Here is a 144,179-nt window from a genome sequence, read left to right on the forward strand (position 1 = left end):
CTCTCTCTCTGAAAAATAAACATTTTTAAAAATTGGCTATAAAATGAAAAATATTGACAAAGACCTAAGAAAATTTTGAGATCCATTTTTATACTTGCCATAGGCTCTGTGTTATGTTCATTACACAGATAATCTTGTTTCATTTTCATACCAGAGACTGTATTCTTTGAATCGAAAGAGATCAAGTAGAATACTCAAGGGCACACAGAAAACAAGCAACACGAGAGCAGAAGCCCTAGCTTTTTTTCTATTTCTGCCAGAGCCTAGCACACTGCCTGGCACATAGAAGGTACTCCAAATATTTCAGTAAATGAAGCCAAGATCAGAACCTTAATCTGTATTTTTATCTTATTTTAAACAACTTTAAATACTTGAAAATATGCCATTGAATATAGCAGTCTTATTCCTTTAAGAATCTATAAGAAAAAGTGAAAGGAAGGAATGGGAAATTGAGTAAATAACTTCAAGCTTCTCATGAGTCAACAAATCAAACAACTTCATGTCTGTTGTATTGCTGTTAGTATTATTTAACAACATCTATCCAATGCTCTCTTACAACTTCTCTTGGGTTAGTTGTATATTTATTAAGTATATTAGAATATTTCAGATCTAAATGCTGTTTCTATATGCTGGTTACTTGTAACATTCTAACGGAAAATGTATAAGGTTTGGCTTTTGGTGAATAAATAGGGCATATATATGGTGTCCTATGTATGGTGTCTTATAGTTCACAAAGTTCTACAATTAAATCATCTAGCAGAACTTCTGAAAGACACAGCAATGTGCTATGAGCTTCCATTTTATTGAGACTCAGGAATTGAGGTTCAGGGTAGCAATTTGTCCAACACCACATGGCTCTTAGATGGTAAAGCCAACATACATCTGGATCTTTTCTAACTTGAATTGCTCCACACATCTTTTAGGTGATTTTAGGTGACTGATGATTTGAAAACTAATGTTCAATTAAAAGGTCTGTATCATCATTGTATACTCCCAACTAACACAGGGGCTGGCACATGGGAAGAATTTTTTCAATATTCTTTAAGTTTGGGTTATTGTCACCTGCTATAAGTTTTACCAAGGTATTTTACTCTCTGAATGAGAGTTTATTCATCTTAAAATGGAAAAATGCCACCTTTTCTACTTCTTAGCATAATTTAAAAAATGAGGGGGAGAAGAAGGGGAAAAATAGTGGGGGAGAAAGAGGGAGGCAAACCATGAGAGACTCTTGAATGCCGAGAACAAAACAAGGGCTGATGGGGGTGGGGGGGAAAGGGGGGAGATGGGCATGGAGGAGGGCACTTGTGGGGATGAGCACTGGGTGTTATATGAAAATCAACCTGACAATAAACTACTAAAAAAATGAATAACAAAAAATAAAATGATAATGTTTATGAAAATGATGTCACAAGTTATAAATAGTCAGATTCACTTATTTTCTCTTTTTTTAGGCTGATAAATATAAGTACATGTTTAAAAAAATATATAAGTACGTGTTTGTAAATTATGATCTATGCTTAATCCATTAGTATTTATGAAAAGCAACCATCTGGACAAGTATAATGAGAACTAAAAATGAAACTTATTATTTGGACCATTAAAATAAATTTAAAAATAAAATGAGGTTGATAGTTTAATATTTTAAATACATTTCTGTTACATAAATAATACAATAACAATGTTAAAGGAATAGCCTGTCACCTTGGCACTATATTCAAGTCTGTGTATTCCTTCTCATCTTTTGGTCATATGTTTGTTATTTCCATAGCTATAATAAATGTACATACCATTTCTAGATTTTATAAAGTTATCAAACATTTTCATGTTTAGTCTTTAAAATTAGGAAAACCTACACTGATTATAGACTAAGTCCTAAATAAATATTCATTGAATGCTTTTCCTACATTTAATGAGATGAAAATGTTGAAGTCTTTTTCCTCCTTTATTATGTTAACTTTTCTAATGATAATTTGTCATTGAATTTCTGGATACTCAACTTGGTCAAATGTATAAACTTTTTAATATTCTGTTCAATTTCATGTATATTTTGTTTAGATTTTTGATTCTCAGTTCATGAGTGAAATTGGCCTGTAATTTTTTATTCTTATTTTTGTATGAAATTAAGATTATATTGTCCATACAGTTTGAATTATGGACTATTTCTATTTTTCTTAGGGAAGAATTTTTTAAAACTGGAATGATCAATTCCTTGACAGCTCAGAGAATTATTCTTTTTTTTTTTTAATTTATTTCTAGGAGAGAGAGAGAGAGTGAGCAGGGGAGGGTCAGAGAGAGAGGGAGTCACAGACTGAAACAGACTCCAGGCTCTGAGCTGGCAGTCAGCACAGAGCCCAACGCGGGGCTCGAAGCCACAAATCGTGAGATCATGACCTAAGCGAAAGTCGGACGCTTAACCGACTAAGCCACCCAGGCGCCCCAAGAATTATTCTTTAATACAATATGAGCTTTATGGTTTTTTACTGAATTGCTTAACTAAAATTTGAATTTTGTAAGTAGTTATAAGAGCTATTCACACTTTCTATTTCTTCATAAGTCAGTTTTGGTAAGTTACACTTATCTAAAGATTTATTTCATCTAACTTTTCAAATTTATTGGAACAGAGTAGTTTCTTACTTTCTTAATCAGTAGTATCTTCTTAGCTTTTTCATCATTAGTTACCTGTAGTTCAGTTTCTTTCTTTTTCTTTTTTAGCCTGTCTTTTCTTTCTTTTCGATTAGTCTCCTCGGATGTTAAGTGATACATAATTTTTACCATCAAACTAACACTTTAACATTTTTTCCTTTTCAAAAGTTTATCTATTTTCTTTGCTTTATTTTGTTCTTTCCTTTTTAAACAAAGACATTTAGCTTATTTGTAACTTTTTATGTTTATTTTTTTAATGTTTATTTCTGAGAGACAGAGACAGAGCTCCAGCAGGGGAGGCATAGAATCCAAAGCAGGTTCCTGGCTCTGAGCTGTCAGTGCAGAGCCCAGTGCCGGGCTCGTAACTCACTGTGAGATCATGACCTGAGATGAAGTTGGAGGCCTGACCCACTGAGCCACCCAGGTGCCCTCTTTTTGTTTTACTATATAAAATTTAAATTGACTTCTGAATTCTGCTTTCACTGCAAGTCTCGTGTTTTGACATACTATATATCTTTTTTTGATATATAAAATATCCCACCCCCTACATTTCAGCTAGAAATGGCCACCCAGTTAGAGAGTAAATTTTCAATTTTCTCTTGCAGTTGGGTATGGTCCTTACACTAGGTTTGACCAGTTATATATAAGCAGAATTGATAGGTACAGCTTAGGATTCACACTCTAGGATTATGAAATTATTTGTCCTTATGCCCTTTCTCCCTTTAAATGCATCGGAACATTAGTATGGTGCTAGTGAGCTTTGAATCATATAGCTGAAGTCAACTGTAACTGCTGTAGCCCCAAAGATAAAGCCACATGTTTGCATGCTACTCACATCTCTCTGCCTTTGGAGATATATGTTTGGCAGGGGGTGGAGGGATAGGTGGTGAAGGGTGAGAAAGGCGGCTTAGAAATTTTCTTTATTTCCTAAAATTCCAATGAAGAGCTACAAGTATGTTTTATTGAGAATTGAAATGTTTGTAGCAGTTGAGCCCTATGGAACATACAGTTACAGCTTTGCCAGAGTGGAAATCCTCATTTTCCCTTTAACCCACACCAACTTAATGTCTGCCCTCAATATTTGATGCCAAATTCAAAGGACAGCTTTCCAATATCAAGTGGTTTGTCCTCTGTATAGCCATTAGACATACTGGCATAGTAAGTAAGTAGTAGATAAGTATTTATGAGTGTATGGGAATGGTGTCAACAATAAAATAGGAATAGGAATGGAGTAAACATTTCATTAGTGTGTCGCCCTTTGGGTCATATCTTTAAGATATACAGGTCATTTTCCTAGGAGGTCCAAGGAGTACAAATCCAAACAAAGAGAGTGGAGCCTTCAACGTATGGTAGCTTTTTCAAGCTGTAACCCAACAATCTGAAAAACTTCTAAAGCTTATCCGTTACATTTGATATGGATGCACCTTTATCAGTGTCAAGATTTCATTGCTGTCATTAAATTGCTCAATTTCATTTGGTTTTATATCTCTTTTGCACATTTTTGGAGCTCTGAAACAGTATACTGATGCTCTAAGGTAGGAGCCAGTTATAAATAGAATGTCCCGTCGTCCCTAGATAATTGTGGATATAGAATATTTATATTACCATAAATTAGTTAACATAAATGCTCTAGGAAGGAAGCATTGATTTCTCGCAGGAATTAATTGGAAATGATCAATCACTATCTTAGAAGTGTGGCAGTAGCATCATTTATCAGGTACTAATTGTCCTGGTGGGCTAAGAATGCCCTTTCGGCTTAGAAATCTGGTGGCCCTAAGGGAAAGCAGCTTGAATAATTACAACAATTAACGTGTATACAGCTGTCTCTTGAAGCTTCATTACTCTCAATATTGGGGTAAAGGTTTGAGTTCAAAAAAGCTTACAGTGTTTTAAAGTCTCATTGTGGTTTTATCTTTTTATCTCATGAATGATCAGGACTTAAATCTTAGAAAATTTGTTATGCAGTAATTTAGAAGTATAAATATAGGGATATAAAATATGAATAATCAGTGTATATTGTATATTTATTACAGATAGTATTATCACGTTCTGAATAAGGTCTATTATAATCTTAATGTTAGGGACATATTTGAAAGTTGTACTGAAATTTGGGTTTTACACATCAATATTTAAAATCAATTTATTCTAAAGGCAAATTTATTTGTTTATCACCACGAACAAAGCCTCCTCACTATAACCTTTCAGTTTCATATTTGTGTGGCAAATGTTTACTCACGTATTGATTCAAATAGCATTTGATTACCTACTTATACACCAGTCTGTGATTTAATGCACCAAAACTTATTACAGACCAATTTACTTAGCTTACGTATTTTTATGTTATGGACCAAAATTTTATTTCTTAAGAGAAAATACATCTGGAAAGCAATATGTAAAGCATAGATATATGTGTAAATCAATATTGGATATTTTACCTTCCATAATTGTTCAAAGCTCTATGGGAATGCTGTTGAAATATTCATTATTTTACCAACCATCTGACATATTATCAATACTTATTCTGTAATATATTCTGTATGAGGCTATGCATACATGTATGAGCATTCACAATATGCCAAAATGGAACAAGAAAATAGCACACTGTTAGCTTCCACTGAACACAGACGCAGCCATGGACAAGAATGGGTAAAAAGTTTTGGCTAATCTTAGCCACATTAGTTACTTTAAAATGGTCTCTGAATTTGAATCTACAGTGGATGTTAAGATAAAATTTCAAATAATCTATTACTAATAAATACTATCAAAATGCAGAATAAGAAAAACAATGCAGACTATAAATTATTTTCTAGTCTCTTTTAGAGATGAAGCAATCTCAGAGTTTTACAATATTCTGGCCAAAAAAAGAAGTATGTTTTCTATCTTGTATTTAAAAAATTATGCTCACAATCTTTGACGATTTTCAAAAAGATTCAGTAGTTTGCCTAAATATTGATAGCCAATAGTGGGGATGAGGTTGAAGGTGCACAGTCTCTGGTCTGTTTTTCCAATAATTGCAAAAACATGTGTTCCTGACATTGCTGGTTTAAAATTGTTGTTGGGAACATAAAATAAATTGCAAGTGACTAACAAGAGCAATTTACAAAAGATACACGATCTAGTTCACTAGTCAGCAGGCATAGGTTGCATATGGAATTACTATAGTAACCGAAACTAATGGAGAGCAGGCGCCATTTTCTAATTATAGCTGGAAGCCCCGGACCTTGTGCACTGCACCAGTAAATTGGCCCCAGTAGATTCAAAATAATTTCACTGTTTGTCGTTATAGACATTAGCTAAGGCAGGATATATGAAGAACACGGTTTCTGTAATTTGTTAAAGATATTATACCGATTTTTATAGTCTAGTTATATGAATGGAATATTACACCTTATATTACAATTAAAAGGCATTTATAATTCCATTTAAGAGTTTTAAAAGATTAAAGAAAACAATGACTTTTTATGGTGGAGGAACTTAAGTGTAACTAAGGACACAAAAAGGTGGAAATAAAAAACGTTGTTAAATGGCTTTTTCTTTATGACTGGTTTTTATCATAAAACACTATCCCTGGACAACTTTGAATAAATTTTTTCATAGCTCTAAGTTTCCAACTTTTCCTTTATACAATTTGGATAAGAATAACCCTATCTTTCTTCAGTAAAACAATCAAGTGCATGAATATTTAAAAAAAAATTTAGACATTCTTTTAGGGTAGGTTGTATTGGTGGTGCATTCTCTTCATTTTCCTGTATCTGAGAATGTCTTGATTTCTCCTTAATTTCTGAAGGATAATTGAAGCCAGATACAGAATTTGGGGCTGGCATGTCTCTTCTTTCAGCACTTGAAAATGTGCCATTTCCTTCTGGTATCTGTGGTTTCTGATGACAAATCTGTCATTTGAATAGTTTTACCTCTATTGGGAAAATGTCATTTCTCTGTTTCTGCTTTAAGATTTTTTTCATTGTTTATGGTTGATAGAAGTTTGATTATGGCATATCTTTGTGGATTTCTTTGGTTTTACCCCATTTGGAATTTTCTCAGCTTCTTCTAAAAAAATTATTCGAGCTAGTTGACACACACTATTACACCTCAGTTCTAGGTGTACAGTATAGTGATTCAACTTTCTATGTATTATGCTGTGCTCACACAAGTGCAGCTACCATCTGTCACCATGCAACACTACTATAATATCATTAACTATATTCCTTATTCTGTGACTTTTATTCTCAAGACTTGTTCATTCCATTAACTGGAAGACTATATCTCCTACTTCCTTTCACCCATTTCATCCATCCCTCAAACCCTTCCCTCTGGCAATTATCAGTTTGTTCTCTGTACTTATAGATCTGATCCTGCTTATTGTTTATTAATTCATTTGTTTTGTTTTTTAGATTCCACATATGAGTGAAATCATACGATATTGGTCTTTATCAGTCTGGCTTATTTCACTTGTCATAATTCCCTTGAGGTCCATCCATGATTGAATCTATAGGTTCATGTCTTTTGCCAAATTTGGATAAACTTCAGCCATTATTTCCTAGAATATTTTTCAGTCCCACTATTTTTCTCCTCCCTTTCCTTGAGTCCAATGATATGATGTTAACTATTTTGTTTTACTTAAACAAGTCACAGGGATCTGCTCATAATTTCTCCCCCTGCAATTTATTTTCTTTCTTTTGTTCATGTTTGGTAATATCTACAATTCTATATTTGAGTTCACTAATTCTTTCCTCTGCCCCCACCATTCTGTTGTTGAGCTCTTCCATTGAATTTCTATTTCTATTGAATTTTGTCATTCTAAGATATTCATATGGTTCTTTATACCTTTTATTTCTTTGCTGGGACCTTTCTTTTCTTTCCCCTCCACTTATTTCATGTGCTTGTAATTGTTTATTGAATATCATTTGTATGATTGTTCCTTTAAAGTCCTTGTCAGACAATTCCAACATTTGTGTCATTTTAGTGTTACTATCTACTGATGTTTTTTTCATTATTCAAGAATATGTCTTGATGAGACAAATTTATTTTTTCTACCTAAGAGAAAGAAAAATCTAGCCTGAAAGTTAAGTGTCTCATTAGAAGATATTATTTGCAATGTTAACATTAGAGACTTTAGCATAGGGTCCATCAACTTTTACTGTTAAATTCAATTTTTGTAATGTATTTTTTACAATGTTATATGGTATGTCAGTTAAAATTCAATAAAAATCACTTAGTAAAACTATTTACTTACTTACTTATACCTACATACTCCTGTAGTACATAGTAGATACTACCTATTTATCTGCTTGTGTATTACTATCTACCTCCCCGAATTCTTAGACAGATGTGGATATGGATACAGCTATCAACATGGATACAGACATAGATCTATGCACAGAAAAGTATCTGGCAATTCAGCTGAATTTAATGACTGTTATTGCTAAATAGAATAAAGAAAGATTTTCTTACATTTTTATTTGCATTTTGATTGAATTATTGTAGAAAGCATATAGAATTTTATAGACAGTAAAAGTGCCAAATACTTTTCTGAAAATAATCTTTATGAAGGCTATTAAAGAAATATGTCAATATAGCTACCATCTAATTGATTTGGTAAGCACCGCCAAGCTGACTAGGCATGTTAATTTTATACTCATCAATCAGCCATAGATTTGATAAATTTTAAGTGTCGATCTGTAGACTCTATGGAACTGATTTATGTCTTCTTTGAGAGCAGTTGTGTAGCAATCAGATACATATTCTCCCTGAACTACTAATGCGTATCATAATGACAAAGGCACAAAGATGGAAGAAGCCAAAGAGGCAATTGTCTAAATAATAAAACAAAATGTATGTGTGTTACTATAAAAAATTATATATAATTAACAACCAAACTTGTTTATTTATTTATTATTTTATTTATTTTGCTAAACATTTTCTTTTTATAAAGGAGAAATGACGCAATTTGTAATTAGATCTGTTCATTGAAAATGATTTGTCTGTAACTTTGAGATGGAGGTACAAAGCACTTCCTTTCAAAATTTGTTTTGAGTCAGAAAAGATTGGTTGAAAGAAATGATTATGACCTTTCTGTTGCAGACTATTGGCATGTCTTAAAAAATAACATATTGGTTAACAATGTTTATTAGTTATCAAGTAAATCTCTACCTTTTCTGATATCCTGATTATGAACAAATACATAAAGATACACAGGATTAAGGTTAGAAGAAAGAGAGGCACCTAGGAGGCTCAGTCAGTTGAGCATAGAGCTCTTGATTTCAGTTCAGGTCGTGATCTCAAGGTCATGATCTCACAGTTGTGAGATTGAGTCCTGCTCCACCATCAGCAAAGAGCCTGCTTAAGTTTCTCTCTTTCCCTCTGTCCCCCTCTCTGCTTGCAGTCACTCTCTCTCAAATTAGAAAAAAAATGTTTAAAATTTTTTTAAGATTAGAAGAAAAAAGAGAGATTACAATAATTACTCAAATGTCCTATTTTATTTTAATTGAATTAATAGAAAATTGTTTATTATGCTTTAAATATTCTATTCTGAAATTCTGATGTCAGTAAAAATATCTGCTTTACAATGGCTCCTTGGAGATATAATTATGCATGGTGAATCATTTAAATGATAACACAGTTATAGAATAACTTTCCAAAAAATGGGCGCTTATAACAGTTTGAAGACAGGATATTATCTGAGTGTTTGTCCCCATAATGATTTCTTCAGCTTATTCCAAAGGACAGATGTTGCTAAGCTTTCACTGAGGTCAGAAATTGCTAAGAAGGGATATATTTTTGTAAATCACTGACAGTCATGCTATTTATTCAGTTCGTAGCCAGCCATCACTCATTTGGATTCTTTTTGTTTTTAATTCACAACCCATATTATGTCATAGAGAAATTAATAACTAAAATGGGGGACTTCAAATTGACAAACACTCTCTCCTCAGGTAAACCTTAGTTAGGCTTTTCTGAAACTTCTTTTCAACCAACCATCAAACGTGGCCCCTATCCAGTTCTGTCTTCTGCCTGCTCAGTCCAGTTTTAGCAAATAATCCTGCTATGTAATCCCACCCTTGATATTTGATCACCCTTGATATCTGATAAAGTCCTTCATCTCCTACTTTAAACATCTAGGTCCTTGGTCTGTCTTTAACAAGAATCCTGTAAGGCCAGTTTAGCAAGAATCCCCCTGTGTTTGAGGTCTCCTTTTAGTAATTTTCCACCCACTGCCCCTTCAACCTGCTGGTTGGCTATAAATCACTGTCTGTCTTTGCTGTATTCAGAGTTGAGTCTTATAGCTCCCCTATTGTGATAGTATTGAGTAAACTATTTCTAACTATTTTAACAAGTATCTGAATATTTCTTTCTTTAACAAAGTCACAATAGTTGAGATAAATCAAATTAATGTAGCTTTCTAGGGTTTTCTATATAATCAGTGCATCGGTAAAAAAAAAAACATAGAAACAAGTGTTATGCTCTTTAATTTAAAATTCATAGCCAATTACTGAATAGATGATTCGGTGAGCACCAACAAAAGCAGAAAGTAACTGGAGACAGCCAGCAAGGATTCACTAAGAACAAGTCATGAAAACAAAAATCATTTAATTTATGTGAAGTTTGCTAGGCTAATATTCTTGGAAATGCCATAGACAAAAGTTATCACTATTTGGGCAAGATATGTGACAAAATATTTCATGATATCTGTGTGTGCCAGATGGAGGAATACGAGCTGGGTAGTTTTTAGTTTGGGACACTGAGTGTATGAAGTAATCTTCTCCCTCCACCCCCACCCTTTACACACTTGATTGACTCTCTTAAGTAAGTCTGCTTTATTTTTATCATAGAACTTCTCCCGTTTGGGATTACTTGTTCATTTGTTTGATTAGTTATTTATTTCTTCACATTATTTCTTCACAGTATCATGTGAGGTAGGTGACATTATCCTCTTCATTTTACAGATAAGGAAACTGAGGAATAAAAAGTTAAACAACTCAGCCAAAGGTATATATCTATTGCTGCTGCATAAGACCATCTTCCCTAGCAGCGACTGGAGATGCTAAGTTGTTGTGGGCACATGGGTGGATGTTCATGACTCAGAAAGGTATAGCAGATACCATATGTGGTTTATGACCGCTAAAATCTCATCTAAGCTCTGCTCCTTGGTGAGGATTGGCTGTGGAAGTGAGCAGAGTGGAGTATGCTATTTATATGTATTCAGTTCTGGAAGTCAGAGTGACTGGGGAAAATCTAAGACTAATATTAATTAAGCAATCATCATTCCATTATATTTAAAAGGCAATTTCAGCGATCCAGGCAAAAATCCTAAAATAATTTAAATAGTTGGCAGGATTTCGTGGCCTAATTGTGCTAATACAGAACGAGAGATGTTCCAAAGGATGGCTGATTAAGATACATTTTATAAATAAGTTGGAAAGGCTAGTGGTCTGCAGATAGCTGCAAATATGAAATGAAAACTTAAAGAGTTAGAAATTAGTATACAGCACTTGACATAAACAGCACTGAGACATGATGGCCACAAGACTTGATTGGCTCTTTAAGAATGTTGAAAACAAGTTCTGTCCTTGACCTTGGTTTTTTTGTCTTTGACATGGATGTCTTATATTCTGAGGAAGTCACCCAGGGTTCTCACACAAAAGGAGGAGAACAATCTTCGGAGCTGACACACAGGAGGATGAGAGGAGAACCAGAGGAACATGGTGTCACGAAACCTGAAGAACATCTTTTGTTTGTTTGTTTTATTTATTTTGAGAAAGAGAGAGCTGGAGCAGGGGAGGGGTGAAGAGAGCAGGAGAGAGAGAATCTCAAGCAGGCTCTGAGCTGTCAGTGCATAGCCCCACATGGGCTTGATCCCATGACCCTGGGATCATGATGTGAGCTGAAATCAAGAGCTGGACACTCAACTGACTGAACTACTCGGGTGCCGCAAAACTGAAGAACATTTTAACAAGAGGGTGGCCTATGGTGTCGTCTGGAAACAGAAGACTGAGAGGCTGCATTAAAATTGTCTTGCATTTGACTAAGAGAGGATTTTTGATAAACTGAGAATCAGTAGTGTCTTAGGGCTTGAAAGAAACAGAAGACCATTTTTAGAAGACTAAAGAAAGTTATGAATGCAATAAAAACATAGAAAACAGACCACAGGCTCCTGACTGACTTGAAAAACTCATTGCAAATAGAATATTCCAGCATATTTGCTTAGAACCCAGTATTTGGAATCAGGAAGATGCAAGTTGGACCCTATTGAGCAACAGACTTGGTTTCGTCATCTGAAAGAAATGAGGGTCATAATAGCACCTACCAATAAAGTCCTTGTAAAGATAAATAATATAGTGTATGACAATATTTAGAATAGCATTTGCATATGGTAAATGCTCAATGAACGATATATATTATTATGGAAAGATAATTGTAAGAGGCCAATGATATAATAATTTAAGGGGTGCATTTGTGCCTACATGCGTATTTAAGGTGGTTTTGTGGATGTTTGAAAGTGATATGCAGATTTGTAGTTCATGTGTTCTAGCATGCAGGGTCTCTTCAAGTAACAACACCCTGCTCTTGCTTTAGGAAAACTACCCTGTCCTTTTGTATACAGCCCAGTGGCACTCAGGTTAAGGTGCTCTTCTCTCTCTGGGGCCAAAACCTGAGAAAAATGGTTGGAGTCGATTCACCTTAATCATGGTGTCCTGCCGTACTTGAGCTCATTGTCTGGATCCTTGAGCTCCTCTGGTTCCTGACCCTTTCCTATTTTTAAAAACTATTCCTGTAAGTCTGTGAGGAATGTGTGTGCTTCCAAAAGTTTTCCTTTTTCATAGGTTGGCCAGGGATAATCTCTGTTGTTTGTGACCATGTAATCCTATCTGATCTAAAGAGGAACCAGGAAGGAGTTAGAGACTTAAGACATTATGGAAAGATAAGAGCAGGTAGAATTCAAAGACGGTGGATGAAAAAGTTAGGTAGGCTCTCTTTCCCAGAGGATTATAGCATCAGGAAAGGGAGAGAACCGAGTTGTAGACAAGAGTGTGTGGAACCTAAATGTATGAGAGGACTTACATGTAAAGGCACAAGTAGGTAGCCTTGATCTCAAGACTACACTGTATGTTAACTAACTTCAATTTAAATTTTAAAAAGATAGAAAATATTACATAGTCACTTGCTCCAAGTGAAGACAGAGGGAAGGAAGTGGGACCTTAAGAAGAAAGAAGGTATGAAACAGCCATAATGAGGGGTCTTTTGGAAAGAGAGGACTCATAAAACGAGAAGGAATTTCCAGGCCTTGATAAGAAAACTTTGTATTAAATTATAGGAGAGAGAGCACTGAGTATGCTATTTTTTCTTCTCATGATAAAGCCATCCAGTATCAGTAAGCCTCAACTAATCCAGCATCTTTGGCAGCAAATGATGGTGAAGAGTAATTATGTTATATCGGCCAAGTTGAAAAATTAGGTAATCAGTCATAGTAAAATGTTTGAGTGCAAAAGAGTAATGAAATCCTGGGAATTAGTGGCATAGTACCATGGTGAACTCCAAGCATGACGTGCCCTACAGAAACAGAAAAATAATCACATCCATGTCACGTCTGTGAGAAAGGTGCAGGAAACATTACTTACTGGCTGCCCCTGTCATTGAATTATTGAGGATATTAAAAGGGAAATCTTGAATTATTTATACGCAAGACTATGACTTCAGAAAAAATGCCTTCTAGTTTCTGACAGCTGATTTGATCTCACTTCAGCAGACCAGGGCTGAACAATAGAACGTTTGTGATCATGAAATGTTCTATAATGGCAAAGATAATTTTAACATGTATGGTCTGTAATGTCCAATATGCCAGCCACAAGTGTCTACTGAGTACTTAAAGTAGGCTAATGCAACTGAGGAACTGAATTTTTTTTTAAAGCCAATTTTAATTAAGTTAAATTTAAATAGTCGTATGTGACCAGTGGTTACTGTATTGGACAGGACCGCTCTAGATCATATTTTTTTTATTCATCTAGTGATATTCTAAAATTATATATGCAATTTCCAAGATAATCCATGGATTTGATTAAAATTCCAATTTGTTTGCAAAGGTGCACTTATTTTTGTTACATATACCAATGCTGTCATATATTTCCAGTTTAAGTTAAAACGATAAATCTCTGAGGGGTGCCTGGGTGGCTCAGTTGGTTAAACATCCCACTTCAGCTCTGTCACAATCTCGTGGTTTCTGAGTTCGAGCCCCATGTTGGGCTCTGTGCTGACAGCTCAGAGCCTGGAGCCTGCTTAAGAATCTGTGACTCTCTCTCTCTCTGCCCCTCTCCCGCACATTCTATGTCTTTCTCTGTGTCTCAAAAGATAAATAAATGTTACAAATTTTTTTAAAATTCTAAATCTCTGATGTAAATTAAAGGAAACGACCATTATTAAAACCATTATAATCATAAAACACATATATTAACACATATATAATACTTTTTTAAATTGTGTGGCATGTATTGATGTTTAAGAAACAGCTTCAGTGCAACATATGAGAGATTTGGGGAGAGTGAGGGTCAGAGAAAAAGTTATTCAGGTATTTCTATGCTGGTACATAGGCCTGTCAATGCAGCTATAATGTTTGAGATTTTCTTGATTCCAGAAAGATCAAACCAAATGAAAAAAATAGTATAAGTAATTTTAAGGAAGCATAGTAAAAGGCATATAAGTAAGTAAGGAAAAAGAGAAGATTAATTTGAGACATCCTGATAAAATTTTAAGTGGTGAACAGAAATATATATTCCTAACCCATGTAGATATTATACAAATTATCATGCTAGAATTATAGAAAGATAAGAATTCATATCTGCTGAGACTCGAAGGAATATTTAGTAGTCCATTAACTTCCATTTTCTTTGACTCATGCAAAAAGAATAAAAAATGTAGTTTCTTATATGAAATTTTATAATGCAGAAATAAGCTTTAATTTTTATTAAGGTACAAAGTATACATTTCTGCATTTCTATAATATTTTCATGCAAATAGAAAAGAATATGACATTTCTTAAAGATACAGAGAATTTTCTTATTGAATTTTACTTAACTTACACTTAAAGATTTTGGGGGAGGAGATTTTTATTTTTGGAGAATTTACTGATTTCACTGAATAGGTTTTGATGAAACATTGAAATAGTTCATGATAATAACTTTCAGAATTTTGCTCCTGGAATTTATACTTTAAACAATACAAATAAATATATTTTTTACTACTATGTTTGGCTAGAAAATAGAAAAATATGTAAAAGACACTGCAGGTATGAAAAAATTAAAATGCAAAGATTACATATATTATGTATATATTTTTTCATATATAATTACATGCATAATTTATTTAAAATGGCTTTATCTCAAAGTTCAGAATATTGAAACTATGGCTGAATCTGCATGAAAATAAATTGTTTGGGTTGCTTTGCACTGCAGATTAACTTTATTTACTTTTTTAAAAATATAATTTATTGTCAAGTTAGCTAACATACAGTATATGCACTATGCTCTTGACTTCGGGAGTAGATTCCCATGATTCATCACTTACATACAACACACAGTGCTCATCCCAACAAGTGACTTCCTCAATGTCCATCATCCATTTCCCCTTTCCCCCACACCCATCATCAACCCTCAGTTTATTCTCTGTATTTAAGAGCCTCTTATAGTTTGCTTCCCTCTCTGTTTGAAATTTTTCCCCCTCCCTTCCCCCATCATCCTCTGTTAAGTTTCTCAAATTACACATAAGAGTGAAAACATATGATATCTGTCTTACTCTGACTTATTTCACTTAGCATAATACCCTCTAGTTCCATCCACGATGTTGCAAATGGCAAGATTTCACTCTTTCTCATTGCCAAATAGTATTCCACTGTATATATAAACCACATCTTCTTTATCCATTCATCAGTTAATGGACATTTAGGCTCTTTCCATAATTTGGCTATCGTTGAAAGCACTGCTATAAACATTAGCGTACATGTGCCCCTATGAATCAGCACTCCTATATCCTTTGGATAAATTCCTAGTAGTGCTATTGCTGGGTCATAGGGTAATTCCATTTTTAACTTTTTGAGAATCCTCCACACTGCTGAAAACTGTAGCTTTCAGTCAATAATATGGATGTGTTAACTTTATTTAAAAATTTTTATGTATTTATTTGAGAGCGAGATGGAGAGAGAGTGAGGGAGGGGCAGAGAGAGGGAGAGAGAGAATCCCAAGCAGGCTCCTTTCTGTCACCACAGAGCCCAAAAGAAGGTTCAATCTCACAGACCATCAAATCATGATCTGAGTGGAAACCAAGAGCCTGATGTTCAACCAACTGAGCCATCCAAGTGCCCCAATGTATTAATAATGTATAATATAATATTATATTAATAACATATATATTATTAATATAATAGAAAGTTATTTTCATACCTACATACCAGTTACCATATTGATTCTACTAATTTTTTAAGAGAGCACAGTATTTAATATGGGTCATTTGGTAGAATTTAGATATACATTAGGTTAAGATACACATGAGAAAAATATACAAGTAAAGATGGTATTAAGGCAGTAACTTGCACACGCATACATAGCAATGTGTATGGGATTCAAATAACTAAAAACATGGATTCCAAGGTCAATCCATGGAATATGAAATATGATAATCATAGGTAGCACAACTTGCTTAATGTCCAAATGGCTTACTAAATGATTTCTGCCTTAAACATGTTTCGATCTAGATACCTATCCTCATAGCCATTTTTTTTCCTTATCCTACCTTTATATTTAGTTTGACTACATTACATACCAGAATTGGAAAGCTACAATTAGCCTAGCGTTTCAGTTTCCCAAAATGAATTTTTCTGTGCAAAACAAATTTAAAAATGAAATGGTTTCCATTACTGAAGAGTCAGCTAAAACCTCTAATATGCTAGTACACATCATTAATTTCCAACTGAGGGACACTTTAATGTTATTTTAATTTAAAAAAATTTGTTGAGGGCATACTCTTTGTTATGTTAAGGAAAACTTATTCATGGCACTTGTTAAACACAATAAGGCAGACTTTAATCAGGGCCCTCACAATAGGTGTAAAGAACCACTGTAGAGGACTTTGTAGTAGAGAAAGAGACTGGAGACAGCTCCTACTTACAACAAGGAAGAGTAAGGATCTTATAACCAAAGAGCAGAGGTGGGAGTGGAGGGTGGGGGAAGTAGGGTGTGGTCAGTGGATGGAAAATTTCTAAGAGAAGACATCTGGAATGAAGGAGACTCTAGCTTAACCAACTATTAAGCAGAGCTTCTACTGAAGGCAGGCCAGGGTGATCAGACATCTCCTGAGGGGTGGTGGGAGATGAGCAACCAGATCAGAGTTGAGTGTGATCAGATATTGATAGAGAATGGAGGACCCTGGTTACACTGACTTAGCAGGCTTCTTGCTAAAACTGGACTACGTAGAGACAAACAAGGAAACCTAAGAGTCAGGGTCTAGTTGAGATACAAGTTCGGAGGAGCCTGACTAAAGCTTGGTCAAGTAGAGAGGCTTTCAGTTAAGCTGAATATAATAACTGTGAATCACACTGTCATGGACTTTGTAGACTCATGGAGAAGACAGATTGAAAGAAGCACACCGACACACAAATGCATGTAGGCAAACACTGATAGAAGTAAAAGATTCACAGAGAAAGTGGGTTATTTCTCCCAAAGACTACATGACCCTTTTTTGCTCAGAGCATTTTTTGGCACTACTAGTATTAGGGACAGCTTGGGTGGACTTGAATTATGAATCTCCTAATGTGGTCAGTTTCCTTTATGTGATTCGGAATAGTTGTCTTTTGTAACTGATAAGTAACATCTTCTCAAATATAACTTTTCCTTGTTAGGGCAATGATTTTTTTGCTTGGATTACTCTGATATTCTTTTGGTGCTACTGTAGTAACCACTGTGGTAATGAATCCGAGAATTTTGAAATATAAGGTTTTTTCCTTTTTGACTTCCAACTATGATGCAATGTCATTTTACTGAAGTCATTAACTTCCAACAATAAAATAATGCAATATTTTGTGTAATTTGGTTAAAATATATTATCATGTATTATATATTTTATTATACAGAATATACACAATATGATCAACATATTAACTCAATAATAATTGAATCAAATTATTTTTCCATAGGTCATGTGCAAAAGAAGTAATGAGTAACTCTTCAGTGCCCCCTTGAGTATATACATTTATTAATTAAAATGAAGCTGCTATGTTTTTGTTTATTTAGTATGATAAATATCCTAGATTACATATGAAGTACATTTTTGTAGATTGATATATTATTTTTTAAACTTTACCTTCTATAACATTTTTACTTAAATTAATGGCAGTAAATTTCCACTGCAATGGTTTTACTGTGCTCCTAATGTACCCATCAGTCTGGAAAAGATTACCAAGCCATTTTAACACTGTAAATAATAACATTTAAAAAGAAGCTTGAGTGCTTATTAAAATATATCCAACATAATAGATCATTTGGATATATATCCTAATTTTTAAGGATATAATTAAGAAAACTTGTTTTTCTATTCGATACATATTTTGCTTTTGAGTTGTTTTTCTGGTTAATCTGTTTTTATAGGAAAAAACAATGATTACATGAAAGATGATATATTTCTACTGAGCACATATGAATAATACACAGTATAGAATGTGAGAAAACTTTTTGGACCCAAATTTCTAGTGATATATGCCACTTGTCAAATTTCTTCATATTTTAACTGCTGGGACAGCTCTTTGGTATAGCTATGCAGACCATTCACGACTATGATTCAGTGTTGAGTGTGAGCGTTGTTTACACAGATTTCTGGCCACACCTCTATGTTTCTAAGATAGAGAGGTGGCTAAAGAGGAGTCTGTTGAAGTATTGTAAGTTAGAGACAGGTTGTATAGCTAATCTATTTCCTGACCTACATAAGGCATTAGTTGAAAGTTTCACCAGCACATTACACATGAGAAACATGTGACTTTAAATCAATACAGTTAGCACCTCCCAGAATTTACTTATAATTAACTCTATTTGTGTATTTATTTCACTAGTAAAATAGTTAAGTTTCTCTAAACTGCTGAGTATCTGTGTTTGCAACAAAGGAGAGGTATAACTTCATTATCAACATGCATATGAAGTACACACAATACATTTTATATTATATGGATAATATACTTAATCTTCCTTTAAGTTAAGTGACTATAAATGTATACCTCAATACATAGCATCTATTTATCAAAAGAACCAGGTCTTCCTTATTTATTTCCTTATCCACACATTTAGTTCTTCATTCAGTTGGTTAACACCTTACTGTAACTCCTACAAAGTAAGGCTCTGGTCATGATAAGAAATGTGCAAACACATAAGATAAACACTTCCATTGTAGAGTTTGAGACTTGTTCACTTACAAAATCTATGTCCCTAAAGTCTAATATGGATATAAAATTATGAAAGTTAGAGTTGCTTGTGGTAAAAAGTGATAAAATGCTATTTCATCCACTTCTGAGCCTTCTTAAAACTAACCACCTGTTGACTAAGCTTAACAGAATTTCATAAATAATTAGTTTTGAAAATGGAAATGTAACTAGGACTCTAAGTTTTAAATTAGCTAAGTTTAAGTATGGCATCAAGTAAGGTTTTACTTATTTGATCTGTTCCTTTTCTTAAAATCTGACTTAACATATTTTTTTTAATGTTTATTTATTTTTGAGACAGAGAGAGACAGAGAGCGAGCAGGGTAGAGGCAGAGAGAGAGGGAGACACAGAATCTGAAGCAGGCTCTAGACTCTAAGCTATCAGCACAGAGCCTGATGCAGGGCTCAAACCCATGAACCATGAGATCATGACCTGAGCCAAAGTCAGATGCTTAACTGACTGAGCCAACCAGGCGCCCTGACTTAACGTATTTATTATTGCATATGTAGAAATAGAATGCACTGAAATCTTCGTCATTACTTTTTTCTATTCAGAAATATTGAGAATGAAGGCAAAGCAAGCTAAATACTATTATAAGAGCAAAGGAAAAACGAATACAAGTGGGGGGGGCCCTAAGGTCTAACTCTGAAATGATAAAATCCAGAAGTTGAAGCCTCATGTTAAACTTTGCCTTTTGTACTGAAGTATTTGCAAATGATGTTTCCCTGTCAAGAACCTTGGAAAGCAGATGATGTTCCATGCTATGTATTTACTAATGATTAGTTTCAGTATAGTGAGGAAAAGACAGATCTTTCTGGCTTTGAAAGCATAAATAAAAAAAATTTTTAAAGAAATTAACTTAAAAGAAATTTCTTAAAGGAAATTAGTGTAAGTTTTTTTTTCAAAGCAGAATACTAAAAACATACAGGGTGAATCATTAAATTCTTAACATTCCACTTAATATACAATAGAGTAGGAGTAATGACAAAATCCTGTGAAAATTACAATGAACATATTTCTTTATTGAATCAGATCCTCTTTTTTTTTTTTACATTTATTTATTTTTGAGTGACAGATCATGAGTGGGGGAGGAACAGAGAGAGAAGGAGACAGAGAATCTGAAGCAGGCTCCGGGCTTTGAGCTGTCAGCACAGAGCCCGACGCAGGGCTCTAACCCACAAACCATGAAATCATGACCTGAGCTGAAGTCGGACTCTTAACGACTGAGCCACCCAGGCGCCCTGAATCAGATCCTCATTTTACCCCTATAAACTATCACAATTATCAAAAGTACTAAACTATCAAAATCAATAGCAGAACCAGATATCTTGATGAACAATAAGTATTTTAATAGAGAGAGAGATTCAAATGGAAAATCAAAAATGTTCAACTTTCACCTGGATTGGTGATGATTCTGGTCGATTGATGATGACAGCATTTGCTGCTTACCTTCTCCTTACCCCATTGGGACGGGGAATAGGGATTTTACACCAGGGCTTTATCATGGGCTGTATCCAACTTTTCAGTAAGAATATTTCTACGTGTGATTTCTGGGGTGATTGAATCGAGAACAGAAAGTCTCTCTCTCTGTACTTCGTTGTTCCACTGCATCACATCCTAAGTAAAGATGACTCTATGTCATTACATAAAATGGATGGTTAGCTTCAGCTGTTCACTGTGACCAAGCAAGGACAGAGGTTCAGAAACAGCATTGGTGGATGTGATTATTTTCCTTTCTACCTGGCATATGGTTCTTTTATTGAGGGAAAGAAGTCTCTCCTGCTGATTTAGTTATTTTTTTCATGTTTATAAGGTGTAAGTATAGGCTCATGTGGTAGATTCATATAAAGCAGTCAGTTGCAAATAACTTGTAAAACATGATTTATTTATATTAGTTCCACATTTTCCTTTTTACATAAAATGCATTTTATACATATTGCCAAAGTTATCACATTTCATCATTTAAAAATTGCAAAGATTGTGGCTAGATTTTCTTCGTTTTTTAGTTTAACATGAGATTTATGACTTTGAGCTGAAAAGGCACTTTTATAATGGGAATACCATATGTGCCGGCAAAGGTAGTTTGCCTTCCTGCCTGTGCTGGTGTTGGCTGGCTGTCAACCCTGTGGACACACCTTTTTTTTTTATCTGTTGCAGTCTGTAATCTCCCCCTAGGAACTCAGAGACTGCGATGCAGAGGACTTTAGAGGCGGACTTTTCTAGAGAGTTCACCTGAGCTCCCGCCCCACACAACTCAAGTAGGTGAGCAGGGGAGGGTCAGAGAGAGAGGGAGACACAGAATCTGAAACAGGCTCCAGGCTCTGAGCTGGCAGTCAGCACAGAGCCCGACGCGGGGCTCGAACCCATGAACCATGAGATCATGACCTGAGCCGAAGTCGGACACTTACCCGACTGAGCCACCCAGGCGCCGCAGGTCGTGTTCTTAATACGTTCATTTTCTAATTTAAAAACTAATTTCATTCCAGACCTACAGCAAAAATAATGAAATTCCTCTTCACATAGGCCCATCCCCTATACTCTATCTTCATTTTTTCAGAGATAATCACTTTTACCAACTTGGTGTGTATCCTTTCAGACACAAGAGATAGTTAAAAAAACAAATCATGTGATACATATTGCTCAGTCATTTGCTTTTTTCACTTAATTAAAAACCTCTTGGAGAGATTTCCATCTTTGTTCATATGGACCTAACTCATTTTTTCTTTTCTTTTTCTTTTTCTTTTTTTTATAGTTTTTATTTACTTTTGAGTGGGGGAGGGGCAGAGAGAGAGGGAGACACAGAATCTGAAACAGGCTCCAGGCTCTGAGCTGTCGGCACACAGCCTTACGCAGGGCTCAAACCCACGAACCATGAGATCATGACATGAGCCGAAGTCGGACGCCCAACCGACTGAGCCACCCAGGTGCCCCGCTAACGCATTTTTTCTAATAGCTGCATGTTATTTGGGATGTGAAGAGATCATTATATATTTTATAAATATACAAAGCCTTTCCCATAGCAAGGACAATTAGATTTCCAGTTTATTGCCATTAAAAGACTGCAATATGCATCCTTGCAGAGAGCATTTTTTTAGGGCGAAAAGTGCTTTTACCCAGGATAAGCTCTGGGTCCCAAGGCAAACATATTTTACATTTTAAAGCTGTCTCCAAATTTCTTCCTCAAAATGTTGTTCTTATTTACAAATGCACAAATATTATTTGACCCACAATGATACTCCTAGGAATTTATCCCGCATATATATTCACATCTATGTGATACAATTTATGTGTAGTGTTTTTCACTGTAGCACTGCAATCAACCTATAGATCCATTAATTATATCACACCTATACAACGGAATACTATAAAGCCATAAAAAAGAATGATAAAGCTCTTTGCATGTTTATGTGAAAATTAAAGTGCAAGTATTATGTATTGGCTTATAAATGCGTACAATATTTTTGTAAATATACATAGATGACTGATTAGATTAATTCCCTATAAGAGATAAGCTGGGAGCAGGGAACTGGGTGGGAAGGAGATTTTATTATATAGTATTTTGTACTTATGCATTTGGGTCCACAAGAAATATTATCTTTTCAAATATTAATTAAAAATTTACAGTCACCCTATCAAATTTTGTATGAATGTATTCTTATCTTACATGCTAACTTCCCATTTTATAATGTATTTCCCTGATTATCAGTGATTGAGTATCTTTTATATGTTTACTGGCCACTGGTATTTCTTCTTTAGTGAAATATCTGTTTATCCTCTACCTCTATTTTTATTCTATAGGTTTTTCCTTTTCCTTTTATTCTATAAGGTTATTCCTTATGTGTTTGAGATGTTGGTATTTTGTGTTAAAAATATTACAAATACTGTCTCTCCGAACTGATCCTTATATTTTAACTGTTTTATAGCATCTTTAATTATTATGTTTAAAATATTTGAAAGCCCCTTCTGATTTTATTTTTTAAATTTTTAATGTTTATTTATTTTTGAAAGACAGAGAGAGAGCATGAGCGGCAGAGGGGGAGAGAGAGAGACACACAGAACTCATAGCAGGCTCCAGGCTCTGCGCTGTCGGCACAGAGCCCAATGCAGGGCTGGAACCCATAAACTGTGAGATAATGACCTGAGCCGAAATCAGACGTTTAACCAACTGAGCCACCCAGGCACCCCTCTGCTTTTTTTTTTTTTTTTTTTTTTAACANCTATCTCTTATTTTCTTTTAAAATTGTATCATTTTTGGTTTTTGTGTTTCTTTTGTGTACTTTCGTTTATATTTATTAAGTAGTGTATATTTCCCCCACTTATTTGCAATGTTAGCTTCTTAATACTCAAATCCCCATGCAAATATTTATAGATTCTCTATTCTGTTTGACTGATCTATCTTTTCACTTACAACAACCTTGTTTTAATTTCTGTAACTTTATAGATTTGAGATCTGATAAGTTTCCTTTCCTTATTTTTTACCAAGACTATCTCCCTTATTCTGTCACGTTTTCTGCTTCAGGTGAACTTTAGAATTACCATGCCAAATTCTATCTGAAAATGTAATGACTTTCTCATGAGATTATATAGAATTTACATATTATTTGAGCTGACAATCTCTATAATTTTTTGGTCTTACCATCTGGGAAAATTGTATCTCTTTCATTTGGGGTTTTTACTTGTATTTTTTTCCTTTGTATTATTTAATTTACTCTTCATAGGTCTTGGAAATTTCTTAGTAAGTTTATTCCTAGGTATTTTATAGATTTTGTTGCTCTTTTGAAATATGTTTTGTTTCTAAAGTACTTGAAAGGACCCGAAAGAAGAGGCATTTACTTTGATAGTCATTTCTTATAACCAACATTTTAATTCAATAACTATATATAAGATCATATATTTGAGAAATATGATTTTTATATATGTATATACAACAAACATATATATTATACACACACATACACATATACACACATACTTGGGTTTGTTGTTCTCTTAAACTTCAGCTCTTTGATCATTAACCTAAAGTTTGCCTCATCTAACTAAACTCTCAAATTTTAGAAGAAAATATTCTATATTTCTTGTCTTTGAAAAAAGGCAATTCCTCTTTTCCTTCCAGTTTCAGTATTTTTGATAGAAGTGCAAGAAATACATTCACGTATTTTTAGTGTTCACCTCAGATTCAGTTTGTGTGCACTGGGATATATGGGACTATCTTGGAGCTTGAATGAACAGAACATTTCAGACTATTTTTACCCGAAGACATTTCGTTCTATGTTCAACTTCTAAGTTTCTGCCAGTCAAGTTATGAAATTAAAACTACATAGCTATTTTGGACATCATTCATTATATCACTGATTCAGCCCTATAGTTTTCATGATAGTTTATTCATCTTAGAAAGGGAGACAAACAAGAGGGAAACAAATTTTAAAGTCATATAGATTAACTGGGTTTCTGGTGCCATATTGTGTTTCCTTGTACATATCATTTTTGGACATTTTCCTTTCTGGTCTACAACACTAGGTCTTAAGCAACTTGCCTATAGCTAATCTTCAATCCAGATTTTATGAGTGATATATATGTTTATCCCAATTTCCTTTTTTATAAATGTTTATTTATTTATTTATTTGGAAAGAGAGAGCGAGAGAGTGTATGCGATGGGGGAGTGACAGAGAGAGAGGGAGAGAGAGAATCCCAAGCAGGTTCCGTGCTGTCAGTGCAGGGCCCAACTGGGGCTTCATCCCAAGAACCATGAGAGATGACCTGAGCCAAAATCAAGAGTCTGACATTTAATGACCAGGACATTTCTAGGCGCCCCATCCCAATTTCTATATATGTTAGTGCTCACTGACATTTCCTTCGTCTTGCTTGTTTTTACTGGTTCTGGTGCTGAAGAGTGAATTTTTTGAAACAATGAAACAAACAATAAAACAAGACAAGACCTCAGGTTGAAAAACCAACCTGACTTGCAGGGAACATTGGCATTTCTGTTTAATGTGTCACAATCAGAAGCCGTAGGCATTGAAAGAATCATGGAGATGAATAACTACTTTCATTGTTAGCAGTTCTCCTGGGAAGGTGAAACAATAAAGTTTCCTTTTTAATTTAATTTTCAGTACTCTGCCATCTATCATTTTGTGTCATCTCCTTTTTTTCTGTAGGGATCGTCTTCTCACCTCAAGAACCTGAGGTTCTTTACTGAAAGACTCCTTCAGGCACTGGGGCCCCGCTTTGTTTTGTGGAGAATAAGAAGTGTGTGGAGACTTAACTTTAGGTCTCTCCTACTTCTCTGTGGTAGCTTGAAACCGGTGAATAAAACACCAGCTCTCTCGCCTCAAGTCAGGACATCTTCGAGACAAATTTATACTCCAGGAATTCTCGAAAGGCCTGGCTGAAGTTTCCTTCTGATGCTTTGCCTGAGTCTACCTCTGTTTGGCATTCTCTCTTTCCCTTGTCAGCTTCCCACACTCTTACTGGTTTTCCTTGAGGAAACTTCCTAACTAAACCACTTACCATGAATCCTCACCTCACCGTCTTTCTGGTGGGCAACCCGACCTAAGACATAGGAAATAGAAGCATTCTGAATGCCATTTTTATATTTTGTACACATTTTCCACTTTCCCCATGAAACAGGTTGTCTCTCTATATATTCTTCTTTAGCCCCCTTCCTTCTTTTTTTTTTTAAATTAATGTTTATTTATTTCTGAGAGAGAGAGAACACAAGTTGGGGAGGGGCAGAGAGAGAGAGAGAGAGAGAGAGGGAGACACAGAATCTGAAACAGTCTCCAGGCTCTGAGCTGTCAGAACAGAGAGAGCCCGATGCAGGGCTTGAATTCAGGAATGATGAGAGATCAAGACCTAGGAAGAAGTCAGATGCTTAACTGACTGAGCCACCCAGACGCCCCTCCTTCTTTATTTTACTATAAAAATGCTGAGGGTTTGTTTGTGTGTTTGTTTTTTCAGTAATTATCTCCACATTACTATCTGATGTCTCTAAGTCTCTGCTTTCATTAGTCTTGCCTTCTCTGTCAGACCTACCTTGCAAGCCTGGACCTCCTGCATTTCCTATCAATTTCTGCAGCAGGTCAAGGGAATCAAATTTGGCAAGACTGGCTTGAGGTTTAACCTCATGTACCCTACAAAGACATTTTTTGAATGTTTCAGTAATAGGCAGGGAGAAAAACCATGAGAATGCACAGCTACACTTACTGAGTGCTTGCCAATATGCTAGGTACTCCACTAAATATTTTCAGTCATTATTTCATTAAAATATCATGGTACCCACAATATCTGATACATTTGTCCAATTTTATATATATAAGGAAATTAAAGCATGGAGAGATTAATAATTTTCCTATTTACTGAATTAGTAAATAAAGAGTAAAATTTGAGCTCATGTCTCTCAGACTCCATTTCATGATTTTAACCACTGTGTGGTGTTGCTTTCCAGAAATACGACCCTATTAGAGGGAGTTAGATCCTTGTTTCTGAAAGTGTGGTCAGAAGAACAGCAGCATCTAAATAGCTTGGGAGCTTCTCAGAAGTGCAGAATCTCCAGCCCCACTCTAGATCTCCTCAGTCCAGAATCTAAATTGTAACAAAATTTGGATCATCGTACTCATTTGTTTTGAGAAGCACTTGGCTAGAGCTCTTGGTCCCACCAACCTAGACAGAAATCAAACGTGCAAACGGTTAATTCATTCCATCAGCTTTCATTGAAATTTTACTGTGGGTGACCAGAGCTTTGTATTCGGTAGAAATGCTAAAATTGATCCCTGTCTTTCAGGTGTTTATAACTGAGTTGAGATTCAAATGGGTTAACCGATGAAATAGATCAAGATTCTCAGCCAGATTGTCAGGGTGCAAAGCACTGTAAACTATGGAGTCAGTCACAGTGAGTGGAAAAGTCTACTATCTAGAGAAATTTAAACCTGATTTTCATTAGTCTCGTTTTCTTATTCAGATCTACCTCTCAATCCTGGACCGCCTGTATTTGCTATCAATTTCTGCAGGGGGTTGGCAAAATGTAACTTAGCAAGATTAGGCTCAAGATTTAGCCATACTTCACCTCCCTCTCTCTCTCTCTCTAAAATATTTTAAAAATAATTAATGCATTATGTATCTTACACTGGATTTTAGACCAAATCACTCATGTTTTAAAGGACTTTAGCATTTTGGCATTTGTTTACAGTTGATAAAATGTACTTGGCTGATCAGGTATGTACATAGTTAAATAGTGGGGGGTCTTGTTTTTACCTTGATGTACCCACTTAAAATGGAAATGCAGTACTTATTTTAGAGGAAGAATAGCATTAAAATAATGAGAACTCGATAAAACAGTACTTTTTCCAAGAAGAGATGTAGCCCTGGTTATTTCTGTACTTCCTTTTACTAACTCCCTCGTGGTTTAAGTAGAATACCTGACAGCTCTAAAACTATCTTTACCCAAGTAGGTCAAGGATTTATGCAAATATAATCTTGTTAGGTGTGAACATTTATTTTGGACACCACTAGGCTATTTCTTTCTATTTGATAGTTTTAAGACTTGGGTTGCCAGATATTCACAAAACTACTAGATTACCAGAAGAGCAATGAAAAATACTCTACTCCCTACTCCTAAGTCTAGGACTGGAGGTGAAGTTTTTGATATGATCACCACCAACTAGGAATAACTGAGTATTGCCTTATTCATGACACAAGAAGTCTTACAGAAACCTCCACATTCAAGTCACCGCAGAATAGGTTTTGTTTTTTGTTAACTTGTCAAGGGCCTGGTATCACTTTAATGTAGGATACTGATAAAGTTCAGCTGGAAAATCAGGTTAGATTCGAAGTTGAAATAGAGTTTCTATCTTTTGTCTTAGTTCAATTGGAAACTTACCCCAGCTGGTGACTGAAGAAATGACAGTACTGTTGAATTTAGGGGCGAAAAGGGGAGCAAAAAGTGAGAAGAATTAATCTGCTATGAAAAACTAAGATTCTGTTTACCTACCCCTCAGTGTAGCATGCATATGGGTGCACTTGACTGGGCCAGTAGCCAGGAAAGTAGTAAATGATGCCCAATTAGTATCTGTAATCCATCTATTTCTGTTTATGTTTATGTCTATGTCTGTATCTTTATCTATATCTGTATCTGTATATAAATCATTTTTTTGGAAAGAGCAGAGTTTTTGTTGGCATGGAAGACAGCTGAGAATTCCCTCCCCATTGAAGGATCACAGCAGCCTTTTTCAAGGACAGTTTTTGACATCTCTAACCGAAGTACTTTCATTTGATCAACTCCACCAAAACCAGGAGCTGAATCAAGGATATTGAGTAGGAACTTAACCATGAAGTTTATAAGTCGATCCCTCCCACAATTAAAATAATAATAATAAATAATTAAACAAAGAGAAAAATACCTTCCTCTACCCTTCAAGTTCTCAACATTTACCAATTTTAAGACAGAATCTCTGCTTTCATCCTTTAAAAGTTCAGGAATAGGGAATTCAATTTGCACTAACAGATTTAAGTGGAGCTTCCGTCTTTCATCTTAGTTTAAATGGAATATTTACCCCTATCTGATCTCTGAGCAGAAGGATATTTGAAATAGTCTCTTAGGTTCTTATAAAATCACTACAAGGGCTAGAGGAGCCAGTTCTAGGAAAGAATCCCAGAATAAACTACAAGAATTGCTTATTATGGGAATTGCTATCTCTTCCACAACAACGAAGCTGAGGAAGCAGGAAATCATGACACCAGCTACTACATTAGCTCATCCACAATCCATTCTGTAAGACGCTACACCATCATTGTCTCTAGGAAATCATTGCTTAGCAGTGATAGGGAGGTTGGAAGGGAACTACAGGAAAGGTTGCCTTCAGGTACCTGCTCTCTACCTGCTGATCTGCACCTATAAAATGGTTGCCTCAGGTCTTGATTCTCTCCTTGGAGTTCGCCTGCTTGTCAGGACCAATATCACACTGGGAACCCTAGCTTCAAGGGAATCTGGGAAATTTTATTTTCACCTTTCCAGACTCTATATACAGGAAAGTGCTGTAAAAGAAGGCTGAAAAAGATGTTGAGGAAAGCCCATCCCTTGAATGAATAAACGAATCCTTAGCCTGCTCTTGCTTTCTCTGTGAAAGCTTTATGCATACACCTTCGTACGCATGGATTCTAACAGGTCATTTCCAGGATTATCCTCAGTTAAGCCTTGATGGAAAATTCCATAAGGACGTTCCAATACCAACTTATATCCCCTGGCTATATTGAATCTTCTAAAACCAGTCTGTAAAATCTGAAAACTAATAACTTGACACTTCTGGTTAGAGTCAAAGTTGCAAATAAAATATGCCTCGTGATTAGATGCTCTGTGAGGGTTTGTGTCACAGCTGTGATTTACTGGATATTGCTAATGAATCAGGTCTTCGTATCAAGTCACTCTAGGTCCATTTTACAGAACATATATTTATATAGAAAATAATAGTAACATTATAGATCTTGGCATAAGCCTTGGAAAATCCTCTCCCAGGTTCTACTTTTCTCATAACAGTTATTATTTTTCCTGCACGATGTTTCTGGCCAAAGCAATGAACATTCCATTTTACCCCAGTTGATTCTCCATTGTTGAGTTTCAGTTCCACGTCCATGGCTTCCTCTGCCTATCCATTTCTAGAGTTTGTCTTTATTACTCATCCGTTTATTAAATTTCCAATAGAACAGTTATGCTTTCCAAGTTATGAGGTGTTTTCATTGGGTGAATTTTCTTTTCGATCAGAGGTTGTCTTAGTAAATGTGGGTATATCATTGAATCTTTGACAATGGTGATTTTATAGTGCTGAAGGTCATCACTCTGAACATTAACTCCCATTTGAGGTACCTTAGATGCTGAAGGAAATGACATGGAAACTTCCATGATAAATGATACCTCAGAAAAGGGGCAACTGACAGGTTGAATAGCTAATTTCTTAGAATAATATCAAGTAGGAGAAAAATCTGATCAATCAAAATGATATTACTTTGTAATCTAAACTACTTTTTACAAAGCCAAATAATTTTACAGATCTGGAGTCAATTTGGAAGAAAAAATTATTCTTAACATTTATTCAAAGTCATTCATATTATTAAAATATTTTATAAAATCTGTAAACATCTTTAAAATTTATTTGTAAAACAGACTATCATTCCCCTCATATTGTGAGAATTAAGAGAATCATAAAATGCCCACCCGAGAACTCAGTCTAAAAATTATATATTGTTTGTGTAGGTTCGGTGCAGGCAAGTGAGAGAGAGGTATTTACTAGGTCTTAGAAAGTTCAGATCTTATAGCAATTTTTTAAGAGCTTAGATTTTATAGTTGGATCAACTTGGCTTCAAACCCTAGACTCGATAATCAGATTTTGAACACATTGCTTAACTCTGAGTTTCCTCATTTGTAAAATGAGAAAATCTATAGTATCTACTTTATAAGGATGGTAAAGACTAAATGAGAAACTATTAACACAGTAACTGAAACAGAATAAACTATCTCTTACATTAGCTATTGTTGCTATTGGTGTTATAATTCCTTGTATCCAGAAAAAGTTGCTCCCAGACTACCCTCCCTTGTGAAAGTACAATAACAAAATCTTTATAATGAATTACAAGATCTATGGATAAGAAACTAAATGTTTGAACTTTGGGCTAATCTCAGCAGTTTGAGATTTGTTAGTGTAAACTAGTGACTCATAAATTACCTCTCCTACAAACTTATTTTGTTTATCTTCTAACTATCCTGAGTCAGTCATTTGTATTACCAAGCAGTCTTAGTCACTCAGGTATATAAAATAAAATATCTGCATTTAAGAGCATATATCTATATACATAGATGAATATAAATATATGTAATTATATAGAATCTAAGAGTATGTTTACATACCTACATATATGCATAGGAACATGTGTGTGTATGTATACACTTGTAGAAATTCTAAGCTATGTACATATGTTATTTTTTATTCCAAAAATGTCAACACAGGTTATGTGGATTTTGTGGCATTATGGTTTTTTGTTTTGTTTTGTTTACTTTCTTTAATAAAAGAAGTTTACAAATAGAAACATTTAATAATCTCTCTTCCTATCTCTTCTTATTTCCTTCTCCTGGTCCCAAATTGTGGAATGAAAAGTATGAAAACACTTGTTTCCTGTTATCTCAACTCTCTTGGTTTGATAAAGTTCTGCTTATGAAATAGAGATAAGCAGTGCTAATTATACAATCACTTGTTCACTCATGGTAACCACAGCCAATTGCTAATTTGCCATGGACTTGGGGGGACACCAGTTTAATTACAGTTTTGCACAAAAGAGAATTTGTGAATGTTAAAAACAGCATTCTTCATAGGGCACATAACTTATCCTTGGAAGCTTTGTATTGCATTGATTAGGCATGCCAGAATTTCTCTGATGGACTCCGGCCTGGTGATGTTGGCTGCTGATGAAGAAAATACCCAGGGACTCAACCCAGATCTCATTCATTTGATATAGGAGTTATGGATGGAAATGCTTTGAAATGTATTTACTGATCCATAAACTGTAATAAATCTATTCTAGAGACCATCTGGAAGAACTTCCAAAGCACAATGTCATCGAAGGTGAAGACATATATCATTTAAAGACATTTGACGAGGGGCGCCTGGGTGGCTTAGTCAGTTAAGCGTCCGACTTTCGCTTAGGTCATGATCTCGCGGTTCGTGGGTTTGAGACCCGCGTTGGGCTCTGTGCTGACTGCCAGCTCAGAGCCTGGAGCCTGTTTCAGTCTGTGACTCCCTCTCTCTCTGACCCTCCCCTGCTCACGCTGTCTCTCTCTCTCTCCTAGAAATAAATTTTAAAAAACAGTAAAAAAATAAATAAATAAATAAATAAAGACATTTGATGAGAACAGATTTCCAATGGGGAAGAAGCAATGAAAAAGCCTAAGTTGTATCTAGTTTTAACTTCTTTGAGAAATGTAGTCTGTTGGAGTGTTAGACATATTTCTTTGCTTTGAGGTACACTTTAATATGGGCTACAAATAGACCCAATATCATTTCTTAAATTACACCATAAATGTATTTCTGACCTCTTTGTGGTACAGGAAACTGTTTGGGAAGAATTCATCTAATGGGAAGGAGAAAAGGAGAACTTTGGGTTTTTTTTACTTATGCAAAAGTGAACCAGGTAAATTGTTAAGGTGATGTAGTAGCCTACTGCCCTCACAGCAATGCATGTCATGCATGTCTTGGGATTGTATTGAGTTTTTCTTTGGTCCAGGTAATATGCTACATGTTCAATATGTCTTACCATATTTAATGCCCTTAGAAACTCTGTGAAGCAGGCAGTATTAATATCTGCATTTGACACACGCACATGCATGTGTATAGTTGAGATTCAGAGAGGTGAAGCAACTTCTTATGAAGCTTGTAAGTGGCCAAACTGGAATTTGAAGCCAGGAAGTCAAATTTCCTAACACATGCTCTTAACCAAAAAACTATGCTGACTTTAACAAATGCAGCATATTTAGCTGGAGGATATGTTATATAATTTGACAGACCATTTGAAATGTCTAATAACCTGCAAATAACCTGTAGTGATTTATATAGACCTCAGATTAGGACCACTAGAGGTGGCTTACCTGGGATTCCCAAATTTTTCATTGAAACGATCTCACTCATGTTTTCCAAAAGACTGTGATCACTCTAAAAAGAATAAAAGGTAAAACACTTGCATGTGGAGGGGCGATTGAGGGGAAATATGCACTTCTTTGAATCATGGGAAGATCCCCTTTAATAATTGCTGCCACTTGGAGAGTATCCGGGATGAACTTTAGATCTTGTCCTCACTACAAATTTGAATGGTAGGTATTATTTTACGGATGAGGATTTGAAGCTGAGAGTGAGTAAACAACCTTCACAGAATCACACAAGACTCTGATCATTTGTCCCCTGTGGTTTTTTCCCCTCTGTACGATAATGACTATTTATGATCAATCAGGTAAAATTTAGTAATTAAAGAGCTCCTAAGGCATCTTAATTGGCCTTTCCAGGAACCGTCAGCCTTTGAACATCTTAAATATACAAGGAGAAGTAGAAAATTGCTGTACAATCTAAGAAGATTGTCAGTATGATCCAAAACAAACAGGAAATAATGGAGACCAATAAATAAGCACTGCTTATTTATTCCGGCTCATGCTGGAGAACTCATGACCCTAAGGAAAGGAAGAATAACCACAAATCAAACCCATGAAAGCCCTGGAGTAATATATTCCCCTCCTTAATCTTCTTTAATGGGCTCATAAAAGCCACTCTGACCAAAATGATGGCTGGGATATGCGTTCTATGAAAATATGGCCCAAGAAAGGCTGGATAGTGAAAAAGATACAGGTAGATATGGTGTTAAAAGTTTAATTCGCCTAAATCAGCATAAAAACAAAGAACAAAGGTAAAAATCACAGTGACTTAGAAGTAATAACAACAAGATCCAGCAGACAGCTGGTGATATTAATTGGAAATATCTTACTTTCAGAAAGAGATAAATCTAAGAGTTCAAAAATCCTGAAGAAACAGTTTCTTCCAGCAGAAAGTAATAAGAAACATGAAGACTGAGATAAGAGACTATGGCCGGGTTAAGTCCCCCATGTCTGTATTGGTTATCTATGCTGGAATAACACATCAATCTATTAAGTGTCTTAAAGCAGTAATAATCATTTATTATTTTCAATTTCTGTGGGTGGTATATTTGGGAGTAGCTCAACTGGTCCATTCTGGCTAAGGGTCTGTCATGAGTTTATAGACAGATGTCAGTTGGGGCTGCAGAATCTGAAGATTTGGTAGTTGAGGAACCCACTTCCAAGGTGGATTCTTCAATGTCTGGCAAATTAGCGCTTCCTGTTGGCAGGAGGTTTCCCTCTGTACTCTTTGTAGGCTTCTCCACAGGACTGCTCTATGTCATAACATGGCAACAGAGTGGAATTTCAAGAGACCAAGGCAGAAGCTCTCCTTTTTACGACCTAGCCTTGAAAGTCACTCACCATGACATTGGTCATATTCTAGTGATCACACATACCAGCCCTGATTTCTGTGGAAGAAAACCACATAAGGTTATGAACATGAGGAAGTAAAGATCACTAGAGGCATAAAAGTCTAGCTACCCTAATTTCTAACCTTTCTACAACTTTGAAAAGTGACTTGTTATCTATTGTTGACTACTAATGTAAGCTAAATTCAGAATCATAAAAATGTAGTGTAAGAGATTTGTAATTGGCTGCATGGATCTTATTTATATATTCAGCAAATCTTGTCATTATTTTATATTTTATATCCACATTGTGATAAAATGAGATAACATTATTTTCATTTAACAATTTTTCATTATTAAAAAACTTATTATTCTATTTTATTAAATATATTTGAATAATGATATTTACCAGGTGTACCATTTACTGAGCTTTTAACTATGTACCAGTTGTATGCCAAGCACATAGAAGCATTACCTAATTTAATTCTCACAATAATTATATTATCCTCATTCTGCAGGTAAAGAGCCAGAAGCAGAAGAATTTCAGGAAGATACACAAGGCACTAGAAGTGAGATTTGAATTTGTATTGATCTGAAGCCAAAAGTAGTTCTATTAACATCTGGACTATTTTTCTAGGTTCCTACAATACTCTGATCACCAAACTTTGTGTCCTATCATTAGTCATGGGAAAAGGGTTATAAAGTTAATATCAAAAGATGGATAATGGGGTACCTGGGTGGCTCAGTCAGTTGAGTGTCTGACTCTTGATTTCAGAATTTCAGATTAGGTCATGATCCCAAGGTTGTGAGATCCAGCCATGTCAGGCTCTGTGCTGACCATGAAGCCTGCTTAAGATTCTCTCTCTCCCTCTACCCCTTTCCTCTGCTCATGCACTCTCTCTCTCTCTCTCTCTCAAATAATCATAAAAAAGAGGGATGGTCACCAGTTACCAGTTTTAAGCAATAACAAGGAAGATTGAGGTGTACTAGGATTATGGGAGGAAATGTAATAGAGCTAGAGAGAGTACAAGCAGGGTTAGAGGTATTGAGGTAGACATGTAGCAACGGACAACATGGTAAGTATAATGATCAGGTCCACAGGCCCTTGAAATATTGAGACAGAAATAAAAGTGAATATCTAGGGGGGCCCGAGTGGCTCAGTCAGTTGAACATTCGACACTTGATTTTGACTTAGGTCATGATCTCCTGGTTAGTGGTTTCAAGCCCCCATCAGGCTCTATCTGCATGCTGATAGTGCAGAGCCATCTTGGAATTCTCTCTGCCTCTCTCTGCCATCCTCCTCTCAAAGGTAAATAAATAAATTTTTAAAAGTAAAAAGAAATATATTTTAAAAGTGAATATTTAGGAATATCTGGGCTGCTAAGGAGATACTGAGGGTAGCAGACTGCAGTAGAAAAAGCAGACACATACTTGATACTCTGACCAAGGTTCAGATCTTCACTGAACTACTACAAATTGTTTGGTGATCTGAGACCAGTTACTTGAACTCTGAGCCCTTGTGTTCTAATCTTTAAAATGGGAATGATAGTGATAATAGTCACCTTACTGGGTAGTTGTAAGGACTAAACAAATGGCCTTTGTTAATGAACCTAGGAGAACATGTGGCACATGGAAGGCCAGTAAGAACAACATTTACTGTGGTCCAGGCACTCTGCTAAATGCTTTATACATGTTATTTTATTTAATCATTAACACAAGCTTGGACTCTCCAGTTTGTACATTCCTAGGGGATGAAAGGGAAGGTATCTCCAATGCCAGAACAATTTAAAAATGAGCTTACTTAAACTAATTGGCAACAGAAAATAACTACAAGAATTTTTTCATTAGAAAATGAGTATAGGGGCATCTGGGTGGCTCAGTCCATTTAGCATCTGACTTCAGCTCAGATCTTGATCTCGCGGTTTTTGAGTTTGGGCCCCACATTAGGCTCTTGTGCTGGCAGTGTGGACTCTGGAGACCGTTTTGTATTCTGTGTCTCTCTTTCTCTCTGCCTCTCTCCTTCTCATGCTCTGCCTCTCTGTCTTAATAAATAAATAAATAAATAAACAAGCAAACAAACATTTAAAAAGTTTAAAAAAGGAAAAGAAAATGAATATAGTTAGATATTCTTGTTTTCTGGATTAAAGACTCTTAAATATATTCCTTTAGCGTTGTGTAATTCCAAAATTATAGCACTTCCTTTGTTATTTCATAAATATTTGTTGATTAACCCACATCCCCTTAGCTTCTCCCACTGAGTCATAAACTCTGTGAGGACAGACATTTTTATTTCCTTTAAAATAAATTTTTAATGCTTATTTACTTTTGAGAGACAGAGAGAAATAGAGCATGATTGGGGGAGGGGCAGAGAGAGAGGGAGCTAGAGAATCAGAAGTCAGCACAGAGCCCAATGCGGGGTTTGAACTCACGAACTGCAAGATCATGACCTGAGCCAAAGTCAGACGCCTAACCAACTGAGCCACACACGTGCCCCTATAGATATTTTTCTTTCCCTTTATTCTTGTATCTAAAGCACTTGGTATAATACTTGTCAGAGTGAGGCTCCAAATATTTCCTTAATTAAATAAAATAAGTTTAAAGGGCTATCCTGAAGAACAGACATGAATTAGCTTTGGAATTACAAAACAATGCACATAAATATGAAGTTTTATTACAAGTAATTTTTTGCATCATTATATTCAGATATCACTTAAGCTTTAATCCAGGCTTATAAGGCGGATTTGGGCACTTCTCCAGAGAAGCATCAGTCAGATGATAAATACTATCTTTCATGAATGAAACCATTTTTTTCTTTTTAAAACTAGCATTCTTTTATTAGAATTTCTTCCAGCTTCATTGACATATAAGTGACAAGAAAGATTGTAAGACATTTAAAGTGTACATTCTGATGATTTAATATATGTGTACAAGCCAATTGTGTATTACCAGTCATAGTGATGTTATATTCATTGGGGATATTGATCTATAAGCCTGACCTATTTTAAGCAAATGCTGGAGAAGCATGCTGTGTGCATGCTAGTCCTTGAGTCCATCCACAAACTAGGAAAAGCAATGGACTAGTTATTATTTGACTCTCAATAAACCCACCTTTATTAAACCCTCCATCTAGCCATTGTGCTAAATGAAGAGATACAAAGATGAATGCCTGCCTTCAAGAAACTTAAAATCCAGTGCAAGAGAAAGCATTGCTATAATTCAGGTTAGATCATGGTAAGCAAGTGTTATAGGGCTCATAAGGGGAAGAATACTTTTACGTAAAGGATTGAAGGTAACCAGCAGAATAACTAGGATTTCGAACATCAGTAAAAGGACCAGGAAAGAGCATTTATTTTTATGCTTATCACTTGTTAACATTATTTTAAGAAAAGTAATTCTTACTCTGCTTCGCAGTTTATGCTGAGAGTTGATATGGAGAAGACTATCTCCAGGCTTTTAGCACCAAGAGGCCACGTGTCTTCAAACCCCTTGAAGTGGGATGTGTCTTTTTATCTTCCTAGAACAACATGTTTTAAGTTAATGTTGGGATATTTACTTTTATGTACAGAAAAACAAACCAGGGGTACATAGCCCAGCTTGGTTGCAAGCTCTTTAACAATTGTTTTTTCAAGATTTACAATGTGAATGAATTAAAGAAGAATAACGTTTGTATTTCTGACTATAAAAGCAATAAACCCACTCACTCATTACAGATCTTCCTCAGTTTACGATGAGCTTATATCCAGAGAAATCCATGGTAAGGTAAAAATATTGTAAGTGGAGAATGCACTTAACACAGTTAACCTAGGAACATCAGAGTTTAGCCTCACTTACCTTAAAAGTGCTCAGAACACTGATGTTGGCCCACAGTTGGGCAAAATGGTCTAACACAGAGCCTACTTTATAATAAAGTGCTGAACAGTTCATGTAATTTACTGAACACTGTACCGAAAGTGAAAAACAGAATGGTTGTATGGGTAGAGTGTGATTCTAAATGTATCATCATTTATCTCTGTGACTGAGCGGCTGACCGGCTGCGTTGCCGCTCTGCCCAGCCTCACGGAGAGTGTCCCGCCCCATATCGCCGGCCCAAGAAAAGATCAAAACTCAAACCTCAGAGTGTGGTTTCTACTGAATGCTTTTGGCTTTTGCACCATCATAAAGTTGAACAATCATAAGTGAACCATTATAAGTGGGGGACTTGTGTCTGTACTCATTTTCTAAAGATTTACTATGTCACCTCCGCCAGAAGCAGCAATGTAAACACAACCATCAGCAGAAAGAAGTGGTTTGAGGATCTGGTTCATCAAAGTAAGAAGAGAGGACACAATGGGGTGAAGTACCAAGATAACCATGGACACCCTAGGTTATGCAGGAGTGTGGAAGAGAGACCCTAGACATCCTTTAGGGAATTATCCTGATGAAGGAATGAACTTGACTGTTTTTCCTTTCCATCATTGGGACGCAGATTTTTCAACTGCAAACGTGTTCTGGTATGGCCAGGATAAACTGCGTTCTAACTCACTTCAGTTGCTTAACTGCACTTTTATAGTCCTATCCATTTTCTGCTGCTGATTCCATTACATATGCAACAAATCGTCATTAAGCCCCTACCATGTCTGGGTGGCATGGAAATATAGTGGCAAACAAGAACAAGTGCCTCTTTCATGGAATTTACAATGTTATTGAATTTGCAAATAAGCATATATTTCTAGTTTGAAATCACGTTTTGGCATGAGCGATTTAAAAGGAGACTATAGACAATTACGGTGGGTCTACCTAGAAACAGCAATGAGTGAGTCTGTTTCCCTTGAGTTTAATCTATTAATCTATAGAACAAACAGGCATTATTATCACTGTTTCTACTAAGGTGATTTTTTTTCCCATTATAGGCCTTGTAAATAAGTTGTCACATAATATGGTTAAGTAATGATAAAGTGATATTTTTCAAACTGTTTTTTTTCTATCAGCCTTCTTCCTCCTAACAAATGTACATTTGAGGTAGACTTTAAATGTAGACCTTAGGCCCACTGCTCAGCATGGAGGTAACTCTTCTATGCTTGTATTCACATAAAACTATAGGAGAGTAAAGCATGGAAAGTTATTATAATAAAATGATTTGGTGATGAGAAGAAAATGAAACAGCTGGGGCAAGATGAAGCCACGGACTCCAGGGAAAATCAAATTCATGTCCACACTCATGCTCCTACTAGCTGACTCGTTGCAAAACAAATACAATTTATTAGATAAATTTGCCATCGTGAATGTTTTTGCAGATCACTGGTGCACCACTGGTGAATATTATAGCAATGGACAGAATAACAAAGATTTTAATCATGTTGATTACTGATTTTTTCCCATCTACTTCAGAAGCTGTTTAAAAAGAAGCAATTACTTGTTGTTTCAATTGAATTGATGAAAAAGTGAAATCCAATATATAAAGAATTATGAGTTCATTTTCTTTCTTTCTTTTTTTTTTTTGGTGTAGACTTTCAACGCATAATAATTTATAATACATTTCCTTCTAATTAGACTGAACTAAAATTTCAGCTAAAGCAGGCACAAGTCCTCTATTGTTTTATTTAATAATGACTAGATGGAAACTCAACTTTTCATCCAATGCAGAATGGGAAGCAGGTCTAGAAGGTGGCCGTTAAGGACAATGATTGTTTTTATTTAAATGGAAAGTAAGCATTTCGTGACCTTGCTGAATAATTTTTTTGGTAATGTGTGCATGGAATTTTTATTTTTTCACAGGGAGGTGAGACTGTGTGCTCTGGGGTTTTCTCTGGAGGTCTATTCTCCTGGCTGGATGTGTATGACAGGTTTAGACATTAAATGGCTTTAAGCTTGTCAAAGAAAGGTTATTAAAAATGTCCCTGCCTTTCAGGCTCCGTGCTCAGTAGGAGCCTGAATGCAGTCCTATGGGGCTGTCTTTCTATTTAGTCATGTCATTTGGATCTTTGCCTATAGCAAAAAATGAGACACCATCTGTTATTTCTCACTAATGGCTGTCGGTCCTGTGCTTGCCTGGCTCACTAGGCTTATCCGTTTCCCACCAGCGGCTGGACAGAGCTTTGCTAACAGGATTCTATTAGGAGCGTGCTTTATTATCAAATAAGCTTAGCGACGTGGAATCGCTCATATACTCTGAAACACTGTTCAAACCTAAGGGATTGTCATTATTTTGTTACCACTGTGAAATCTATCTAATTTTTTTCTGAATTAGGTTGATCCAGATTATATGTGGAAATTGCCTTTTTGCTGATAATAATAGCTCATCTTAATTGAGGATCCTGCGAGTTACTCTTTTAATTTTCACAAAACCCTAGATGGATGCATTACTACCTCCAAATTATAGTCGAGAAAACAAGAAAAACAAGTTTATGTAACTTTCTCAGTTCCATAGCAATACAGAGCAGAATCAGGACTCACCCAGTTTAAACCTTCCTCTCAATTGCTATACTATTCCATCTCCAGGTAACATACTGGGCCCTTTGGGATTATAATCGGAAATTTGAAGCTTAAAAAACACTATGCTTTGAAGCAAATTATTTTCCCTTGGGTAATATTCAGCGTCTGCATTTATTTATAGGTGCAGAAACACCTTCTGTTTAGCTTCAGGAACCATTGTGGATTTCCAGCTTTGCTATAAACTTTCCTCACTTTGGAGCGGGGATTCAGGATCGATCACCATCCTATGATGTCAGCCTGTTGTCAGTTTCTCATAAGCATCACTCACTTAAAACACATCGGCTGACACACCACTTATCATCAGGGCCATGAAGTCTTTTTCTTTTTGAAACCTCAACATGAGGCAGCACTTTGGGGGGCAAACATTTGTTATATAGCAACAAGTAACTATTGTATTGGACTAAAACCTTGGTATGTTTTTCAGCTGGGAAGCATTTTTATTCCCCGAAGTACAATTTTGTTTCTTTGTGTGGTTTTAAAAACCTTATTGGGTATTAGTTGGGATAGAGAGAACTGCGAATACTGAAATAGCTAAAAGAATAAAACTCAATTTGATTTTCTTTATAAATTAAAATTAAAAATTAGTTCCTAAAGACTGTACCATGACTAATGTGAAGCTTAAAAAATCGGTAACTACTTTGTTGCAATGTCATTTTTGGCAATTTTTGTCGGTCTTTTACTGATGAGTTGACCAAACTGTAAATTGTTATGAAGTATAAATTGTTACCCAGAATGCTAGATTTGCAGTATGTTAATAGAGGTAGAGCAAAAAGTTCCATTGTCAAATGTTTTTTGAAACATTACCTTGAATATATGGATCTCTTTATTGGAAAACAACAACAACAAAAACTTTCATCTTTAATATATCGATTGTGCATTGTAAATCTCCAGTAGCATAAGACTCACAGTATTTTTTAAACCTCCATGGAAACTTATTTTTTGAAGTTTTCACCTGCATGGTTTTTCCAGTGGCTATGCATTGGACAATACTTATCAAATATCTCAAAACTCATATTTATGCTTTATCACCTCCCCAGATAGAGCCTCTTTTGACAGTTGCCCAGAGAGAAAGTGCATAAGCTTCAGTCATGTTTTATTTTCTTTCATTTCCCACATCAATTGATTGCAAATTGCTATACATCTTACCTCCTAAACAAACCCTTGGATATGAACTCTCCATGCCATTCCCACTATTCATGGCCCAGCTCATGTCATTATTGTGTCTTGTCTCCATACCAGTGTAAGAGCTTCCCACCTGAGCTCTTTACTTTCCATCTTTAATTAATGGACAGAACAATCTTTCTAAAATATAAATTGGGTTTTGTAAATCAGGCCCTTATGTGACTTCACAGGTTCTCCACAGTGAACAATAAAAGTCATCCTCGCTGGCATGGCTTTCAAAGTCTCCTGTGACCTGACCCAGGCTTATGTCTCTCACATTTCCTATTCTTTAGGTACTTTGAGTGTCTTGTGGTTTCCCAAATGTAGGATGACTTTTGTCACATATGTGTGCTTTTCCTGTTTAATCTGCCTGGAATATCCACCTGCCTGTCTATCCCACCCACTGATGAAATTATGACTTTGCAAGGCTATGATTAAGCTCACAATGTTTGCAAAAGCTTTCTTGCTTATCCAGGCACTTCTGGCCCTCTATTAGTATAGCATTTCTTAGCCCAAGGTTTATGACATATTTTCTGGGAAGGGGTAATCAACTCTACAGATGGCCTCCAAAGTTCTCTGCCTCCTGTTATTCATGCCTTTTTGTAGTCTTCTTCCAAATTTTATCAAGATTGGACTATAGACCAATAGATGCGGGGCCTGGGTGGCTCCATTGATTGAGCATCCAACTCTTGATTTCAGCTCGGGGCATGATCTGAGGGTCCTGGGATTGAACCCTGTGTCACTCTTCACTGAGTGTGGAGACTGCTTAAGATTCTCTCTCTCTTTTTCCCTCTGACCCTCTCCCCTACTTGCATGCTCTCTCTCTCAAGAAGAAAAAGAAAAAGGAAAAGAAAAAGGAAAAGGAAAAGATTGGTCTATAGAGCAAACCAGTGCTGCATAAGTGATAGTATGTCACTTCTGATACTAGGTCATAAAAAGCATCACGGTTTTCTTTTCTGCCTCTTTCATGGGTCACTTGCTCTGAGGAAAGCCAACTTCCATGTCATGATCAATCTTGTTAAGAGGCTCATGTGGCTAGTAATGAAGTATTTCTAACACAGCCTATAGGGGACTCCTTGATGCCTCCTTCCAATGGGCATGTAGAATGAGCCATATTGAAAGCAAGTCTTCCAGCCCCAGTCAAGCTTTCAGCTGACAGCAGCCCCAACAGAAAGCTTGACTGCAATGTCATGAGAGACCCTAAACCAGAACAATCCAGCTAAGCTACTGCTGAATTCTTGAACTTTAGTAATTGTGTGAGATAACAAATGTGTTTTAAGCTGCTAAGCATCCAGACAAAAATGTATTATCTAACAACAGGTAACTAATACAGACCATTATGTTCTCAGAAGGGTCCATGACCCAAAAAGAAATAAGAATGCTGGCATGCATAATGTTCATATTCCTATTAGCATTCATCACTGTATATCATTATTTGTCAGGTTCCCCTTGATATAATTCACCTCAAAACTACAAAATTGCATTCATCGTTATATCTTTAGTACCTACCACAGAGCTGGAAATATAATAAACAGTTTTTAAAAGGGATTTTTTTTACTAAATGAAAGTTTACCTTTTATTTGGAGCTTAAAGCAAATGCGGGCTTATAGGAAAGATTCAAGTCACCGGAAGGCCCTATTAGGGGCTTTAGATGCTGTGGCACATTTTCGGAGAAGGCCTTGAGAATTCCAAGGTATCTGAGAATTTAAAGTTCTCCTAGTAAAAGAAACATAGAAAAATAATTTGTAGGTGAAAAACGCTGGCATTGAAAGGGACGATGGCACTTTCTTTCCCTCTCAACAGAATCTGGACCTATGCCTTCTATGATGTCAAAGTCAGGGGGAGAAACATTCCACAGTCATCTTAAGGTCATTGGATTATCAGTGAAAAAGGATATTGGAAACCAGGTATGTCCTCAGCCTACTCTGTGTGTGTGTGTGTGCGTGCATGTGTATTTCAGGTGTGTGTGGCTGGGAGGCAACTAGAAAGTGTTATGTTTCTGTAAAACTCAACATCTGGCTTGAAGAAATTTTATGAGAGTCTATAAAAGGCACACAGGGCTTTTGCATGGGGTTAACCAAAGCATGTATATATTTAAAAAAGGGTTCTTCATAATTGTCTATAACCACTGATTCAGATATTTTATATCAATTCTAGTTTATGATAAAAAACAGATGTGCTTTACTCTAAAGAATATTCTTTCTTTGCTTTCCTTGCTGTTTTGCGAGAGAAAGAACTCTCTCTTTTACACAAAAATGACTGAGTGGGCAATCTAGCAAGGGTGACTATGTACAGTATGCTGTGCAAAAGAAAATTCTAGAAATTCCATATCATTCCAAAATACAAAATTAAAAGGAATTAGAAGAAAAGACTAGGTTTATCAGAAGAGAGCTACCTTAAAAGCACCTTTGTCCAGCTACAGTTTTTATTCAACAGTTGAATCAAAGTTTACAGTTTTGTAGGGAACAGTCTTGTTTTCTCCTCACACTTCAGCTGCGTGCAGGTCATACACAATCAGCAATAATGAGTCAGCATTTTTGACATTTTGATATCTCTAGGGGTGGTGGGGGATTGATGAGGAAGGAGAAAGTAAGATAAAAGGCAGCTTTATTTCTGAGAGAGAGAGAGAGAGAGACAGCATGAACAGGGGAGGGTCAGAGAGAGAGGGAGATACGGAATCTGAAACAGACTCCAGGTTTTGAGCCAGCTGTCAACACAGAGCCCAATGCAGGGCTCGAGCCCAGAGACTGTGAGATCATGACCTGAGCCTAAGTCGGACACTCAACTGACTGAGCCTCCCAGGCGCCCCAAAAACAGTTTTCTTAAAAGGTAAATGTATTCCCAGGACTGTACAACTTCAGCCAGGACTGAGATTTCTGAAAATCTTGCCATAAAGGAATCTCCAGGGCTTCACTTTGTCCTTGGGAAATTTGTAATGGCAGCTTTCATCAGAAGTTTGCCCCTATGGGAGACTAGTATGCTTTGTTGTTGTTGTTTGTTTGTTTTTAATTGAAAGTATGTGATTCACAAAACCTTATTGAGATGGATTTAAATATTCACCAGGCCCAACACCCTTTTATCATCTCTATGAGATTTATCCAAGTCATAATCTAGCTTACACTTAAACAGCTCTGAAGACTGAAACTCAACTGCCTTCAAAACATTGACTCAGGAAGTTCTTTATTTTAAACTAAAATGGTTTTCTATAGCTTCCACCCAGTGGGGCTGTAGCAAGCCAACTCGCCTTCCAGAGGACAGGTTATCTGGAAGGCTCTCACCTCAGCAAGCCCACCCCACTTGCCTCCCACCACTGCAATCTGCTCTTTAGATTAAGTAGCAAACTTCCCTGGCTCCGCATTTCTTTTAGTCCATGAATGGACTCCTCCTTCCTGATTCAAGACCTTAATGCAGACCCTTTCCTAGCCCTGAATGTTCCCTCATCCTTTATCCTGATTACCGTGAATGCAACCTTCAGTGCTTAGTCCAGCTGTCACTTCCTCCAGAGGAGCAGTGTCATTCACTGCCCACAGATTCCCCAGTTGTGCTCTACTTAGAGCACAGGGAACATCTTCATTGCTTTTATTACTGTCAGTACTTTTATATCTATGTGATTATTAGATAAATGTTTGTGTTCCCCAGTGGATCCTAGGCTCTACAGGGCAGAGGTTTCCAACTCTGGCACAGTGCCAAGCACACAGTAGGTATTCAAAACATAGTTGTTGAATGAATAAAAATTCCTCTTATGTCATGGGCGGAGTCATCTTAAAGACCAAGAACCATTTTACTTTAATAGAGTTTCCCAAGTTTGTTTTGATCAGCAAACCATAGAATGGATCTGTTGTACCCTTTACTTAGATATTATAATCATTTTAATGTGGCCCAAGATCTCATTAGTGTTTTAATAACCACAACACCCTCACTGATCCAATGAATGTCTTTTTCATCAAGTGGTGCTGTTATATTTTCACCTTTACCCTTTCCCCCCATTATTTTTTAATCCAAGCATAGGAAATGATACCAACCAGATGTAACCAAAAGCTTCAAGGGTCTTATCTTGTTCATATGGGAAGTGTCTCCCAAATTGTTTCGGAACAATGAGAAGCTAATTTGGTTCCTCCTTACAGGGTTTGGTCAGAATATTAATTAGCTCAATCAGAATTCTAACTACTTAAAGACACATCCTTAACCCTATAGAAGGTTTGAATACTAGACAGGCTAACCAGTAGAGGGACAAACTAGTCAAAACTCAGGTTTCAAAATTGGCCTAATCCAGGATTAGGAAAAACCAAATTTAGCATCTAGGTCCTACACCATTTTTTAGTACTGATTTCCTGTCTCACTGGAAGTAAGACTCTGGATGGGAGGTAAAAGGGCACAGGAACTCAGGAGAATTGCTGGGGCCACAGAACTCTCTTTCAAAGAAGGTCAATCACCAAGGTGACCAGATAACTAAAATTGAGACTGGGGAGGGACGGGTATTATTAAGAATAATGTGAAGACATTGACTTCAGGGGGGACTGTGCTTGTGTAAACCAGAATGTACAATCATCCTAGTGATGGCTTAAGTCTCTGTCCCATCAGCTTCCAACACTGTTTAACTGTTTCCTGCTTTATATTTCTCATCTGCAAAAAGAGAATGAATCATATTTACCTTATGAATGGTGTTTAACACACCATTGACATGGTGTAGATGCTCAGATTTAGTTATTATTGGTCATTCTACTTTCCTCCTAATCTCCCTGGGTCTGGCTCAGAAATTGAGGGATTGCTCCTGGAAAGAGAGTCAAAGAGGCCTCAGCAGACATAGCCCTGTGCTGGTAGAGACAGAGAAAACTAGGTCTGCCAGGGCAGGGATGTTTGTTTAACCCACCTGTGAGTGGGCTGAGATATTGGCTTTCTAATTTCCACCAAATCACAGAACACAAGAAATTATCTTTTGCCAAGTACTAATGAGGGAGGGCAGTACTCCTTCCACGGAGGTACTTTTAACAACTAACACTAGAGGTCTAAAGTATTAGTGGGGCAGCTGTTTGATTTCTGAGCCAAGTGCTCAGGAAAACCTGTATACGAGGAGAAAAGAAGAAGGCATGATTGGTCTGTTGATTTAGAAGCCAGGCTCTGTCCCACTGGAATGCTCTCAGGCAATAACACTCAGTTCTCCCAAACTCACACTTCATTTTCTTGGTTCATGTATGTAGGATTTCCATTGTTCTTTATTCTCTCTGAACATTCTTTCTAAACATTAGAATCTTGAAGACAAGTTTCCAGGGAAGGGAAAGAAAACACAAAATATAGAAGAAAAGAAAATAGGCAGTGACTGATTTTTTTTAAGTTTTCAGATAGACTGCCAACTTCAAAACAGTGACATGCTCAGGATACAGAAGTTGGATGAAATAGGAGCCAACTAGCACACAAATTAGCTGTGAGAAATGGACTTGTTAGCATCTTCTTGGGAAGTCAGAGAATAAGGGAAGCTTTCAGGACTTGCTTCCAATTCTTCCTCACTCATTATTTATAAGACACAGCTGATACTAAGGCCCCATGGGACAGGAAGTGTTGCTCAAGGGAGCTAAATTCATGCTCCCTGCTCCTCTAGAAGAAAGTGGATGGGTTTCTGCCTCAGCCTTGGGGAGGTGGGAGAGGAGAGAAAACACTGGAAAACTGTCTTGTCACGTTCTCCCCTCTTTTGTGGTGAGAAAAAGGATGGCAAATCCTCTTCTCTCCCCTTATCCTCACTTCAGGTGCATCAAGAGCCCACATCCTTTCTTATAGAATCCAGTGTGTCTTACCAGGGATTCATCCATTCAATAAGCAAACTCATGCTTTCTCTCTCTGTGCCCAGAGTCTAGCATAGTGTCTAGGCTATGGCATCTCATAAGTGTTTATTGAACTAAACTATTGTACCTGAACTGTACATCTATATGTACAATATACAACAACGCACACGTGGGAACTCAGTTTGGCAGGATCTTAAGTTCGCTTAAGATATATAAATGAAATGGGGCGCCTGGGTGGCTCAGTCTGTTGAGCGTCCGACTTCGGCTCAGGTCATGATGTCACAGTTTGTGGGTTCGAGCCCCGCGTCGGGCTCTGTGCTGACAGCTAGCTCAGAGCCTGGAGCCTGTTTTGGATTCTGTACCTCCCTCCTTCTCCGACCCTCCCCTGCTCATGCGCTCTCTCTCTCTCTCTCTCAGAAATAAATAAAATATTTTTTTAAAAAAGACATATAAATGAAAAAACAAATCTCAATACAATGCCTAATCTTACTACATGAGATGCTCTGTGACATTTTTATTTTACCATATTCATTTTTGTTATGTCATGTTCTTGTCTGGTGGGGTTGATTTTATAACCACAATAGGCAGTATTTAGGCACTCTCCCGATTGCTGCTATACTTATTTGCATATGTTGAGTTTCAGGGTCATCATCTGTGGAAATGTAAAGCTTGATCAGTGTTCAAATGTTTGATTCAGACAGACATTGACTTTTTTGGTGAGCTAGAGGACAAAAAGTCCAATATTAGCCAAGTTACAAGGGAGATTTGGACCCCTATAAAACAGCCTAGGGGCGCCTGGGTGGCTCTCTCAGTTAAGTGAATGACTTCTGCTCAAGTCATGACCTCACAGTTAGTGAGTTCTAGCCCCATATAGGGCTCTGTGCTGACAGCTCAGAGCCTGGAGCCTGCTTTGGATTCTGTCTGTCTGTCTGTCTCTCTTTCTCTCTCAAAAATAGATAAACATTAAAAAAATTTTTTTAAACCCAAGAGTCTAGCATGGTAGAAGTTGTCTAGCTCATTGAGCGGCATGAAACTAGCAACTGTTATTTGAACTTTCTTTAAAAAAAGGAAAACAAAACAAAACAAAAGAGACAGGGGTAAAAATCATAGAGAACCTGAATGACCTCCATTTAAAAATTTTATTCTCGGGGAGCCTGGGTGGCTCAGTCAGTTGGGCGTCTGACTTTGGCTCAGGTAATGATCTCATCTGACTTCAGCTCAAGTAATGAGCGCACAGTTTGTGGTTCGAGCCCCACGTTGGGCTCTGTGCTGACAGCTCAGAGCTTGGAGCCTGCTTTGAATTCTGTGTCTACCTCTTCTCTCTGCCCCTCTCCTTCTCACACTCTGTTTCTGTCTCTCAAAAATAAATAAACATTAAGAAAAGGGGGGGGACTGGAACGTTGCATGGTGACATCATTGTAGAGACCTTTTCCTCAGGGTAGGGTCAGAGGGTGGGAATTGAGGCAGAGATGATGTAAAGGAGAGGGTGATCAAATGCAGCAAAAGAGGACTTTGAACTTGCTGATCTAGTCTCGGTTATATGAAGATGGGGCAACTCATTAATGGGTAGGGCACATCAAAATGAACCATTCATCCATAAAATCCAAACATATGCTAAGAGCTTGGCTTTCCATCTGTACCTCTGGATTTGGTTTTAATATGGTGCTCCATTTTGAAGGATTTGCTCAAATCAGCAGTTCAAAAATGAATCACAGGGGGAAAGCTTGGCTGAAGAGTTCCTGTTCATGTTTTATTAATGGAATTTGCCAACACTCTCATAAAAATGAAAAAAGTCCCCCACAACAAAATAGCCTCTTATTTCTCAGATTGCTTTTGTGATTGTTGTTTTGGTTTTTATTGTAGGCTGCTAGAGATTTTTTTTGTTTGTTTTAATTTTGAACACAATCGTTATAGAATTCATCATTTTTGTCTGCTGACTAAAACTCTACCAGGAGGCATCATCTGGTGATTGTCCCCTGTGCCTCTAATTGCTTAATTAACATTCAAATCCAAGGTTTAGGAAAGGGTTGGTATTATTATAAGTTATGAGGTAGTTAATTGCTGCCATGACACCTTTGAAGCTGTCATGTAGTTTCTATAAAGAGATTCGTGGGAGATGGGTCTAGCTTGAGGTAAAATGAAAAATCACAGGTTTTAAAAAACTATGTGAATAATAACTCACAGGCTAGTGTTCCTTTTCTAGAAAAAGAATACCTATTAAATTTATAATTCAGTATTGTTTATTCAATCCAATAAATGAACGGCTTTCTAAAAATATCCGTGGATTTAAAAATTATTTATGTTCTTTTGAAGCAATATTTGCACTGGATGGTTAGGTGCCAGTATATTTCATTTCATTTATGTATTTCAGAGAATTTTATAAATAACTAGTACCCTTGACCAAAATACGGCACAGAGGATTCAGTGATGCATATTTCGATGATCAGCCCTATAACCAGGTACAACTTCTTTGATCTATGTATGTAAAATATTTTGTCTAGAAAATATTATCCCCTAGAAATAATTACAGTCACCTCTATCTCCTAATGAAATAATTTAAATTGTAACCTAATCCATTAAATTTTGCAGTTGAAAAAGAGAGGCAACAACTTATGGAATTGTTTACACAAATTCAAATCAGAAAAAAAGTGTTTTATTGGAAAAACACAAAGCAATAAAGGAAAAATCAAGATTGCAAGAGATAGATGGCTAAACTGCACACAGATAATTCGAAAATGTGGAGATATTAAACAAGAATGTGTAAACACCCTAATAAACAAGTAATCAAAATATGCAAGTTGAAATATAAAGCAAGGTACTTTACATCCATTTAACTTAACAAAAAATAGTGTTATTTAATGCCACCAAAATGTGGGAAACCTGTATTTTCACCTTTGGTCATAGAATAAATTGATATAACATATTTAAAAAATTATTCATCATTATCTATCAGAACTGTAAAATATTTTATGTAACTTAGCTGACTAATTTTGTGTTAACTTTTCCGAGGAAATTTTTCAAGGTAAGTAAAATACACAGAAACATACTTATTTTGGAGTTATCTATTAGTACAAAGAAATTGGAGACAACATTGCCATGTAAAAACAGCGAGAAAGTCACCCAATGTTTTGTCAGCCAAGAAGGATAATACTTAGTAACAACTTTAATTCAGTAATATTATTAATAATATAATGTTTGGTGAAAGGTGGGATATGAAACTATATTTATGCCAATGTGAGAAAATATACATACGACAAAGGAGCACAGAAACAAAAAATGGTTGTTGTGTTGGAGTAGTGGGTGGTATCAAAGAGGAAACATACTACTAGAAAAGGAAATAGATCAAGGTGGGGCTAGTATTTGTTAGATATGTTATCTTATAAAATTAAAACTTCTCGAAGTCTCATTTTTCTTCTTTGGAAAATGAGGTTACTCTTCTTTCATAAAGTTGTCAGCGTTAAAGGACATAATGCATGTACAGTGTTTAATGAATATTCCAAAACCAAAAACTATCATCATGTTATTTCTGGCAGTCCTGGTACCCAACAATATGTAAAAGTCTCAGAAGAACACTCATGACTCATTAAAGGAGCTTCTCCTTTGGTTAAGAGCACTAGGGGCTCAGTCGGTTAAACATGTGACTTGGGTCCAGGTCATGATGTCTCAGTTCATGAGTTTGAGCCCCACATTGGGCTCTGCACTGACAGTGCAGAACTTGCTTGCGATTCTCTCTCTCCCTCTCTCTTTGCCTTCCCCCCCCAAAATAAATAAACTTAAAAAATAAATAAACACTTTGTTTAGACACTGTCATAAATGCAGTTGTGTCGAAAGCTCTGGTGGTGACCCCAAAATGGAAATACACATCCCCCCCATAAACAATCTTGTTCAATCCTGAGAGATAGTAACTAATATAGTCCTTTCTGTGTCGCCATAGATATAACCACTAGAAATAACTATGACTGGGCACCTGGGTGGCTCAGTCAGTTAAGGGTCTGACTTCGGCTCAGGTCATGATCTCACGGTTTGTGAGTTCGAGCCCTGTGTCAGGCTGTGTGCTGACAGCTCAGAGCCTGGAACCTGCTTCAGATTCTGTGTCTCCCTCTAACTCTGCCCCCTCTCCCATTCACACACTGTCTCTCTCGCTCAAAGAGAAATAAACATTAGAAAATTTTAAAAAAAGAAATAACTATGACTGAACATTTACTGAATGCTTATTACATGCTATGAACTATTGAATCACTTTATAACCATTAAGTCACATAAAACTCAGAGGAATTCCATGATGTAAATACTATTTGTATTGTAACTTCAGAAGAGGAATTGAGACAAATAGAAAGTAAGCACCTTATCTCAGGTTTTGCAACTAGTCGGTTACCAGAGCCAGAATTTAAATCAAGCCACTTATTCCACGAACACGGAGGGCTAACATTCAAAAAGGATTCTGAATCATAGCACATTTGACAGCTACAAATATAATGCCTTTCTTTGTCTAAAAGGCAATTTAAAAAGTGGGGGTTTCTTTCTGCTTGGGATGCAGAGTTTGTAGGAAGATGCTTCATTACCTTGGCAGAAAAGGAAGTTACAAGCATCTCCCAGGTAAAATGACTTCCACTGCACTGCAGGTTTATCATAAAGATTACCCAATTTTTTAGTGATTAATTATGGAACTGAACAACACAAATCTTAAACGCAAGCAGGAACAAATTGGCAAGTGCGATATCCCTGCCACCATGTCTGCAAGGAGACAGAGACTAAGCAAATCAGCATTATGTGAGAAGGTGATAGGGCTCTGACCAAAAACAAAACTCAGGAAACTCACTCTGGTCCTTAACCTGTGTGGAGGCATTGGTGCTGTTAAACATTGTTGAAAGCAATGGAATTTTTTCACCAGAAAAATGAACATCTGTACCACAGTCACCACATGTATTATATATAATGTCACAGGATTGGCCGTCACTGTTCAGAACCCCTCTGGAGGGGCCCTGTACCCCAGGATGAGAACCACAGGTGAGGGATGACAGAGGCTAAGTGGTGATAAGTCAGATAGCGCGCCCATCACAGGGAAAGCTTCTGAGAAAATAGAATACTGAAGGATGCAAGAGAGGAAGCTGTGTGGCTATTGAAGGAAAAGTTTGCCAAGGAAAGGGAGTGTCAGGTGCAAATACCTTGGGGTGGGAACTTGCATGGCTTTTGTTGACAATCACATTCATGGGAAAGCATCAGTCATTACTTAATATGTTTTTGGTAGCATTGCCTGAGTACTTGGCCCCACCTGAGTGTATGTTTAAGATAGTCTTTCCCCTTGATGGGCTCAAAATACAGAATTGAAAACACATACATTTTAATTTATGCATTGCAGACAGCCCCAGTTTCGGTGGCTAGAAATCATAATTATTTGCTGTTGAAGTTCATGAGTCAATGGTCAGTTTGCTGGAAGTTGACTGAGGGTTGGCTGATCTTGGCTAGCTGCACCCTGACTTAGCCTGAACTTGACTCGGGCAGTAGCATGAGGCACTTCTGCTCCATACATCTCCCATATTTCTCCGGCGACCAGTTGGTATATTGTTTGCATGGTCTTAGGATATAGCAAGAGAGAAGTCCAATAGCTTTTTCAAACCTCCAAGCCCAGAGAGCCCACCCTGAAAGTGATTGCTCCCTTAAATTTTACACCCCAGGTACTTCACCGGAAGCATCTTAGTCCTGCCTTGAAATCCTTCACTTGTACTCTGTCTATTAACATCCCATCAGCCAGAGTGAGGTCCAAGGCCAAGCCCCAAGCCCAAGAGAGGGGATTTGTACCTTGTCCACAGTGGAGGAACACCACAAAGATGCATAGCGAAGGGTATGGATAAAGGGAGGGTAGACAATTAAGACTTGAGAACTGGTAACCTACTAATAATTCATCCCAATAAAACAAAATCCAGTGGGTCTTGAACAGCTACCATCTGCTTCTCTTGACCCAGGAGCCTGTGTTTGAACGTATGCATTAAAAAAATTTTCCTTTATGTTCATTTTTGAAAGGGAGAAAGACAGTGTGTGAGCAGTGGAGGAAAAGAGAGAGGGAAACACAGAATCTGAAGCAGGCTCCAGGCTCTGAGCTGGCAGCACAGAGTCCAACGCTGGGCTCAAACTCACGAACCGTGAGATCATGCTCTGAGCCGAAATCAGACTTTTAACCAATTGAGCACCCAGGCGCCCTTGCATGTATACATTTTAATGGTGGTATGAGAAATGATGTTTGCTTGTGTTTGAAACAAAAAACAAGGTTTTTATGTTAATACTATATATTTATTTTCGTGTGTTGAATAATACAATAGGCACCTGGAATTTTTTATTTGATTTTATCAGTAATATTGCATAAGTCAAACTGAGTTAAGTAAGAATAATGAGTCAATATAATGCAATTTATATAGTTAATAATGGTATCAGTGGCAGAGAAGAAAGGGACGTGTCATCCAGATGGAGAAAGCAGCATGTACAATGGTCCAAGGTGGTAAAAGTACATGATACAGAGTATAATCAGCTCTCATTGATGGGAGACCGTACCCTAGTCTAGACTCCTTCTGCATAGTATCTTTAATCCCCCGGGTGATTAGGGAACTTCAGTTCCTTCCTGGTACCATCAGCAAGTGTTCTACACAGTAATCCCATAGCAGATATCTGTCGGCTGACAGAATTACCCATAAACTCTTTCAGAAAATTTATATAACATCTTAATCCAAAACCCGAGTCTCTCAAAATCAAGTCTCTTTTTCAGTATTCTCACTTCTGGGAAGGAGGAATTTTACCTTTTTGAGGGCTGCCTCAATTTGCTTTTCTTGGTGATCTCTCTGATTTCCAAATGACTAACGTCGCCCAGGGCTATGAGAGTTGAGTGTACACAGACAAAACAAGCCCAGATTCACAGTCTGAGAGAAATATTTATAAACTAAGATACTGGGAACTATATTCAGAAAAATAAATGGAAGCCCTTCCTTTAAGCCTAAGCCTGAGGAACAGCTACCATCTGCCTCTCTTGGCCCAAGAGCCTGTGTTTGAATCATGCTACTGATTTCTCTCAGAAAAACCAGTCAAAACAAGGTTTCGAAGCAACTGCTCTTTTAAGTAGAGCTTTATTTAATGTGGCTCTGGTGTATACATATATGTTGTGTGCATTATATAGATTGATAGATAGATATAAGTATATTGTATGCATTAGAGTTCCAAAATTCCTCCCTCTCCAGCATTCACTATAGGAGTAAATAGTACCACCCGTTATTTAATTGCTCAGAACAAAATCCTTGGACTTGACTATTCTTTATATCACACTCCACATTCAATCCATCAGGAAATACTATCATTCAATGTAAAATTATATCCCGAAATGTCCCTTTTCATCTTTACTATTGTACGTTTTTTCCAAGCCACCATCATCGCTCACCCACAGTAGAGTAAGAGCTAGTCTACCACCTCCTTCCTTCATTACTTGCCACCCTATAATTTATTTTGGTCACTGCAGCCATGGGAGTCCTAAATGCAAATGGCATCATGTCTCTCTCCTTCTCAAAACTCTTCAATGGCTTCCAGTATGGGTAGTTTGCCTACCAAAGTCTCTCTATAGCTCAAGTAAACAAATGACGGGCTGTTTCAAAGGGACATGGGAATCCACTGAAAGAACTTCCAATGGCTACACCTAGAACAATGTGAGCAACTGATAAATAGTTTTGTAATGTTGGATTATAACCTGAAGTATACAATCAGTATCCATGAATCCACACTGGTACAAATATATGAATGAATGAAGGAATGAATAATTGATTAATTAAAGTATGAAAGAATAGACAAATCTCCTGCGCAGAGGCTTTTCAAATAGGTTCTGTAGGTATTCTCCCCTGAAGGAGATGGAGCATAACCCCCACCGCTTAAGTGTGGGATGCTGATATTGATGCCCTTCTGAAGAAGAGTACTGCATGAAAAAAGGAGAGAAGTAACAACGAAATTTGGCAAAACCACCTCTGTCAGGTGAAAGATTAGTGACATCAATGATAAGTCATATTAGTAACATGTACCCCTGATATGATAGGATGATAGACCCCCTTTACTTCTGTGGCCTCCTATTCAAGAATCCATAGTCCCAGACAAAGCAGAGCAAACCTAGACTGAGGGACATTATATAAAACATCTCACTGGTACCTCCCCAAATTCTTAAAATCCTCGAAAACAGAGAAAGTCTAAGAAATGGTCAGAATCCAAGAGGATCTCAAAGACACACAATGCCTAAATGTAATGCAGTGTATCTTGAATATGATTTTGAGACAAAAGAAATTATTGTTATGTAAAAATTAAGGAAATATGAATGAAGTATAGATTCTAGTTAGTAATAATATGTTCTGTGTCCTTTGTCTCAGAGGCTCCTCCCCTAGATATTCCCACAGCTCATTCTCTTGCATCGCTCAGGTTTTGGCTTAAATATCATCTTTGCAGAGTATTTACCTGGTCACCTTTCATAAAATTGTATCCTCTGTCATGTTCTATCTTCAACACTGAATTTGTCATGTTCATATATTACATGTTATTTGTTAATTCATTATTGTTCTCTCTCACTAAATACAAGTTCCATAAAGACAGAGCTGTGTGCGCTTTGCTCATGTAATGTTTATTTCCTGCTCCAAGAAAAGTACTCAGTACATAATAGATGCTCCACAAAACAGTTGTTAAACAAAGGAATGGGGGCACCTGAGTGGTTCATTTGGCTGAGCCTCCAACACTGGGTTTCAGTTCAGGTCATGATCTTGCCATTTGTGAGCTCTGCACTGGGATTCTCTCTCTCTCTCTCTCTCTCTCTCTCTCTCTCTCTCTCTCTCTCTCTGCCCTTCCCCTAAGTGCACTCTATCAAACTAAATAAATAACCTTTAAAACTAAATAAACAAGTGAATGAATGAATTCAAATGTTTCCTCTAAAGCTGTATTATGCATGATGCTTCCAAAAGCCAGATGCTTAAAACAGAAAGTTAGCTCTTAGAGCACTATTATTTTTGCCAGACACTTCACATCTATTGTTTCATTAGAGTCTGTTCATTATGGTTCTATTGGATAAATAAGATGTATGGGACCTATGGATGAACTGCTTTTTTTTCAGGTCACATGGTAAGTTGATTTTAGAGCCTCCATATCAGTTCTCAAGGTTCCTAAACCCAAGGTCTTTCTACTGGACCACATAGAGTGGGGCTTTGTCCCACGCTCTCCCTTGATTACATACACACACACACACACACACACACGCGCGCGCGCACACACACGCACACACACACACACACACACTTTTTAATTTGGTGAGGTAATTTGGACACTGAGTTGTCCGAACATTTCCCCTTTCCCCTTAGGGTATCATCCCAAGTGAGAAGATCATGCTGTTTCCTTTAAAAGAAAGAAATAAGTGTGAAATCAGCTATTGTTGGTGTGGCACACAGTTTCTCAAAGGGCAGCAGCTCTGGAGAGGTCCAAGCTCCCTGCTATCTAGCTTCTGGGACTGAGCTGGGGACTTCAGAGGATGCAGACTTATGAATATAATCCATCATTATAATGAGTCTCTAAAACAGCAGGTCAGGATGTTCATAAATTTGTTCACTCATCAGAAATTTCCAAATGGCCATTATGCACCAAGCACTGTGCAGGGTGTTGGGCAAGTTGCAGGGATGATCAGGCACAGCTGAGTCTTCCAGAAATGTACAACTGTGGAGATACAAAGTAACAGAAAACGGGATTGACAACAGCCAGGAAATCAAATAAAAGGCACCCAAAAAAGGCTTTTGTGAACCAAGGAAGGAATGATCAGAGATCTGGGAGATAGAGTTGATTACAGAGAGGAGAAGTCAGAAGTGTGATGGGAAGAAAAGAAAATAACTACAGAATCATCAAAAATGAACATTTTTCAATGTCTGTACAAATACATGCAGCTACTCTAGTCCCTGATAGCTTTTTATTGAAAAATATTTTTTGCGGCACAAGGTTTTCTCAGTTGGTTTAAGGTCCAACTCTTGAATTTGGCTCAGGTCATGATCCCAGGGTCATAAGGTCGAGGCCCTGCATCTGGCTCCATGCTGAGTGTAGAGCCTACTTAAGACTCTCTCTCTCTCTCTCTCTCTCTCTCTCTCTCTCCCACTCCACCCCCTACCCTGTGCATACTCTCTCTCTCTCTTGCTCTCTCTAAAATAAAATACAAAAAAACACAAAAAAAACACTTCTTACTCTACCTATGGGAAGATAACAATCAACTTCACTCTTGTTCAAAATAAAATGATCACAAAATATAGGACACCTTCAGCAACACACATTGTATTTCTATTTCAACTGAAGTATTTTATTATTAAAGCCATGTAGTTATTCTCTTCCAGATATTTTAGGGGTGGACAAGAGCAAGGTTCATGTGCAAATTCTAGCTTTTACATGAAACACTACCTTGATCATGTTTTGAAGCCTGCAACTGGTGGCACATTTTTTCAAAGTAACAATCATGACTGCTAATCCTCATGCACCTCCAAGTCCACCAGCCTATCTCCTTCCACCACTAGAGTGCACCAGAATATTTACTACCGGCCTGGAGAGCTCAGTGACTATGGTTCAACTATAGATTCTCTTCCTTTCTTTCTATTTGACAATTCTGTCACATCAACATTTACATGTCTATGAGAAATTATACACAGACAAGGACTCCTAGCTTATAGAACAAAAAACCAATCCAGTCATTTGAATCAAACAAAGATTATGACTTCATTCAGTGGCCAAAATTGTAATGCATTACTCTTCTTGGTGTGTGTATTTTGAATTATAAGTTTGTACTGGAAGTGGAGAAGGGAGCCTGTTTGGCAAATGTAACAGAACAGCTTGAAATACATGCAATCTTGGTATGAAATTTGGCAAAGATCCTTTTGACATGTCAGTAAGCCAGGAGTGTTCTGCAAATTCCTAGAACACTCTAGGGAATACACAGTTTTAAAAATCCAGACTATTATCAATACACTTCAATGTTACTCAGCCCACAAACACCCTCGTAGCACCTACTACGTGCTAGGCACTGGATAAAAGCACATTCTAGGGTGGATTTCATACAGAAAGTGGCATAGGTTATTTACCATTCGGATTGAAGGCTACAAAATATGTTGCTTCCAAGAGTATATCTTCTATAATAATTTTCCATCACATGTTTGGCTTCATCTTAAAATTTAATATTAAAGAGTCATTATCTTTGGAATAAAGTAGTATTTCCAGGATACATTAGTTAAAAAAAAAAAGTTTACCCGAGAAAGATAACCCATAGAACTACTGATGGTGATGATGACGATGATGATAATAATGGTGAGTATAATGGTGGTAAGATGATGACAATGCTAGCAACTAACATTTATTTAGGCTTAATACAAGCAGAGATTTTTCTAGATTCTGTACATGTATTAATTTATTTACATAAGGTAGTTGCTGGCCTCATTGTCATAGTTTTATAGATGACAAATCTGAGATACAGTTAGGTTAAGCAACTTGCGCAAGGTTACACAGCTAGCAAGACCAGATCAACTCAGGCAGTCTAGACTCAAACCCATACTTTTGACCACTATCCTACATGATGGCAATTCCCAAATTTGTATCTCTAGTTTATCCATCTTCCTCTAGTTGAAGATGTGTGTATATATAACTGTTAACTTGACATTTTCACTTGCATGTCTCAAAGGCACCTCAGTGATAATATGTCCAAAATTGATCTCTTTGTTTCCACAACCATTCCCCAGAGGTGACATAGATTTACCCCAAGACAAATATTCGGTTCTCTCCATAGTCCTGTCATCTCTCTCATTTCAATTAAAGTTACCATTCGGAGACGTGACCATGAGAAGCATGCTTGACTTTCTGGTTTCTCACCCCTTAGGGCCAAAATACCTACAAGACCTATTAGCTTTATATCCAAAATGCATTCCAAATGTGTCCAATGTCCCCAACTTAATCCAAGCCACAGGCATCACTCACTGCAATAGTATCCTGCCTTGTGTCTGTGTTTTCTCTCCCTATCTCTCCATCCATTAGATCCAGTTTCTACGTAGGAAAGACTGTGAACTTTTACAAACATGAGTAAGAAACGTTGCACCCCTCTGTAAAGACTTGTTTTACCATTGTACTTAAATACAAATTCTTTATTGTAACAAATATTCTGTATCTTCTCTCCCTTTGCTCCCTTTTGAATATTCTCTTAGGAGCCCCCCAATCTCTTGCTCACACTGTTCAAGGTAGAGTGCTGTTCTACAGTGTACTAGAGAATGCTAAATTGATCCTGGCATGGGATGGATGCATTTCTCTCTCAGTTACGTTTGATTTCCTAGCTCTTCACCTGGTTGGCTTCTCCTCCTCCTTCAGGTCTCAGTTTATGCATTGCCTTCTTTTAGCTATCTTCCTGCCCATACTACCTTAAATAGTCTGTACCCACTATTCCCTATCCTACCTTAACACTCGCTTCTGTGCCTTATAATACTGATCACAATTTACAACCGTCTAGTTGTTTATTATTTGTGTACATTTTTATTTTACTTCTCCAGGTCGTGAATTTTCCATGAGGTCAGGGAACTTCTATCTCTTATCCTCCATTGTATCTCCAGTGCCTAACCATACTAGTGGCTTCCAGGGTACATTGAATAAATGACTGCTAAATATTCTATTTATAAGGAACACATCTAAAATTCAGGACACAAAAAGGCTACGTTTCCAAAGATAATAAAAGATAGACTAAGCAGAAAAAAACCAAAAGAGTTGAAGTAACTGTTAACAGAAAAAACACATTCACAGACTTTATTAATAGAAAAAATATATCACCCACAACATTGTCTGATTACAGGATAAACCATGTGATCATGCTCAACAGATGAAGAAAAATCCTTTGATAAAATTGAGTGCCCATTTATGATAAAGAGTGTTAGCAGACAAGGAATAGAAAGTAATTTCTTTAGTCTGATAAAGGGCATGTTCAATAAATTTTCAGCCAACATCAAAGCTAATAATGAAAGGTTAGAAGCTTTATTTTTAAATTTACATATAAAACAAGTTTGTCCACTATCACTGTTTTAGACAGTGTGATAATGATGGAAAAAACAATAGAAGTTTTATAAATGGAAAGAAAAATCTTGTCATTAGTCACAAATAATGAGTGTTTGCTTCATAAGTAAGTCAAAAGATCCCACATTTAACAGTTAGAATTCATAGGAGTCAAGGAAGTCATCCATTAGGTGAATATACCAAGATCCACTGCATTTCTATACAAAGAATGTGTATGGTTTCTTAGAGCTTCTTAATGTGATCTGACCTATTAAAATGCCATCTTTTTTTTCCCCTTTCTACACAACTGACTAAAAGTCAGAAGGTTATTTGAGTCTTCGTGATGTTCTCATCTAAGCCAAAGGAAAAGGTTTTGGATTATAGGGTCATTAATTTTTGTTAAGGAAAGAACTAATATAAGGAGAATAATTATACTTCCTAAAGATGGATGTGCTCTGCAGAAGGAAAATGAGAGCCTAGTGCCATTACATTTCATTTCCCTGATTCTCCTTACTACAAATAACCAAGATTTTAAATATTAACACTTTCTATGATTATAACATTTGCAGAAGAACTTATCAAGACAGGAAGACTGGGTAAAAGAAATGCACAGACTCAGTCATTGAAACTCACAGACAAAATTTTGTTTTGAAATTTCTTAGCACAAATCTTTTCCTCAACCTCTCAATTTGAAGTCATTTTTGGAACTGGTCAATTTTTGATTGACTTAAAAATATAATCATTCATGCCTCTTTAGATGCACCACCAACATAATTGATTGGAAAAAATGGAAGAAATAATTTGTAAGATGGACCTCATTAAAATTAAAAAGTTTTTCTCAACAAAAGAAGTTCAAGAGCATGAGAAGACAAGGTTTAAACCAGGAGAAAACATTTCCAAAGCCCACTTATAATAAAAAGCTGTTATCCAAAATGTACAATGAGAATAATAAGAATAAGAAATAAGAAACAATAAGAAATAATATAAGAACAATAAGAAAGCAAACAACCTGACTTTAAAATGAGCCAAAGAACTTAACAGACATTTCACCAAAGAAGATAAAAAATGGCCAACAAACGAATGAAAAGATGCCCCATATCTTATGTCATCAGACAAATACACATTAAAACAACAAATAACATACCAACACACACCTATTAAAATGGTCAAAATCTGGAACAGTGGCAACATCAAATCTTGACAAGGATGTGAAGCAACAGGAATCTCTCATACATTGCCAGTGGGAATGCAAAATGGCACAGCCACTTTGGAAGACAGTTTATCTGTTTCTTACAAAACTTAACGTACCATATGATCCAGCAATTACAGTTCTCGGTATTAACCCAGAAGAGCTGAACAATTACTTCCACAAAAAAATCTGTACACACAAAAATTTGTCTTTATTTGTAATTGCCAAAACTTGGGGGGGAAAAAACATCCTTCAGTAGGTTAATGGAAAAATAAACTGTCTATGCTACACATAGACAAAGAAATATTATTTCATGCTATTTAAAAAAATGAGCTACTAAGCCATGGAAAACCATGTAGGAAACTTAAGTGTATATTATTCAGTAAAAGAAGCCAATCTGAAAGGCTATATTACAGTACGATTCCAACTATATGACTTTCAGGAAAAGGCAGAGCTATGAAGACAATAAAAAGATCAGTAGTTGCATCAGGGCTACATGGAAGAGGAATGAATAGACAGAACACGGAGGATTTTTTAGGGCGGTGAGAATACTCTTCTTTTTAAAAAAAANGAGCCAAAGTCAGACACTCAACCGACTGAGGAGCCTGAGAATACTGTTTATGATAATGAGGAGATGAATATATGTCATTAAATATTTGTCCAAGCCCAAGGAATATACCACATCAAGTGTTGAACCCTAAGGTAAACCACATACTTCAAGGGATTGTGTCACCGTAGGTTCATCATTGGGAAACTGTACCAGTAAGAAGGGAGTGAAGCTGAGCTGAGGAGACAGGTAAGCGTGTTCAGACATTTTTGTGAGTTGAAATGTGTCCCCCACAAAGATGTGTTGAAGTCTTAACCCCTGGTACTTGTTAATGTGAACTTCTCTGATAATAAAAAGGTCTTTGAGGGGCCCCTGGGTGGCTCAGTCAGGTAAGCATCTGACTCTTGATTTTGGATCAGGTCATGATCTCACAGTTCGTGGGTTCAAGCCCCACACTGGACTCTGAGCTGACAGTGTGGAACCTGTTTGGGATTCTGTCTATCTCCCTCTCTCCTCCCCTGCTTGCTTTCTATCTCTCTCTCAAAATAAATAGAAATAAATTTAAAATATTTTTTGAGATACGAGTAAGTTAGAATGAGGTCATACTGGATTAATTTGGGCTCTAATCCCATGACTAATGTCCTTATAATATGAAAGAAATTTATACAAAGAAAGATGTCATGAAACTACATAGGCAGAGATTGCAGTGATGTGTTTACAAGCCAAGGAATGCCAAAGATTGATTGCAACCACCGGAGGCTAGAAAAGGTAAGCAAGAATCATTCTTAGAGCCTTTAGAGAGCTCATGGCCCAGCCAGCACCTGGATTTCAGATTTCTGGCTTCCAGCACTGTGAGAAAATAAATTTCTGTTATTATGAGCCAGTTTATGGTAATTTTTTAATGGCAGCCATAGGAAACTAATGCAGAAACAATTATGGTGTTAAGCATTGTAAGCCCCCCTTAATTCATAGTTGAAGCCCGCAGTACCTCAGAATGTGACTGTGTTTGGAGAAAGGACCTGTAAAGAGGTTATTAAATTAAAATGAGGTCTAGAGTGGGCCTTGCTCCAATCTTCCTGGGGCCCTTATAAGGAGGAATGTGGGCAAGAAAAGAGACATGAGAGGCATGTGTGCACATGGAGGAAAGACCCTGTAAGGACACAGTGAAAGCCAGCCGTCTGCAAGCCAAGGAAAGAAGCCTCAAGAGAAATCAACCTTGCTGACACCTTGATCTTGAACTTCTAGCCTCCAGGACAGCAAATAAATGAGAAGTTATCTGTTCTATGGTATTTTTTTTACAGCATCCCTAGCAATCTGGTGTACAAGCAATACAAATAAAAAGGCATGATAGTTTGAAACACAGTTGTGGCTTTGGGGTAGAAAGAGTGCACAGGGTTGAGATTTAGTTAACCAGACAGGGTTGACACAAAATGGCGAGTCGTTTAGTGTGCCGAGAAAGAGGGTGAGGGAACGGAGTTATCGCTGGTGAACCTATAAATTCTGACTTGGATCACTGGGTTGATGGTGGTGTTTTTCCCTAAGAGAAGGAGGAGGAAGAGCTATAAAGAGGCAAGAGGAATGTTCGGACTTCACGGTTAGGCGCACTGTGAGTATGCGTCATGGCTGGGTGAGGATGCAGGTCCAGAGGTGGGAAAAGAGATCAGGTCTAGAATTACAGAACTTCAAGTCATTATATAGGGAGAGGATAGGATTTCTTGGAGAGAAGGGAAAGAAGGGGATGGAGGATCTGCAGCACACGGAGATGTGTAGAACAGGCTGAGGTCAAGGAGAGCGTGAAGGTGGGAGTAGAGAGATGGAGGAATAATGTGGGGGCCACAGAGGACAGAGAATCTGTCAGATTCACCAGTCAAGAAACCATTGGCGTTCTTGCTGAACATTTTTATTTGAGTGGTAGTGGCCAAAGAGAGACTCCAGGTAGGTAGGTTGTGGGGTACACGAGAGAAGAAGCAGTAAACGTAGCTGACTCAGGAAAGAGAGCAGCATGATGTTGTGGCACCTGAGGAATCTTTAGCATCAATGGATGGTAGTTTTTTTAAGGTTGGAGACCACTAAGTACCTAAGTATGTTCAAGTGTTGTTATAAAGGAGTCAGTGGAGAAGAGAAAGAGAAGGGAAATAAGTAGTAGAGGAACACCTGTGCAGTGGGCAAGTTCTGAAATCAAGAACACAGTTGAAGAAATTAGCTTTTACATAGAAGGAGTGAATAGTCCATTGGGAGAGCAAAAATGGAAGTAAGAATGGTAGGGGTGAGGGGCCGGCAGACAGGGCAGTGCTGTCAGGGGAATAGAAATAAATTGGAAGATGAGTTTGCAGAAAACTGAGCTTTCATTTTCATTGTGATATGGGAGGGCATGCTATACATCATAGGTGATGGATAAAGGAAGGGAGAAGTTAGAGAAGCAGGAAGATTGAAAGAACTGAGAGGGTTTAATAGCTACTGTGATGAAAGTAACTGCCTAGGGATGGATAGAAAGCCACAAGGCTGTGGCAAGGATGGATGTCCGCAGCTCCCAGGCTCCTCCAGTGTGAAACTCTTTCTCCAGCAATGCTCAGTGGTTGAGGACTAGGTAGACTGTGTTGGGGAATTAATAGATCCAAACTAATACTTCAAGAAATTATTAAGCACCTAGTTAGTGCTGGGCAGAGATTTTGGGGCTGGGGATACAAAGAAAAATGAGGCATGATCCCAATTCTAGGTACTTTATGATTCCTAAAAAATTAGCTTTATAGCCAGAAGGAATAAGTCAAGCACTCGTTAAACTTTAGAAAATACAAGCTACAGGGATGAAAGAAAGGAGCAGATACACAACCATGAGAGTTCAAAAGGGGAGACATTAAAGAAATGTTACTCTAGCACAATTCTATGGGTTTGATGTTAATATTCCCATTTCTCTGATGAAGAAACATGCTCAGAGAAGAACATAATTTGGGAGGATAAAGAAATTCTTCATGGGATAGTTGGTGTTCAGAACAGGCTTTGGAAGGTGAGTTTTTTTGCCAAGTAACCATGAGGAACTGGTAGTATTAATTCCTGGGAATGGCAAATTATTTTGTTTGATTGGATTATAGGAATGAAAGATGAAACTATTTTGCACTTCAGCCTTGAATACTAACACCAAGAGTTAGGTCTTATTTTGCAGGCATGGAGATAGGATTGAAGGCTTTTAAACAAAGATTGACATCTTTGAAACTTCCATAGCCTTAGGTAACACACACTAAAAAAAGGAGATTGAAATGGTGAGACCTGATAAGAAAAACCAATATAGATGTTAGGGTGATGTGGGTGGCAAGGAATTGCACAAAGAAGAGAGTAACAAGCAGGACAGAGACTATTCACTCTCCAAGAGAGGAGAGGGGCCAGACATCAAGAGAGATGTTGGCTGAGTTTCCATCAGGCTGCTCCTTTTAAGGGGTTTGAAGAATGTGAGAGGGTTGTAACTTTTCCCTTGGAGTGGGGGGGGGAGTGAGGGAGGGGGCCCATTCTGGGCCAGGTAGAGCAGAAGTTTGCAGGTTTCTTGAGGGACTCTGTCTGGGACTTGTCTGGGACATAGGTTGTGGTCAGGCTAGAGAAGAATATGTGTTATAGTTGGGGTCTACTTTCTGAAAATGGAGGGCACCGTGACCTAGAAAAACAAAGAGGTAGAGGGCCAAGTACAGACACCTGTGAGTTTTGTCTGTGTGGCTGAGCAGAGAGGGTGGGGTGGACTTGGAATAGATTCTTTTCAGTAGCTATCTAAAAAATGATGTCAAGAGGAAATGAGACCAGGGTGATGTTCCTGGCGCCCTATCTACCTACTTCTGTGCTTTGGACAAATCACTTAGCCTCTTTCAATTTCAATTTCTTGTCATAAAATCAAAGAGATTAGAAAGAATAGCCTCTGTGGCCCTTTTGAGGAATAAGGTTTTATAATTCTGAGGTCTTCAACAGGAGTCATGGCATTGAGAAAAGAAAGTATGAGCAAAGAGGAAAGGATTTATTTAGGGGTTTTTGAAACTCTGAGTATAATATTAATACAAATAAGTTATTCTCCACTTTACCTCCCTGTATACCCTCCACCCCAGTGAAGTGAATTGATTACTGGGTCACCTCTTGCATCGCAAACACACATCAACACCGTACATACGCAGCCTCTCCTCCTCAAAGGATGATACTTGATGTTCATTTCTCCTCTGGTCCAGTTTCTCCTAGTGTTTCCACATTCAGATTCATCCTCTTTTTAGAATATGGTCTCAAACTCAAGATATCCAAAGATGAACTCATGATTTCACCATCCTTTCCCCTCCCCAGTTAGTTTTCTCTTCTAGTATTTTACCTTTTTTAAAAAATTATTTTAAATTATTTATTCATTTTTTAGGAAGAGAGAGAGAGAGAGGGAGACACATAACCTGAAACAGGCTCCAGACTCTGAGCTCAGAGTCTGATGCAGGGCTTGAACTCATCAGCTGTGAGATCATGACCTGAGCTGGAGTCGGATGCTTAACCGACTGAGCCACCCAGGCGCCCCTAATATTTCATCTCTTGACATGGTCTACTGTCCACCCTTCCACTCAAGTCATCGTAACTGTCTTCCTTCCCCCTATCCTCTCATAGCCAATCACACTTTGCCACAGATTCAAGCTCCTCAAATATCTCTGGGTTCAATTTTTCCCTCTTACTCCCCCTAGCGGAAGTTCCCATCACCTTTCATTTGGATCATTCTGTCACCTAACTCTTTTCTGTTTTCCCATTACAGCCCATTTTCTACATTATTTTGCTGAAAAATTTACTTTTGATCATTTTACTTTCCTTATTAAAACAGTTTAGATGCTTGACTTAGAAGTATTTTCTACGTTCCACAATATGGTATGTATATTTGCATGTAAACCCCCTCTTTTCTTCCTTAGTTCCAAAAATTATCTTTAGAGGAGCCTGGATGGCTCAGTAGGTAATGCATTTGGCTCTTGATTTCGGCTCAGGTCATGATTCAAGCCTTGCACTGGGCTCTGTGCTGGCAGCTCAGAGCCTGCTTGAGATTCTCTCTCCTCTCTCTCTCTGCCCCTCCCTGACTTGTGCTTTCTCTGTCTCTCTCAAAACAAATTAAAAAACAAACTAACAAAAACAAAAACAAAAATTCCCAAAATTATTTTTAAGCAGCCAACATAATTTTGGCTTGGGATTCTTGGGATTCTCTCTCTCCCCTTCTCTCTATCTGCCCTTCCTGCACTCATGCTTTCTCTCTCTCTCTCTCTCTCTCTCACTTTCACTCTCTCTCTCTCTCAAAAATAAACAAACTTAAAAAAACAAAAAATATTTTTAAGCAGCCTTCATATGCTTTATACATATGAATATATATGTATATATATTGTATATGCATATCTATATATATTTATATCTATATACTTTCAACAGAAAAACATGTAAGGATGCTATTAGAAGTATAATTTGAGGGGCATTTGGGTGGCTTAGTCAGTTGAGCATCTGACTCTTAATTTCAGCTCAGGTCATGATCCCAGGGTCATGGGCTTGAGCCCTGCTCAGCATGGAGCTCACTTGAGATTCCATCTCCTCCTGCCCCTCTCCCCAGCTTGCACTCTCTCTTTCTAAAAACAAAAAAAAAGGAAAGAAAAGAAAAGAGTGTAATTTGAATGCCCCAAAGTGAAAACACCCAAAATGTCAATCAACCATAGAATGGTTAACTAAATGGTGGTAGATTCATCCAGCGGAATATTTTAGATCCATGACAATACACACACTGCTGCTACAAGAAGAAACAGGGAAGAAGCNGAATACATACTAGAGGATTCCATACGGGTACAATTTTAAACCTGAGAAAACTAATATGGAGATTAGTGCCTGAAAAGAAGCTTAAGACATGGCTTCTGGGTGTGATAATGTATTTCTTTATTATTCATAGATTGTTAACAAATATGTGTGTTCCCTTAGTAAAAGTCACCGACCTGTACACTTTTTAGTGTGCATGGTTATTTATTAAATAATAAATGTCTACTTAAGCATGTATTTAAAACTTAATAAAGAACCCTATTAAATGAATATTTTTACAATTATATACAATATAGAAGGTCAAACATTAAATACCGAAAAAAAATCAGACCAAAAGTAAAATGAGAGCAGAAAAGTAGAGAAAACACCTGTGTACAATGTGTGAATTATGAAGGACACCTTATTGGTTATAGTTGGCTGGCAAGCCAACACTGGGTTTTCTAGCAAATCTTTTTCTAGTATTGCAAACCAGGTCATGAACGACATGTTCAGCAATATCCCTTTGATAAAGGGCCCGTCTATTGTAATGTTCCACAATGAAGGCTGTTGTCATCATCACCAGCAACGATTTAGTGAGACCAACTCAATAAAGTGAAGAAACAATGAGCCCCTCACACTCTGTCTTGATTCGATTTAGAATATTCAGAGATATTAGACAGAATATCTTCCAGATAACCTTCCACGAATGTTTATTCTTTTAACTGGGCTTTGAGTAGGAGATGGGCAGCAGTTAGTTTGAGGCGATACCCTCCAGCAAGGGCCTGGAGTACCGAAAATGCAGATTTCTGATTTAGAGCAATTCCAAATATTCCCATTCAGCTTACAATAAGGTAAAGTTTACATACAATAAGGAAAGTTGAGTTACCTGGCACAGAGGTCTATTTGAATCTCTGTAGTTCTAAACAGAGATTCAAATGAATGCCTAAAAGTTAGGTCCACATTTTCCTTAGGAAACAGAACTGGCTTTTCTCTAACACAGAAATAAATCTGTAGCCAAGGCTCAATGTTCTACATTGTTAATCAGGACCGGAAATTTTTTGAAACAGGTGTCACTAATCACTCACCATTGCCATAAAGAAACTCACAATGGAGCAACTTCCTGGCAATCTCTTGGAGTTAAATTAATTGGTAGATGTATTTCCTTGGTAGCTGAGAGATTTGACCTGGTACATCAAATTGTGAAAGGTAAGCCAGATAAATATTGGGAGATCTCTACCATAAAAATGATTTTTAATTGCGGACTCTTAAAGCATTTTTCTGAAAATAATTAGGATGTGTGACCCAGTCATTGCTTTCTTTAAAACTTTATTAAAAAATTTAAGGTTTATTTATTTTTGAGAGAGAGAGACAGAGTCAATGGGGGAGGGGCAGATAGAGAGAGAGACAGGATCCAAAGCTGGCTCCAGGCTTTGAGCTGTCAGCATAGAGCCCCAGGCAGGGCTTGAACCCATGAGCCATGAGATCATGACCTGAGATGAAGTTTAATGCTTAACTGACTGAGCCACCCAGGAACTTCAAAAAAATTTTTTTAATGTTTATTTATTTTTGAAAAATAGAGATGGAGAGACAGACAGACAGAGCTTAAGTGGAGGGAAGGGCAGAGAGCAATGGAGACAGAATCTGAAGCAGGTGACCCATTGCTTTCTAAGGCAATCCTTAGTATGCAGCTTCATGTTGTATTTTGTCATAGAGAAAATAGATATTATTCTTTTCTCAGTGAGATTATATTGACAGTATGCATCAATATAATCCAGAAATTTCAAGTCATGAATGTAAACGCTCAAATGAAGAATAATGAAGAAAACACATTTCTGGTTTTTGTCCTGCTTAAAATTGTCATCCAAGGACCTTGACTTAATGGTACTAAGGTGCACGTGTAAATTGGGTCAATAGTGAGTCTATACAATTAATTCCATGTATCCATATTAATATATTTCTTTGTTCAGGTATTTAGGGTAAAATATAGGTAGAACGTAACAATAATTGTTGCCTTGATAATATCTTGAGAAATGCACTAAAATAAAATATCTCGGGTGATAGGAATTCAGTTTAGCAACCCATATCTTCCAGGTTATCCAAGGTCAAAAATCTCTAAATAATATTTAACTCTTTTTCTTACCTCCTACCTGTAGCTTTTACAAATATTCTACTGATTCTTATTCCCAAAATGTCTTTGCCTTGAGCTAGCCTAGAATAATGATTGAGTGTAAGCTTTCTAAAGCCATGTGATCTCAGCTGGCCAATTCTGTACTATGGTCTTTGACAGTAAATTTATCTCATACTTTGTAAATCATTAATATCTTCATAATATCTATTATGTGCATTTATTTATGAGGATTCCATAAGATAAGGCATGTAGAAGGTTTAGAACAGAGCCTGGCAGAAATTAAGTGCTTGGTATAGATGATCTGAATGAATGAGTAAATTAATACATGATTTAAATAAGTCAACAGACTTCCTTTTTTTCCCTATACTTGACATCTGTGATTTGCACCAACACTTATTAAAATAGCAAAAGAAAGGAAAGATCAGAGAAGTTGTACACTACTGTGGAAAGTTACATGGACAAATTGTACACAAAGAATAATTCTCTTTTCACTAGAAGACAGAGTTAATAGACAAAAAGTCTCTAGTTAATATCATTTTTATGTTCTTCAAAGATATGTTGGCTACAAATCCAACTTTAAACAAAGCCATAGGGGTGCCTCAGTGGCTCAGTCAGTTAACCATCCCAATTCGGCTCAGGTCATGCTCTCACTGTTTGTGAGTTGGAGGCCCAAGTGGGCCTCTGTGCTGACAGCTCAGAGCCTGGAGTCTGCTTCAGATTCTGTGTCTCCCTCTCTCTCTGTAGCTCCCCAACTCATGCTGTCTCTCTGACTCTCAAAAATGAATAAAACTTTAAAAATTTTAAACAAAGCTATAAAAACATGCCTAACAGTCCCCAAGATGAAGAGAAGTCTGCAAAAGACAAAGGTAAATTTATTTTTTATTTCTTTTTATTTATTTCTTTTTTCTTTTATATTCAATTCTCAAGTTGGTTTCCATATAACATCCAATGCTAATCCCAGCAAATGCCCTCCTCCATGCCCATCACCCCCCTTCTCCTCTCTCCCAACCCCATCAGCCCTCAGTTTGTTCTCCGTATTCAAGAGTCTCTCATGGTTTGCCTCCCTCCCTCTCCCCCACTAGTTTTTCCCTTTCTCCTCCCCCGTGGTTCTCTGTTAAGTTTCTCCTGTTCCACTTATAAGTGCAAACAAATGGTATCTGTCCTTCTCTGCCTGACTTATTTTGCTCAGCATAACACCCTCGAGTTCCATCCGTGTTGCTACACATGGCCAGATTTCATTCTTTCTCATTGCCATGTATTATCCCATTGTATAGATTAACCACATCCTCTTGATCCATTCATCCGCTGATGGACATTTAGGCTCTTTCCATGATTTGGCTATTGTTGAAAGTGCTGCTATGAACATTGGGGTACATGTGCCCCTATGCATCAGCACTCCTGTATCCCTAAGACAAAGGTAAATTTAAAAACTTTAGAACTTGGAACATTGCTTTTATAGGTTTAATAATTGCTTTCAAATGGTAATGATGATATAATTCATTCATTAGATATTTATTTACTACTGTATTTCCATTAATGACAAATATTTCCCAATACTTTAACACATCCTACATAATTTATTTCATTGAATCCTCATAATAGTAGTAGTTCTGCAGAAAATTATTATAATCCTTTAATAGTTGGATAAATTACGACTAGTGGACATAGGACCAGAATTTTCTTGAATGCAACACCCTGATCATTCTACACCTCAGTCTTCAGCACATACTGTTATTGTAGTTCCTATTATTATTTTTATTTTATATTGGATTGGGTATTCAATACTATATAGATGATTATGAAATGGATTCCTCCTTTGAAAAGTTTCACAGTTTACAAAATAGTCCCATATATTATCAAATTTAATCTTTACCATAGTTCAATGAGCTAGAAATTTTCCCTCTTCCCATTATACAGATAAGTAAACTGAGACTAGAGAGGCCAATTAACTTTCCTAAGGATTCACATCTGTTAAATGCAAAACTAAACCCAAACTGGTCTCTTCCTTATTAACAAAAAGCTAGATATATTTTATTAAAAAATTCTTAAATATGTTTTTTGAAAACAATGAAACATAATGTTCTTCTGTCAAATTGGCAAATATATGAACAGGATAATATGTGGTATTCACAAAGCTTTATGGAAATGGCCACTTTCATATATTGTGGTGGAAATGTAAACTGATACAACTCTTCGGAAGGGTCATTTGGCAATGTATTTCTATCGGATTATTATATTTTCCTACTTCCTTGAAGTCACATTTAGTTATGTGACTTGATCAGGCTAATGAATTTTCATGAGCTAAAGAGAAACTTGGGAAGCCATCAAGTGTTTCAGTACTGTCTCCTCAGTGCCTCCATCATCAGCAGTGTCTAAGATAATGCCTGCTCTGATGGCCTGGTCCAGAATGAAGGTGACATGGACCAGAGCTCAAGTAGCTGCTGATGACCCATCATCAAGAACCACAGCCACAAGCCTCTGATACTGAGTTGCTGTTAACTCAATATAATGTAACATATCAGGAAATTTTTAATGTTTATTTATTTTCGAGAGGAAGAGTGTGCAACAGGGTGGGGACACAAAGAGTGGGAGAGAGGATCACAATCAGGCTCTGCGCTGATAGCAGTGAGCCCGATTTCGGGCTCGAACTCAAAAATCAGGAGATCATGACCTGAGCTGAAGTTGGGCGCTAAACAGACTGAGCTGCCCAGGAGCCCCAGAAAGTTTTCTATCGAGAATTTATCCTACACAAGTAGTTAAGTATGTTCACAAAATTTTAGCTAACTTTATCTTCAGGAGAGTGAAGTTGGAGCTAAACTGAACTTTCAAATAAATTATAGTACATCTAGAAATTCAAGATGACAGTAAGTGATAAAGATCACACTTTAAGTATTATATAATCATAGTTTTCAAAGTATTTTCAGAAACAGTATGCAGCAGGGCATTTACAAGGTTATTCTACATGGTTTTCATTTGGTTTTAAATATTTTTTCTTACTTGCCTTTTCCCATTTTCTTTAATAAACTTTTAAAAAATTGCAATGAGACCAGCAGCAGCAATAACAAGAATAAAACATATTAAACATTCTGATCCCAATTCCTGTTCTCTTTGCATTATACCATGCTACATCATTAACGGTAAACCTATGTATTTTTATAATGAATGGAGAAAAATCTTTGAAGGCTTGGTTTTGGCCACTAAGCTCTGTTTCTCTTCCAAGAGCCAGCATTGAACACTGCTTTGAAAGAGCCTATTCATAGGCGGTGCATTTTCTCTGGACTGCCTGCAGAGTTGCAATATGATGCTATTGCAAATTACGGAAAGATTTTGCTTCTCTGAGTTTGTTAATGGACTGTAATAATAAATGTGATGTATACAGAGTAGTGGCAAACAGTCAAAACACTGTCATTTGGCCTTTCTAAAGCGGTAGAAATCAAGAGAGACTGAGAAATTGTCACAGGACTAGAGGACATTGGAGACCGGACAACTAAATACAGTGTGGTATACTGGATCAGATCTTGGAATAGGAAAAGGACATTCATGGAAAAATGAGTGAAATCCAAATGAATTATAGGTTTAATCTTTAGTTATGAACCAATGCCAATATCTCAGGTTTGAAAAATGTACCAGGGAAGGTAATGCAAGATGTTAAAAATGAGGGGGAGCTGGATTAAAGGATGTGATGGGCAGAATAACGGGTTTCCAAAAATGCCCATGTCCAAAACTCTGGAATTTGTGAATATGTTGAATTCTATGGCAAAAGGGAATTAAGGCAGCATATGGAATTAAGGTTGCTAATCAGTTGATTTTATAATAGGAACATGATCCTTAAGTACCCAGGTGGACACAGTTTAATTGCAAGGGTCCTTAAATGAGGAAAATGGAGATAGAAAAATCAATGTCAGGATGATGTAGTAGGAGAAAGACTTATTGGCTATTACTGGCTTGGAAGATGGAAGGAGACCACACATCAAAGATACATGAGAAGCCTCTAAGAATTGGAAAAGGCAAGTCGATGGTTTCTTCTCCATAGCTCGCATAAGTAACATAGCCTCGTGAGCACCTTTATTTTACCCAGTGAACTCCATTTTGGACTTCTGACCTCCAGAATTGTAAATTGTGTTGTTTTAAGCCACCTAGTTTGTGGTATTTGTTATAATAGCTACAGAAAACTAATATGAAAGGTATACAAGAGCTCTTTAGACTATCTTTGCAAGTGTCTTATAATTCTTTTTTTTTTTAATTTTTTTTTAATGTTTTATTTATTTTTAGGAGAGAGAGAGACAGCGTGAGCAGGGGAGGGTCAGAGAGAGAGGGAGTCACAGGCTGAAACAGGCTCCAGGCTCTGAGCTGGCAGTCAGCACAGAGCCCGACGCGGGGCTCGAACCCACGAACCGCGAGATCATGACCTAAGCGAAAGTCGGACACCTAACCGACTAAGCCACCCAGGCGCCCCAGTGTCTTATAATTCTTAAATCATTCCAAAGTAAAAATTTTATTTATTAATTTGTTTGTTTATTTTCTTTTATTTATTTCTTTAAATTTATTTTATTTTTACAGAGAGAGGGCAAGAACTCAAGTGGGGGAAAGGGGCAGAGGGAGAGAGAATCTTAAGCAGGCTCCACACTGAGCATGAACTCAATCCCATGAACCTGTGATTATCACATGAACCAAAATCAAGAGTCGGATCCTTAACTGACTGAGCCACCCAGACACCTCCAAACTTTTATTTTTAAATAGAATTACTGTGCCTTTAAGAAGAGTCATGATGTATTTAGAAAGGTATAGTTACTCACAGTATTCCCCAACTTAACAGCATACTGAACTCTAGTATGTTTGGGCTTCCTGCTCGTGGACCCGACTTTTTGGTCCAGACCCCTGTTCAGTCTACCTCAGTTCTGACACCTCAGTCGGGTACGAAGACCAAGTAGCTAGGATTTGATATCCCTCCAACCTCTCAAGGATCTCTGACCTCCACCACTTCCCTAGTTCTCCCCCTTCAGTAGCTGACAGCTACCACCTCCCACAAGGTTGGGCAGAAACAACTCTTTTTTATGTAACACCTTTGCATAAGGGTAGAAATCTAGATAAGAGCTGAGCTGTATTACCATAGCAACCAGATAGAAGTGAAAACATGTAGTCAACTCATTTCTTGGGACTACAGAGTGTGAGAAAAGTGTGGGATCATCGAACCATTTGGAATGGTCCTCCTTCCCCACCAGACTCCAGCCAGTGCTCTGATTGTGTACCATGCTGTCAGTACGACATGTTTTCCAGGTGGGGAACAGTACTATCCTTAGAGCTAGGCAGAGGAAGTATACTTCAGAGGTAGAAAGATCACTTTCCAGAAGGAGGTATCCTCAACCAAAGGCATTCCTCAGTTTCGGTTGTTTGTTTTTCTATTTGTCCTTGTCTTCTCAAACATGTTTACTTCCTATGTAGAGTGTTAGCATTAAAAAAAATTGCCTGTTCACAGATCCCAGGAAACCTTCTCTGTCTTCAGTTGCTGTTCCTAATTCTATGTGTAGGTACCTGGAGCGTCATCACTAATGTTTAAGCACTGTGTTTGTGTTTGAATCTCAGCTTACTGTGTGTGTGTGTGTGTGTGTGTGTGTGTGTGTGTGTGTGTACTGTGTGCAGGTTAGTAAATCTTGCTGAGTACTCCTGAGATTTAATCTCTACTTTTAGATTTTTTTTTAATGAAGTATCAATGCCACACCACATAACAGGTACTCAGTTATTATTAATTCTCCTCCTCCTTTCTTCTTTTCATGGATCGCGATGATCTTCAAATTTACCCTATAAAGATGCAGGGGAAATAATCTGGAAAGATGACTAATTGCATGAGCTTTCAGAACTCTAAACATTCTTAGGGATTCTTTACTTCAAATCTTCAGCATACAGGCATGGAAACTGAGGCCTAGATACACTGCAAGTTCTTACCCCCAAATGGACCATTGTTTACTGCCCTACTCAGGACCAAAAGCTGCATCTGTAAATGCTTTCTCTTTCCTTCTTTAGCAGGAAAGATACTAGCTAACACTCTGAATATGGGGCAAATGTGGAAATCAGTCAACAAATTCCTAAGGACATGGTCCAAATGACAAGTCTGGGTCATTAAAAGGAGAATTAGGAAGATTTCAAGTACCCAGTACCTAGTACTTCCTCCTAGTCTTCCTCCTCCAACTTCAGTTCTGTTCATACAATGAAAGAGAATCTGTCCATTGCACCCTGCACTTCACTCATCGTGTTAAAGAATTACAGTGCATCCAATTACCTGGTTTCCCCATTAATTTATATATGCCCTGGGAAGGGAAGGGAGGGATGGTGCAGAAAACATACTAATCTTGATTTTTTTCCTAATGCCAATGCCTAGTACGTCTGTCCCATATCAGTGGCAAACATTTTATTTGAGTTCTTGCTGATAATTTAAATGCTTCTGTGGTTAAAAAACTTCCTGGGAAGGGAATGCAACAGATCATTATAACTGTATATGTTAGTATTCATTCATTCAGTTGATCATTAATCATTATTTTTGATTCCCTAATGTAGAAATTAGATGATATATGAAATTATATAAGGTATGTTTAAGTATGTGTGTAATTAGGAAAATATCCTGAGGCCAATAACTAAAATAAATCTCAGAGCAGGGTATTGGTTTTTGGTAATTTTTCAACATGACTTGTTTTCTGTAATATTTTGAAATATTTTTTGTCAATTAAAATAACCAGGCTATGTGGGATTAACCCTGTGAAAGAACAAAAGGATTCCTGTCTGGCGTGATCTAAGATTTGCAGCTCCTGACACACTACAGTATCTTGGAGGAAGAAATCATTCGCCTGAATCATCTTCTCAGGATTCACATGAATGGAAAAAAAATTCCAAGGCCATTTATTTTATCCATTCATTAATGGAGAAAAAAATAAAACACATGTGACAGGATCTCCACAGAGAACATATGACCTTGTTTCCTAGGTGCATTTTTTACAAAGAAAGACTGTGTGCAATGATCAGTTGACCCTTACTCTTTTCTCTAGATAATCACCTGCATTCTTTAATATAGTTTTATTTGTATCAGTGTGAAAAGGAACATCAAGGCATGGAGCTATAATTTGTTTTTCACCCTAAAATCTGTCTTAGAGTGTGGGGGATGGAAGAGAAGGAGGAATGGATTTCCACAGCCCCACTCACATCAGTCTAAATCTTAAAATAATATGTCCTCTGGCAATCGCTAAATCTCGTTACTGGTTTAAAGCAATAAATCTTCCAAGGCATTGAAAAAAAAAAAAAAAGAAACACCAATGTAGTAATGAGATTATGCTGAAAATAAAGCGGTGGATTAGTAAAATCTAATTTGGAAGTGATGAAGTGCATGTGATGTCCAAGTAATTATTCCTGCAGAGTCCACACTGTGGGTAGCTCGGAGTTATTGGACACTGCACTATGTTAATGATGCGACTGCCTGACATTTGGGTGAATGTGCTGACCGTCTGCTGTGTCGCTGCTCCTATTGTCAATACTCATCTCTGGGTCCAGCAGCTGCATTGCATGATGCGGCCACAGACACAGCCAGAGCTGTGCGACCACATATGCAGGCGTGCCTGTGTGTGTGTGTATGAGTGCATGCGCAGGTGCGTGTGCAGGAGACTTCCCTTTCTTGGGCCAACGTTGTGGGTTGTTGTTTTTTTTCCCATTTTAAAATCTAGGCTGAGACAAGAGGGCTATCCTGAACACCACTATATAGAGAAGTGAAAATCCAAATACATTTCTCTGAGCTTTATTTAAATACTCAGACCAAGCAGATTATTCACATTCTCTTTGTATACTCCTTATCTTTCAAAAGCACAAACCTAGACCCACACTTGGCCAAAAGCAGATTGTCATGTAATATTACTTCATGTGGCCAGTGGAGATTTTTCTAATAGAATGTTCTACTTCCTTACACTTCAGTAATGGACGTCTCTACTATACGACATTGAAAAGTGCTTTTTCTGATACAGAATTCTTCAGCTTTAATGCATAACTGATCTGTCTTCGAGTTAAAGGTGTAAAAATTACTTAGGGAAGATGATAGATTGACCAAACTCGAAGTAAAGAAAACATGGAATACTGAAGTGCCTGGGTGGCTCAGTCGGTTAGGCATCTGACTTCGGCTCAGGGCATGATCTCACGGTTCGTGGGTTCGAGCCCCGCGTTGGGCTCTGTGCTGACAGCTCAGAGCCTGGAGCCTGTTTCAGATTCTGTCTCCCTCTCTCTCTGACCCTGACCCTCCCTTGCTCGCTCTCTCTCTCTCTCTCAGAAATAAATAAAAAAAAATTAAAAAAAAAAAAGAAAACACGGAATACCAAAAGCCCTTTTATTTACAATCCATGAGTAGTTTCATCAAGCTACCCATGAAATATCCCAGACATCCCAGAAAACTTGCACTAGAGCTGGTCAGGGAGGGCTCCTCAGAGGAGGAGACTTAATGAGAAGATTACAATAGATATAGACAAAATCAAAAAAGAAAGGAAGCATTCTCAGATGGGAGAATGGCTTCAGCAAAAGCTTAATGATGACACTTTTCTTGGCATGTTTAGTTGGACAATTTTATATTTTAGTGAACCAAGTGAATCATATCACTACCTTAAATGAAAAGAATGTATTATAAATACATGGGATGTCTCAAGATTCCAATTTTGTCGATCTTTCTCTTTCTCAATTTCACCATTTTGTACATCCATTCTTCTCTTTCTCAAAAGTCTGGCTTCTTTCTTCTCGTACGTGTCCCAGATAGACCCTGAGAATTTTTTTTTTTTTTGAATACTTAGACTCCAAGTCCAAGAGTCCTGGAGAAGAAGTTCTTTGGCACCGTTTGGCCCAGTTTGGGTCAGGTTCTCTCCCATGGGTTGAATAATAGTGGCCAATGGACAGGAAAAAATAAAAACCAAACTGCAAATACACGTTTGGGTGGAGAAGTGATTTCTAGAAATGTAGTACTGATCGGAAAACCCATGGATGTGTACTACACACTAATTTCTTTAATTGCTTCATTCCTAACCATTTGAAGGACACAGGAACCCAAGAAAAAAACACTGCTCCTTTTGGGAAGGAAGTGCTCTGGTTTGTACTTCTCACTCTGCAACAAATCTTCAGTTTCCATTCTTGATAGGCCTGCAGAGACCCTACAATGCTTAGCTGCATGCCCTGATTTTCTCTGTGCCCATCCTCCTGGAGATGCTGACTCATATGGAATGTCCCACTTGCTATGTCATTTGACTGAAAAGCAGCCTCTCAGACTCCTTCAACTTCAGAGCTTGACCCCAGGTGCTATACGTGGCACCTTGCTTCCCTTCATCTTGAGTGATAATCTATTGATCCATGGGCACATCAAATCCAAACTAAAAGTTGCTGTTTAATCAGAAGGATATTCAAAATTGACAGCTCAGAGAGATGGCAACATATTTGGAGCCAAAGGACAAAACAAGAACAAAATGATAGAAAAATGAAAGATTGGTAACCAGAGAAGTTAAGTAAATGGGAGTGAGCAATACAGCACAGAATAGTCAAGTTAGGGATTCAGGGAATTGAATATCCAAATACTGCACATGCAGCAAGTAATCTCTTTCATACTGAGCAGGATTTCTGCTGCAGGGAGAAGGGTGTTCAAAAGGCACCAATTCTCTGTCATGCACACAGCCCATTTTCTTTGTTCATCAGTCAAAAGTGAGATCATCAAATGGATATTACAGGTGGGGGTAAAGTAAAAAGACAGAAAAAGAATTTCCCTCCTCTAGGGGCAGAGGACAAATGCTACATTCTGAAAAGAAAATTGCAGAATGGTTGGTGATGGGGTGAGGGAGTAGTAGTGAAGGTCAATATGGTCAAAACTGTCAAGGAATCTATTGGAAATCCCTATTGCAGGGAAAACAACTAACATTTGCTGATCCAGGCACTGTTCTGGTTGCATTATATTTTCCAAGTCACTTATTCATGAACGATCTCTGCAAGGCAGATATTATTAGTCTTATTTCATAGATGTGCAAAATCAAGGTTAAATGAGATTAGGAAATGGACCAAATGTCACTTGTGGTAGAAGTGGGATTTTACATTAGGTCTGTCTGATCACTAATCTATAAGTTTCCAACTATGTAATGCTGAAAGCTAATTAAATTCTTATTATGTCTGAGACAGTGTGGAATTTGTTTCCTAATTATTCTGTAGCAATCCGTGTGGGTGTATAACCCACTAATCCACTATTTAGAAAGAATCCTTGAAGTACTTATGCCTAGATAATAGAATTACAGTTGCTTTACTACCTTTGTTGTCTTTCCAAACAAGTGTTTTTGGTGGGGAGAGGGAGAAGCTGCAAAAACACCTTGGCCTTGGCTGGTCATGAAGAAGGAAAAAAATAAACAAATCCTTTATTCTAGCCCAACTCTTTTATCCTACCTCTCAGTCCCCACTGTGTAAACTCAGGCAATGGGTATGAGGTTGTTTCTTTCATTATAAGTTTCTTAAATGGTACATACACTGGGTGCAAACTATCTTGTCACATTGTCATCCTGACCTTGAATCCCTCCTACCTACCTCAGAGTCTGACTGCTTTGCACACTGGCCAGCTCTGGAGCCCTGAGCCAGGGTCATGAACCACAGGCTGCATGCTGACTTCCAGCCAGTTTCCCATGGCACCTCCATGTGAGCAGGTAAAATACATCCCACTCTTCAGGCTGAGACAAGAAACACACACACACACACACACACACACACACACACACACACACACACCCTCCTCTGAGATTGATCTTTATTTTTAACAAGCTACACAGATCCTGCAGTGATCATGAGGCACTTTTCATGTATTATCTCATTTAAATCTTATAACAAGCAGCTCCTGGGTGAGCATCCAACCTCAAGATCGTGATCAAAATCATGCTCAGGTCATGATCTCACGGTTCTTGAGTTTGAATCCTGCATTAGGCTCCCTGCTGTCAGTGCTGAAGCTGTCAGTGCAGAGCCCGCTTTGGATCCTCTGTGTCCCTCTCTCTCTCTGCCCCTCTCCCACTGTGTTTTCTCTCTCTCTCTCAAGTAAATAAAAACATTAAAAAAGAAAGATAGCCGGGTGGAGAAATCATGACCTGTGTTGCACTAGGAAGGGGTCAAAAGCTCAGCAAGCTCAAGTGGCAGTAAAGTGATGTGATTATGTCCTAAATGACCTGGATTTGCATCCATCCAGGTGGCCTTACTTTGAACAAGTTACTTAACCTTCCTAAGACAGTCTACAGAGCTGTGTATGGAAAGGAAATAATAATAACAAAACAATTTCTTTGCTTCCGTGGGGTTGTTCTAAGAATGAAATAAAACTATATACATGTGCACACTGTGTTTACCATCTTATGAAAGGTTCAAAATGGTAGACAGTAATGTGAGGCAGACTCAAGCATTAAATCCAAAACAACGTTCTAGTCACTCTGCACCATTGATTTGCTCTAATTGTTTATTCCAGGAAGATTTTAAAACAATGGAAGAATTTTGCAAAAATAATTAGAGGCTGTTCTTTCAAAGGCTAGCGTCAGGTTTCGTTCTCCTGCGGGACCACTATCTCTGTCTTGCCCCATAACCAGTAACCCCTGCTCCCAGCAGGCTCCATGCATTCAGCATGAGCAACTCTAAAGAATGCCCTCCATGGACTGGTACCGCCAAATACCCCATTCCTCTCTCGTCTCTTATCTCATTTAATCCTCACCTTGTATCTGAGCCTATTTCATATCTGAGAACCCCAACAGGTTAAAAACACCCACTGGGTGAAAAGCTAGGATTAAGCCCTTCTCTTTCTGTTATATCATGAAGCACAATCCAACAGTTTCAGCAAAGATTCTCATTCTTCAAGTCTGGAAGAATATAAAGGTATCAGTCTATGATCCACTTGTAAAATATTCCAACTAATTTCACTGATGATTGCGTATTTTGTAAATGAGGGGGGCAAGCTATTCTACAAAATCTTATGGTATTAGACATTCCTGTAACACTTCCAACTCAGTAATTACGGTGTCTAGCAGTTAATCACAGGGAATGTACCTTAATTAAATCAGATTCCTTGTAAATACTTCTCTTTAACACATTGAGATGTTTGGCCAAACCAATTTTCTGCACAGGAACATACTCCAAAATACCATAAATCTTCACAGTGCTGGAATCTCTAATAGCATTTGATTCCACAAATGCTTCTCTGAGCCTCTGCATCCATAACTAACAGGAAGACTTTAAGGCTCTGGATAGTTTTCTAAAAACTGAAAAGCTTCCGAAACAACTATGTTTTAGGAATTATACTATATTCTAGGGATGCAGAGGTGACTCAAAATTGATGAATGCTCTTAAAAGTCATTCTCTAATATGGTGACAAACATGTCAACCAATACCTACAACAGAGAATGACCAATGCTGTATAGAAGTCCGCACACTATGCTGTGGGCAAAGGGGCAAGAGAGCGATTATGAGAGAATGAGGAGAAGCACTGTGGACAATTTAGTTTTCAGAGTTGTTTCTGGAAGGCTCTATGAGAATTCACCAGGAAGATGGAAAAGAGAAGGGCGTAATCAAATACTCTGAGGCATGAATGAGCATTACATGCTTTATGAAACTGCAGTATTCAGAATCTTGGCTAGGAGACACGGCAGAAGATGAGCCTTGAGAGAGACAGGCGCACAGAAGCACGGTCCATCTGGGAAGATGCGCAGGTCACCTAAAGAGTCTGGACTTTCTTATAAATTGCAAAGTCTTTAAAAACCAGAGTTCTTGATCTAGTTATCTAAGGTTGCATAAACCCTCCAAAATTGCAGAAAATACTGCATAAGGGTGTTAGAGTCCGGAGCAGGGTCTCTATGGAAGAAGGAAAGAAAGCTCACAGGTTTCCTTGGGGTCTCAAAGTCTCCATGACTTAAGAGAAGGACTGACAGAATATGATTTATTTTCCACCCTATGGTTTCTTGGGAAGACTAGTTTCAAAAGAAGTTTGGAGTGGAGGGTATTGCTTTAATCTAAGCATCCTAGACTGCTCCAAGTTCCTAATAAAGAGTAGAGACGGTGAGGTAGTGGCATTCTGCCACTCTCAGTCCTGACGGGCCCAGCAGAGAGGTGGGTGCGGTGTGCACAAGCATAATTTAGGGCCTCAGGGCTACTATAACTCCAGCAGCCCCTGTTTGGACCCTCGCCATATTTCTCCAACCTCTTCTGCAACTTGGCTTTTCACCGCTTGAGCAGCATGTAGGCTCACTCATCCTCCACTGTACCTTCAGGCCTGGAAGCAATAAATGAAGACCAAAATAAACAACACAGTTCTTAATGACAATCTTTTAAAATATCAGCTCTACTCCCTATTTGATTGATTACCAAAACTGATCTGCACTCTTGAGTTCACGCTGGAGAATATAACCTAGAATCCTTTGCTTACTAGTTATAATCAGACTGTGTCTGTAAGAGATGATATGCGGAGAGGACTACTTTAGTAATATTTCATTCACTTTCCCCTCTGGATAGTCGACATTTTGTTCTTGAAGTAAACAAAATACCTGTGAGATGAGCTCCTGCACTATGGTGTCTTGACTCCTCTTAATAAAATGGCTTTTATAAAACTGTGATTGGTATTAAACTTCACTGAAGTATATTAAGGAATCGTTTACAATATTGATTCTAGGACTATGAATGAGGATGGCGATCGCTATAATCTTACCGAAAACCCTCTTTTAGAGGCCCCTTAATGTGTAGCTCCAGGAGAAATGTACCTTAAATCTTGGGACTGGCTAAAATATACTGCTGAGAAAGTGTACAGTTTATATCTTATGTCCACAGTGAATTTTGAAACTTATTTTGTTTAAGTTTTTGCTTTGGCTGCTAGGAAATTTAGAGTCAAATATATGACCTATTTGCAGCAACATTGTAAGATCATATGGCATACCTTTGGGCAACACGTCATTTTTATTCTCTAGTTTTTCTGTCACCCCCATTCCTTTGTCTCAAATTTATTTTACCCAGTGGCATTATATGTATATATGTAAACTGACATTTTGGAGCAAGTTGGATGTCACCAAAGTATACAATAAATTGATAGTTTTTAAAATATGTTTTGCTTTCAGTTTATGAGCTGAATATGAACTAAATAAAACTCTAGGTGTCAGACCTGGGTATTATGTTTCATCTTAAAATTCCAGATATCTCGCATCTGTAATCACTCCTCATAGGTGTCTTTCACAGTTCAGTGAAGCACCCAGGGTCACTGCAAGTGACCTGTGAATTGACATCCCCATAAATAATAATTCACAAGCAGGCTATGTCTCCAGTGCTCACCCCAAGCAGGGAGGAACTTTGCATGGGTTAAATTAACCAGCCAGGAGAACATGTGAGCTGAACATATGGTGAAGTGTTTTGAGGTTTGGAAAAACAAGTTTCTGGTACAAACAGAATCTGGCCTCTGAGACCCCACTGTCAGCATGAAAAAAGATCTCCTTATTTACCAGAGTGAAAAGAAAGGGGCGCTTTCAATTACTTCACCTCTGTAGCTGTGCACAATGAAATGGGAGGAGAAATCTCACATTAATGGAGAGGAAAACAAGTGTAAGTTCCTCAGGGAAGCCAGAGAAGCCTGCAGAAAGCATGTAAGAAGTAGTTTACAGCTCTGATTGAGAGCGAAAAGAGAAGAAATCGGAAGTGAAGGACCACAAATTTAAATTAAAATTGTAATTCCTGCAAGCCCTTGGGTCTTCCCATTACCAGACCATCCCCCATGCTGCTCTAATTGTACCATTTCAAACCTAATGAGTTGGGTAGGGAAGAACTGAGGCCTGTAAATGAAACCGTTTATCACTGTAACACTCTCTCAATATTTGATCCAGCACTCATTTTGAAAACTTTGGAATAAAGCATAGAAATCAGTCACTGGACGGATTAGCTCCTGTATTTAGGAAAAAAAACATAAACACAATGTGTTTGCCCTAATAAACAATGTGTTGTTAAAGACGTGGTTTGGCTGGTTCTTTAATTTTTTTTTCATAGTTTATTGTCAAGTTGGTTTCCTATAACACCCAGTGCTCATCCCCACAAGTGCCCTCCTCCATGCCCATCTCCCCCTTCCTCCCACCCCCCACCCCCATCAACCCTCAGTTTGTTCTCAGTATTTAAGAGTCTCCTATGGCCTCCCTTCCTCTCCTTAACTATTTTTTCCCTCTTCCCCTCCCCTGTGATCCTTTGTTGGCCGGCTCCTTAGTTTGTCTTTAGGAAGATTTGAAGCTGGAATTTCGATTCCTACTCTATTAGCTAAGACTGGCATTTTACTTTGGTTGTTGGTTGGTTGATGTCACCATGTGGGAAACGCGAGCAGTCTCCTCCTAATGCTGGAAAATTAGGGAGATATCTTATTTCCTCCATCCGTTACCTATGTCATCGAGCTGCCGTGGCAGTTAAATGGTATGATATGAGAAAAGTGCTGAGGGCAGTGTCTGGCACATGCTAAATTCTTCTCAAGTGATGGCTGGTGTTATTCTTGTGCATGCAGCCCTCACGCCGCAACTTCTGGAGCTGGAATAGCATATTAGCACTCATGTGCTGTCACAACATCATTCTGAGCCATTCCCAACTGCATGAAGAAAAGTGAATTCAAACTTCAAACAAGGAACTACAATGCCTGTCATAGTGGCAAGGACTTAAATATTTGTGAGAATGCAGTACTAGTGACACTAAAAATATTTTTAATAACTCTAGGTAGCAATGTTTACTGAAACCTTCTTTGGAGGACAGCTGGCAATATCTGCCAAAATATTAAATGCATATACACCTGGGCCCAGGAATTCTAGTACCAGACATATTGTTTAAGAAATAATTATCTGCACAAATGTCAGAAACAAGTTACAGAAAAAGTATGTGAATTATATTAAACTTTTCTATAGTATATCCATAGGTAAATCACTCTAACCATCATATTAACAAATTGAAAAGTAAAACCTGTATGATTATCTTGATAAATTCAGAAATAGAATTTAACAAAACTCAATAGGCATTGATAGTAAAACAACAAACAAACAACCTCTCAGCAAGCTAGGAATGAAAAGGAACTTGCTCAATCTGCTGAAAAAAATCTATGAAAACCCACAACTAACATCATAATTAATGGTGAAAGACTGAATGTTTTTTCTCTAAGATTATAAATAACACAAGGATGTTCTCTCTTTCTCAACTTTTATCCAACATGGCATTGGAAGTCTAAAGACAAGACAAGAGGAACATATAAAATTGTATTATACCCACTTGACATCAATGTCTACATAGAAAACTCTATGGAACCTAAAAGAAAAAAAGTTACCAGGATTAATTAGTGAGTTTAATGTTACTGGATATAAGGTATACGTACGAAAACCAATTGTATTTCTCTTTACTAGCAAAAAACAGAAATTGACATTTAAAAGAACAGCAAAATTATGAAATATTTAGAAATACATTAATAAAATATGTGCAAAAGTTACACCCTTAAACCTACTAAACATTGCTGATAGAAACTAAGGATCTAAATAAATGAAGAAACACTGTGCTCAAGGACCAGTAGATTCAATATTGCTAAGAAGTCTGTTTCCTCCATATTGACCTATGCAATACCAATTAAAATTTTACCAGCCTTTTTTGGTAGAAATTAATAAGCTAAATTTGAAGTTTATATGACCATGTGAAGAACACAGAGTAACAAAAATAAGTTTGAGGGGCACCTGGGTGGGTCAGTCTTTTAAGCGACCAACTTCCCTGCAGGTCATGATCTCACGGTACCTTGGTTCGAGCCACACATCAGGCTCTGTGCTGACAGCTCAGAGCCTGGAGGCTGCTTTGGATTCTGTGTCTCCCTCTCACTCTGCCCCTCCTCTGATCACACTCTGTCTCTGTCTCTCAAAAATAAACATTAAAACACAAATTTTCATCACTTTAAAATTTCAGTAGCCTTTTTTTTGGTAGAAGTTAATAAGCTAAATTTGAAATTTATATGAAAATGTGAAGAATATAGAGTAACAAAAAGAAGTTAGAAACATAAGACTAAAGTTAAGTAAATTTCATTACTTGATTTCAAGAGTTCATATCAATCTGCAATAATCAAGACAGTGTAGTACTAAGGTAAAAATAGAATATACTTACAGGGGACAGAGTAGATAGTCCAGAAATAGACCCTATTTTATGTTGTCCATTGATTTTCAACAAAGTCAACAAGCAATTCAAAATATAATCTTTTCAACAAATTGTGCTGGGACAATGGATAACCATACATTCTTCACTATTACCTCATGAGAACTGAACCTTCACTCTTACCTCATGAGACATAGAAAAATTTATTTGAATTGGATAATAAACCTAAATGTAAGAAACACACACATAAAACTTGTAGAAGAAAATACTGGAGAAAATCTTGGTGATCCTGGGTTGAGCAAAGATGCCTTATCTAGAACACAAGAAACAATAGATAATAAAGAAAAAAATATACAAATTAGATCTCATTAAAATAAAAATAATTTGCTTTTCAAAAGACATTGTTACAAGAATCAAAAGGCAAGCCACAGACTGGGAGTAATATTTGCAAAAATCATATCTATATGATAAAGAATTTGTCTTTAAATTTTTTTAATGTTTTATTTCTTTTTGAGAGACAGAGACAGAGTGTGAGAGGAAGAGGGGCAGAGAGAGAGAGAGACACAGAATCTGAAGCAGGCTCCCAGCTCTGAGCTGTCAGCACAGAGCCTGATGCAGGGCTTGAACCCACGAACCGTGAGATCATGATCTGAGCCGAAGTCGGACGCTTAATCGACTGAGCCACCAAGGCGCCCCAAGAATTTATCTTTAGAATATATAAATAATTCTTATAAATCAATAACAAGAAAAAAAAAGGAGCCAATTAAACATGGGCAAAATTTTTGAAGAAACATTTCATCAGTAAGATATACAAATGGCAAATAAGCTTATAAGAAGATGCTTCAAGTCATTAGAGGAAGGCAAATTAAAACCACCACAATGAGATATTACTACCTAGCCACTAAAATAACTAAAATCACCAAAAATTGACAATAACAGGTTTGGTAATGATGTCGACTAACTGAACCCCTCACGTACAGTTGGGAGAATACAGTTTGATGGAAAACAGTTTGGCTGTTTCTCATTGACACACATTTACTATATAAACCAGCAATTCCACATCTACATGTTTACCCAAGAAAAATGAACCCGTGTATCAACACAAAGATCTGTGCTTGAATATTCACAGTAGCTTTGTTTATAACAGCCAAAAGTTGGGCAGCATCCAAATGTCCATCAGATGATGAGTGAAGAGACAAATGTGGTGTATCCGTACAATGTAATAATATTTGGCCCTGAGAGAAAATTAACTACTGATACATACAACAACTTGGGTGAATGTCAAGGGCAGTTTTCTGAGTGGAAAAAGAACCATAACCATCCATAGAAGATTACAAGCTGTATGATTTCATTTATTTGAATTGCTAAAAATTAAAACCAATAGAAATAGAAAATCAGATCAGCAATTTTTAAAAGACAAGAAGGAGCTTGGGTACAAATTTATGTAAAGGAAACTTCAATAGTAATGTACATATGATTGTGTCAGTGACTCCATTAACTGCACATTTGTCAAATTCCACCAAAATGTGCACTTAAAATTGGTGAATTTTATTATAAATTATACCTCAACAGAGCTGATTTTAAAATAAAATAAATTAATGTGTTTTGATTATAGGAAGATAATCAAGATACAGAATTAAATGTGAATGTCATGGAATAGTATGTATAAAATGATTTATTTATTAAAAAACTACATGCATATGCATGTGGCTTTCTAAAAGTATGTATATATGTACATGTATATATTCACTAATGAGTGGATAAAGAAGATGTGGTGTGTATATACGTGTGTGTGTGTGTGTGTGTGTGTGCGCGTGGTGTGTGTATACACACAACATCTTCTTTACCTACTCATCAGTCACTGGATATTTGGGCTCTTTCCGTACTTTGGCTATTGTTGATAGTGGTGCTATAAACATTGGGGGGCATGTGCCCCTTTGTAACAGCACTCCTGTATCCTTTGGATAAATACCTAGTAGTGCAATTGCTGGATCATAGGATATTCTATTTTTAATTTTTTGAGGAAACTCCATACTGTTTTCCAGAGTGGCTGCACCAGTGTGCATTCCCATCAGCAGTGCAGAAGGGCTCCTCTTTCTCCATATCCTCGCCAACATCTGTTGTTGCCTGAGTTGTTCATTTTAGCCATTCTGACAGGTGTGAGGTGGTAACTTGTGGTTTTAATTTGTATTTCCCTTATGATGAGTGATGTTGAGCATCTTTTCATGTGTCTGTTAGCCATCTGGATGTCTTATTTGGAAAAGTGTCTATTCATTTTTTTGGCCCATTTCTTCACTGGATAATTTGTTCTTTGGGTATTGAGTTTGATAAGTTTTTTACAGATTTTGGGTACTAATCCTTTATCTGATATGTCATTTGCAAGCATCTTCTCCCATTCCATTGGTTTTCTTTTAGTTTTGCTGATTGTTTCCTTCACTGTACAGAAGCTTTTTATCTTGATGAGGTCCCAATAATTCATTTTTGCTTGTGTTTCCCTTGCCTCTGGAGACATGTCAAGTAAGGAGTTGCTAAAGCTGAGGTCAAAGAGGTGTCGCCTGTTTTCTCCTCTAGAATATTGATGGCTTCCTGTCATACGTTTAGGTCTTTCACCCATTTTGAATTTATTTTTCTGTATGGTGTAAGGAAGTGGTACAGTTTCATTCTTTTGCATGTTGCTGTCCAGTTTTCCCAGCACCATTTGCTGAAGGGACTGCCTTTTTTCCATTGGATATTCTTCCATCTTTGTCAAAGATTAGTTGGCCATATGTTTGTGGGTCCATTTCTGGGTTCTCTATTCTGTCCCATTAATCTCAGTGTCTATTTTTGTCACAGGACCATACTGTCTTGATGATTACAGCTTTGTAATACAGCTTGAAGTCCAGGATTGTGATGCCTCCTGCTTTGGTTTTCTTTTTCAGATTGTTTTGGCTATTCAGGGTCTTTTCTGGTTCAATACACATTTTAGGATTGTTTGTTCTAGCTCTGTAAAGAATGCTGGTGTTATTTTGATAAGCACTGCCTTGAATATGTATATTTCTTTGGGTAGTATCGATATTTTAACAATACTTGTTCTTCTAATCCATGAGCACGGAATGTTTTTTTTTTTTTTTAATATTTTTATTTATTTCTAGGAGAGAGAGAGACAGCGCGAGCAGGGGAGGGTCAGAGAGAGAGGGAGCCACAGACTGAAACAGGCTCCAGGCTCTGAGCTGGCAGTCAGCACAGAGCCCGACGCGGGGCTCGAACCCACGAACCGCGAGACCATGACCTAAGCGAAAGTCGGACGCTCAACCGACTAAGCCACCCAGGCGCCCCGAGCACGGAATGTTTTTAATGTCTTCTTCAATTTCTTTCATAAGCTTTCTATAGTTTTCAGTTTATAGGCTTTTCACCTCTCTGGTTAGGTTTATTCCTTGGTATATAAAATACTTAGGAATTTGGGTTTTAGATTTTTGATTAGGTTTTGATTCCTAAATTTGGAACTTAGGTGTTTGGATTTTGGCTCAGGGCATGATCCCAAGGTCAGAGGATTGAGTTCCACATTGGGTGGGTTCTACACTGTCAATGCCAGCGGGATTCTCTCTCTCCCTCTGTCTCTACAATTTCCCCTCCCATGCACAGGCTCTCTCTCAAAACAAACATTTAAAAAAAAAAAAGAAAAATGAACAGTAAGTGACTAGTTTGAGAATTAAGTCCACATTTTTAAATTAAAAATCAAGACATAGGGACTAAGTTGAAGGTGTGAAATAGAGATTCTCCCAACAGAAATATTTGGTAATCATCAATGTTAACTATGTTTTCATAAAAATGAATTATGATTTCTATGAGTTAGAAACTCTCCTACACAGTTGAAAACACTCCTGGTTGATGCAAAAGCAAGAATAGTGATCATTGATACGTGGCAAGTCAATTATTTACCATAAAAATGTTCATCAATTTTTGGCTTAATATTCTCATAATCTATTGTTTCTGCATAAAGACTAATACAAAGGAAAAAGAGAAAATGAGCATTTGTATTATAATTCTGCTCAAAGCACACTGTTGATAGATAATCGAATTATCTCATTCATGATGTGGCCTCTAAATCAGCATTTCCAAGAGAAGATTGCATCACTACATTAATCTTGAGTCTTCAATCAGTCAATAATATTTAATGAGTGATCTTATAGGCTTAAGAGACCAACAGGCACTGAAGATTTTCAAAAGAAGTATTTGAATTGCAGAGTTCTCATACTTTTTTGACCACTGAACCTCTCATTGACCAATAAGTTGAAGAGTTGGAATTTTGCAAAAATATACTTTAGTAAACACTGTTTTACATTCAGGTTGTGAACATTGGAGAAATTAGAGCTGAAAACAACGGTTACTGACATTTTCAAGATAAGATAAATTGTTCTCTGCTCTCCAAAAACATTGTGGTCACAGCTCAATTATAGTCCTTATGATTTTGTAAGTAAGATACAGTGGAAAGAGCATGGGCTTTCTCATCAAATCTATCTGGCTTTTATTCTTGCTTCCATCATGTAACAGGGGATCTTTGAGCCTCAATTTTTTCATTTGTAAAAGTGAAATGCAATACTGACCACGTAAGAATAAAGCAACATATTTACAGTGCCTATCATTGTGCCTGGGCATGCTTGGTTTTTATAGATACTGGTTCTCCTTACTTTACAGCTCAACATTTCAGTAGATGCTAACCCCCTTGAGACAGGCACAGGTCTCATTCATCCAGGTCTGAAATTTAGTTTTCGCCGCATAGTTGGAGGCTGACCTGTTCATTGGTTTGATATAATCAACTTGAAGGATCAGGTAAAAAAAATAAAATCAAGTTGCAGCCTTTTCTCTTTTTCCACATCTCTTCCTTTTGCTTTCTTTCCTTTTTATATCCCTTTGTTTCTGTCACTTAATTTCATGTTTCTGTCACATGTTTTTTTCCATGTCCTTTCCCATCCTGTTATCTATTTTTTTAATATCTGTTTTTGGGCTGACCTTTGTTGAATAACTGATCTTTCCTGTCCTTAAGAGAAGATAAAAAATAACATTTTGTGGTGTGTGTGTGTGTGTGTGTGTGTGTGTAAAAATAAAAGCAACTAAAGATTTTTAATTGATTTAGTTTTGCTTTTTTTTTTCTGTGTAATTCTTAATAAAGTTGAAATCTTCTGGGAAAGAGTAGCTCACGGTAGAACAAAGGATCCATATCCTGGTTATACAATGTGAGTATTAAACTAACTGTGCTGGTATTCTCCTGATGATGACTGGCAATCTTAGCAAACAATCGACACAAACAGTATATCTAGATGAGAAAGATCGAGTTATAGTGACACTCTCTGAATTCTGTTCTTTCTTTCTTGTTTTTTTCTCTCTACCAGAAGAATAGTTTCTGCAGACCTCAAAGAGAGGAGAGAGCCAAATAACTCTAAAATGAGGATTGTCATCTCCCTGGCCTCTTGTCTGATGACCATGGCTCTAGATGATGAGTAACTCAATGGGAAATTCATTAGTTTTGGATCACAGCCCAATTCCCAGAAACATTTTATTTCCACCTTCACACCTTTTGAGAAAATTCTGCTTTTAGGTGCCTGGGTTTTGGATCTGAGTGAAACTGTCATATCTTAATTATATTCAAAGCTACCCTCTTGACTTCTATTTCAGCTGTGACATTAGCCTTCACACTTGGATTGGCTTGAATTCTCCTGGCTTGAGAGTGAGAATTTCATATGTTTTCTTTTCATCTGCAGACATCTGTATTCTGTTGAACTCAGGATTGTAAAACTCACAGAGCAGGAAGGGCTCGAGCACGTTGTGATCACTAAGGGACTTGTTCCTTTCAGGCCAAAAACTACAAAAATCCTTTTACTGGTGCTTTTAAAAGTGTTCTCATAATAAAGACTGAAGATAGAGCATAACACATTATTACAATTATGATTTTTAAAACTTCTTCTCTTTAAATATATGTTTTGCTCACCAGTTCTTACTTTGTGGATACCAGCTTTATAAACAAATATTTAGAAGAAACTAAACATACATTTGTATGTGTTGCCTCATATGATTGTCATTGCAATTCTATTAGGGAGGGGATAGTAATTATAAGTAAAATATATGGAACTCAAAGAAATAAAAACTTAGCCAAAGGAAAAAGATAAATGAAACAATACAAAATAAAAATCTAAAAGCTATAGTAAAACCCTGCTTATGCTCAATTAATGACGTATTGTCAGTCTATTAAACTGGACTTATATTCTGAATTTTTGTCCAAGAATTTTGCTATTGAATTGAGCCTTTGACATCTTCGCTAACCCACGTCCTATAGAAACAGTTATAAAAACCATCTTAGGGACACTTAAGTGGCTCAGTCTGCTAAGTGTCTGATTCTTGATTTCAGCTCAGGTAATAATCTCCTGGTTCACAAGATGGAGTCCACATTGGGATTCTCTCTTTCTCTCTCACTCTGCACCCCCTTCATTCTCTATCTATCTCTTTCTCTCAACAAATTAATTAAAAGTTCTTAAATTGCAGTATTGAATAGTAATAATGTGTTCTAACATAATCAGGAGGTACTGCTATTCCCCAAGCTAACCACATTCCAACTGGAGCTGCCTGGTGAATTCAGTTGGTAAACTGAGTGATCAATGGTGTATCTACTTTGAAAAAGCAGAGGGCATGAGCATTACCTTAAATATTCCAATGAGCCTCCTGCACAAGTGAACATAAATTTGGTCACACATTTTCCATGTTTACAAAACAGTGATAGTATTTTCAGAAAAGATAGGGTTTACGAAATTCTTACATGTTAGTAGCCATTTTGTTTTTCAAAATTATTCTCCACAGCAAAAATCTTACATTTTGTAATGCTCATGAATTATTCAATATTCATTGGAATGTTTGGCCTTTTTTTTTCAGCCATTTAAAATTCTAACTTATTTTCCACCATTAAAGTTCATTTTCATGGAAAGATAATGCTAGATATGCAAAACACATTTCTCGACAAATAACCTGTAAGCCAAAAGAAGAGGCACATAATTACAGTTTGGAAAGAGCAGAGAATTGGGATTTCTTGGAAAGTGGCCTCTGCACAATGAAATACTAAATATTCTGGGCTGTTTTTGTATTCTCTGATGAATCAACAGTACCCCCTTACAATGGATTCTGAAAGTCCAGCTGGCTCTTGCAATCTTAGAAGTGAGGTGTTTTTTTCCCCTATGGTAAGTTTCTTTGCTAAAGGGATCTGGCAGGTAAATCCTGGGATTGAGAGCCTGTCAATTTCCAAAGAAGATAAACAACCCAGAGGACAAATATGCATGAGGAATCTTTTATTTATATCCCAGAAACACCAAAATGATTGAGTAAGAGTTATCTGGGAAAGAATAAGGCAGATATGAAGACCATGATGGAGATGTGATAAGGTCCAGGGATTACTAGAGTGCCTGGTCCTTCACAGCTATTTGCGACATCCCTATTGAATTAATGAATACATGAATGAATGAATGATGGCTTCTCAAACTGGGTAAGGAAAGGTTAAAGAAGGAAACTTTAAGGAAAAGCTTGAAGGAAAATATAAAGAAAAGGGACAGGACGGAGAGACTTTATGACCAGGAGACTGTAACTGTCAAGACGTTAGCTAAACTATTCCATGGTATTGTTGCTGGTGGTCCACTGTGTAGGGACCTGAAACTGACAGAAGCCCCTCCCGCAAGCGCATGCCCTTGATAGCAGCCTGCAGAATCACATGCAAATGGAAACAACTCCAACAATTCTTGTGATTAACAGTCTCCCCAGCTCAGAGGGCCTTCCCTTTGTGCGCCTTAGATAAAAGCACCACGGAGCTCCCCAAACCCTCCTGTTTTTCGTTTTAACTGATCAATCCAGTCTTAGCCTACGAAGTCCGAAGCACTCCACTCACAGACCCTAATAAAGGCAGGTGCCCCAGGTCCTGGCTCTTTCTCTGCCTACTCTCTGCTCGGACTCCCCATGTGGCCCCTTGAGGCATGTCCCATACTCAGTGCAGAACTTGTGAGTAGTAAGCTGCTCTATTTTGGTTTCTCTTGTGCTCTTTTCTTCAACCATGTCTCACCATTTGGCATCCTGGGCTCCACTTAATAAATGGTAATTTAACAAAGTCATAACAATAATGTTATTTGGCTACTTCAAGGGTTTTACAGCCTTAAGAAGAATGTAGAGACTCCGAATTAGGCCAGGACTTTTTAGGCCAGATGTGGAAAAGCTGTGGAATTGCAGGACATTCTAGGCAGAGTGACCAATGGATGCAGCAGATGAAAAGGATGAACTTGGGTGGAAAGCGAACAAAAGCTAGAAGGGATGGCCAAATGTTGCAGTTATCTACCATGTGCAATTCCTTTCTCAAATTGGAGTCCATCCGAGTCATATTTCTGCCTTTCTTTTAAGCTTCATGTCCTACAACTTTCTCTCTGATTGCCCTAGATTATTTGTTCTTTCCCCAAACCACCTATAAATGTAAATGCTATTTCTTCTGCCTGGAATGTACTTCTCACCCTTCTTAACCCACCTGGGAAATTCCTCCTCTTTCCGTAGGTCTCAACTGAAATGTCTTCTTCAATGTGACTTTCATTTCTATTTCTGATCCTCCAAAAGAAAAAACTTTTTTTCTCAAATATAGTTCCCACTATCATGTTACTACCTTAACATGTTTTTTCATGATTATATATTCACATCTTTTCCTATGATTAAGATGGGGTGCCTGGGTGGCTCAGTCAGTCAAGCATCCAACTTCAGCTCAGGTCATGATCTCACGGTTTGTGAGTTCTAGCCCAGCGCCAGGCTCTGTGCTGACAGATCAGAGCCTGGAGCCTGCTCTAGGGGATTCTTTGTTTCCTTCTCACTCTGCCCTTCTTCCGCTCCTTCTCTGTCTCTCAAAAATAAATAAGTCCTAAAATAAGAAAAAAAAGAATTATTTGATAGCCATTTTGTCATATTAACATTTGAATCCCTAATATCTACCATAATGTCTGGCTTCTAATGTCTGATAAATAAATGAATGGATGTTTTGAAAGATGGATGACGAATTGTACCTTTGAGTCACTCTTATGCACTCTCTGGTCACTCACTAATTCATTCAATCATGGATGCATTTAGTTGGCCTCAAAATATGTATTGCAGTATTATGTATATTATCAGACCTTATTTTCTTCCAAAAGTATTTTTTACAGTATAGAATTGAGAGGGCTGATATTTTTCAGAAATTCAGTACCCACTACCCTCCTCCAGGCCACCTCTGACATTGTGAGCCGTCCAGACTCCTGGTCCACAGTCACGAATAACTTTCTCCCATGCCCCCTTTACACTGGTGACTATTACTACAGCACAGCTTAGTAGCTGAATTCTCCAGGGAACTTATTTCCAGATTTGATTTGTGACTGAGTGAACCCCTGTAGCCATTTGAAGGTGAGGTCAATAGTTCTGTGAGGGTTTCTGCTCTTTGATATTGTGAAAGGCCAGCTTATGAGCAACACGGCAAACTGGATCTAATAGAAACTAATGAAGCCAGCACACATTTCCCTGGCAAGCACCTTAGCCCCTGTTCTCCGTCTATTTGGACTATGATGCCTCTGGCCAGCCTAGCATGACTCAGAAGAGAGGGCACTGCCTACCGATGAGAAAAGAACAGGGGCAGAATGAACGAGTACGAAGCACTTTGTGAGTGCACTTCAAAACAATGTAAACATACCTCAGACATCACAGTAACCCTCTGCGGTAAGGATTATGATGCCTGCTTACAGAGAAAGAAAAATGAGGTACTGAGATACTGGGTAACTTTAGTTAGACCCACAGCTAATAAGTGATTGAGTCAGATTTTAAGGCCAAACCTAGTTGATTTCAAGATCTAAGGGTGCACCAGTTTTTCCATACAATCACCTATCACTCCAGGAAAGCTGATTTTAACTCAATACGAAGCAAGACATTCTAAAATTTAAAACTATTGAGTAAATAAATGTCTTCAAACTTAGTGAATTCACTAAGAAAATTCAACCAGAGGTCAGAGGAAAGTAAATTACTCGTTTTGTTGGACTGCTAGATTATAGATTTCCCTCGTTGTCTACATGTTATGATTATTTACCAAGTACAGATAGACAGGCATACTACACACATGTACACATATATAGGGAGTCCTTGTGGTGGCGAAGTACAGTAGCAAGCTTAAAACTATGTGGGCCCAAAATGCAAGCATAACTAATGATTATAATATTTATAATAATATTAGCTAATATTAATTGAACCCTTAAACTATACCAGATGTGTTTAAGACATGTAATACATTATCTCATTTAGTTGGCATAATTATAGTAGTACCTTAATGGGATATTATAAGAATTAAATTAACACAAATAAAATGCTTAGAACAGTGCCTGGCACATAGTAAATGTTGATTAAATGTTAATCGTTCTTTTTCTTACAATTATTCCTTGCACCAAGGAAAAATATTAGAACACCAATAGGCCACAAGTGCCAGAGATTACAAATTCAGTAAGGAAGCAGAGAAAGGGAATGAGAAGAAAAGAAAGCAAGGTGGCCCACTATTTATTCTACTATGGGTAAAGGCAAATTGGTATTTTTTTAACTTTATTTATTTATTTGGGAAACATAGAAAGGGACAGAGAGAGAGAGACAGAGAGAGAGGGAGAGAATCCCAAGCAGGCTCCATGCTGACATTGCAGAGCCTGATGTGGGGCTCAAACCCACAAACCAGGAGGTCATGAACTGAACTGAAATCAAGAGTCAGTCACATAACCAACTGGGGCACCCAGCCTGGAGCCACCCAGGCACCCCAGCAAATTGGTATTTTTAAAGCAATATGTATTATAATACAGACTAAATAATTGGCCAGTATCTTAATATAAAGCTTTAATTTCCCCATCCTTAAGAAGGAAATGATTTTAGCACCTACCTAATAGGGTGGTNATGAACTGAACTGAAATCAAGAGTCAGTCACATAACCAACTGAGCCACCCAGGCACCCCAGCAAATTGGTATTTTTAAAGCAATATGTATTATAATACAGACTAAATAATTGGCCAGTATCTTAATATAAAGCTTTAATTTCCCCATCCTTAAGAAGGAAATGATTTTAGCACCTACCTAATAGGGTGGTTTTGAAGTTTATATAGTATCATGCACCCAAAGTACTGAAGGCTGGTGCTTGGAAAGTAGATGCCTTTAGAAAATTTTCCAAATATTTAAAATAATTGTAATTCACAAGTTAGCGTACAGTATCTTCAGGATTTTTTGTTTCTGATTTGTCTCCTTTCTCTCCTACATACCATTCCATGGAATCTGATATGGCTTATCAGAAAAAACACAACAACATATGTGGCTACAACATAAAATTTTGTGATTATACTAAAAGTACAATTCAATAAGAATTTATTGGGCATTTATTATGTTACAAGAGTAACTGTATTTTGTTCAGTGGTGTGAAAGAAACAAGAGTATATGAAAAAGCACAGCATGGAAAAGGCCTAGGATGACATAGTGGTCAGAATCTGGCTTGGGATCTCACATGTACCATGTGCTATCTATGCGATTTCAGGCAAGTGTTTTAATTACTATAGGCCTCAGTCTTCCCGTCCATTAAATGGGCTTAATAACAGTATCCATCACATAGATTGGTTGTGAGGATTAGATAAAATAACCCATGGTAAGAGCTAGCTCATAACAAGCGTTTCACATATATATTAGTTATTGTATACAGTTACAAGTTAGGACAAGATTTTCTAAACATATATAGGATACATTGTCTGACAATTCTTATTTAATCTAAAATTGCCATGAAAGTTCTGTGGTTTAAGAACACACACACAATAGGGGTGCCTGGTGGCTCAGTCAGTCAGTAAGGCATCTGACTTCAGCTCAGGTCATCTCACGGTTTGCAAATTCGAGCCTTGCATTGGGCTCTGTGCTGACAGCTCAGAGCCTGGAGGCTGCTTCAGACTCTGTCTCTGTCTCTCTCTGCACCACCCTACTTGCACTCTGTCTCTGTCTCTTAAAAATTAAAAAAGAAGAAGAAGAAGAAGAAGAAAAAGAAGAAGAAGAAGAAGAAGAAGAAGAAGAAGAAGAAGAAGAAGAAGAAGAACACACACAATATAGCTTGTAAGAAATTTATAATTTTCATGAGAAAGCAATACTGGCACATAAGTAACAAAAAGATCAATAGAAAAGTATGAATAATCACATATTGACATGTGTAAAATTGCAACTCTAAAACAGGGCGAGTTCTATTTTAAATGCAGCCGGTACCAACAGCTCCCTAAGGACTAAAATCACGTCACTCCCTTTCTGCATTTTACCTCTAGTACCTCACACAGTGCCTATCACAAAGCCCTTGTTCCATATATATTAATTGGATAATTAAAAAATACAAAAATAAGGGTAGTAGAGTCTATGGTAGCACCATGAGAAATGGTTTTTACTCTATTCAGGAGAAAATCGTTACATAAAATTGTAAGTACAGATTATTAAATACATGCATTCATTTATATAAACTCAGAGTAAAAGGAATTATAAGAAAAAGAAAACAGTTGATTTCTTAATACCATCATGTGTTTTGTTTCGACCCACAAATTGCAAAGGCATTTTAAAGAATACCGGTACAATGTGTTGTTTTTTTTTTACAGACAAGGAATGACACATAGAGAACACATATTTTTCTAGGATCAAATATCAAATGGCAGGATTCTTTTTTCTTAGTCTCTATTTCCTTTTCCACTAGATTACACAGTCTCATTCTACTCTTTTCTTCTAGTCACATCCCATCTACCATATTGGATTTCCTCACGAAGTCTGGGAAAATAATCCCAGTACATTGCCCATCATAATATAGGGCACACAGAATGTTTACAATTGGTGCTTATTTGAATATTGATCCCCTCTAATTGAATTCACATAGGGTTTCAAAAGATAAGATTTTTGAGATCTGAAGGGAAAGAAAGAATGGAGGCAATTTCAGTTAATAAGAATTCAACAACATTCTCATACATATATTTATGCCACAGTTACCATATTAGACAATAGGACTAGAGTGGTAAACACAAATTTACACTGTTCCTGTCTTCACAGATTTCTGAATAGTAACAGAGGCGAATATTAATTAATTAAACAACTATACTGGTAATATATCATTACAAACTGAGTGAAGTCTTCTGAAGTCAATGAATACGTCCTTTTGAAAGCCTGTAATAAAGGAATCTTTCACTTGGAAGTGATACTTGAGTTTGAGATCCGAAGAGCACAGGGGGTGGCCCGAATGAGTGTAATATGGGGAATGTGAGACTCAGCCAGGAGACTGATTAGAGTGATGGGCACAAGTAGTGAGCAAAGGGGGTGTGAGAAGGATAATATCAGAAATAAGGGTGAACAGATGATTGGGATGGAGGCCAGATTATGAAGGACCTTGAAAATACAAGGAAAAGGTTAACAAAATAGGAACCATTAAATCATGGTAGTGAAAGTTAAGTAGAAGATATATATGTATATATAATTATATAATAAACATATATGTAATATGAGCCAGATTAACCATAGACATTATCTCCTTTAATCTTTTATCTTAAAGGAGACATTATCTTCTTAAATTTTCTCCATATTCATAGATGAGGAGACAAGCACAGAGATGCAAGACAATTTACTGCAATACGCCAGTCATCAAGTGCTGACTTCAACTCCTGTCGGCCTCCATTTCAGTAAAGGTTTTCCAGAAGAAGACTGAAGTGATGACAGCTGAGGATGGCTTATAGAATACATTGAAGGAATTAGAGCCAAGAGCAGTTTCTGAAGCCAAATGTGAAGAAATCTGGGCTGTAGACCAGACTATTGGTCATGAGAATGGAGACATAGGGTCAGAATAGGGAGGGGGGGAGTCAAAAGCAAAAACAGATGACCAGGTACTTTGGGGAATGAGGCCAAAAAGTTAGTTAAATACGACTACAATATGGTGAATTCAGAAGATTTGGAAATAAAAGATGCCATTGTCTCTTGAAGGAAATTTTGATGAGAAACTGGTTATCAAAGTGACAGGTGTTAATTAGGAAAAGAAAAGTCTATTGAAACTTTCTACATAGATTGTGCGAGTAAGAATATAAAACTGATTTTAAAATATAAGTTAGGAGTGCCTGAATGGCTCAGTCGGTACTGACTCTAGATTTCAGCTCGGCTCATGATCTCATGATTTGTAGGATTGAGCCTCCATTGGGTTCTGAGATGACAGCACAGAGTCTGCTTCGGATTCTCCTTCTCCCTCTCTGCCCCACCCTGTGTGAGCACGCATGCTTTTTCTCCCTCTCTCAAAATAAACAAACATTAAAAAAATAAGTAATTAAAGGTTCAAATGTCTGAAAAGGACTTTCAAATACTCATCAGAATTTATGACTAAATGCCAAATGTATTCAACTAATACATATGTTAAAATACACTCTACATGTCTTACTTTTGACTAATGAGATTTCAAATCCATCCTGATTCACTCCCGTTTACAGAAGGAAATTAAAAAATTGATTGGTTACTTCCTCCGCTGCCTGTGGACGCCTTGAGTGGCCAGCTGCCGGTGGCTAGGCAACCGGGCGGAGAATCTTTGGAGCAAGTAGGAGCCTTCATCACAGCAGGAGCCATGAGGCAAGAAGCTCTGGGATCAATTAAAATGCCAGGCTTTTCCAGGCTGGTTTCCAGCGCATCTGTGCATGATTCCACATAAATTTAGGGAATTAGAGATCAGACAAAGGTAAACATTTCTGTGCTTTGCTTAGCATTGATTTAGAATGAGGGGATGAAATATGCCGTAGCCATTTAGCCTGGAGGGGGTTTACACCTTCAGCTGATTTTTTCCCTCTCAATTGCTTTATTATTTTAGGTATGTTGTAACTCAAGTCTGTTTAAATCATCTGTGTGTTCCTTTGAGGAGGGGAAGAGAAAAAGAAACAAAGGAAAAACCAGTTCTTAGTTTCATAGACTAAACAGTAGAATATGACTCATTCTTTAATTTTATAGTCGCACCTCTAAAAGAAGACATTATTAATGCTCTTCATTTTCCAGCTATTGCGTCTCTGGAGCTTGGGTTAGATAAAAAGCTCATTCATGTCCCCGTAGAGAAGGAAAGACATTTTCTCCTTAAGAGTCTGTGGAGGTCTGACCTTTTGCAGAACCTACTCCTCTTTTGTTTTTTATTTTCTTATTTTATCTATCCCTTGGAGTCTATAGTTCTGGCTCTTTCCCTAGAGCAGAAGGTTGTGTATTGCCTGTGTGTCGGGGAAGGGTTGAACTTTCACAGGATCCTTTGTACCTGAGCCGAGGTAAGGGATTGGAGGCAAATCTCTGAGGTAGCAAGCAGCACAACGAAGCAGATCACAGAGATGGGGAAAGTGTAGACAAGAGACTAGCAATATCATAAAGGGCAAATGATACTATTTTATTTTATTTTTTAAAGGCTTTATTTTTTTAATGTTTTATTTATTTCTGAGAGAGAGAGGCAGCATGAGTAGGAGAGGGTCAGAGAGAGAGGGAGACACAGAATCTGAAACAGCTGTGCTGACAGCTCAGAGCCTGATGCGGGGCTTGAACCCACAAACCATGAGATCATGACCTGAGCCGAAGTCAGATGCTTAACTGACTGAGCCACCAAGGCACCCCCAAATGATACTATTTTAAATCCCACAGAAAAAGACAATCTTCTAATATCACAGGGATAATAAACAACAGTAGAAAAAGCACACAGCCATTAGCTTTGGTGACATGTTCAATATGGAATCTGAAGTGGGTCTATGACATAACTTTTGTGTGAACTTGACCTACTCCTTATCTCCTTGCCTGACACCAGTAGCAAGTGTTAGAAAAGAACACCTCCAAGGTGCTTTGGGGATTTACAATTGCAAAATTGTATGAATTAATTCAAACATTTTCAGGTATGAAAATAGGTTTACATTAGACTGAAATAAGAAATCACACAAGTTACAAATTTGTAAATGCTTACAGGAACTGCAATTTTAAAAGTATTATCCTTTCCAGCGATTTGAACCTTTTATCATGAAGTGACCCACTCTAATGCAATGCTTTCTCTCTGAAAGTCTACTTGTCTCATAAAAACTCCACCAATTTTCTATCTCCATGGGATATCTTTTTTATTCTTTTACTTTCAACCTTCTTGAAACCTTATGTTTCCAATCTTTTTCTTGTAAACAGCCTACAAAGGGTAGCTCTTAGGTTCCATCTAAAAAATCTTTGCCTTCTAACCGAAACACTTAATCCAGAATTTTAGAAAGACAACAAAGGAAGTTGACATTTATTGAACACCCAAGGCTGGACTCAACGCTGGACATCTCTTTTATTTTTAAATTTTCACAACAGCCGTGTGAGGAAGACTGTCTCCATCCTCCAAGTGAGGAAGCTGGTATTCTGCCACACAAAGGTCATCGAGCAATGAATGGCAAAGCTCCTGTGTTTCTGATTACACCACATCTTCCTTCTGCTCAACCACATATAATTCTCCCATTCTCAAGAGGTCTTCTACAATAAGGATTACCTGCCTAAAGTTTGACTTAAGTTAAATAAATCATTTATTTTGTATGTATTTAGGCAAACGTGCGGTATAATATAAATCCATAATGACCCTTTCCAGCAAAACATAAAAGCTTAAGAAAATTTCAGCTTAACTCTCTCCTGCCATTTGGTCTCAATAAAGAAAATAAGAGAAATGGCAGTATCCCAACAGAACACAGTATGTAAGAAGGTGGAGGGTTGGACTCCTGAGTCTGGGGTTCCAACCCTAGGTACCTTCAGAGTAATGTCATGCAGCTCTTGCCAAAGTACACAGTGGAGTATTTTAATAAGAGAGCAAGTGGAGGTTTAAAATTCAAGCAACTTGTAGAAGGGTATTTTAATTTTCTGTCATTCACAAGTGCCTATAATTAATAGCGCTTATATGCAGTTGGCATATTTATGACCTGAGTTTCCTTCTCATATTCACTCTTTACTTTTTCTCTTATGAGCAGCACTCAGAGACCTGGGAGCAAATGACTACAATTCAGTGGAAGCTGAAGAAATTGCCTAAGAAGATATAAATACAATAATGGTTTCCAAAAATCAGCAATTACTTCTGCCACATTCCTTGAGCTGATTTGAATCTAATTTAGACTCTTCATTTGTTTTAAAAAATTCTGGTTTGTTCCTGAAGGAATTGTTATTTCTTTAACTTTTTAAAGAAGGGATTCCTCAATAATGTGCCTCTAAATGGCAAATGGTTGCAGAGCGTGGCTATAGTGTGAGAGAGACGAGCTCACTGTAATAACACTAGCCTTTGAGGTGTCAATGATTTTCCTGGGAAAGCCCCTTGTGATTGCAGCTACCTTCGCACAAAATTAAATATATAAAAATAGGTAAGAGGACACTTGTGATCTGGGCAATATGAATATTGCAGACTGATCTAATGCATACTCTTCTCCTCCTCAAAAAGACATAGTCATGCTGGATAAAATTTAATAAAAAGAGGTAAGTAAATAAATAACTGAACTCAGAAGACATCATGGAAATCTCAGATTTCAGAAAAAATATGGAAATTCATATTGAGAAAGGTAAGCAACTGCTTTAGCCTGTAACATCCCGCAAAAGGACAAAACCCTGAAACAGGTCTTATAATCTAGGGTCTAGGGTGTATTGCTTACCCAGGAGCATAAGGGTGGTGGCTGCAGGCAGGAACTAAGGACCCTGCATAGAGCAAGGGCATGATTACAGCAGCTGCTTTCATGTATGTGGGACTAAAAAAGTCTCAGTCAAGAAAAACGCAAGGGAGTTTGACTTTGAGTGGAAAAGAAAGGCTCCCACTAGAAACAAAAATTGTGGTTAAGAGAAATTTAGGAAGAGGTGTGATGGTTCAATATGTATCTCGCCTAAGTCCTTGAAATAGTGAATAAAAGTCACCAGAGATCATTAATAGTCAAACAGATAATGATTGAGATTATTTCATAACCGATGAGAGACAGAATCCTTACATTTACAAATCACATCAGGGCAGTCCTAGGGCAAATACGAAAAAGCCCCCAATAGACATATTGTCATAAAAGTCCAGGACCCTGAATTCAAGGAGAACATCTTAGAAAGCAACCAAAGAGAAATACCACATTATCCTAAAAGGAATAATCATTTTGATTTTTCAGGGGCACATAGTCAGGAGACAATGGAAAAATATCCCCAATAAGATGAGAGATTAAGATACCTCTGTCAAAACTGCTAAATCAGTCCAACAAAAAATTATTAAAGGTATAAAAGAGTTCAATAAATCCAAAATATATTTCTTTGAAAAGACTTAATAAAGTAGATAAATCTTTGGCAGTCTAGAGGTAGTAGTGGTGGCCGTGGTGGTAGTTGTAATCCTAGTAGAAGTATAGAATAAGAATGAGTGGAAAGGCACATATAAACAATGATATGAACTTAAAAAACTATTGATAAAATATAATTAAAAGAAATTATTCAAAAATTGAAGGGTGTTTTTAGAAAACTCTTATCAAAATTCACTCTGGAAGGAAATGGTAAATTCAAATGGACCTCTAAATTATTAAAGAGATTCATCAGTAATCAGAAAGCCACTTAAAAAAAGTTACTAAACCCAGATGTTTACAGAGGTTAGTATTAGAAAACTTTCAAATAACTGGCAATTACTGCTTCATATTTTGTACTGTTACAAAGAACAAAATTGAAGCAAAACAAGACAATATTTTAATCACTTTACAAACTTGCATACGCTTGATACTAAATCTGAAAAATGTGAGAAAAAATTATAAGTCAAATTTATTTGTAAGATTATGCCTAATCCCAGTGCCTAAGCAGCTATGCACAAAAATACATCCTTATTAATGATGAACTTTCAAAGTTCATTTAGAGTCAGTAACCAAAATTATAACTGTTTTGCTGTTTCTTCTAAAGTTGTAACGTTAATTCTATCTAGAGCAGTAAGAAAACAAGAAGAAATAGGAGGTAAAGCAATTAGAGAGGGAAAAATAAAAGGAATAGTTATTATAAGTAAGATGATGCTTTATATGAAAAAATTCTGAAAGAATTAGAATTATCCCAGAAATAAGAAAAGAAATCAATTAGAGAAGAAATAATCAAGGGGCACATGGGTGGCTTAGTCACTTGAGCATCGAACTCTTGATCTCAACTCAGGTCTTGATCTCAGGGTCGTGAGTTCAAACCCACACTGGACTCTGTGCTGGGCATGAAGCCTCTTGAGAGAGAGAGAGAGAGTGAGTGAGAGAGAGAGAGAGAGAGAGATCAGCAAGGTGGCTGGCCAATAAATTAACAGAAGAAAAGAAGTAGCTTTTTCAAAACTTACCAATAGCTAATGAGATATAAATAGATCATAGGTAGATAGACATTCATTCATAACAGCCTCAAAACTATGTTACTTGAGAATTGTCTATCAATAAGCCCACCTGGGTGGCTCAGTCGGTTAAGCATCTGACTTCAGCTCAGGTCACGATCTTATGGTTCCTCACGGTTCCTGGGTTCAAGCCCTGCATTGGGTTCTGCGCTGACAGCTAGCTTAGAGCCTGGAGCCTGCCTCAGATTCTGTGTCTCCCTCTCTCTCTCTGACCCTTCCCTGCTCACGCTATTTCACTCTCTCTCTCTATCTTTCAGAAATAAATACAATATTTTTTAAAAATTAAAAAAAGAATTGTCTATCAGTATAAGATTTAGTTGAGGTAATTATAAATTTGTTTGTTTTAAAGTCTAGTGTGTGTGTGTGTGTGTGTGTGAGAGAGAGAGAGAGAAAGAGAGAGAGAACAAGCAGGGGAAGGGCAGAGAAAAGAGGTAGAGAATCTCAAGCTGGCTCCATCCTTTGCACCTTGAGACCACAACCTGAGCAGATATCAAAAGTCAGAAGCTCAACTGACTAAGACATCCAGGCACCCCATAAAGTTTTATTTAAAAACAAAACATAAGGGGTGCCTGGGTGGCTCAGTCAGTTAAGTGTCCAACTCTTGATTTCGGCTCAGGTCATGATCTCACAGTTGTGAGATGGAGCCCCACATTGGCACCAACAGCATGGAGAGCGTGCTTGGGATTCTTTCTGACCCTTCTGTGCTCACATGCATTCTCTCTCTCTCTCTCTCCCCCCCCCTCAAAAACTAAATAAAAAAAAATAAAAGCAAAACATAAGATCAAAATATGTAAAGAGACATGTATTTAGTGATTGAATTTTCCAAATGTATATATGTTTCCTAAATCAACCTATGAATTCAATTATATTGCAGTCAAATTCCAATGGAGGTTTGAAAAATTGATCACATATTTATGCAAAAAAGGAATGAACCTGGAAATAGCAAGTCCAAAATTCAGTCAGGAAGACAATGGGAATCACTCTATCAAACTATTAGATATCAGCATTACTTATAAAACTAGAGTAATTCAAACGTTTAAAGAGTGTGGCATTAGGACAGGATAGATAAAGACATGAATGCAATAAAAGATAGAATCAAAAACAGAATACGCACACATTTAAACCAAATGCTTTCCTTTTAAAATGAGATAAAAAGCAAGAAATCTGTTTTGCCGATTCTATTCAGCATTGTAGTGGGCATCCTACTCATTGCCAATAATGCAGGAGGGGAGGCAGGAGGAAAGGGAAGGAGGAAAGGAAATTTAAAACAATGGGGTGGGGAGAGGAAGGGATATAAAGAAGGAGAGAGAGGAAAGGAAAGGAGGAAGAAATTAAAGTCATCCAGACTGGAGGATAAAAGGTATAACTGTCTTAACAGATGATATTATTCTCTATATAAAAAATATTACAGGAATTTCTTTTAAATTGCAAGAACTTATAACTTGGTTCAACAAGGTTTCAGAATTTAAGATCAATATACACGTACTATCTCTATTTCTACATACTGACAATGAATAATCTGAAAATGAAATTAGAAAACAATTTCATGTACAGGAACATCAAAATAACAAAATACTTGGGAATAAACTTGACAAAGGAAGTATAACACTTGCATGCTGAAAATTACAAACATTGCCGAAAGAAATTAAACTCTAAATTATCTAGGGGCGCCTGGGTGGCTTAGTCGGTTAAGCGTCCGACTTTCGCTTACGTCATGATCTCGGGGTTTGTGGGTTCGAGCCTCGCGTCGGGCTCTGTGCGGACTGCCAGCTCAGAGCCTGGAGCCTGTTTCAGTCTGTGACTCCCTCTCTCTCTGACCCTTCCCTGCTCACGCTGTCTCTCTCTCTCCTAGAAATAAAAAAAAAGAAAAAAAAAATTTAAAAAAAAATAAAATAAACTCTAAATTATCTAGATAAATATAAATAAATAAATATAGATCTAAATAAAAGCTATTTCGTGTTTGTAGATTGAAAGACTCAATATTGGGAAGAAGGAAATTCCCTTAATTGATCTACAGATTCAACAGAATCCCAATCAAATTCCCAGCAGGAATTTTGTAAGAATTGACAAACTGACCCTAAAACTTACATGGGAATGCAAATGGTCCTGAATAACCAAAACAATTTTTTAAAAATGAATAAATTTGGAAGCCTCTATTCTATTTCANAGACAGTGTAATTTAGACATAAGGATAATCAATCTAGATCAATGCAACAGGGTTGAAAATATAAAAATTAACTCTTAAATTTCTTTATTAATTTATAAATTAACGTCCAGTAAAAGTGCCAAGGCAATCTAATGGGGGACATTCTAGTAGGACAATTGGGTATTTCCATGAAATAGTATGTATTTAGAACCTTATCTCACAGAACACACAAAACTTAACTCAAAATGGCTCACGGACCTAAATGTAAGAGCTAAAAACTATACAGCTTCCAGAGGAAAACATAGGAGAAAATTGTGGGTTAGGCAAAAAGTACTTAGGTAGGAAAACAGCAGCAAAATCCATTAAAAGTGTATGTGTCGGCCTTAATTAAAATGTATTATTTTATGCTTCAAAATATATCATTAAAAAAAGAAAAGACAAGCCATCTGCTGCACACAGATATTTGTAAATCATATATTGATAAAAGACTTTTGTCTGTACTATATAAAGAACTCTTTCAACTCAATATGATAACATAACACAATTTAAAAAGGTCAAAGGTATGAATAGATACTTATGAAAGAAAATAAAGAAGGTAAATGGCTAATAAACATGCACATAAGTGCTCCATATAGCCAGTTATTAAGGAAACATAAATTAAAACTACCATACCACACCACTTTAAACCCACCAGATGGTTAAAAATCAAAAAGGCAAACAGCATCAGGTGTTGGCCAGAATGTAGAGAAAATGGAACTCCCATATATTACTGGTGGGAATGTAAAAATGGTGCAGTTGGTACAGAAAACAGTTTGTTTACTAAAAAGCTAAACTTACTGAAATTGTTTTCTAAGGCCTCCATTAAAAATACAATACCACAGACTGGGAAGCTTAAGGAACAGAAATATATTTTCTTATAGCTCTGGAGTCTGAAAGTTCAAGATCAAGTTGTTGGCAGATTTGGTTTCTCTTGAGGCCTCTCTCCTTGATGTACAGATGGCTGCCTTCTCATTGTGTCTTCAGATGGTCTTTCCTTGATGCATGAGCACCCCTGAGGTCTCTTCCTTTTCCTATAAGGACGCCAGTCATATTGGATTAGGGCTCCACCCTTATGATCTCATTGAACCTGAATTGCTTTTTAAAGGCTCTGTCTCCAAGTAGAGTCACATACAAGTTTGAAAGGAACATGATTCAGTCTGTAACATTTACCACACAATCTAACAATCCCACCCCTGTGTATCTACCAAAACTAAATGAAAACATATGCTTACATAAAGACTTGTATGTAAACATTCATAGTAGTGTCACTCATAATGGCCATAAACATGATACAGTTCTAATGTTCATGAACTGGTGAGCAGGAAAAACAAAATGTAATCTATCCATCCAATGGAAGAACACCTAGCAATGGATAAGAAACATACTACTGGTCCCGCCACAACATGGGTGAACCTCAAACACATCATGCTAAGTTAAAGCAGCCAGATATGCAGGAAAATGACATTTTGTGTGATTACATTTACATAAAATATCCAGAAAAGACAAAGCTATAGAAACAAAAATAAATCAATGGTTGCCTGAGGCTGGGGGTGGAATTGGGGATTAAGGTGCAAAGGTGCACAAGGGAACTTTTGGGGATAATAGAAATGTCCAAACACTGGATGGTGGTGATGGTTACAGAACTCTGTAAGTGTACTGACAGTACTTACAGTTGAGTGAATTTCATGTTGTCATGTAAGTCAGGCCTAGTAAAGCCATGGGGCTAGAACATTTAAGGAAAGAAATAGCATAGTGGTTCATGATAGAGTTGACTCGTGTATCCTAATACTTTCTCCTCCTTCACCTGTCATATTCCTTTATGGAAATGATAAGTTTATTTTATGCATATTTCTGGTCATTAAAAAAACTTTGAAATGAGCTGATGATCATAAGACCTTGGTTCTCAGGAGAAGTCAAACATAGAGGTGACTGTCTAATATGGAAGCATTCTTTATTTGGAATGTTTTCTCAGCACTGTTTGGTTTTGATTCAAGATCACAAAGTGAATTTCTTTCAAAACCTTGAAAGAATATTGTTAAGCATTCTTCCCCCCACCCCCAACAGCCAATTAGGAGCCAAATACAATAAACAGTTCTCATTTTTATTAAAGACCAAAGCCACATAGAAATCATACTATAGGTAAGATGTCAATTAGTTTTAAGTTGCATGTTGATGACTGCATTCATTTATGAATATTTCTTCCAGACTTTTTCCCTTATGGGAGAAACAATACACAATAAGATGTTCTTTGCTCTTGGATTGGCATCCCCATTTTGATTAGAATTTTTCAAGCATCTATGGAAATGTTAATGTCGCTACGATGCTTTCTCAAAGTCCAGAGTCTTCACAATCCCTTTGGACCTGGACCCACTTCCCAAGCCAAAAGTCATTTCCAGCTTTATGCTAGCAACTTAATTGTACTTTTTGATTTGTACTATGTCGCTTAAAATTCCATACAATTTGGATAAAGTTTTGCATCCAAAGCCAGTTCCCGTCTTGGGCCAAATGTTGAACTAAATTAACTTACCGTAAACCCTGTGACCCCAGAGCCATATCAAACCATAGCCCAGTGCCCAGTTTGCAAAATCAAAGTAAGGCATGCAGTAAGAATGCCTTTCTGTGTCAACTAATGAGGCATTATTTTCTAGAGTCAAAACCTCCTAGCAGACAGACATTTTTAATCATTTCATTTTTATACTCCAGGTTTCAAAGTTCAAATTCTAATTGCCACAGGAAAACCAGAGGACTCAGATCTTTTTCTTGTTTAATTTCTCTGAATGGAAAAGAGAAATATTAGATGGCAAATGATAGAGAAAATTTAAAAATAGGAAAAAAAAAAGCCCCACTAGATGTTAAGTTGTATGATATAACTTAAACAGACCAAACTTGGACCCAGATTGATGTGGATTTTAGTCTCAGTGTTGCTTCTCATCAATGATGTCACCTTGAGCAAATTATTCTCAATCTTTAATCTTAACGTCTTCATTGGTGGAAAGGTGTAGGAAAAACTACTTCTCAGGATTATTCTGAGGTCTAGGTGGGGTATCACAAGGGGTTCTTAACCTGAGATATTTGAACCACCTTCAGCTTGACTGTGAAGTCCCTAAAACAGCAACAGAATTTTTGAATAGAGAGTGCTTATAGTTTTCATCAATTCTCAAATTTGGGTACTCAGGAATCACTAACACGGGACACACAGATGTTTTTTTTTTTAATTTTTAAAAATTTATTTGAGAGAGAGAGTGCATGCACACATAGGGTGGGGAGGGGCAGAAGAAGAGAGAATCCCAAGCAGGCTGCATGCTCAGCACAGAGCCTGATGAATGGCTCCATCCCAGGCCCCTGGGATCATGACCCAAGCAGAAATCAAGAGTCAGAGCAGTGCTCAACCAAGTGAGCCATCCAGGTGCCCCAGGATACATGGGTGTTTGATAAATAAAAGTTTGATGCTAACTTTTGCAAATGTGTTTATGATGCCAATGATCTCTTTCCTTTTCCATTCTGGAACAAATGATTAGGTTAAAATGGAAAAAGAATAAGATTCCATTCTGAAGCCTCTTTTATACCACATGTGTAAACAGGCAATGAGAAGCAGTACCACTTGGAGGTCAAGAACGTTGCCTTTGTTCCCAGACCTCACTCCTCCATTACTGTGTTTGACTTTGAACATGTGTGCGTCAGTGTACTTCAGTTTCCTTGTCTGTAAAATGAGGGCAATAAGTATACGCACTTCATCAGGTTATTCTGAGCAAGAATGGGAAAAGTGTACAGGCCAGTGCCTGGGTCCCTGTAAACACTGAGAATGGAGAAATAACTTATCTTCACCCTGTCTTCTTGGAACTCAGTTTAATGGAGCCTACTTAAATGATCTAGCCTAAGAGTTCCCAGCTTCCATCAAGATTTGCTGTGGGAGCCACGGGTCTTTTGCTCCAGTCAATGCTGACTAGATGTGGAAATGTGAGATCTCTTAACTTTTGCATTTTGTCTAAAAGATAATGCTATTGCTTCTCCAGAAGCAGCCCCTACTCTTGTATTCACATTTTTTAATAATCTTATTCATCTTTGAGCATGTTAGCAGTTGTTAGAATAACTTCTTACAGAGCTAACTTTATATAGATTATAACAACAGTAATAATAAATTTTAACACTTATTTAATGATTAGCACGTGTTAGACTCACACCAGAAAACATATACTTGAGTTTGCCTAATCCCTGTAACGGTTCCCTGAGATGGATGGTTCTTTGAGATACTGTTATTCCTATTTTTCAGATGAAGAAACTAAGCTAAACTAGGTTAAGTTATCTTCTCATAGAGCAGCAATTATGTATTGAAGTTAAGTTCAGATTCAAATCTTTTTTTAAGGTTCATTTATTTATTTTAAAAATTAATTATTTTTTTCTGGAAGCCAATTTATTTACAAAGAAAAATTAATTTATTTTTAACTGAAGTATAGTTAAAATGAATATTACATTAGTTTCACACATACAACATAATGACCTGACATTTATATACACTACAAAATGTTCACCATGGTAAGTGTAGTTATCATCTGTCACCAGATAGTCACTGACTTATGGTTTTTTTTTTAATGTTTTTTACTTATTTCTAGGGGAGAGAGAGAGACAGCGTGAGCAAGGGAGGGTCAGAGAGAGAGGGAGTCACAGACTCTGAAACAGGCTCCAGGCTCTGAGCTGGCAGTCAGCACAGAGCCCGACGCGGGGCTCGAACCCACGAACCACGAGATCATGACCTAAGCGAAAGTCGGACGCTTAACCGACTAAGCCACCCAGGCACCCCAACTGACTTATGGTTTTAAATGACCTCTCACACCACATCTCCTGACGTCCATATCAACATGCTTGATTTTTATTTACCAAGTGGTATTTATATAAAATACTTGATTTTCAATGTTTTTTTTTTCATTTTTGCTTTTCTTTTACTTATTTTTTTCTTAAATAGTTTATTGTCAAGTTGGTTTCCATATAACACCCAGTGCTCATCCCAACAAGTGCCCTCCCCCATGCCCATCACCCCTCTTCCCCTCTTCCTCACCCCCATCAGCCCTCAATTGTTCTCAGCATTTAAGAGTCTCTCATGGTTTGCCTCCCTCCCTCTCCCCAACTATTTTTCTCCTCCTTCAAGTTGATCTCTTAATTACTTAAGGTGGTGGTTTTATTTTAAACTAATTGAAGGACTACCTTACAAAGGCTATTCCTACCATAAAATAGTGTCTTTGAAAATTCCACCATTATTTTATAATCCCAATATTCCTGATAAAAGTTAACATGTTACGTCACTAACACAAAGTATTAGCGTTCTCTAGAGAAGCAGAATAGGAGATTGTGTGTGAGTGTGTGTGTGTGTGTGTGTGTGTGTGTGTACACAGTGATGCAGATTTATTATTAGGAATTCAATCACACAATTATGGATGCTGACAAGTCCCATGATCTGCCATTTGCAAGCTGGAAACCCGGGAGAGCCAGTACCATAGTTCTAGCTCAAGTATGAAGGCTCTCTGGGGAGCCAAGGGCTATAAGGTCTGATCTGAGTGCATGAGAATGCTGATATTCAGTTGAAACAGGTAAAGAGAGCATATTTTCCTTTACTCTTCCCATTTGTTCTATTCAGGCCTCCAAAGGATTAGATCAGTCTGACCCACATTGGTAAAGGAAACTTGTGTTAGGTTTACGTATTCAAATGTTAGCCTCACCCAGAAGCACCCTCACAGACACATTCAGAATACTGTTTGACCAAGTATCTGGACACCTTGAGACCCAGCCAAGTCAACACATAAAATTAACCATCACACAACATATTGTGGAATTACTGTCCCCACAGGTAAAGTACATATTCTTATATGTGTTTTAATTTAGCAGTCATCAGTAAAATATTTATTTCCAATATTTTGCCTCATACAACCCACATGAAAACTCATATTCTCTATGTTAAACTCCTCTGTGCTGACAAAACTTTGTTGATATTCAGTACTTTTGTTTTTCCTACTGCTTTCTCTTCTTTTAATTTGAAATTATTCTACTTGTAGAGTTTCATTTAAGTCATTTGGGTCTAATAGGTTATTTGATCTACACTATAAATTGGTACTAATATTTGTGTATGGTTTCTCAAGGTTCTTGCAAATTGTTCAGCAATTTTCTTGAAGCTTTTAACCTATCAATTCATAAAGAAACCCTCAAAAAGTCACAGTGTTTAGACTTTTATGCAGTGAATTAATTTCAAAATTAGTAACATGTAGAATTTTTAAGCTTATTTTCAATGGCATTAAGTAAATGAATACTCAGAAAAAATTCTTGGCTACTTTTCTGTTAACATAGGTCAAACTACATGAGATTTCCACGATCGTGTGTGTTCGTAGGTCCACCTGATTCAACTGAAGAGCTTTGGGACTTGTTCTTCAGGTCTTCGTTATTGAGAATACTTTTGTATGAAATGTCCTTTTTCCGCTTCTTTTCATAACTGGTTCTCCCTTATCCTTGAGTTCTTAGCTCTGATTTCACTTCCTTACAAAGGCCTTCCGAAAACACACCATGTTAAAGTACCAAACCCTAGCCCCCGCCCCGTGAAACTCATACTTGTTAGTGTTTTCTTTATAAGCACCAGTATCTGAATGGCTAATTGGTTTATTTATTAAAACCTGTCCTCTTATTAGTGAAAGCACTTAGTACCTTCTGTATAGTAGTTATACAATAAACATTAAAGAAATAAATAAGTAATGAATTATCGCGTATGCTTCTGTTGCCTGAAAAGATCCTGTGAAAACCCCTTAGAATATATTCTAAATATCTTATTGCCTAAAATGTGGTTTGAAAACTTTACTTTGGTGAAAAGATAGAACAAAGAGCTTGAAAACCCTGAAACCCTCCAAGAAAAAGGGACACTTGGGTAGCACTGTGGTGAAGGGTGTCAGAGAAAGCTGGAAAGAGGAACATGAAGGTAGACTCATTGGGGAGGTCACTCTCCATGGGCCTTTCTTATTTTTGCACTGTTTGCAAGCAGAGGTACTGGAGGCCTGCCCTAGCTCCACATTTTCTTTTCAAGGATGCTTGTATAGCCTTGGAAGATAGAGATAGTGTCTCCATTCCGAGCAACAAGCAAGTTCGATAATTGCCCAGTACACCCAAGGAGCTGTCTCCTTCCTGAGCAAAGGTCACAGAAAATCTGGATGCTCAGTCAGATTATCTGGAGACGAAACCTGGCTTCCCATTTATTCTTAAGGTATTTTGCCCACCTAGAGTTTCAGATTTCTGACTTTGTAAAATAGCTTCAACAAAACATGCTTGAAGAATAGTGCTGAGGAATTAATAAGATGATGTAATGGCTTGTACCATATCAGACACTGCTGGGAGCCACACCGGCCTCTCTGGATGACAGTCACAGCAAGGAAATGGCAGCATTTGCACAGCTCCTGCCATGAGAAATGAGAACTGTTATCTCCTTCTGCTACTACTGGCGCATGTTGGAAATGAGGCTGCTGGTATCGACCAGGCCTCACAATATTCCAAATCAGACCGATATTCCCCACACAGATTCCTCATAAGGAAAAGCATATTTCTGCCTTTTCAAAAGAGATTTTAGATGAAAACACTGTGGATGATTGTCAAAAGGCTCTTCCTATGGGCCCTGTAGACCCAAGACTTAGACAATAAAGGGGGCTAAGAACACAAGAGTTACAGATGAGCCTGGCCCAGAGACAAAGAGCCTGGTTTAGAGTTAAGGAACAGATAAGGGCAGAACTTAAGTTAATACTTACACCTTTTCTAATTGGTGATGTATGGCAGTCCCTTCCCCAAGGCCTACTTTCCGCAAAAACCCTCCCTTTCACTGGCAGCTGGGATGAGGATAGAGTAGCTAAGACATAACCCAAAGACAAAGGCCGTCACATATTAGGCCTCCATGGTGTTTACACATTCAGCATCAATTCAAAAAGGTTTCCACAAACAACTTATTAACCAGCTCAAAAACATTCTTCCTCTTGTGAGCCAGACAAAATGACCCCTAGCCTATCTATATACAACTTAACCTATGTCCTAAGCCTAGTGTTATTAACTTAGAACAAATATGTATGTCAACCTGTTTTTCACTAAGAACATCCTGTTATTTCCTTAGTTGTAAGAATTTACTCAGCCTCACTATGATTGAGGTAGTTCTGCAAGAATACTTCTGAAAAACCTGTTCTTGTACACCTTTCAAAGCATCTTATCACAGAGAGTTTTCCATTGTAAAAACTCCTTTTTCTGATCTCATGTTGTTGTTGGACCTTTAAATAAAGACACCAAAACCGACAGGACAGAGATGCCTGCCTTGTGATCAGAAAGGATCTAGGGCTCTTTCACTCTCTCACTGACACAATCCATCCCTCAGAGACCCCTGGACCGGCTGGAGTGGGTCTCTAGCAAGGTACACTTTAGGTGCTCACCTCCCATATATTTCTTCTCTTTACTTCACTTTCCTTCTTCTCTGCATTCCATCCTGCATTCCTCAAGCTGTCTTTAGAAAATCAAAACGCCCACGTTTCCTTGGAAGATCTCAACCCACCTCAAATTATAAAGAAACTGATATTCATGGAACTCATCCAAATATAAAGAGCTTCAATACTTCTGGACCAAAAAAAAAAAAACAAAAAACAAAAAAAAAGAAACTCAAACAAATGTAAGCACGAAGTACACATCATGGAGGCCTAGATAATCACAGTCGAAGTCCTCTATTACAGGGTCTGTCTTCCACCCAGATGTCTTTCTCTACTTTATTAAATATCTGTGGGGCACCCTACCCTGTGAAGAGAAAAGGGATGTGTCAGTGTAAAAAGAGTTCAGCTGCAAATAACAGAAAACCCAACAAACAGCAGTTTTAGGAAATAAAAGATTTATCTGGCTTCTACAAAAAGAAGCCCCAGGCCGGTTAGTTTAAGTGTAACAGTGATATCAAAGACCTTTCTTATCTGCCATCCNGACGCCTAGCCGACTAAGCCACCCAGGCGCCCCCTTATCTGCCATCCTTAACACGCAGGCTTTCAGCCTCAAATTTGCCTGTTCTTAGAAACATCAGATGAATTACACGAACAGCACCCATTTAACTCTCTGGTAACTCTTGAATTCTTCGCCTCAAAGTTCTTTGAAATTTCCTCACTAGCACTTACTGACCTGGTCTCACGTCCTATAACTTTTTAGCCTCAGAGGAATTCTAGCCAGTGGGGCTGCATTTCAGCCCAGAACACAGAAAGCTGCCACCAGCCTTTTGCGACTTTTTCTCTAGCTGAAGGGCCTGCATCTCTTGGGTGACATTCCCGTACCCCGCTATGAGGATAAAGACTGGGCACCAACCTCTTCCCTGTAGAGGCCCACTTGCCCTTCCTGGTAGAATGCTCATTAGATTATTTTACTCCACCGACTAGTCTGTATGTTATGTTGATTCAGTGTATTGTTACAACTGATCTCATCTTGGGTTAAGCCCTTCTATTTCCCAAAGAAAACCAAGAATAGTTTGCTCTCTTCAAGAATGATAGTCACGGTGGAGGAGATGACGTAAGATACTATCTCGCCACCCCCCAGCCCACCACAAGTGACTAGGTGCAAACATGTCAGTCCTAAAAGGTGGGGCACCATGGGGCGCCTGGGTGGCTCAGTCAGTTAAATGTCTGACTTCAGCTCAGGTCATGATCTCACAGTTCATGGGTTTGGGCCCCGCATCGGGCTCTGCTCTGACTGTATGGAGCCTGCTTGGGATTATCTCTCTTTCTCTGTCCCTCCCCGACTTGCACACATGTCTGTGCACTTGATCTCTCTCAAATTAAATAAATGAACTTTAAAAATAAATAAAAAGTAATAAATAAAAGTTGGGGCACTGGAAGGGAGTAGGTAAGAGGAGAGCGCAGCAGGACTATTTCCTTCAGCCTCAGAATTAGGCAACTGCTTACCCATCTAAAAGATGTCATTATTTTTCAGAAAACATGAATGCTATGCCTAAGCAGCCCAGGGTGGCTGCAGCAGCTCCACACAGAATCAAGGATGTACATCTTCCCATCTTCCCGTACACCGTAATTTCTGCACCACTCATTTCTCTTGCCTCACTTACGGTTACAGGAGAGCTGCTGGTTCTCTCTTATCTCTGTCACCTAACAGTGTCACATGGCCACCACCTCCAGATGGAGCTAATCTGGGGAATAAAATGTTTTAGTTGCAAAATTTGGCTTCTGTGTGTAAGGAAGAAGGAGACAATGCATATTCGGCAGATAACTAGCAACATCTGCCACGTGATAAACTGGGAAGTGGAAAGCTATGCTAGCTTTTATAAATTCCGTCTGTCTCCATTTATTAGCTGTTGTCACATTTTGAATTATATTCTATGATCCAATGAATGGTCTGTAAGTCTCATTTAAAGTTTTAAAGCTGAAAAAAAATAAGGTTTTAAAGTTGAGATGAAAATCTCATATTTTTTCCATTATACTCTGATCACTTTCCTCATATCCTGAACTCCTCCTTTGCTCACTACTGAGTCCCGTGCCATTATGTCCAAAGTCTTCAGTAGCTGAAGTACATAGCAGTCAAATGGTTAAAACCAGAGTTCCTAGAAAATTCACCTGTAGGTGATTAGCTAAAGCAATCTGAAAAAGTAAGGTATTTCACTGCTTGCCACATAGCGTTTCTCCAGCCTCAGCCCCTGTAAAAATAAAATATCTTTAATGGAAGCCAACTCATTACCCCATAAAATTACTACAACACATGTGCTTGAAAATGTAAGACAGATATTCTTAACTTGGCATTCCATAGTGAACCACAGCAATGTTCTCCAAGAAATGATTTCATTTTGTTAGTCTTATACTTAAAGTCACATTTTTGGCAGACAATCCCAAAGACAAAATCTGGGGGCCAAAACTGGCCTGTGGGCTAGAACTCAGACTTCTCCTTGCTCTCTGTCCTTTGTTTGGAGAGTTTACCTGTCCTGTGTACCCGACACATTGGTCTGGAAGCCTAACTCTGTGCTTTCTAACTGCTGTTGGCAGGTTTCCTCCATATTCAGTATAGTTTATTACTTTTGCACTCATAGGTGGAGATATAAAACTTATATCTGATTTGACTTGTTACTCTGGTACTTAATAGTAGTATGACTTTGGACAAATTACATAACCTACTTTTGCCTCAGTTTACTCATAAAAATCACAGTAACATCTACCTCATAAAGCTATTATGAGGAATGATTGAGTTAATATATGAAAGTGCTTAGAATAATGCTTCGCCTTTAAAATGAAGTGTGAGGGGGTGCTGGCTCTGTGCTGACAGCCAGCTTATAGCCTGAAGCCTGTTTCAGATTCCGTGTCTCCCTCTCTCTCTGACCCTCCTTTGCTCACTCTGTCTCTCTCTCAGAAATAAATAAAATATTAAAAAAAATTCTTTTTAAAAACAGGGGTGCCTGGGTGGCTCAGTCAGTTAAGTGTCTGACTTCAGCTCAGGTCATGATCTCGCAGTTCGTGGGTTTGAGCCCTGTGTCAGGCTCTGTGCTGACAGTCAGCTCAGAGCTTGGAGACTGTTTCGGATTCTGAGTTTCCCTCTCTCTCTGACCCTCCCCTGCTCATGCTGTCTCTCTCTCTCTCAGAAATAAATAAAACATTAAAAAAATTTTAAATAAATAAATAAAATAAAGCAGCAGGGGCGGGGGGCGGGGGAGAGAAGGGAGAGGTGCCTGGGTGGCTCAGATGGTTAAGCATCCAAGACTCTTGATTTTGTCTGTGGTCTGGTCTCACAGGTCATGAGATAAAGCCCTGCATCAGGCTCTGTGCTAACAGCGTGGAGCCTGCTTGGGATTCTCTCTCTCCCCTCTCTCTCTCTGCCCCTCCCTCACTCACACTCTCTCTCTCCAAGTAAATAAACAGACTTTGAGAAGAAAAAAAAGAGTGCCTCACATGTAGTGTTATGTAAGTGGTAGCTATTGTTGTTATCACCCAGCCGGATAATAGGATGTAATCTAAAGTAGCCACCAAAATGATTCTCCAAAGTAAGCCTGTCAAAGTGAGAATAAAAGTATTCTGTAATAATATGTGCAGAAGGGGACAGATATTGGTAGAATAAGGGACTCGGGAAACTGAGGGGTCATGAAAGGTTGCCTGGGATTCAAATTTGGTATTTCCTCTGAATGCCTAGAGATTATGAAATTTTAAAGAATAGAAGAACCTCAGAGTTTATCTCACACCATCCCTTCATTTCAGAGAGGAAAAACTGGTATGCAAGTTGATATCAGGTTACATAAGTTATTAGGGGAAAGCTGGTACTATAATTTGTTTCCTGACCCCTGGTGCAGTAATCATTTTTCTACATCAAGGCAAGAAATGTCTTCATTCCTTCTCAGGCGAGAATGGGAGGAGGAAGAAAAGAACCATCTGACTTAGGCCATGACTCCCAGAGATACCTGGTCACCAAGAGGCCCATTCCAATTCAAGAATATTTATTTACCACAATATGTTGAATTACCAAGGTCACTGGGCTTAGATCTCTATAGCTCTTTTTCAGCTGATAATCCGTCTCTATTGCTTACAGCAAATTGTGCAACTTTTAGAAACCAGTGTACGTGCAGCCTGAAATCTTTAAGATAGGCCAAAAAAATGTAAGAATTAGGGTTTCCCACTTGGGGGCCAAATTGACGATTTATCTTCTTCCTGGTCCCATCTCAGTTCCTGGAGTGTAGCTACTGATTTCACAATAATGCCTGGCACCGTGATATACATTTTTGTAACATTTTCATTTCCCAGAGTGCCTTCACCATCTCACTTCACCCTCCCAGCAATGCTTTAGCGGCAGCAGTATCCCCACTTGACAGATAAGGAAATCAAGACTTAAAAGGGATTCACTGACTCTCTTTCAAGATCATATATGAGTGAAGGGGAAGGCTGATTTAAAAAACAGATTTTCTGAGTCATTCCCTCTTTCATTCAGTTATTTTACCAATATTAATGTGCGGTTTCCATGTGCACTCAAGAAACAGTGGTGAAAAAGTCACTCAAGGTCCTTACTTTCATGAAGCTTATCTTAAGCCTAGGTCAGGTCAGTTCCATTTTAATGTACAGTAAAACTATGCATTGTCATCAATGAGTTTACAAAGAAGCAAAATATACCTAAGGGATCCAGTCTAGAGAAATAGGAATATTCGTAAGATAACTTAATGTGAAACGAATTATAAACGAAGTGAATCAGGTAATGACCAGGTGTTCACAACGGGGGAAATAACTGAGAAAGACCACGTGGAGAAAGTCAATTTCACTGCTTACTTTCCTGTCCCCTGACCTTGTCACTTGACATATCCTAGCCCCAGCCTTCACGTCTGAGCACACCTCCATGCTATTTTATCCCACCCTGTTACTCTTCCTGTTCCCCATTTACTTTCCCCATTATTTCTTCTTACATAACTGATTTGCTCTTCATTATGTTCATTCATCAGTTTAGTTCAAAAATTCCCGAGACTGATAAAATCACCACTTTCTTAGGAATCTTTACCCAATAGTTGGGACCTTCTGAGGACCCAAGAGTCTCTGGGTAATAGGAAGAAAAAGTCAATGTATAATAAGTTGGCAATTTTTTCATCCCATGAAACCAAAAGGCTCTTTAAGAAAAAGTGATGCAGGATCTCAAGGTCATTCACTGATTCAACCAATTTTTATTGTGCACCAACTATTCTATTTCTCTAAGTAAAGATACATCAGTGAATACAAGGGCCATCCTCTTGTGAAACTTTAATTATGGCAAGGAAGACAGATAATGATACTATATACAATGACATAAATATATAACTTAAAATTGTTGTGAGTGCAAAAAATTAAAAAGATAATGGGATTGTGCCTGAGAGGAGGGTAGACATTTGGGCTGAATCCCTAGCACTTAATCCATCTTCACTTGAAAAATAGCAGCAATGTGATTTGAGGAAAAGACCTCATACTCTTATTATTATGAATACATCCCAACCACTTTATTAATGATTGGTTCAAGCATAATCATGTGACACAGCTCTAACCAATGAAAGTATAACAATTTTGCTGCAGGCACTTGACAAAAGTTTTTTTTTCCTCTCTTCTTTAAGAAACAGTCATGAGCAATGAGCAGTCGAAGCGCATTAACAAGGAGCCTATAGCCCAGATTTTCCCGGATCCATTTTATAATCACGAAGGGAAAGGGAACCAGCTTTTGAAGGAAATGATGCTGTGGAAATTGGAGTAAAGAAAAAGAAAGAGCCTGCTAAACCAATCGCGTGAAACTCACCCCACCTCAGGATTTCTCCTTGTGTGAGCTAAAGTTTCCTATTGTTTAAATGGATTTGAACCACATTTTCTTTCACTTGTACCTGAAAGCAAATGACACAAATGGCTGGGTGGTGAGGTGAGACCACTCTGAAAATGTGGCATTTGAACTGAAGCCTAAGTGAGGAAAAGGAGCCATCTGGCCAAAGGTCTACAGGATTTGGAAATAGCCAATATAAAGGCCCTAAGGAGGGAAGAAATAACTGTCAGCGTTTTGAGGAACAGAAGGAAGCCAGTGGTCAGAGAAGAGTGAATGAAGTGGAAGAGGGAATAAGAATACCTTGAAAGGCAGTTAAGAGGGACATCTGGGTGGTTTAGTCAGTTAAGCCTCTGACTCCTGATTTCGGCTCAGGTCATGATCTAACAGTTTGTGAGATAGAGCCTCATGTTGGGCTCTGGACTGAGCATGGAGCCTGCTTGGGATTCTCTCTCTCCCTCTCTCTCTGCCGCTCCCCTGCTTGCACTCTCTCTCTCAAAAAAAAAAAAATTGTTTAAAAAAAAAGGCAGGTGAGAGTCAGATTACCTAATGTTTTGTAGACCACAGTAGAGGTTTAAACCAGCACTTACACAGAATCACAATAATCTTACTCTGAAAGGTATAGAAGGAAGAGAATTTTTTGATACTCGTTCTTTCTGAAGTCATAGACTTTTCATGGTCATCCAAGGCAAAGAGCAACTCACATGTTCTCTAGCCTTCCTCAGCCTTTCTGGGGAGCGAAGACCCACATCTCTGTGTTGAAGGTCCTAAACTACCCAATTCTGACAGAACGCTGAGAAATATACATCCTTTTTAGGATTGCAAATGTCCATAGGCAAGGATGTGGGCAGAAAAGCTATGATTATAAGAAATTTGTTTAGATAAATGGAAAGGGAGCAAGGAAAGCCAATATCCACATTTCTGAGAGCACAGAAACAATTCTGCCTTAAGGTACTTTTCAAATACTCAAAGATAAATAGAGAATAAGTATTAAATGTCACTGCTCATTTTCATAGTTGGCTTCATAACCATAAAATTGTTTCTAAATCCTTAACATATATTAAAAATAATTGTTCCCTACTTTATTTCACTGCTATAGCAATTATTTGCATTCATTCTATTTCGAGCTTAATGTTTTAGTCACGTCTTTACAAGTCTATCTTCCCCAATAGGTTGTAAATTCCTGAAGGAGAGAGACAACTTCAAAATCTGTTTTGTCCTTCATCACCTGAGAGCTCCATCAATATAACAGAAGCTCAGTACATTTTTTTAATAAATTAATGGCTCCTCAATTGCTACTTAACACTGACAGATGCTAGCATTTCATCTTTCAATAATGATATAATACAAAATGCACACTACATAAGCTCATTCTAGCAGTTTGTGACAAATTTTTATAAAGAAAGATTCTCTTTTAGTTTTTTAATAATTGTACTTTGCTATTTATCTTTGAAATTTGACTGCTGCCTGGTGTACCGGGGGCCCAGGTTGGGCTCGGTGCTGACAGCTTAGCCTGCTTGAGATTCTCTCTCTCCTTCTCTCTCTCTCTGTTCCTTCTCTCTCCCTCCCTCCCTCCCTCCCTCTCTCTCTCTCTCTCTAATTCTATCTCTCTCTCAAAATAAATAAACTTAAAAAAATAAATTTGACTGCTGAGTTTCTGACCCAATAGTTCATTTATTTCATAGAAACAACTGCTGGAAATTGTAAAAAAGAAAAATTATCTTTTAAGTTTATTTTTGAGAGAGAGAGAGAGCGCGCGCGAGAGAGCATGAGTGGGGGAGGGGCAGAGAGAGAGGGAGGCAGAGAATCCAAGCTGGCTCCAGGCTCTGAGCTGTCCCCACAGAGCCCGACATGGGCCTGGAACCCATGAACTGCAAGATCACGACCTGAGCTAACGTTGGACACTTAACCGACTGAGCCACCCAGGCGCCCCTGGAAATTGCAGAAGTTATCTTAAAATGTAGCTTCTTCAGTATTCTTCAAATATCAGTCTCCTGAAATAATCAGGTCCCGTAATCCCAGATCCGGTTTCAGACTCCCCTGTGTATTCTCAGAGCACCTGGCTTATATGGCTCAGTCTTATTCTCGTAAGTACACAGTACCTGTCTGGTTGGTTGACTAAGAAAAAATGGTGCCATCCAATCCCCCTCCCTCCTCCAAGCTCTTGCTATGATGTAATCAAAATAATGTCTACCATATATCTTTGATACAATAAAGAAATACATATATGCATGTTGTTAACATTAATAAAGTAGCAAACATTGTGCTAAGAGCTTTCACACGTATTATTTTATTTCGTTTTGTCCTCAGGACTCTCCCGTCCAAATGCGACGATCCTCTTCCCATTCCTCTGCACTCCCATCTCCAGCAGGAAGCAGTAGAAACTGAAACTCAACATGATAGGTCTAGAAGACCCCAGGAATAAATATTTTGCAAACCTACTCACTTACGTTCAATATACTGAATTCACTGAGTCTAAGAATTCCTTGGCAGCAGGAGAATTATTTGCTTAGTAATCTCTCTACCTCCTGCCATCACAGTCAGCATGTGCTATGTGCCCAATAAAAGGTCAACTGAATTTAAATCCGAAGGATCATCTCTCTAGGAAGATTTTCAATAGTACAGTTGTACACATAAGAAAAAACTAATTTATTTTCCAGCCAAACCAAAATTTTGCTTGCTTAGATATCTCTTTTTCTCAATTCCCTGCAAGGTCTTACTGGGGAAAAAAATATCATAAGTTAAAATCAGGTTCTCTTGCAGACTCTAACATTTTTAGTTTCTCTTTTCGTTCTTCATTAATAGCTGTAAAGTCTGCTGTACTTTTTAATTCAAACTGGAAAATATGAGCATGTTTATTCTGCTATGTGCTGGACATTTTAACAAGCAGACTTGATTCATCTTTAAGCTTTCGACAAAAAAGTGTTCTTGCAGCTGCTGCGTGCTCTTGGGTGAATCAGGAAGAGCTCCCACAATTAACTTCTGAGCCTGTATACCTGTCAAAGAGACACTGCAAATGACTTAATGTCTGGAAGAATGTCAGAGAACGGACTATCATTATCTGCCGGTAAGAAGCCTCAGTTCCTTTCCTCAGTTCCACATGAGGTAAAAAATGGAAGATTCTGGATGTGTTTCTGAAATCCCACATTTTCAGAGAGAAAAATTACTAAATTGTTGAGGTCTCAGTTGCTCCAGAATGGATATATTTTGAAGTGTGTGCTCTTTTATTTAAAATATTGCTGCGCTTTTACAAATGTAACACTGTTTCAAAAATCCTGTCAAAATGCAGTTTTAGCCTTTTGCTATTAGTGGGTTATATGACATTTCACGAGGTGAAATGAAAAGATTTTTATCTGTTTTGAGCAAATACAGATATAAAAGCCGGTGCCATTTTTCCCGATTCATTAGGTAGCTGCTGCTCTACAAAGAGCGATGAGTTCGCCATCAAACATCCATACTTCTTCAATGTCAGCAGGCAGTTTCCTAGCGAGCAGAAATGAGTTCATGATTCATAGGGAACTTGCAGATTTGGACCTCATGTTGAATCCGTTTCCAGATTCCTTCTGAAATTTGAGCCAATCATTCTGGGAAAATCATTTGTGATCGGAATGATTAAAGTAGTACATTGCTGTTAGTTTACTTTTCTTGTTTGAAAAGTGCCCTTGGATCCTGAGGAATCTGAAAGCAGCGAGGGTCACCGTCTCTCAGGGCAACATCCTTTGCCTCTCGCCAGGGGTCATTCTGTTGCCTTCTTATTCCAAGCAGCTCCCCAGCTAAAGCGGCCATTTGTAGATTTCCTTCAAGCCATTTTTTTTTAAGTAAAGTTGCCCAGAGAGGTTTTTATCATTATCAGGCAAGCTATGTCCTCTGCCTCTCCTAAAATATGTCAGGGTCTCACAAATGTAAGCTACTTAGGTGCCCTTCAGTGCCTCAACGTGCACAGTGCCATGTCACTCAGGAACTCAAACAGGTAGGAAAAGACAAGGAAATCAAAGTTGTACTAGCCTCTCTGCCACAGAATCGTGAACTTTAACAGCCTTCAGGGATCATCTCATTCAATTTCTCACTTTACAGGTGGAAACTCTAAAGATCAAGTTGGTTCAGGCACTTTTCTAAGATCACAGAGTCAATCGGTGGGTTAGAACCATGTGTTCTGGCTGCCGGATTTGTTGTTTATCAATCGATCTTCTCAGATCTTCTCCTCGCCATTCTTGTACTCTCCTGGGAAGGGCTGGCCTCTCCGAGACTGTTGTCAGTGAGCTTCCACTGGGTTAGACCACCGAGAAGCACTGGTGGAAGACAGGGGGTCTGGAGAAAGGGAGAAGCAAAGAGAGTCTTGATCTCCATGGACGGGATATCCATAATATTGCATCATCCATCCATGAGTATCAGGATGAAGAAAATCAAGATTTGGCCTTTACAGAGGGGATGGAAAACTTCAGTGTTTAAGGGGCTGCCTACATCATATAAATGAATAAAGCAGGCCCAGTGCGCACCCTGGAAAACACTCAGCCCATCTGAAGAGGACGGGCTACCATTCAGCTCCAGACAATCACTACCCCATGAAGAGCTGCCTTGGGCTGCTAATTTTTCTGTTCTTAATTCAAACAAGACACCTGAGATTGTGTGTGCAATTTTTTAGTTTTAGATGATAGAGGGTATTTAATTTTTTTATGTATATACTATATAGGTCAAATGCAATCTAGCTGTGGGAAGAGCCTAGCAAATGGTTTGTGAGCCTGGCTTTAGAACAACAGCTCACCTGGAGAGGAAATGTTTAAGTACTGACCGTGAAGGGCTCTCTGGGTAGCTTCTCCCCTTTGCTGCCCTCAACATCAAACACTCGCTTCTTTCAAATCGTCACTTAAACTTGTCAAATCACCCCAGTACCGTTGCTTACATATTCCACTTCGCTTGGTGGATTTAAACACGGACCAAGCATGATCCTCCCGAGTTTGTGGGAGTTAAGAGGGCAGCACTTGCTAGAGAACATGAAACTGAGTTGCCAAAAAGCAAACAAATCCTCCTGTAAGGACACGGCATACCTTCAGTTATTATCTACAAATAAACCCTGGTAATGAGGTTTGGGGTTCCTGTCGGTTGCATGCTGATGATAAATTCTCTGTGGAACTGACTCCAACCCATTAAGCAAGCTTGCTCCTGCCACCGTGGCTGTTAATTTGACAGGACACTGTCACATTAAGTAGAACAAACATGTTTTCGCCCAGTCGGCCATCCAGAACCGACATGGCTGTTACTTTAACAACTGGATATTGATTGGAATCGCTCACCCCTTCTGACCCTCCACTGGGAGGTGGAAACCGAGCTAGGCTGATTGAGGATTTGCTTCCTTGGCACACTTGGGTAGCATGTTAAGGAGAGCCACAAATTTTAAGCCATTTAGCTCCTTGTCATGTTCATCCGTCAGACACTGTCTGGCTCTCATTTTCATCAGTGGGACAATAGGTTCTGAAGAAATCACTGTGTTTATTAATTTTATGGATCTACACCTCCGTCTGAGAGGGCTGCTGTTTTTAGCATCTATAGCTTCATAAGTGCAAAACATCAGGAGATGCAAAAATGAATTCTAGAAAGAGTCCAAAATGAGATTCAAAAATTTTAAATCCCTTGAATTTTAAAATTGAAGGAAATTCTGGACTTTTTTTTAATCTGTGTAACTGGGTGACATCCAGTTAGTTTTCGAATTACCAACCCATTTGCCAGATATAATCTCAAAGTCTTCTATAAATCAAGCTCACTAGAATAGAATTTACCTTTAGCCTGCTTTTAATTTTTGGCCGTTTTAAAGCTGCTTATTACTCTGTGGACCTAATATTTAGCAGGGTTGACCCCTCACCGAGTAGTCGATTTATCATAGATCACACTTAACCTGTGCATTTACCTATGTCTCCGTGTCAACCTGAGCTTATTTTGGGCCCTGCTATGTGTATTAAATCCATGTTCATTATGGAATCTCCCAGATGACAATGACCTTGAGAGGACATTTAGTCAAATTGTTCATCAGTGTCCTTTGTCTGCTTTGGAACATTACTAAATAAGAGTCTGACACTTGCTTGAACACCTCCGGTGATGATAAACTCATTACCACCCTGGAGAATTTTGCTTAAATGTTATTGCTTTACTCGGCAAAAATATGTTGACATAAAGCTTTCGCATATTGGTTGTAGATCCTCTGGTCATACAGTGTAAGTTAAACATCTTTTGTGTATGGGATTCGTTAGAATATTTGAAAATAGATATGGTTTTCTTCTTCTGTGTTCTTCAAGCTATAAGTTCTTTCAAGGGGTTCTCCTATAGCAGGGGTCTGCAAACCATGGTCCAAGGGCTACCTCTAGCCTGCCACTTATGTATGTAAATAAGCATTTATTAGAATATATTCATTTATGTATAGATTGTCTGTGGCTTCTCCCATGCTTCTCTCACAGTAAGGGCAAATTAAGTAGCCGTGACAGAGACTTTATGGCCCACAAAGCCAAAAGTATTTAATTAGCTGGTCCTTTTTATATATGTACAAAAAGTTTGCTGACCCCTATCCTACACCATGACATGTCAAGCCCCTTCATCGTCTTTTTCATTCCCAGATGCCTTTCATTTTTTTCACTAACCAAGACTGATGCCCCCAAACTTGGGAAGTTTGTGCCACTTCCAGATACTTTTTCTACTAATGCAGACAAAAATCCACTGGTTTACAAAAACCTTGAGCACAAATCTAGTGAGATCAGCCTGGTTTGTAGGAGAAAGATATAAGTTTTTGTAGTTTTTTTCTGAATCGATTCTTTTTTTAATGTTTTTATTTATTTTTGAGAGAGAGAGAGAGAGAGCGTGAGCAGGGGAGGGTCAGAGAGGGAGAGGGAGACACAGAAATTGAAGACAGACTCCAGGCTCTAAGCTAACTGTCAGCACAGAGCCTGACGCAGGGCTCAAACCCAAAAACTGTGAGATCATAACCTAGGCTGAAGTCGGGTGCCCAACCCACTGAGCCACCCAGGCACCCCATGAATCAATTCTTATTTTAATGTTTTCCTGCTACGTTAAAATATCCTTTTGAGTACCTGTTCTTGAATAGCATTGTTCTAGACACTGTATGAAATGCTAAGTAAAATAGTCCTTCCCCCGAAAGAGTTCATGTCTGGTTATGTAGAGAAAATATTTACAAAACAACTCATCTTTTTTATTACCTCCCTTTACTAGATTACCGGCTCCACAAAGGCAAGGCACTATGTCTGCTTTGTCTCCCCCATGCCTGCAACCGTGTCTGGCACGTGGTAGATGCTCCAGAAATACCAACGGGATGAGAGAACTCACCACTTGAGGAAAATAAGGGTGCCTGGGTGGCTCTGTGGGTTAAGCTACAGACTTAGGCTCAGGTCATGATCTCAAGGGTCATGAGTTCAAGCCCCACGTTGGGCTGTGCTGATAGCTCAGAGCCTGGAGCCTGTTTCAGATTCTGTGTGTGTGTGTCTCTCTCTCTCTGTGTCCCTCCTCTGCTTGCACTCTGTCTCTCTCTCCCTCTCTCAGAAATAAAATTTTAAAAATATTAAACAAAGAAGAGAAAGAAGAGGAATATAAAATCTCAAAACTTAGCTAAGTATTAAATTATGTGATATACAGAGTGTATGAAAAATTGGAATTCTGGGTAGAGACGAATCAACACGGTGAGGACACAGAACTGGATGAAAACTCTGTCAGGTCATCTAACCTCCCTCAGTGTGGAAATTCTGTTTATGGTCTTCAGATTAATATTTTTCATTTGCATCAGAATCTTCTAGTTCGTTTGTTAAAGGCAAGAGATTCCTGATACCCACGACTGACCTACTGAATCAGAACCTCTGAATCCAAGCCCAGATACACATTTTTTAGCAAGCAGTACAAGTGAATCCCTTGAAGCCCACAATTTGAAAACTACAGAAGGTGACCCACCTCTATGTGAATACCTGTAGTGATGAAGGTCTCACATTACCACAGGCCAGCTGCTATGTTTGTTAGCTTTAGTGCTTGGGTAAAAAGTATTTCTCAGGCTGCAATTTGCCTCCCAGAATTTCCAGTCACTGGTCCCAGTTGCATTCATTAAAGTTGTAGAGAACAAATCTTATTTTTTCTCTACCACATGACAGCCCTTCAGATGTGTGAAGGTACCTTTAAAATTTCTTCTCTAAGCTAAACAATTTATAAATGCTTTATTTTGTTGTTGTTATTGTTCACTGGCAGCACTACTTGGCATCTCTCAGCTACTCCAGGATCCTCAGTCTGTGTTGCCAGAGGAACTTGACACCAAGAGCAGAAAATAAGTGGTTCCGGAATCTACGCATAAACCCCTCTTCCTTCTGCTCCAAGCAAAAACAGTCCACCACAGTCGACTTTTCATCCACACCTGAAGCCACACTGTATGCCTCCTATTCTAGCTTTTGATATGGACTCTCATTAGACTCATTGGAAAGGGATAAGTGGAGCTTTGCTCATAGATCATGAATTCCAGTCTGCACGCTATTCTTAGTGCTTTTCTGACAAATTCTGTATTTCTCAACATCTATCTTTAAGTGTGTCTCCCAGAACAGACTAGTATCCTGGTCAGGCTGTGAGTCATCGAATCAGACTTAAACACTAATTGGCTCCGCAACCCTAGGTGATTATTGTTTAAACTTTGTTAGCCCCCATTTGTTCTTTATAAAAGAGACTGATAAAATCATGATAATATTTGTAAAGAATTTTATGTAGTACCTGGCATATGGTGAAATTTCAAAAACTGTGGACTACTGGGGCGCCCGGGTGGCTTAGTCGGTTAAGCGTCCGACTTTCACTCAGGTCATGATNACCATTTCTTTCCGACAGCCCTGTGAGTGTTGTAATTTTTTATTTCCATTCCCATCTCCTGTTGCAGATGGTGAACTTCTCAAGGCAGGGACCGCATCTGACTTATCTCTAGCTACAGCTACTAAAAGGCCACTGGGGAGAGCTCAAATAATTCAATACTCTCTAAGTAAGTTTTCAACTTCTCCAATACTTTGCGTATTGCCAACCCTCTACTTTGTGCTTCTAAACTAGGCCAGTGTGGGGCGCCTGGGTGGCTTAGTCGGTTAAGCGTCCGACTTTCGCTTAGGTCATGATCTCGCGGTTCGTGGATTCGAGCCCCGCGTCGGGCTCTGTGCTGACTGCCAGCTCAGAGCCTGGAGCCTGCTTTGGATTCTGTGTCTTCCTCTCTCTCTGACCCTCCCCTGCTCATGCTGCCTCTCTCTCTCTGAAATAAATAAAAACATTTTTAAAAATTAAATACATAAATAAATAAACTAGGCCAGCGCTAGTCCACACAGCTTTATTGGTGACCAATTTTTAAAAGCCACCATCGCACCGACCCGGGTCTTGGTAATTGTCTCAGAGCCAGTTTCCCTGCCCTAGCTCTTATGCTGAGTCTACATCCCTGTCTTACATGGGATCTGTCTTGGTTAGAAGGTTTTCATTCTGTACTTGCCTGTGGACGTAAGGACAGGGTGGAGCTTGCTCTCTGAGTCTCCTTGCTTCTCACCCCTGGGAGTGTCTCTGCTGTCTGCAGTCCCCAGAGCCCAGGGCTGCACCTGCTGCCGGACATCTTGCCCGTACTCTAGCCATGTCCGTTCCATTGCCCCAGAGAAGAGCAAAGCAGAATTATGATACAGGGGTGGCTGCCCTCAGCTGGTCGTTTTGGTTTCAACCGTGTGCTGGGCAGACAGAGGGTGAGAGCAAACACATCATTAATATTTCAGTGATGATCATCAGCGATGAAGTGCTGATATGGCCGTTCAACAAGACACCGGGTTGTGTAGGTAAGTCCCAGAAAATGTCATCGGCGTCAGCTCTAGAAGTCAGAAGGGATGAGGATGGCATCAGGTCTCGAGGCAAACCGCAAGTGCTGAGTTTGACCTCCTTTGTCCTTCTGGCGGGAGCCTGACACCCAATCAATCTCAGAACTGGAGTGTGAGGCTTTGCACAGAAGAGGCTGGTGCAGTTCAGCTGAGTGGGCGGGTTGATGGAAACTGACTGTGGCATTGCTGAGTTCAAATGGAATTAAGGATTCATGAGAGCACTGCACAAGCAGGCAGAGAGCCCTGAGTGAATACAGAATGAGTCACAAGGGAGCCCCAGCGAGGCTTCGAATCCCAAATAAGCAAGGAATTGCTTTTTGATGATGCCAAACTATAAATATCATCACCTCAGAAAACCAGGTTCTCCTTTCAGGATGTCAGAAATGAGCGAAGAAGACTGTGAGGCCAAATGCGTTTGTTCTAGCGAGGCCTAATGCTTTGCGTAAATAACACTGCCGCTCAGAAGCCATTCTTGAAACAATTTTGAAGAGGCATATTTTTCTGAAACTATTATTTTAATAGTATTTTAGTCATCCTGGAAGTCATGGATAGAATTCAAACAAAATCAGTGTCTCTGGCCTACTTACCAGGTGATAAATTTTTTTATTATTTATTTTTCATAATTGTTCATCTTTATTTGTTTTTGAGAAACAGAGACAGAGCACAAGTGGGGGAGAGGCAGAGAGAGAGGGAGACACAGAATCTGAAGCAGGCTCCAGGCTCCGAGCTGTCAGCATAGAGCCCAACACCGGGCCTGAACCCACAAGCCTTGAGATCATGATCTGAGCCAAAGTCGGACGCTCAATAGACTGAGCCACCCAGGCACCCCCAGGTGATAAAATTAAAAACATTCTCTCTGGTCCCTCTTCTGAGTCTGCATATGGGATTGCTGATGTGTGAGTGTCACATGTCGTAAAAAAATGAGAGTGTGTTTTGGGTTTAGGGTGATGGTTATTCCTCTAGTCCCTTACACTCTTTCAAATTTCATTCTTTCAACCGAAGACAGAAAGCTGGAGAATAGCAACTGTATTTTTGCCAGGATTTTCTTAAAAGCATTGAAACAAATGTGTCCAGAATCCTTGGGTTTTCAATCTTTGACTCTGCTGTGCTTGCCGTGAGCAGCTCTTGCAGAATACCTCCCTTCGGGATTTAATGAATTAGTACAGATCTTACTCTCAGCCTAGGAAGACATTGAGTTCTGGATCCTCATGAACTGTCCAATTCTGCAAGGGCAGGTGGGCATTATTTTCAGCAAGGTGGTGTGCAAATAGAGGAGGCTGAAATCCTGCTTATAATCTAATCCTGTGCTGTGTTCACTGCGTGCCCAGGAGGAGGTGACATGCGCCGTGCTGGAGCTACGTGTGTGAACACCTTACATACATCCACAGACACATACATACATAAATCTGTTACGATCCTACGGTCTCCCTGCTGCAGCTTTTAATATAATGTGTCAAAAAAGGGAAGTAGAAAGACCTAATTTAGGGGACTTAAGTCATGCATGCAGAGACCTGGATCAACATGGCTGTACTAACCCTAATGTTTGGGAGCTGATTAAACCAAAGCAAGTCTGAGCTCTGGTCTGGACTACGTGACCAGAATTCCATTAAAGCAGACTCTGCATCTTCTGGGAAGAACTCATCTACTTTCTCTGATCTCTTCCAATTTCGGACTGTTCTGTCTGTGGTTATTTGTCTACTAAATGGAAGGAGGCAGAGCTTCTGGCTATTTTGTGTTCCTCTCTTTACAAACATCAACAACAAAGAAAATGCCAGCATCTAACCGGACAAATGCAAACAACATATTATCTGTTTGATTAATCACAGCAATATCACAGAACATTCATCTTTTATTAAAAAGAATTGCCAGCTTAACAGAATTTTCTGGGAGTTTTCATTGTTTCCTCCAATTTTATGGTAATGTAAAGGAAAGCAGTGTTATATAAACCTAACACTTCTCTTTTTCTTGGATGTAATTTACACCATGTAAACTTCACAACTTCCTTTCAATACTTTAAAATTACACTGTAGGCTCCTCATCTGGGGTTTTTATTACATAAATAAAACACTCTCTGAGTTTAAACTTAAGTATATATATTTTTTCTCTTCCCTGAAAAGAATTATAGCTTGGAATGCACAACACTGATATGTTTTTATTATTTCAATCTTCGCTCACAATATGCCTATACATTAGAACCAGGTTTTGGCTCTACTAAAATCCATCTGTGAATGTGACATACGTTAATGAACAAATCCTATTAATTTTTTCCTTAGAATAAAAACACATGAGGAATGGCTTGGAATCTGTGGGTGAAAATAATAGAAAAGCTACTATCTAAGAAAGCACATGGAATATCAGAATAGCATTAAAAGCCCTGAGATTTAGGGGGGGAAGTCTCCCCTTCAACAAGGTGTTAATAGGCTCGCCCTGTAAGACCTTTTACCATCTGGCCTTAGTCCATCTTCCCAGGCCACCTTCCCCTTTTAGCCCCTTCCACTAACCTCTAGACCAATTTGGCTAGTCTCAATTCCCTGAATATATGCATTCTCATACCACCCGGACGTTGCCCATGCGGTTCCCTCCACCTTCCCACCTTCCCGTTCCTTCTCTACCCACTTAGGGCTATTTACTCTTCCAGACTCAACTCAGATATCACCTCTCCAGGGAAGCACTCGTAGTGCACACTTTGTTGATTGTCCCCTCCCCACCTAGCACAAAAGAATGTCAGCCCCTTGCATGGCTGGCATAGCTTATCGAACTTCCTCAACCCCTAGTATAGTAACCGGCATGAATAAATGAACATGCCAACCAATTAGTTCTCAGTGAACAAACCTGAAAACATTCTTCAGCTTCTATGACATCTTCTGAGTCCCATTTACCATTTAAATTATTCTTGCCCTAGTTTCCCAGTGAGACCCGCTCTTTATCGGTGGCTCCAAAGCTCCCATCAAGCCCTGGACTTGTCCTATTAATATCTTATTTTCTTCGGGAATTTGTGACATGTTTTAAGATTAATAAAAGTTGAGCACCAAACTGAGTAAGAAACGGGATACTGGCAGTCTGGTCCTAAACATTCTACTGATTTACTGTAAAGCCTGAGTAAACTTCTATTCCAGTCTGGGTCTTTGTCTGTTGTAAAATGGGGGGATATCCAGGATGTCTTAGATCCCTTTCAACTTGAGAGAATAAAAACCCTGTGATTGACAACATTTTGAGAGTAGTGTCCCCTACTGGCCTAACTAGAGTGTAATAGAGACTTATTTCACCTAATAAATATTTACCGAATACCTAGTGTTTGCCAGGCCTTTTTTTCTAAGATCTGGGAATACAGTGGTAAGAAAATCAACAACAAAAAAATGCCATCTGTAGCTTACTTCCTGGTGGCGGCAGGAAAATAAATACAAACATCTCATCTACGTATATGTATATCTATTTCTATCGATCTATCCAACAAATCAGGTGGTGATAAGTGCTGATGAAGGAAAAATTTCAAAAACAAACTGGTAGAGAAAGACTATTGTTGGGGCGAAGGTGGAGGATAGTTTATGATTTTATATACTCTGTTCCAAGATGGCCTCATGTATAAAGTTGACAGCTGAGAAAGATGGTGTTCCAGCAAAGGGGGACAGCAAGTGCAAAGGGCCTGTGATGAGAATGTATCTGGCTTTTTCAAAGAAGAAAACGAGGTTAATAATGTGAAAGAATCAGACAGAGGATGAGAAATGAAGTTGAAGAGTTTGGAGCAGAGGAAAGAGATCACAAGGGCCTTGGCCATTGTAAGTGCTTGGCTTTGAATGTGATGAGAAACTGTTAGAGGAATCAAAGGAAAAGAGTGACAAGATCTCGGTCAACATTTTGGAATGGTTCTCCTGTTCTCTTCAGACAGGAGATATTCAGTGAAGCATATAGACAAATGAAACTGCATAATCCACTTATAAAACTTCAGGTGACATGGACTTGGGCAGAAGAGTGGAGATAATGAGAAGCTATTGGATTCCATTTTTATTGCAAGGTAGACTAATCTAATTTCTTCTAGATTATACATGTGCAGAGTAGGACAAAGAGGTGTTACAACGTACAGTGTTTGTGGCCTCCGCAAGTAGAAGGATAGTGTTGGCACTTAGAGAAGACTGCAGAAAGAACAGGAGAGACAGTGGGCAAGGACATTCAGACATTTTGACTGGGACATGGTAAGTTTGTGATATCTATTGAACATGCAATGTTTATGTAAAGTAGGCAGTTGAGCAAGATACTGGAATTCAGGAAATCCTGGGTTATGATTTGCATTTTAGAATGATCAAGGTAGAGATGGGTTTAAAGATATGGGAAGAGGGTGTGATCAACAAAGGAGTGAATGTATATAGAGAATAGGAGTGGCTCAAAGATGGACACCTGGGGAACTATAGGAATAAGATATTGAGGTGATAAAGGGAAATAACCAAAGAGTTTGAGAAACAGTGATTATTGAGGTAAGAAGGAAGCCAAGAGACAACACGTCCAGAAACCAAATGAAAAATGTATGTCAAGAAGTAGCGGATAACAGGGGCGCCTGGGTGGCTCAGTCGGTTAAACATCCCACTTCAGCTCAGNAGATAAACTGTGGTAGAACTTGAGTCAGCTTTCAATTCCCATTGTATTACTGGGAGTCTGTTTCTAATTACGGTCATCATAGACCGTGTGCCAAGCAGGGACCCCATATTCTCACCATGGTCTGTATGAACTCACGTGCCCTGGAGTTGCGCCTACAAAGCCTGAGGACATGCACGTGGCATCCTGAGCCAACTGTAAAGGAACAGCAGGGTCTTTCTGCAAAACTTCTTCAATCAGCAGTATCAGATGACTAGGTATAGCAAGTCTGCTCAAGTGCACACAAGTACTTCCCCTCTTCCTCAACACACACACACACACACACACACACGCACACACACAGTTTGTCATTCTAAATGCAAAGATGAGAATAATGACATACTCACCCTGATCTCTTTTCGAAAAGCAAATGGGTTTTTGTAAAAAAAAAAAAAAAGACACTAGTTGCTATTACTGTTGTTATTATTATTAACTGTTTAAATTTATGGAATGATTATCAAGTACTAGGTATTATTTTAATCATTTTACATATATAATTTTGTTAAATCCTCATAACAACCTATGTGATTGATATTAACATCACCCTGTCCTCAGATGAGGGTAGTAAGCCTTAAGGAGGTGGAGTGGCTCTCTAAGGTCAAACAGCAAATAATGGCAGATTTGTTTTCAAATCCAAAAGTCTGCCTCTGGGGCTCTCAGCCAAGAAATAAGAATGGGAATGTTCAGTTCTCCTAAATGCCTCTTCCTTGAATGATATGTGTACTTTGAACTCTCTGTTATCAATTTCTCCTTTTTGTGATTCCCAATAAGGTTAGGCCTTCTGGAACTAGCTCCATAATTTTCCTGATGCTTGAAATGCAGGCAAAATATGAATTTTTCCATCCCCTTAGACAGTTACCTATTGCTAAAACAAGATGATGGTGGTCAGACTGACCAATGAGTAGTTAAGAGCCATTTGAGTGGTAACCTTCCAATCTTTCAGGATTGTAAAACTGACCCAAATTATTACTAGCATTTCTGGAAACATACCACAACATGATACCTAGCCTTTGAGTTACTTTTTTGGTCACACTCCAAGGCTTAGATACCAGACTTTAATGACTAAGCAGTCCTTAGAACTTTACTAGCATCTTGGTTATGACAAGTACCGATTTGGTAAGAAATAACAGAATTCTCTTTATGTAAGTGACTGGCGTATGAGATGGCTTCTTTTTAAAACATAATAAATCCATAAATTTGAAATGTCAAGTCATTTGCTAGAGAAAGGAATCAAATTCCTTAGTAGACAGAAAGAACCTTAAAAAAATCATCCGTGCTATTGAAAAACAACCAGTTTAGAGCCTCTACCTTCCCCCTAAAAAAAATCCATAAGTTTAGCCTCTAACTATGCCTCCTTGTCCAGTGAAGAAATATTCTTGGAAAATCTTATTTCATGGAGAATATGGCTAACTGACACTAAATCTCTATGCTTAATGGATACAGGAAAATGTTTTCTTGAACTGTTTCCATTATTTTTTATGCTTTTCCATTCCCTCTGACAACCTTGATCACTTCAGGTGAGTCTGGAAAGTGTTAGGGAAGAGACGGAACAACTGGCTCATTCCCAGCAAGGCAGGTGCCTTGGAACTGGATTTCCTTGCCATCGCCATGGGCTGTGCCGAATCACCCATAGTCTCATCTGGTCTCCCCATTGTCTCACCCAGGACCTTCTGCATACCTTTGGAAGTAGTCACACAGGGATCAGGCATGTGGTCTCAGGCAGTGATTGACTCTGTTCTGTGTGTGCGTGTGTGCATGTGTGTGTGCACACACGTATGTGCGTGTGCATGTGCACGGAACAAGTCTAAGTTCCCCACTTCATTAGCAAAACAATCTCCCTAAAGAGTTTCCTGATGCAATTTAAACCTAGACTCTGATCACATCTTTCCTTCCTCAATGGCATCAGATAACAAAAACATGGGTTTTCAAATCTGCAGCCAGTTTTAAATGCACATGCTACATTCTCATTCCTAAGCCATCCTAGGAAAAGAAGTTATGCTGAGCTTTCGTGTTCTCATGTGATCGAGAGGAATGAATAGATCTATAACAAGTGAAATGTACTTACATATAGCAAGTGCACACATGGTCACCCCCTTAATTAGGACATCAGTGAAGGCTGAGCAGTAGTGTCTCCAGTTACATTTTGGAAAATTGTCATCCAGTTGTTGAAAATAAAGTTATCAAGCTGCTCTTTACAAAGTGAGAGAAGTTAGCTGATAGCTGGCTTTGAATTTAGAAACCATCTTAAGACCAGGTTAAAGCAATAACATGAAACATCATTTTATTTCATCCAGCCCTCGTCGATTGTAAAGTCTTTCTCTTTTTTTTATGTTCATTTATTTATTGAGAGAGAGAGAGAGAGAGAGAGTGAGCGAGCAAGCCGGAGAGGGACAGAGAGAGAGGCAGAGAGAAATCCCAAGCAGGCTCTGCACTGCATGAGTTCGATGCAGGGCTCGAACTCATGAACCATGAGATCATGACCTGAGCCGACACCAAAAGTCAGACGCTTAAACGACTGAGCCACCCAGGTGCCAATTTTTTACGGGACTCCAATTAAAATATGCGTCTGCTCATGGGCCCCTAAAAGACTCTGAATTGTTGGGAGTAAATCAATAACAGCTGACATTTGTTGGGTGCTTATTGCATTAATCTACTGCTGCATAGCAAATTGCCACAAAGCTTAATGCAGCACATATTATCTCACACATTTTTTGAGAGTCAGGAGTCCAGAAGCAACAGCTGGGCAGCCCTGGCTCTGAGTCTTTTACGAGGTTACAGTCAAAATGATAACCAGTTCAGTCATCTGAAGGCTGAAGGTTCTGCTTATAAGCTCCCTCCCAGGCTTATTGGCAGAAGGATCTAGTCCCTTGCTGGCTACTTACTGAAGGCCTCAGTTCCTCACCACATACACCTGTGCGTTCGGCACCTTACATGCTCTAGCAGCAAGGCACTGGGCTTCCTCCAGAACTAGAGGCCCAGGAGGGCAGCTAGGACACAATGCCAAGCATGAGAAATGATACATCATCACTTTTCTCTGTAATCTGTTCAGTGGAAGTGAGTCACTACGTCCAGCCCGCTGTCAAGGGGATGAGAATTAAGCTCCACCTCTTGAGGAGAGGACTATCAAAAATATCTGTAAACATAGTTTAAACCTACCACATTTAATACACTAGAAGCTCTTCCAGGTATACAATGTGAATTATTCCTATTTAGTTTGCTACCTAACTCTCTGCGATTAGGAATTACTCCATCTCCCATTTTACAGACGAGATCACTGAGGCTTAGCAGTTGAAAGATACAGATCCCAGGTAGTTCTGGGATCCCAAACCAGTGGAATCATTTTGAATCATCAAAATAATAATAATAATAATAATATTATAATAATAGTCTTCTTCAGTAAAAACCTTAATAAAGATTTCTTCTTTTAAATTGATAATCTGTACATAGAATATTTGACAGTGCTTTGGGAGATAGGATTGTGGATTATGCAGAATATATCAGTCTCTGACAGTGTCAAATAATTAGGAATTTACTGCTTATGGATTAAGACCAATTGTGACTGGTAAATAGAAGTCCATAATATTTTGCCATATGGATTACACTTCATTCTCAAATACCATCAGTCCCGGAAGAGCACTTTTAAAATATGAGAAATATTTTGGAAATGTGGCCATTTTTACAGTTTACTCACCCAGGATGGTTAAAAGTCATAAGAGATTCCCATGGAGTCTCCTGTAAAATGATCTTAGTGTCTTTTTCACCCATTCTATCTTTTATGGTCTCAGATTTATTTCCAGTTATCTCATAAACGTGAGGGTTGGTGTGTGTGTTGGGAGGGGGATCTTCACTGAGAAATAACTTATACTGTCATTTAAATGCTGTGTTTCTGCCAACAGTGGCTTGAGTTTAATTTACCAGGGGATAAAACTGCAATTGTTGATCAAGTCAAAGCAGAAGGGGGAAAGACTCAATGATCCAGATGACGGCTTCACTAACAGGCAAAGAACAAATGTCAGCCAGATATTAATCAAATAAATAATAGATGAGAGGTGGAGGGGACGGGGGGGGGTGGCAGAAAGAAGAAGAGTGAACAAATAAATGAATGAACAAAAGAATGAATAAAGGAAGAAATGTGGGTCTGAAACCAAAAGAGAGAAAAGAACAGGATAGGCGAAATCTGACAAGGCGAGGAGAAAAATGGTCTCCCAGTTTCGTGCAAAAGCTTTTCACGTCTCTCCATTGTCTGGAGCAGGGATGGGCGACTACTGCCTACTGTTGGCTCCTGCTGCCTGTCCCTGACAGGGCGTAGAGCCAAGGGCTGACAGCCAGAGCCTCCCAGAAGCTGGGTGGGACAGTCTTCAGTCCCAGAGAAAGATCCTGGACGCACTACACCGACTCCTTTCCCCTCTCCAGGCATCGTTGGCTGCTTCAGGCAAGTGGTTTTTCTGCTGCTGTGTCAAGAAAGGGAGATATTCTTCAAAGATGCCAGACCCAAATCTCAATCGTTTACTGAGAGCTAATTTATATGTTCATCAAAACGACAGCAATGAGGATTAAATGAGATAAAGCAGGTAAAGCATTTAGCATGGTATCTATCAGAGAGTGTCTGCTGCGATTGTTATTATTAATATTATTATTACTAACTATACTTCAGGCTTTAGGAACCCATTTTTCCAGCAAAGACTACAAAGATCAAAGCGAATATGCAGTTCCAAAGATTTAAAAAAAAAACAAAACAGAAAAATAAAAACAAACACAAACAAAAAAACCCCACAGGGGTTAAGGCTACTGAAATCTTTAAGCATGCCCAACAAATGACACCTCTGTAATCATCTCAGGATCCGAACAGATTTTTTTTTTTTTTACAAATAGTTTATTGTCAAAATAGTTTCCACATAACACTCAGTGCTCATCCCCACAAGTGTCCTCCTCCATGCCCATCCCCCCCTCCCCCCACATCCATCAGTCCTCAGTTTTTGTCAGCATTCAAGAGTCTCTCATGGTTTGCTTCTCTCCCTTTCCCCCACCATTTCCGCCCTTCTTCTCCCCCTTGGTCCTCTGTCAAGTTCCTCCTAATCCTCCTATACGTGCAAACATATGATATTTGTCCTTCTCTGCCTGACTTATTTCACTCAGCATAACACCCTCAAGGTCCATCCATGTTGCTACACATGGCCAGATTTCATTGTTTCTCATTGCCATGTAGTATTCCATCGTATAGATAAACCACATCTTCTTGATCCATTCGTCCGTTGATGGACACTTAGGCTCTTTCCATGTTTTAGCTATTGTGGAGAGTGCTGCTGTGAACACTGGGGTACATGTGCTCCTATGCCTCAGCATTTCTGTATCCCTTGGGTAAATTCCTAGCAGTGCTATTGCTGGGTCATAGGGGAGTTCTATTGTTAGTTTCCTGAGGAACCTCCACACTGTTTTCCAGAGGGGCTGTACCAGTTTACATTCCCACCAACAGTGTAGGAGGGTGCCCGTTTCTCCACATCCTCGCCAGCATCTCGAGTTCTCTGATTTGCTCATTTTAGCCACTCTGACTGGCGTGAGGTGGTATCTCAGTGTGGTTTTGATTTGTATTTCCCTGATGAGGAGGGATGCTGAGCATCGTTTCATGTGTCTGTTGGCCATCTGGATGGCCTCTTTGGAGAAGTGTCTTGAACAGATTTTTTTAAAAAGACCAAGAAGTGGCAGATGGATGTCCAAGCATGACATTTTGACAGATAAAAGTTGAGCCGGGCCAGCTAATGTGTGTACAAAGAATTAGGCAGACTCTTCACCCAGGTGCAGCCACACTGAATAAGGGCAAGCTTCCCACCTGCCCTCACAGGGACAAAGCTAGCCTGGAGGAGCAGAAAGACCACATCAAAGGATGGAAAGCAATGGCTGAGCTGAGTCTGCTTATGCCTCATTCATTCATCACAAGTGTACTAATCAGGTCCCTCTTCCTCCTATAGATCAGAGTGAGCAAGAAACAGATCAGCTGAAGATATCTGTTCTCTGGGCTCCTCCCATGGAAGGAAGCACCTAGAGATGGAGGGAAGTCTTTCTCTGTAACACTGGTTTCATAGAAAAATTCTGACCCTTCCAATCCAAGGTCGGGCTGCATCTGTCTGAAATGTCGGGTCTGGGAACAAAGACACAAAAGATCACTTTGAAAGTTGTTAAATTTCTAGGTACGGTATATGCTGTATAACAAACTCTTTGTTTTACTGATTTATTTTCATTTTGTGCAATTTATTTTTTATTGAGGTGTTTGTTACCTTCTTAAAGCCTAAGGAACTATTTTGTAAACAAATAACACCTAAAGCACCTAACCAGGGAACTAATTGTATTACCGATCAGGGAAAGCCCTCACTTATAACCTAAAGATCTGATTTTAAGTCCCAATCCAACCACTTTCTAGCTAAATATCCTTGACTGGTAATTTAAGTTAAATCTCAGTTATCACGTCTTTAAAATGCAGAAGATGTCGGGTTGCCTAAACTGTTTCATAGATGCTGGTCACATCACTAAAGG

General features: G+C 38.1%; 1 long non-coding RNA gene across 1 annotated transcript; it reads left to right on the plus strand.

Annotated features, from left to right (window-relative positions):
- Positions 1-43,573: 43,573 nt before the first annotated feature.
- Positions 43,574-77,065, plus strand: LOC144234740 (uncharacterized). The gene is made up of 6 exons (XR_013336052.1): positions 43,574-43,636; positions 49,878-49,965; positions 50,096-50,321; positions 62,487-62,544; positions 69,123-69,261; positions 76,915-77,065. It is a non-coding gene; the product is annotated as an uncharacterized LOC144234740 (long non-coding RNA).
- The last annotated feature ends 67,114 nt before the right edge of the window (positions 77,066-144,179 follow it).

Source organism: Crocuta crocuta, unplaced genomic scaffold (genome assembly GCF_008692635.1).
Source record: "Crocuta crocuta isolate KB4526 unplaced genomic scaffold, BGI_CrCroc_1.0 scaffold371, whole genome shotgun sequence".
NCBI classification, from domain to species: Eukaryota; Metazoa; Chordata; class Mammalia; order Carnivora; family Hyaenidae; genus Crocuta; species Crocuta crocuta.